At 34.1% G+C, this 109,161-nt stretch overlaps 13 protein-coding genes, 1 long non-coding RNA gene and 5 other non-coding genes across 27 annotated transcripts; 8 read left to right on the top strand and 11 right to left on the bottom strand.

The window, feature by feature from the left end:
- The first annotated feature begins 10,350 nt into the window (after positions 1–10,350).
- On the top strand, positions 10,351–19,547 carry LOC7489055 (AT-rich interactive domain-containing protein 6). Its single transcript, XM_052445168.1, has 13 exons — positions 10,351–10,673; positions 11,111–11,885; positions 11,985–12,024; positions 12,514–12,566; positions 13,452–13,497; positions 14,581–14,718; positions 16,129–16,236; positions 16,329–16,380; positions 16,472–16,541; positions 16,654–16,720; positions 16,809–16,859; positions 17,397–17,489; positions 19,210–19,547. Exons 2-13 carry the CDS (start codon positions 11,119–11,121, stop codon positions 19,309–19,311), a joined length of 1,587 nt encoding a protein of 528 aa, XP_052301128.1. The 5' UTR covers positions 10,351–10,673; positions 11,111–11,118; the 3' UTR covers positions 19,312–19,547.
- Positions 19,548–20,091: 544 nt separating this feature from the next.
- LOC7454996 (serine/threonine-protein phosphatase 7) lies at positions 20,092–24,697 on the bottom strand. The gene is made up of 5 exons (XM_002316991.4): positions 24,115–24,697; positions 21,872–22,366; positions 21,233–21,379; positions 20,501–20,608; positions 20,092–20,397 (listed from the first exon to the last, which is right to left on the bottom strand). Exons 1-5 carry the CDS (start codon positions 24,640–24,642, stop codon positions 20,317–20,319), a joined length of 1,359 nt encoding a protein of 452 aa, XP_002317027.3. The 5' UTR covers positions 24,643–24,697; the 3' UTR covers positions 20,092–20,316.
- A 12,118-nt stretch (positions 24,698–36,815) lies between these two features.
- LOC7489053 (thioredoxin reductase 1, mitochondrial) lies at positions 36,816–38,488 on the top strand. 2 transcript variants are annotated; one of them, XM_052445181.1, is made up of 2 exons: positions 36,816–37,887; positions 38,001–38,184. In XM_052445181.1, exons 1-2 carry the CDS (start codon positions 36,849–36,851, stop codon positions 38,015–38,017), a joined length of 1,056 nt encoding a protein of 351 aa, XP_052301141.1. In that variant the 5' UTR covers positions 36,816–36,848; the 3' UTR covers positions 38,018–38,184. The 2 variants fall into 2 exon arrangements, with proteins under 2 accessions (XP_052301141.1, XP_002317631.4); XM_002317595.4 differs by lacking the exon at positions 38,001–38,184 and adding an exon at positions 38,211–38,488 and having other exon boundaries at positions 36,817–37,887.
- A 2,130-nt stretch (positions 38,489–40,618) lies between these two features.
- TRNAK-UUU (transfer RNA lysine (anticodon UUU)) lies at positions 40,619–40,691 on the top strand. Its single transcript has one exon. It is a non-coding gene; the product is annotated as a tRNA-Lys (tRNA).
- A 685-nt stretch (positions 40,692–41,376) lies between these two features.
- LOC7489052 (3-hydroxy-3-methylglutaryl-coenzyme A reductase 1) lies at positions 41,377–44,813 on the bottom strand. The gene is made up of 4 exons (XM_002316990.2): positions 43,602–44,813; positions 42,833–43,014; positions 42,391–42,737; positions 41,377–42,201 (listed from the first exon to the last, which is right to left on the bottom strand). Exons 1-4 carry the CDS (start codon positions 44,588–44,590, stop codon positions 41,953–41,955), a joined length of 1,767 nt encoding a protein of 588 aa, XP_002317026.1. The 5' UTR covers positions 44,591–44,813; the 3' UTR covers positions 41,377–41,952.
- A 2,392-nt stretch (positions 44,814–47,205) lies between these two features.
- Positions 47,206–50,524, bottom strand: LOC7454994 (PI-PLC X domain-containing protein At5g67130). Of its 2 annotated transcripts, none has more exons than XM_024580931.2 (8): positions 50,159–50,524; positions 49,968–50,054; positions 48,887–49,024; positions 48,690–48,788; positions 48,296–48,599; positions 47,984–48,207; positions 47,782–47,868; positions 47,206–47,514 (listed from the first exon to the last, which is right to left on the bottom strand). In XM_024580931.2, exons 1-8 carry the CDS (start codon positions 50,321–50,323, stop codon positions 47,482–47,484), a joined length of 1,137 nt encoding a protein of 378 aa, XP_024436699.2. In that variant the 5' UTR covers positions 50,324–50,524; the 3' UTR covers positions 47,206–47,481. The 2 variants fall into 2 exon arrangements, with proteins under 2 accessions (XP_024436699.2, XP_002317025.4); XM_002316989.4 differs by having other exon boundaries at positions 49,932–50,054; positions 50,159–50,522.
- A 2,011-nt stretch (positions 50,525–52,535) lies between these two features.
- Positions 52,536–54,172, top strand: LOC7454993 (DNA-directed RNA polymerases II, IV and V subunit 12). Its single transcript, XM_024611848.2, has 3 exons — positions 52,536–52,704; positions 52,809–52,901; positions 53,909–54,172. Exons 1-3 carry the CDS (start codon positions 52,665–52,667, stop codon positions 53,929–53,931), a joined length of 156 nt encoding a protein of 51 aa, XP_024467616.1. The 5' UTR covers positions 52,536–52,664; the 3' UTR covers positions 53,932–54,172.
- A 2,815-nt stretch (positions 54,173–56,987) lies between these two features.
- On the top strand, positions 56,988–64,339 carry LOC7454992 (uncharacterized). Its single transcript, XM_024581154.2, has 9 exons — positions 56,988–57,426; positions 57,519–57,580; positions 57,673–57,787; positions 57,864–57,987; positions 58,353–58,433; positions 58,552–58,893; positions 60,257–60,423; positions 60,509–61,344; positions 62,276–64,339. Exons 1-9 carry the CDS (start codon positions 56,999–57,001, stop codon positions 63,751–63,753), a joined length of 3,633 nt encoding a protein of 1,210 aa, XP_024436922.2. The 5' UTR covers positions 56,988–56,998; the 3' UTR covers positions 63,754–64,339.
- Positions 64,340–67,217: 2,878 nt separating this feature from the next.
- On the top strand, positions 67,218–76,522 carry LOC7489051 (uncharacterized). 5 transcript variants are annotated; one of them, XM_024581729.2, is made up of 15 exons: positions 67,219–67,346; positions 68,423–68,455; positions 68,721–68,793; positions 69,396–69,549; positions 70,404–70,780; positions 70,936–71,119; positions 71,235–71,336; positions 71,415–71,744; positions 72,126–72,209; positions 72,307–72,465; positions 72,971–73,054; positions 73,725–73,862; positions 74,627–74,739; positions 75,626–75,765; positions 76,184–76,522. In XM_024581729.2, exons 2-15 carry the CDS (start codon positions 68,431–68,433, stop codon positions 76,282–76,284), a joined length of 2,064 nt encoding a protein of 687 aa, XP_024437497.1. In that variant the 5' UTR covers positions 67,219–67,346; positions 68,423–68,430; the 3' UTR covers positions 76,285–76,522. The 5 variants fall into 5 exon arrangements, with proteins under 5 accessions (XP_052301602.1, XP_024437497.1, XP_052301601.1 ...); XM_024581727.2 differs by having other exon boundaries at positions 67,236–67,649; XM_052445641.1 differs by lacking the exon at positions 71,235–71,336.
- A 497-nt stretch (positions 76,523–77,019) lies between these two features.
- On the bottom strand, positions 77,020–77,166 carry LOC112323440 (small nucleolar RNA F1/F2/snoR5a). The gene has a single exon (XR_002976886.2). It is a non-coding gene; the product is annotated as a small nucleolar RNA F1/F2/snoR5a (small nucleolar RNA).
- A 35-nt stretch (positions 77,167–77,201) lies between these two features.
- Positions 77,202–77,289, bottom strand: LOC112323436 (small nucleolar RNA Z196/R39/R59 family). The gene has a single exon (XR_002976882.1). It is a non-coding gene; the product is annotated as a small nucleolar RNA Z196/R39/R59 family (small nucleolar RNA).
- An 88-nt stretch (positions 77,290–77,377) lies between these two features.
- Positions 77,378–77,462, bottom strand: LOC112323434 (small nucleolar RNA Z195/SNORD33/SNORD32 family). The gene has a single exon (XR_002976880.1). It is a non-coding gene; the product is annotated as a small nucleolar RNA Z195/SNORD33/SNORD32 family (small nucleolar RNA).
- A 73-nt stretch (positions 77,463–77,535) lies between these two features.
- LOC112323445 (small nucleolar RNA U31b) lies at positions 77,536–77,623 on the bottom strand. Its single transcript, XR_002976891.1, has one exon. It is a non-coding gene; the product is annotated as a small nucleolar RNA U31b (small nucleolar RNA).
- Positions 77,624–78,416: 793 nt separating this feature from the next.
- LOC7454991 (uncharacterized) lies at positions 78,417–81,090 on the bottom strand. The gene is made up of 4 exons (XM_002316988.4): positions 80,802–81,090; positions 79,886–80,050; positions 79,648–79,702; positions 78,417–78,737 (listed from the first exon to the last, which is right to left on the bottom strand). Exons 1-3 carry the CDS (start codon positions 81,013–81,015, stop codon positions 79,668–79,670), a joined length of 414 nt encoding a protein of 137 aa, XP_002317024.1. The 5' UTR covers positions 81,016–81,090; the 3' UTR covers positions 78,417–78,737; positions 79,648–79,667.
- A 315-nt stretch (positions 81,091–81,405) lies between these two features.
- Positions 81,406–82,740, top strand: LOC127903988 (uncharacterized). The gene is made up of 2 exons (XR_008056793.1): positions 81,406–81,760; positions 82,396–82,740. It is a non-coding gene; the product is annotated as an uncharacterized LOC127903988 (long non-coding RNA).
- Positions 82,741–84,037: 1,297 nt separating this feature from the next.
- LOC7454990 (pentatricopeptide repeat-containing protein At1g79080, chloroplastic) lies at positions 84,038–86,519 on the bottom strand. Its single transcript, XM_002316987.4, has one exon. The coding sequence runs from the start codon at positions 86,126–86,128 to the stop codon at positions 84,425–84,427; it is 1,704 nt and encodes a 567-aa protein (XP_002317023.4). The 5' UTR covers positions 86,129–86,519; the 3' UTR covers positions 84,038–84,424.
- A 3,191-nt stretch (positions 86,520–89,710) lies between these two features.
- Positions 89,711–91,634, bottom strand: LOC7454989 (xyloglucan O-acetyltransferase 3-like). Its single transcript, XM_002316986.4, has 3 exons — positions 91,111–91,634; positions 90,725–91,008; positions 89,711–90,596 (listed from the first exon to the last, which is right to left on the bottom strand). The coding sequence occupies exons 1-3, from the start codon at positions 91,238–91,240 to the stop codon at positions 89,817–89,819; spliced, it is 1,194 nt and encodes a 397-aa protein (XP_002317022.2). The 5' UTR covers positions 91,241–91,634; the 3' UTR covers positions 89,711–89,816.
- Positions 91,635–94,253: 2,619 nt separating this feature from the next.
- LOC7489048 (putative pumilio homolog 8, chloroplastic) lies at positions 94,254–96,178 on the top strand. The gene has a single exon (XM_024581124.2). It carries the CDS (start codon positions 94,447–94,449, stop codon positions 95,956–95,958), a length of 1,512 nt encoding a protein of 503 aa, XP_024436892.2. The 5' UTR covers positions 94,254–94,446; the 3' UTR covers positions 95,959–96,178.
- A 3,018-nt stretch (positions 96,179–99,196) lies between these two features.
- LOC7454988 (protein PAT1 homolog) lies at positions 99,197–106,948 on the bottom strand. 3 transcript variants are annotated; one of them, XM_024611858.2, is made up of 5 exons: positions 106,557–106,948; positions 105,859–106,001; positions 105,115–105,171; positions 102,804–102,855; positions 99,197–101,988 (listed from the first exon to the last, which is right to left on the bottom strand). In XM_024611858.2, exons 1-5 carry the CDS (start codon positions 106,612–106,614, stop codon positions 99,887–99,889), a joined length of 2,412 nt encoding a protein of 803 aa, XP_024467626.2. In that variant the 5' UTR covers positions 106,615–106,948; the 3' UTR covers positions 99,197–99,886. The 3 variants fall into 3 exon arrangements, with proteins under 3 accessions (XP_024467626.2, XP_002317021.4, XP_024467625.2); XM_002316985.4 differs by having other exon boundaries at positions 102,804–102,864; positions 106,557–106,947; XM_024611857.2 differs by having other exon boundaries at positions 102,804–102,864; positions 105,859–105,998; positions 106,557–106,947.
- Between the last annotated feature and the right edge of the window lie 2,213 nt (positions 106,949–109,161).

Here is a 109,161-nt window from a genome sequence, read left to right as displayed (position 1 = left end):
TGAGTCCCATGCAATTTCACGTTTTGAACGTGAATTTTACAAAGTAGCTCATAGCTGTTTTTTGAAATTCTTTCTTGACGTGCACAGTGCAATTCACTTGCACTGTTTGCGTGAACAGTGCAAGTGAATTGCACTGTTCGGGTGACTTCTTCTTCTTTCTTTTTTTTTCAGTATGTTTAGTTTTTGTATTTTTTTAAAAAAAAACTAGTTTAGAGTGAATTAAATTTACTCGTATTATCATGTAAACAATATTTTTTTCCTGAAAAATTAGTGTAGAGTGAATTAAATTCACTCGCACTGTAATATCAAATTAATTTTATTTCTAATAATATTTTATCTAATTTTATTGCACGCTCAAAAAATAATAGAAACTGTAATTCTTATCGAATGAATTTTGTACGTAATGGAATTGTAGATGGTTTAATGGCATAATAAAAAAATATTTTATATAAAGTATTATTTATTTCATAAAGTAATAACAATAGTTAAATCTACAACATTTAAATTAAAAAACCATCAATTTTAATATATATTTTAAAATTATTTTATAACTTTAATTTTAAAAGCATTCTTAACCAAACACATTAAACTACTTTTTATTCAACCTCAATTTCAACCACAGTTTTAACCAAACACCTATTTTTTCAAACCAACCACAATTAAAAGTACTTTTTATAAAACAACTTTTTTCAAACCACAACCACAACAGCTACCGCAATACCAAACACCCTCTTAGAACACGTTTGGAACGCAATGAAAATTTTATTTTTAAAAATTTTAAATTTTTTTATTAAAATTTAATATGATTTAAATATATTTTAAATCGTTTTCATGTATTGATATCAAAAATAATTTTTAAAAAATAAAAAAAATCATTGACATGTATTTCAACACAAAAAATTATTTGAAAAGCAATCACTATCATATTATCAATCATCCTTTTAAGTTCTAACCATTTATTTTTCAAGAACCTGTGCATCTTACTTGACTCCCGAAATAAAAAATGATTTTTGAAACATTAGATCTACTCCTAATAAAAAAGTTTACTGACTTTTTAATTTTATTATTTCAATTTACAATGAAATTATATTAATTCATATTTAAATATTTTTTTTATTAATATGAATGTTCAGAACAGCTTGGATGCACCTCGAACCTGAAACCACAAGAAAAAAAAACTTTTTAGTTCTAAACTCTTACCACTGAATTATCTACTATACACCCTACTATATGGTATAAATATTTATTTTTTAAGAACTTGTACATATTAACTTGGGAGTTAAATGAGTTTGCCTTCTAACAGGAGATCGGAGAAATAAATTTCTTGCAATGTTCCAGATCAAAATGTGAATGAAACACCTGCAACTCGATCATAAATAAACTCTTAATAAATTGGGTTAGCTGACTGTCTGGATCAAAAGTTTTTTGTGTGCAAAAAAAAAAAAATGTGGTGGCGTTGTCGATTTAGGAATTAAGAATTAAATTACAGAAAGTTTATGCAATGATTATAATTAAGTCAACTTTCATGTGATTAATTAAGAAGTTGAGACATTTGTGTTTCACGAGACACCACGCTTGACCAGCCCACCTCGCAGTCACCACGGTTCGCTTTAAATTTAAAAAAAATTATATTTTTTATTATTTTAATACATTAATATTAAGATAAATTTAAAAAATAAAAAAATATTATTTTAATATATTTTTAAATTAAAAAAACCGCCACAACACTCCCACTCCCATGATTCATTTAATTTATTTAATTTGATGCTAATAATTAGAGAGTTTCATTGCCTTCCTCGTTTTTCATGTGTTTCTCTGAAAACAGATCGGTTGGTGGGACCGGGACCTGTACAAGATGAAACAATTCATTCTCTAATTAATATAATATTGATGTTGAATAGTCAACCTCTAGAACCCGCGGCCCATCTAGCATGATTATTTTTATCGTCATGCATGACTTCTTGTTGATTACGAAATGGTGACATCTACACACGGGGCTTGTAGCTCAGTGGCCTTAGCAGGCTTTGCACTGCCTGAGTGCCCTGGTTCGAGCCCTCGTGTGTACCCAGCACTTGAGGGTTTAACTGCTGTGGTTCATCGTGGACTTGTTTCGTCCCCCTTCCCGGATTCGATCCTTTATGTGCACGCCTGTCACCCCCGCGGTGCCTTACCTGCTCCTGGGCTTGCAGGATGTCCAGTGGGCCGTGGGGAATAGTCGTGGTGCGCGTAAGCTGGCCCGAACACCCCACGTGCATCAAAAAAAAAAAAGACTTTCTAGATTGATCTTGCTTGTGGTGGTCTTTGCTTTAATAATTTGCTCACTTCTTTCACGCAGTTTTTATATTATATTATAATTATAAACTATATTATAAAAATAACTAATAAAGATAAGTGATTTATTGTCACGTGATTGTTCTCATTATTCTTGATGATTTTTTGTTCTTTTATAATCATTCAATTCTTTATATAGTGGGATTTTTTTATTATTATTGATTAATATGGATATTCGAACCGTGTATATCTCAATTAATTTTATAAATACTAAAATTAATAATTTTGTAAATCTTTAATTATCATATATTAAGATTCTTTTTACTTTACCTTGTAACACGTGTACCTTATGAAAAAGATTGTTTTTATGTTGAATAAAGATTGTTATTACCGAATAAAATTATAGAGTTTGGTTCAAATAAATTTAAAGAAGATAGACTAAAATTAACATCATAAAAAAAAAAAAGTTAGTTTCATGCATTTTCATTGTTCAAGAGAAATGGTTTTCAACACTTTGGTTCCTTTTTAAAAATCTATATTTCAATTCTTGGTTGCTGATAAATAAAAGAGAACGAAGAGAAAAAAAAACTCTCGGCCAACCATAAATAATTCAAGAAAAAATAGATTAATATTGTTGATTTTTCAAAATTATATTTATTGATTTTATTTTTTTAATATTGAACTGATTGAGAATTTAGTTTTATAATTTTTTTACTTTAAAACATTGTTAATTGCTACAGTATTTCTTCGCATTGTTTTTTTATTTTTTATTTTTGATGATTTTCTCTGAAATTATATTTTTCGATTTTATTTTTTAATATTTAGCTGGTTAAAGATTACAGTTACAATATGTGAGAAAAACACTATAACTTTCCTCGCAAATTACTGTGAATTGCTATAGTGTTTTTTCCCACATGGTTTTTTTTTTCAATTTCTTTTGTGTTTTTTTTTTGTAATATTTTTTTTCCAAAATTATCCTTGTCGATTTTAATTTTTTTAATATTGAGCTGGTTAGAATTTAACTTCGTAATAAAACTTAATTATGTGGGGAAAGCATTGTAACTTTCCTCACAAAACACTATGGATTGCTACAGTGTCTCTCAACACAGTTTTTTTTATGATTTCTTCAAAATTATCCTTGTCAATTTTATTTTTTTAATATTGAACTGATTGAGAATTATAATTACAAGTCATTACAAATAAGGCTAAATCATGTGAGGAGGCACTGTAGCTTTTATCACAAAACATGTGAATTGTTACAGTGTTACTAACATAGTTTTTTTCCCTGTTTTTTTTTGTTATTTTTTTCCCTAAAATTGTCTCTATCGATTTTTTTTTTAATATTGACCTTATTGAGAATTTAGCTTTGTAATTTTTTTCTTTAAAATACTGTAAATTGTTGCAGTGTTTTTCCATATGATTTTTTCCAAAATTATCTTTGTCGAATTTTATTTTTTTAATATTGAGTTGGTTAAGAACTATTATTACAATAAAGCTAAATCATATGAGAAAAGTGTTGTACCTTTTCTCACAAAAAACTATGAATTACTATAGTATTTCTCTAAATGGTTTTTTTTATGATTTTCTCTAAAATTATCTTTGTCGATTTTATTGGAGAAAACATTGTAATTTTCCTCACAAAACATTATTAATTGCTACAACGTTTTTTCTCATGGGCCTTTTTCCTTCCAAAATTATCTTTGTTGGTTTTTTTTTTTTAATATTAAGTTGGTAGAAAATTTAGCTTTGTAATTTTATTTTTTTATTAATAAAAAAGTTAAATCATGTGGCGAAAACACTATATCTTTCCTCACAAAACATTGTGGATTGATACAAATTATTTTGTTCAGTTTCTAAGTTTTTAATCACCAACACTATTTTTTTTTGTCATGAAATATTAGCTCTACCATACCTTTAGTTTTTATTACTTGTCTACCGCTGGTTCATAATTATAACACTATCAAGTATATTTGTTTTATAAGCTCACAGCAGCGCGCGGGCATGCTATCTCGTTATCTACTAAAGCGCATGATTCACTACATTAAAAAAAAAAAACAACAAGGATAATCCAAACTTGGTAAAATGGAGTGGAGGGGACCAAAATGTATAGTTATATTTTGAGGGGGCAATTTCATCAAAATGTCTTCAAAGATTCTATTAGTTTATACCGAATTTTAGAAATTTTATTTCAAACTTTGGGGGCAGGGCCGGCAGGCCACACCTGGCAACCCCTAAATTCATCCCTATTTAAATCATTTTTCTTTAAGCAAAAAAAATGGTTAATTTTAATTTATCCCTCTAAAGTTTATGATGAATTCGGCTGCTTCCTTTGAGATTTAAATGTCCCCGTGAAGTTTCAATATAAAATCAACTACAGAAAAACTTTATTTTTCCATCCCTAAACTCTTAAGATTTTATCATATAGAACCTTTTATAGATATTTTGATAAGATAAAATCTTCTACCTTCAATTAAAGATCTAAATGATGTCACATTTATATTTTAAATATAAATAAAAAGTCATAAAAAAATAGTAGAATATATATCAAATTAAGAATCATTTGCAAAGTTCAAATCATGGAGCTCGCTAGAAATAAATAATTTATTTTATTTTATTAAATATATAGTTACTTGGTAGTTTATTATTATACCCTTGCAATATATAATACAAAAGCTCAAGAATTGTTTTTCTTAGGACATTAAGCTTCTTAATTTTAAAGTTTTAATTTTTTTACTCTTTCTAGTTTATTTTTTTATTGATTTTAATTTTTTTAATTATTTGTTTTTAATGTAAACCATATTTAAAAAAAGTTGAATTTTAAATTTGTATATTATATTTTTTAATATAAATTATGTATTTAGTACCGGTTGGAGTTTTTAATTAGATTCAAAGATTCAGTCTCATCGTTTTAAAAGGACTCTATTTGATCATATTTTAATAGTTTAGGGACTGAAAAAAGAATCTTGTTAGCACGGGTAATCAAAGGAGTAACAATATTGACATGAGATTGAAACTTCAAGAAAAATGTTGACACAGTCGAAACTTTAAAAGGAGAAATTGGATTCGCTCCAAACATGTGTTTTTGATGGTTTATTTTTTAATTTTATTATTTAATATTATTTAATTCGTTGGACTCCACAACCCGGTCACGAGTTTGGTGAGTCAATCTAAATTAATTATAACTGTTTTAATATATCATTATCTTAATGTATTTTTTAAAAACAATTAACTGAATATTTTTTAAAATTCAAATTACTTTTTACTGATAATTTATGTTGCTTTTAAACTCGTATATTTGGCTTTTTTATCAAAAAAATTTTGTTTTTTTTGTTTTTTAATTTTATATTTAAATTTACTATGTTGACCGAATCATATAAAAATAATTTTTATATTAATTAGTGATTAACTTCCCCTGGCAGTTTTTTTTTTGATGCCATGTGTGCTTGACGGGCCACCCCCTACACATTGATTGCTTATTTATTTATTTATTTATTTGATTTGGTTATAATTAGAGATGAACTTCCCCTGGCCTTCCTGTGTTTCAAGTGTTCTCTGAAAAAAATAAAAAAATAAAAAGAAAATCCATTTGGTGGGATCTTATCGCTGATTTCAGGATCAAATAATCCTTATATTCTCCATTGTTGAGGTTGGATCGTTTTCTTCAAGAACTATTAAAAGCTCATCACTGGCTGCATGTCTTAGTTAAAGTATGGAGTTGATGAGATTTGGCATTAAGGATGAGAAAAAAACCGAAAAATTGATCAAACTGAGAAAACCAAAAAAACCAAACCGTAAAAAAAACCGATTAAACCAATTAAATTTTTTTAAAAATCAGCCGATTCGTTTCGGTTTTATAAGCAAAAAACCGAAAAAACCAAACCGGAAAAAAAAACCCGAGCCAAACCAGTTTTTGTCCTAAAAAACCGAACCTAAACTGGTCGGTTTGAACCCGTTTCTTTTTTTTTAATTTTAATTTAATTATTTTTGTTAATAAAAATTAAATCGAACAAAAAATAATTACACCTATTTCACATCGCTTTCCTCTTTGATTAGTCTCAAAGAAAAAAATAGTAAACTAATTAATCATGGAGTTGGTGGCCCTCGAGTGCTCTAAAGTATCGGTTAAACAATATCTAAATAAATTTATTTGATTTCATATATTGTTGAATTGCTTTGGAAAAAACATGTTTTATTTTATATGATTATGTTTTAAGTATTTACATTTTTAATTACTACTACTCTGCTACTAAAAGAACTGAGGGCCGGTTTAATATATTTTTTTAATTATTATATAATAACTTTGTGTCGTAGCTCAGTTGATTAAATCGTGTGTTGATAATCAAAGATCATGGATCCGACTGTTTCTGAAAGTAATGTTGCATTCCATGTTACAGATTTCGATAGTGTTTGGGGACGCGATTCAAGCTGTATTTTTAAAAAATTTGAATTTTTTTTTGTTAAAATTTAATATAGTTTGTACGTTTCAGATCGTTTTGATGTGCTGATGTTAAAAATAATTTTTAAAAAATGAAAAAACATCATTTGCATGTATTTTGACACGAAAAGTTATTTGAAATGCACCTACAACCACACTGCCAAACACATCCATATGTTATTTTTGTGTTTTTTATTCTTTTAAAAGGGACAGATATATGCCCACGCGTCTGAGTTTGTTGTAATAGCTTTTTTTTAACCGTTCTTTTGATTTTTTTATAATTTTATCTTTTAATATAAGGTTTTTATTTAATTTTACTTTTTAATATTTCTTTTCTTTAGTTTTTTTTAATTTTATAATTCAATGTGTGGTATTTATTTAAATTTATCATTAAATATTAGATTGTGGCAAATTATTTTTCATTTTTATTATATAATAAAATAAAATAATTAATTTAACCTAGTTAAGCACATAACTTGGATCACGGGTTTAGCAGGTTGGTCAGGATTAACCTGACTTGTTTCTTTTTTTCCTTTGATTTATTTCTTTGAACTTGATAAGTTAACAAGATCACAACACTCTTGTAGTATTTAATTTAAAACTTAAACAAAATAAGGGGTTAAGAATTTTTAAATTTAAATAGTTATATGTAGTTTAATAATAATATCAAAAAAATCTACTGTGACCTAAATATATTTTTTATATATAGTTACACTCGAAACGATAGCGCTGCAGGATATATATATATATATATATATAAAGATTAAATAACTTTTAACAATTGCCTTTAAAATAAAAGAGTCAATAGCCTGACACATGAATATTACTTGTTGAAAGGAGGTTTACATGTTTATTAATTTTAGAATTTATAAAATTAGTTAAGATATACATAAGATAACACGGATACCCATATTAATTAAAAAAAAATATTAGCTGTTTGCAAAGGTGGCCTCGATTCTCTTTTTGACGATAGACAACGCCACAAATTACGCCCAAAGCCTCATGTAAAAGGACACAACATAACACCACAGCATTATGACAGAACATTCCGTCTTACCAGCCCTGGAAAGCTGTGCATCGGCCCCTGCCAAGTCGATGAAAAGAGCACATATTTCACAAAATGATTTATCAGAAGCGATTCAATTTAAGCTTTTATCGGGGCCTAGACAGCCCAGACTAGACTCTTCTTCACTGGACCTATACGTTTCACGCCACGTAATGCCTTCCACGTGAGGCAGGCTCTAGCCCAACATTTCTCTTTTTCGCAAACTTCTGTGCCTGCTGCAAACTTTACAGCCTCCGGAAAACTGCAGCAGAGATTTGCTAGCCCTGAGGAAGCATTTTAGCTTCCTTTAGCAGCACCTGTAGTGGCCCTATACCCCTGGACTTTGTTGTAAAATATCAGCAAGAACTTATTTGACAATACAAGTAGCAAATTTACCAGAGTTACAATGGAAAAGTGGGCAACTGTACAAGGTGTGTGAGTTGAAAAAATAGCAGGCTTCAGGAGAACAGCAGATCAAGAAGAAAAGACATTGCAGTGACTATAAATGGTAAGAAAATTCCGCACTGCCTGCAATCAATGTTACAGCATCTCCAATGGGAGACTTCAAAGAAGAACCAATGGAAAAAAAACTAATTTTTTAGCTTTTTTTTCTTGATTTTGCTGCTGCAAAAGATTATCTAAATGAAGAGTCAAAGTGGCTTTTATGTCGAAGAAAAGTCATTCTTGTATATCTATGAAAAGAGCTGAAATTTAGACATCACATTCTACAAATCTGGTTCTATAGGAGTTTAGCAATTTTTATAGTTCGGTCTTTACACAAAGCATGTTAGTCATTATTAGATTGTTCGGAGATAAGAAATTTTTTTAACATTTTAAAAACACGATGAAATAATTAAAATATCACTAAAAAAAAATTCTTAAAACTAATATTTAGAGATGTTTTTGTCTTTTTACTTTGATTTTTTTTATTATAATCAAATTAGTTAAAAGATAATTTGGTATTTTAATAAATATAACATATAAATAAAAAACAAAAAGTGGTTGGCACGTGTAGGGCATGCATAAGCGCATGAGAGGTGCCCGTGCCTTTTAGGCGGCGTATCCACGCCTCCCAATGGACAAAAACCAATTTTCACTGTATTGTTATTGTTGGAAGCGTTGTCACGTTTCCTTTTTTATAGGATGGTGATGCGGTTCGTTGTTGGCAGTTTTTTTTTTTCCTTCATTTTTTCTCTCATTCCCTTAAAAAATCACAATGCCCATGCAAAAATTTAAAGTTGTCCCCTAATGTTTTGAGATTTCAACTTCAGTCCTTGTTTTTTTTATTTTTAATTTTTTTCTTAGTCTTTTTGTAAAATTTTGATTTTTTTTTAATTACATAATTCGATCCAATTTGTGATATATTTATTTTTTCCAATGTGGTCCTCATTTTCTTATTGTTTTTTTATTCTTAGATTTTTTTGTTAAATAGATTTTTCTTTTCAATTTCATCCTTTAGTCTAAAATTTGTTTTTATTTTTATTTCAATTTTGATCCTCATTTTTTTCCCTTTGGGTTCTTTTATTCTTTTGATTTTTCTTTTCAATTTTACTATTCCATCAAAAATCAAAATTATTTTTTATTTTATTTTTATCCTCATATTTTTTATTGTTATTTTTTGTTTTAAATCCTTCAAGGGCTTGAAAAGTTAAAACTAGTTGACATCCTTTTTTTTTGTTTTCTTTTTAGCTTTTATCATTCAACAATATAGTTTTTTTTTTAATAAAGAGCTTCATGGTCTTCTTTGTTTTCTTTTCTATCGGGTTATCTCGATCGCATGATCTGGGCCACATGTTTAGTGGGTTGGCTCGATCCATATTACCCGGGTTATATGTTTGTCATGCTAATTCGGGTTGAATGAGGTCATTTTTTTACCCAATTTCATCTTTCTTTTTTCAATGGTTTTTGGTTTTTTTTAAAAAAGAAAAATAATTGATCCATATGATGTGGTTACTTATTTTTAAATCAACTTATTTGACTCAATCAGGGTATGACCTAATTCACTAATTTTTCTTCTTGCTTTAAAACATATTTACAACATCTTAACATCATTTTTTATATGCAAATACCATCACAACATATAGCCGATTCATGACCATTTCAATACACATTCAATAATGGTGAAGTTCATTATTTCTTTTGGATAAACTATTAAGAAACAAAATTAAGATTACTAATATAAAAAATTGAACCAGCATGATAGCATGATGGGTCAACTCAAAATCTGGTTGATTTAGGGTTATAATTTTTTGGATTTCACAAAAAAAAAATTAATTCGATTAAAAACTCTAGTTGACATAATTTTCTAAGTTCACCAGATAAAACTTAGTTAAAAAAACCTATTAACTTTTTTTATGACTATCTTTCAATAAATATTATGTTAACTTATTTTTTTTAAAAATAAATAAATTCAATCATTACTCTAAACTCACTCGAATCATCCCTAAATCTGGTTTAATAATTGTGATTGAGAGGCACGTCCACTACTGTTTTGGGCCAATTTTGAGATCCAAATGACTGGAATCAAACAAAAATCCAACATCATATTTTAGAAGGAATCTCGAAAAACATTAACAAACGTACACGTGTGGTATTATCTGTTTAAGGTAACTCGGGATGTCCCATTCTGCTCTGTTCTGTTCTGTCGAAGAAAAAAAAACCCGAGAGAGACAAAGCAAAGGGAGATATTTTTTTTCCTTAAAGAGAGGGGGGGAGAGTGCTCATAACATTAAATAGCTTGCCAAAAAACACACAGATATTGCAGTGTCAGCAGCTAAGGCTAAATAGAGCATTCAAGATTTAGGGTTTTCTCTTTTTGTTATGTTTGTTTCTTTGCTATTTAAGCCTATAAGAATCACTAGACAGCAAATTTCACCTCCTCCTGGTCTTGTTTCTCAACCATTCCTTTCCTTTGCATTGCAGGTAAGTTTCTCTCTCCCTCTTTTTTTTTTTTTAATGTTTTTGCCTTTTTGTGGTTAAATTTTTTTTTTCTTATAGTTGTAGTGTAATGGCACTAAAAAGAAAATTAGGTTTAGCAACCCTTAGCTGTAATATAACAATTTTAATTTTTTTTTAATTTTTTTTGCTTTTGTTATGCATGTGTGTTTGTGCATGTGGTTGTTAAGAGGAGAACAAATGGAAAAGGAGAAAATTAGGGTTTGAACTTTGAATGAATGAGGAAAATGGAGGTTAGGGCGTGTAAAATTTGTGATTATGAGTGATAAGCACCACTCTTGCTCCTTTAATTGTGGTTTTGAACTTGTTTTGCTCTTTGCAAAGGGGGGGTCTTTATGTTAGGATTTTTTATTGGGAAAATGGGCTTTATGTTTTTTTTTTCTTTTCTTATGTGTTGTGTGTAGAATTAGAGATGAGTAATACCAAGGAAAATGAGGACGGATCAGCTCATCAGGCGCCCAGTACTTTAGAGACAGAGCAGCTGATTAACGCACAGGTTCCTGTTGAAAAAGCTGATAATTCTTCTCCTCCTCCTAACCCTGACACTGTGGAAGTTGATGTGCCAGACCCTGTGGATAATGGGAATCCTTCACCTCAGGCTGAGGCAGCTGCTGATAGGAGCACTGGGGAGTTGAATTCCATCCCACAGCAACCCCATCAAGATTCTGCTCCCCCATCTCCATCAGATGATGAAAAAAGTTTAGTCACACCTGAAATTGAATCCGTGGAAGATGTCAAAGCCAATGGAAATAGTGATTTGAAACCTGAAACATGTGCTGGCAATGGAATTGCTATTTCAAGTAGTCATATTGAAACTGCTAAACCCACTGTAGATACTGAAAACAAACCCTCAGACATATCACAGGATACATCTGGTGGTGATCCTGGGGCAGTTCCTAAAGAGAGTAACGAACCTGCTGCACCTCAGGCAGGATCTTCAGACGTTGAAGATAAAGTTGATGACAAGAGAGAATCAGATGATATAGATACATCACCAAAAACTAATGGAAAATTAACACCAAGGCGTTCGTTTCTTCTGGATGAAAACATTGGTGGTAGTGTAACAGGGACAGAAGAGGAACAAAAGGATTTTCTGAGCGAGCTTCATAGTTTCTTTAGTGAGAATGGCATGGAGTTCAAACCTCCCAAGTTCTACGGAGATCTCTTAAACTGTCTTAAGTAAGTTTCTAATGACTAGCGAATTTAATGTTGTTCTTCTGAGATTATTGTCTTTTTTGGAGATACATTTTCTAATATGCACCCTCATATGGTGAAAAGGCTATGGAGATCTGTGATGAGATTGGGTGGCTATGACAAGGTACATATCCTCTTACCCATGATTCAAAACCATTCCCTTTTAAGCGTGCATCTTAAATTAATTTCTTTGTTAGTTATTATTCGTGCTTGGTGTTTATTTGTAAATTTAATAAACTCGATTATATTAGAGCTAGGGCAAAGCATAATAACCCACACAAGCATGCAAATGCATTTAAGTGATTTTGAATACACACAATTTGGAAGTTATTTACATGGAAGTGGAGGCCTTCTGTTTAACCTTCTATTTAATGTCACATAGACAGGAAATTTTAAAAGCTGTCGTTAAATACTTGTGAATCTTAAAGGTGAATGGTGTTTTTCATTCTCATGTTTTATCAAATTATCTTGAATGTAGATTTTGCTGGGGTTGGTCATGCAATTTGAGCTGATTTCTGTTGCTATAATTGCTGGAGATTGTTTCCCAGACACCTTTTATTTTCTTGGAGTCTGTTTCTAATGATCATATATTTGGCTTCTTTCTGATTGACAGGTGACCTCATGTAAGCTGTGGAGGCAAGTAGGAGAGTCCTTTAACCCCCCAAAGTAAGGAGCAATATATATATAATAGTTCAATTGTGTTACTGAATACTGATTGTTCCAAGATCAACCATTTTTCATGTTTTTAAACTCCAGAGCATCTTACATATATTTTCTAGCAGGTTTCTTAAACTAGCATGTGGAGAAAAGTAAAAAAAAAAAAAAAAGATTTGAAAAGCATTGCATTATGCACAACCGTAGGTGATAGTAAGGAAACTATCCAAATCCATGAAACAGTTACTTGGGGTTTGAAAATTAACATTTATGGAACTATTAGACACCATTACAGATTACTTGCTGCTTCCTGACCAACATTTACCATTATTGTCAAGGTTTAAGAAAGAAATATATTTGGATAGAAGATTATTAGAAGATCAACGACATTGTAATACCCATTTCTTTTGTTAAGGAAAGCCAATTTAAGTTCATTTTAATTAGTAAACGATGATAATTGGATATAACTGTCAAGACAGAAACTATGTCTAAGGAAGATCATTGCCCAGCAAGATTATCAATGAAAGGGGAGAATCTAAGACATATGAAGTGAGCCTTTTGGGGAACAGATTAATGATGGTGGGACACAAAAACAGAAAAGAGCCAGATGAAGTATCTGTATAACCAAACACATTGGCTCATCTCTTAGATGCAAAACACTTCACTTCAAATTGCACAAGTTTTTGACTCATCATGGAAACTCCAGAAATCTGGAAACTGAGATTGGTTTTCATAATATTGATTTATATGATGTATATTGGTTCTTTAAGACTTGCAATTAACCATCAAATGGCACATCCACATGTTTACCATGGTACCTTTGTTTCCAGAACAAATGGCCCTTACATTATTTGCCTAGATTTTAATGTCGTTTCCCCCTTTTCACTGCCTTTGCAGGACATGCACTACAGTTTCATGGACATTTCGAGGGTTTTATGAGAAGGTGACTATATGCTGATAACATGTGCATGTACCGCATTACCCTTTGCATTCTTTTTCCTTAATTGCTAATTAGTGGATAGTTTGAACTTTCCATAGATGTGCATATAAATTATAAACATAACTATATGTACATGTTTATGGTCTTGGTATATTGATCGTGGGGAATGGCGCAGAAGGATCCATATAACTGGCCCCAACTAGTTTTGGATTGAGGCATGGTTGTTGTTGTTGTTGTATAATGTTTGTAGTTTATAATATCACTTAAGTTTCTGTTCACTGAGTTGTTGTTTTCTCTTTTTTTTTTACTGTGATATTTCTAATGCAATGGGATATATAGATGTTTAAACTGGGTTCAAAATACTGTCCTTTAAAATATGAATGTAAAATACTGTAAGGGATTATTTTTATTATAAGTACTATTAATGAGGAAATGAGAGTAGAGGTGGAATATGTGTTCGGATAGAAGGGAAAATATTGCCAAAAGAGGGGAGAGCAGTCGGGGAGAGGAAACGGAGAAGAGATGAAAACATCTTGGTTTACAACAAGAAATGGGAAAACATAGATAAATAAAGTAAAAAGTTGGTATTTACACAAAATCAGGCGGAGAAGGAATGATTAAAAAGTTAACTTGAAAAGCATTAGGGAAATTGATTTGTCTGGATAACTTAGCAAATTGATTACCATTTAGCTTGATGATTAATTTAAGCCTGTCTAGATAATTGAAATTTTTGTAACAACATGCGAACATAGTAGAGGCAATATGTAACAGGAGACTACTTATTATTTTCTTTTTTTAATAGTATAAGAATAAGCAATGTCATTATTTTGGGTTCCTAAGTACATGAAATACAGATGTATTACTGAAATCAAGTCACGCCAGATTGATAGTTTTCTCAAGTGGATTGACTTACCTGCTATATAACTTGAACTTGTTTCAAAATACTGAAATATGGCATTTCTGTTTTCTCCGTCCTCTGGTTATCCTTCTCTGGCAACAAATTTTGCTATTATTTTGTGTTTTGTTTGCTTATCTAGTGAAAGTTCTGTTTAAAATTATGACTTATACATGTATGTGTTTCATCAGGTACTCCTTGATTATGAAAGACACATAACAAATGCTGATGCCGGTGAGCTTAGCGTCCCCATTGCTTCCAAGTCTGAGCCCAAGCTGCTGAAACCACCAAAGCTGCCCAAGTCAGAGCCTAAGCATGTTGACAATAAGGTAAATTTCAAACTAACTTGTGGGACTGTATTTTTCAATATAGATCATAACTTTATGATACCTCTTGTTTACTGTTTGGTGGTAATATTTTTAATATACCATGTAAAACTGGTTGGTGTATTGAAGACAAGTGTTTATAATGTATCAAGGTGTGCACAGAAATGTTTGTGGTGTTTTTTTTTTGATAAAGTAAGAAATTCTCATGAAAGAAAAGAATAAGGGTGAGTACAGAAGAAAGATGATGCATTATCCACATGAAAAAAAGGATCAAAGAGCTAACAAAACTCAGCACATTATGGTTTTCCAGTTTCTTTGTATATTAGCTAGAGAAGTTCCTTAAAGACCTCATGAGCTGAAGATCATATTGGAGCTAAAAAACATTTTATCGCACAAAAGCTTCTTTGATAGGTTGTGGTTACTAAATATTTTAGCATTCTACTCCTTATAACACATGCCACATAGCATAATTCCAGAGCATGTTGTAGTTTTTTGCTCTTCCCAAAGCTTTTCAGAAACAGCATAAAGTGTTTGTGGTTGTGGTTGTATAATTTCCAATTTTTCTAGCTTGAATTGGTTTTCCTTTGGTCAGTGTTCAGACTAACTGAAAACTGAACCAACCTTCTGAAATTATTTATGTTGAAGTGACGTGGACTAAATTTTACTGGAGGCTGATCATTCTGAGAATTTGGTGGTTTCGATTTTTTTTCAGTGGACCATTAAACACAAATTCCAGGTATTTGTGGAATCAGATGGTGTACATAATCTACATCTGGCATGATAATTCATAACTTTTTGTGAACATGAATTCTTTTCAGGGCTGACATCATGGTACCATATAGGCCATACCTTTTTTTTTTATGTTACTAAAATGTAAGAATGGTAAGAATTATTATTTATATACAGTTCAGCTGAGTTTAGGCCAGAGAAAAGCCATCCTTTCTCAAAACAGATTAGCCCGGACCATTCACCATTGAAACTTCATTTTATTGATAATACCACCAATAACTAAGTATGTTATTGATACACAATTCAGCTGAGTATAAGCTAGACAAAAACTCATCCATTTCTCAAAAAGGATTAACCTTGACCATTTACCATTGAAAATTCATTTAAAGGTAATGCCATCAAGAGAGATTGGGTTGCTTCTGACTTTTTTGTTTTGTTTTATTGTTTTTATCATTCTACCACAAACGCAAATGCCTGCTAATCCTGTGCCCCATGTTTACTTAAGATGTCATTCTTGTTGTGAAAATGCCTGGCTTGGAGATTGACTCAATATGTACCTAAGGATCTTTGGCTCATTTAGCATGATATTTTCTTTCTTCTTTTTTCACCTTAGGCATTGAGTATCCTCTTCTTTTCATTGTTTTCCTTGTGCCTACATTATCTTTACTTGCTGGTGATATTCAGGCATCGGGATCGGGTAGAACTCGTAGGGATGCTGCAGCACGTGCAATGCAGGGTTGGCACTCACTCCGTTTTCTTGGTAACGGAGAAGTCAGTAGCCCTATCGTTAAGGTCTGTTGAAATCATGTCGAACATTTTTCTGTTTCATTTACGTAGTATATTCGTGCAACCATTGTTTACAGTGATGTATCTGTATTTTGTAGGACAAGAATACTATACCATTGCAAAAGCGTGAAAAGGAGCTAAAAAACCTTGGTGAGTAACAGGTTTATCAATTTCACAATTTGTTACTTCCTAATATGTTGGTAGCTTACAACAATTTTAAAATCTGGACCTTTTGGCTCAGGTTTACTGAAACGTAAGAAACCATCGTATGTGGAACATGCTGTCAAATCTCCACGCTCCAAAAGTGCACGGTTAAGATTCCAGTTACCCAGTTCGTTAGATTTACCCAATGTTATCAAATATTTGTGTTCATGAGAAATACATACTGGCATTGATTCGATTGGCTTGGATTTGTTTTAATAGATTGGATGTGGAGGTGACTGATGTTGGAACCCCAGCTGATTGGGTGAAGATCAATGTACAGAAAACAGTAAGTTATTGCATGAATCTTTTCCCCATTAGAGGGCGACACTGAGATCTGTACTATTTCTAATTTGGAACGATAATTATGTCTACAGGAAGATAGTTTCGAGGTGTATGCTTTAGTTCCAGGTCTCCTCCGTGAAGAGGTGAGTACCAAATTCTTGTTTCTGTCTTCATTTTTACATCAGTTTACATATAGTTCTCATCTTATCATGGAAAGTAATCTGATGTTGTTTATCAGCTGATTTAGAGATTCTTGCCCAATTAGAAAGCACCTCTTTACCTTGCCTGGTAGCTTGATTATAATTAAGTAGAACGCAAAGTTGCCAAGGCCATTTCTACACTCATGGTGAACTGCTTTACATTATCTATAGATAGTGGGTGCCTAGTTTTTGTATACCGCCACCTTGATGAGCATGCTGCCACAAGATTGCCTCTGAATCGATAAAGAGTCCAGCCTCATGTTATACTTATTTCAGAGATATAAGAATGCGTCTGCAAGATTGGACATGAAAAAAATATTTTTGTTATGACTTTCTGGTAGTGTTTTAGATGTCAATCCATTGCTTTCTAGTCGATATATATCACTTTTTTGTTGAAACTAGAAACACCAACATTTATGTGGATGATATCATGCGAGACATCACTAAATGTGTTATGACCTTGTAATTTTGCAAAATCAGGTACGGGTTCAATCAGATCCAGCGGGGCGCGTGGTAATCAGTGGTGAACCAGAGCACGAGGATAATCCTTGGGGTGTCGCACCATTCAAAAAGGTACTTGTTCCTTTTCTGTTTTGCAATGCCTGTTATTTTCCATGCTAGGGTAGATAGAGTAGATGATACAATCCTTGTAAGCATGTTTCATGGTTTTACCTGTTGATGAATAGCAAATACTAGCTATTTAACGCGGGTTATAATTTTTTTTATAAAAATACCTGGTATGCAGGTTGCTTCGACGTGTTATTTTACGTAAAAAATTCAAAGTGTAAATTGAAAAACCTATGCAAGAAAAATCAAGATATTCCATAACATAAAATGAGACATATATCTGATTGTGTTTATTGATTTATTTTAAAAAATAAACTTTATTTGTATAAAAAAAATTATAGATGAATTAGAATAATACATCGAAAAATGAAATAGAAACAAAACAACTAGAAAAAACTTAAATTCAAAAAAGACATGCAAAAATCGTGATCTAGGTCATGAGACCGAGATAAACCTATTGAAAAAACTTGAAGATAATCACAAAACAAATATTAAAAAAAAAAATTAATGCAGAACAACAAGATTGTACGAAGTTGAATTCTCAACAAATTAAATGTCGAAAGATGAAACCAAGGAAAAAAATTAATTACTCAAAATGATTGAAAAAATAAGGGTGAGAAAAACATTAATTAGAAGGATACAAATTTTCAATTGGGAGGGTTGAATTGAAAAATAGCTTTAATAAAAGGGAAAAAAACCAAAAGAATGAGGATCAAATTGAAAAAAATAAAACAATAGAAAATTTGATTGAAGGATAAAATTGAAACAAAAAAGCTTCTACAAAACTACAAGGGATAAAATAAGAAATTAAAAAAAATGAGGACCGAAATGAAAAACCAAACACATGAAAAATTGCAATTGAAGGACTAAATTGAAAAGAATAAAAACTTGTATAAATGAAAAGGGAACTAACTAAAAAATTAATAGAATGAGGACTTAAATTGAAAAGTAAGAAACAAAGAAGACAGGTGGTGTACATTACCTGTCAAGAGAGAGAAGGGGAAAAAAATCAAACGATCACCGGCGACAATTCGACCATCGTAAGTTGTCATACGCCACTCCAAATAGAAGAGGACACGGCGGAAGGCTAGTTACTTCTACTGGGTGGAGTCACATGCGCGGACGCCACCCACACGTTGGGGCTTGTCGAGCATGTTCTAGCAGCTTTAAGCATTAAAAAATTCAAAAAAAAAATCGTGAATACCAAAATGCTTTTCATGACCCCGACAATTACACAAAATACTCATATGATAAGTATAAAATTACCCCAAATGCTAAGCTTATGTTTTGTCTCTTCTAAGGTTAAAGAAGTAATTGTATTGTACATTAAAAATTGAAAACTTTAAAACACCCTTATCCATTAGCGCAATAATTTTTAACTACGAGGCAAGTTTATATTTTTACTGTTAAGAAGCTTATGCAAACTCTTGGTCAATAGTTCTATATTTTGTTGATTTTAAATGCCAAAGAGAATTTTTACTATGCAAATAAAAAGACATCAACACCCTCACCCAAAACACATTTTAGTTCTATATTTTGCGGTCAATAGTTAACAAAGGTAATTTTATTATAGCCAAGACACATTTTACCGTGATTTGGGCCACAGCAAAACACCCACCCACGCCATTTAGTTTTTTAGGTAATTTGATTGCCGAACTCATTTAAGACTTGCTAGATTTTGCTATATATTTCCTTGTGGAGTGACTAAGATCGGCATTGATTTCAGGTTGTCAGCTTACCCTCGAGGATTGATCCGCATCAGACAACAGCAGTGGTCACCCTGCATGGACAATTGTACGTCCGTGTCCCATTTGGGCAGCCAGACTAAGCAGTTGAAAAATGTCGTCCATGGCTGTTAATGACTCCCAGTTAGGGAAGTGAATTGTTGGAACTGAATGGATTTCAGTCATGGTTGTGATTGTCTTTTATTAGATTAGCAGAACCTAACTGTGTTAATGCTATCAAGGTAGGAGGCTTGTCTTTTAATTCAACTCGAGTTCTCAACGGCACTTGTTACATGTCTAGCCTCGGTTTTATCCAAATTAAACCTACATATTTTCACAATGGTTCTACCTTGTTGCTCTCTGATCTCCTTTACTATGATCTTCCAAATTGGAATCTTGAATTATTTCTCCCCTGTGCTGATTCTTGATTAACAGGATTAGGATTAATTATTAGTTACTCTTTCAAAATCCCAGCTCAGAAATTTCATGCGTCACGATTTTCCCTGAAAAATTGGGGGGGTATAAATTAAGCCCTAAGACTCATCCCTGACAACAACCTAGCTCTGAGGTTTCTAGCCAGCCAATCACCATGAAACCAAAATATGAACGCGATGCCAACGGGAGAAGAAGCACCAATATGAACTTATTTCCCATCACTGTGTGATACTACACAGCGGAGCAGCTTACCATTCAAGGATCCATTGTTGCGTGAAACAATTGTTGCTGGTGCAATTTTTGAGAAAGTCTAAAGGAAAAACAGCTCGGGAAAGAACAGAAGGGGTTGAAGATGGATTTCCGAGAGTCAGGCAGCACAAAATATGCCATTTGGCCATGGTAGTGTATGCATCACGGAGACATGGGTAAAAACAAGAAACGAACTGAAGTTACGCAACAACAAAAAATTGCACTATAACCAATCTGTGTGAGGTTACATACAATTTTATACATGCGTCAAGGGCACCACCATCCCCACGAACCAATATATATATTTTTTTTTTGGCACAATGAAGCAATAAATGATAAGACACACAGCAAAATCATGGAGAAAAAACATGTTAAACTTCAAAATATTCAGAATTCCTCCATTAGAAAAGGGTGGGTGACGACCTCTAAGTAGCAGTCACCATTGACGCCAAGTCCAATTCTTCATCAGAGTCAATCACATCTTCATAATTATAATAAGCATTCACCTGCAATGGAGAGCGAATTTAGGACCTTGCTTAAGCAATGGGCAGCCCATTAAAGAGAATCAATCAGTCTGCTAGTTTCTGGGACATTGGTGAAAATTCATACCACTGGTCTCGGAGTAATTGCTTCGAAAGTGTGGAACTCCGGAACATCAAAATAAGGGGGTTTTAGGACAATATATGCTCCTTTATTGTTGAATCTATCCTCAGTTGCCTAAAAAACAAAATAATTTGTTACAAAAATAATAAAATGCGGCAAAAGTAATGTTAAATTTTGCTTGGTCAATCAAATGATATCCATTAGTTTCATCTGGCCAAGTAAATCAACCTGTGTAATGATATTTAATAACTAATTCAAGTCTTTTTTCACATCATCAACATCAAACAAAGTTAAAAGCGATGGAGGGAATGTGTTCTATTTAGAGAAGAATCTGCCTCTTCAGAAGCTCAAGCCAGATTGATTATCTAATGTAGATCCCTAATATGATTAACATGGAAACAGGGTTTAAAATAATGTCCAATATGCATAATGTTTCCCTATGACAGGATGTTAAATATATCAAAACCAGGAAATTAAGATGTCAATTTGGAAATCATATCTCCCAAGAAAACATAGCTCACAGTTTCTCTATGGAAGCCAAACAAGAACATATACAAAAGCTTAACATCTCCAAACGTGTAATTCAGCGCAAGGTTAAGATACCATCATGGAACCCATGCTCGACCCTAAATGTATCAGATATTTGAAGCCAAAGGATGCAAAACTGTCTTTCCTAGATGAGATTGGAGATCTTGTATGAAATTCAAAAGGTATAGGAGAGAAGAATTGTAAAAAAACCTGAAATTGTGGATAGTCTGGAGCACTAAAGAGAGTAATCAGCTTTCCTGATGGTACAACATGATCTATGGTGTACCCTACATCCATTCCTCCAAGACCCGGCCTTTTTTCCCTTGCATCAGGGCCTTCATGTGATCTGATGATTAGCTAAGGCAACACAACATGAACCATTAACTACAGTGTCAATTCTTGAATAGTAAAACATCATCTTGATAGTACCATGAATTGCTGAAATAGTGAAATGCATGACATAGATAAAAATGCAAGAACACATAATCTTCTATTGTTCATAAATGCAGAAAACAGACCAATTCTTCTTAAATTTGTGAACATAAATTGCCAAAAGTGCTCAAAGTCCAAAGTAACAATTGATAAATTTCCTCTTCAATATAATGTCAAATTGGACCAGTATCACGATTGAAACACGTGAGTAAAAGAAAAGGAATCATCATATCAACATCACACGAATAGAAAGTTTCTTATAGTTCTGATTGGGGATAGGTCGTTTATTTTAAACTCTATGCTTGAAAAAATTAAAATTGAGCATTTGAAGAAGTAGTAAGATTTCCCAACATTTCAATAATGAGAATAAACCAATGCAATCACGTCAACTTAAACGCAAATTTGAGCTTGCACAACCTTTAGTTGGAACTTCTTTAAAAAATCTTCAGTACAATCAGGTCCCCATAATAAACCAATGCCTCTCTCTGTATTTGGTGACAGTCCAGATTTCATTGTTGGATCCGACCATAAAACATCTCCAGGAATTAAGTTCAGACCTTCCCATGGAGGGTCAAGAACTGATCTTCGCGCTTTGGATAACTCCTCCAAAGAACCAAGACATAATGGTTTGGTTTCAGAATTTAAAGTTATTCTTCGATTCTTCTTTCCCTTTGATCTCTTCAATGGAGTGATGGACACACTGCGGAAAAGTCCTCCGTGAGCAGTATATACATGTCCAGCTATAATAGAGGCCAAGGGAAGGCCTTCAAAGCAGCCCAAACACTTCCGATAAACATGCTTACCTTTATCGCCATACTTCGCCAAAACTTCTTTCTCAAAACCATAAACAGATGTGCAATACTTGGATTCATGATTGCCACGGAGGAGATATACCCTCTGAGGCAAAAATACCTAAGCAAGATACCAATTCATAAACATTACTCAATTGACCAAAAAAAAAAAGATTTGAGTTTTTTTAAGTAAGAATACATGATTTAGAAAAGAGGGGAAAAATAAATAACAGATAAACATCTGTGCATGTAAACAGAATATTAATAAAGAGTGGAAAACATGGAGCTTGGACATCTAGCATACTCAAAAGAATATTAATGAAGAGTACTAATTTTAAAAGGTAAAGTAAGCCTAGGTTGAACAAGGAAAGCATGGAACTTGGACATTTAGCAAACAATGAAGTAGTTATTTAACTGAAGCAAGCACCACCTGCCCGCCACATCTCTAGTACCTTAGCAATATGAAGTCAATTGAATTTTTACAACCAAATGTCAAATTTGGGGCCTAAAGTTTTTTTTTTTTCACTTTGTGCAAGTACGACAAAGAAAATGACAGCAATAACAAACAAATCCACAATTCCATATAGCAAAATCCTCCCTGTCTAACAGTTCTTTTTTTTTATCAAAAGAGCATTTATCACCCCATATCAACCTTAAATTGTCTTAAGATTACACAAATAGCCCAGAAAGATTAGAAACTTGGTATTATAACTAAGGTTGGATGATATATTGGCTTATAGCTTAATAAGAAGTGGGCATGTAACATCACTAACAAGAAAGAAAAGAGGCCATTTAGTTTGAATCTAAAATACTTGGTTAAAATAAGCCTAAAATAAAAGCAAAAAAGAGTATCTTTAAGGAGGGATTTTCACACCCGTGCACTCTCTCACAGACACCACTGGCATTTTCTCTCTCCCTGGATCTTTCCTCTTCACTCATTGAACCTGTTGATTGATCCCTCCCTCCACCATCTTCCTCCAAGGTGTATCTGGTTTGAAGCTTGGACCAGTTCCCATAAAAAAAACCATTTCATGATCTTATTTTGCGGTATATAAGGTGTATCCAAAATTCCATTCAAGACCACTTAGGTAATGTTTGGGATTGTGATAGCGATTGATTTTCAAAAATATTTTTTTGTTTGGAAATGCATCAACATGAAGTTTTTATTTATTTTTTAAAATTTATTTTTGATACCAACACGTCAAAACTAGCCCATCAAAACGATCCAAAATCATAAAAAAAAATCAAGTAAAAATCAAAAATTTTCAAAAACACTTTTTTTAACGCAAAAACAATCACACTTTTATTGTCCTTCGTCTACCATTCATGATCCAATCAAAGGTACTAACTTACTAATCCATGATGATTACATAACGGTAACACTATTATCATCATCAACCAACAATCATACTTCACAACATTTAAGTGCTTTATGTGATTCTAAGAAGATACTCTCCTAATACACCTAGACTGCCTACCACGCTATAATCACTCGGCACTAACTCATCGTGTTCATAGTAAACAACGGATATAAATTGAATCGCACCACACTGCTTGAAAGAGTTTATAATAAATTGCTACATTTCTCCGAATTCGAGTACCTTCAAGCACTCTTTAGCTTCCCATTATCAATTATCGTTACACTGATCTAGCCACACATAACTGACTTAAGCATCTGAGCGAGTTTCCACCGGAGACAACCCCGACCCAACTCACCCCAAGTCTCCATTTTTGTATATTTTCGACCACTTCCACTCTCATTAAATACCATCCAAGTATCTCACATTTTCTTCATAAATAAAAAAGAGAAAATCTTTCAAGAAAGAGAATCAGAATTCTTGATGACAGTATTGTTTAAGAGAAAATTACCTTCCAAGCTAACAAGAGCAAGAAAGTCTCAAGACCCCAAGCTCCTCGATCAACATAATCTCCATTAAACACAAAAAAACGATCTTCACAAGGAAACCCAGCATCTTGCAACAAAAAATTGACATCATGAAGTTGCCCATGAACATCTCCTACAACTACAACTCTTGAATTATCATTACATTCATCGATTCTGACACAATTAGGCTCTTTGTGAAGAATTTTCGAGGCGGTGAGGACTAGAGTGTCAAAGACGGGAACAGGGAGGACTAAAGGAAGTTCAGATGGAGAGAGGTTTTTGGAAGACCAATCAAAGGCGGAAATGAGGTTTTGGATCCAGTCGAGGGTGAGGGAAGAATCGGCAGGCCATGAGAGAGGGATCTGAACTGGTGGTGGGGTTGGACCTTCTGGGGTGGAGGTTGTTGTTGTCGTGGAGGAGGTGGTGGTCGTAGCTTCGTCTGGTGAATTGGTGGCGGTGGCGGTGGCGGTGGCGGGATCTGACGGAGGGCCAGATGGCAATGAATCTGACATGGTCCTTCTTTGGAGGGGTGTTTCCGAGACTACGGTCGGTGTATAAAAATTGCGTGTCTCCGGTCAAAGCTAAAAATTACTGTTGAATTTAATGTTTTTTACTTTTCAGTTTTACTTTTTACCGGATTTATGATGTTTTATTTTACCTGGTTTTCATGCATAGATGTTAATGTATCTTATCACTACTACTAGAGTATTTTTATTTTATATGGATTTTTCTCATGTGTTTTTGTACATAAAAAATCTAAAGTAAAATTTAAAAAATTCATCCATATTTCTAATTAAACAAATTAGAAACTATTTATGTAACAAAAAAATTATCAAGCTTGATTTCTACCTGGCTAATGTTAATTAGTTAAACTTGTAATCCGGGTCATGAACTCAGTTGAGTTTAATAATTTATTTTTATAAATTTTTTATCCAAAATAAACGCCTATAAAATTAAAAACCAACAAAATATCAAAATGATTGGGAAAAAAATCAAAACAAAAAAAATTATATTTCTCAATTAATAATTAATCAAATATTAAATGATTAAATTAAAAAAAAATCAAGAAAGAAAATGCAATTGTAATGGATAAAAAAAATAATAAAAAAAGCAAAATAGGCCTAGTTTCTCTAGCTAGGGAAGGCCCAAAGATCTTGGGCCTCTAAAAAAAGCATTAGGCATGCGGGCTTAAAGCAACCCACACACCTGGGTGTTTTTTTTAATTCCTTAATGGGTAGATGACATGCTTTGAAAAACAAAAGTAGGCGATATGTCACTTGCACTGCCCACATTTCAGCAATCTCTTGTCATCGAAAAATGCTCATTTCCAACCATATTTTAATTTGAAAAAAAAAAACACCTTAAATACCTTGTAAAACATATTCATAACTTTTAGCAACCCAAAAACTAACTCTAAAACTCATAATCAATTCGAAATTAAAATTCTTTTTTTGTTCAGATCTACCATTTCAGGCAAGTTTAAGGAGGAAAAAAAACCTTATATAAACTTTCTCATCAAAAGAAACTCATTGACACCAAAAACATTGTTTTCATGGTCGAAAACGGTCTTATCCAAGACTTTCTTTCTCTAGCATCAGAATTTGACCACTTTCTCTCTTCTCTTTTAAATCAGGGATCAAAAAATAAGAAAAATAAAGTTTGGGACTAAAATTAAATTTCATAAATTGTTAAAAACTAAAAGTTTATAATTTGAAAAGATGGAGGACTAAAGTTTACGTTTATTTCCAAGTTTATAAAAACCATCTATTTTTATCGTGTTTTTCATTTTAGTCCCTTATTTTTTAATCTTGGCCTTCATTAATAAATGAGCTTTAATTGGCCAATAATTTGAGCCTATAAAGGTGTAATAAAAAAAAGGAAAAAAAAAAGAACAGGGACAAAAAAAATAGACATGTCACTATAACAATCCACGGTAATTTATTCATTGGTGAATAGTGGTTTGGGGAACAATATTTTTTCTATGTCTTTTAGAGTATTTCTTAACTAGTTTTTTGTACTTGCATGACGCCGTTAATCTTAAAAGTAATATAAAGATATTAGGAAGTTAAAACTTTGATGCATGCTAGTTAAAAAGATAAATTTCTAAAATATTATAATATTAATATATTAGATGGCATATTGTTTTTTTTTAAAAAAAAAAACTAAGATGGCGGCACATTAAAATCTACCTAGATCAACCATTATTAACCTGCGAAACTCATGATTCGGGGTAGGAAAATTTGATAACCCTATGAAATATATACTAAAACAACTTAGGAAGGTCAATCATGATGAATCAAATATTGAAGGTCAAAAAATAAAAACTAAATCTAAATAAAGGACCACAAAAAAAAAACGACTCAGTAAACCTAGATTAATGGTCAGCGCTATACCATATGCTGAGAAAATCTTAACCAGACAAAAAAAAAGAAGAGGTTAGGGCAACGTAAGTGTTTCTAAATAAGTAAGAAAAATACGAGACTCGTGTCACTGAGTCATTTGGGTTTTATAAGATCATTTAATTTAAAAATAATTGGAAAAAAAAGAAACCCTAATTTAATAATATGAAAAACCAAGCAAACTTGGGTGAATCTTATAAGCATAAGTTAATCTCTTAAATTCAATACCCGTGAAATCTTAGACTTGAGTTTAATAAAGAAGTTCAACTCCCAACAAAAAAAAATAACAATCAAAACAATGAAAATCAAATATGGGAGATTAAAAAATTAAAGGATGAAATTGAAAATAATTTTCAATTTGAAATAATTAATTAAAATAAAAGGGACTAAATCCAAAGAAAAAATAAATTGAAGGGATTTTTTGATTTGTTTAGGGGCAGCACGCTAAATGAGGTGGGAGGGGAAAGAAATTACAATCAACACTGAATTAGTTGGAACTGCAATACACACACCGCCCATATAAGTTGCCACCGTCAAGATGAACTAGAAAACACCCTAGAAAACCATTTTTGGCCATCGTAAACTACCACACGAGTCACTTGAATTTGTCAGGGCAACTTACACGCGCCAGGCACTTTTTGTATTTTTTATATTAATTAAAATACCAATTTGCCCCTAATACTACATTAAAATTAAGAGAAAAAAGATGAAAATACTAATAAGCCCCTGAATAGAAGGTTGATTTAAAAAAAAATATATAAGGGCTATATAGCCATTACAGTATGCTTAGAAAATTGAAAAATCCAATGAACCCTTAGACCCAATTTAACAAACCTTTTTGCCTTTAAAGACATTTAAGTAATGCCAAAAAAATAGGGAACCAAGCTATTACTAATTCAATCAATAATGATCTATAAAGCCCATGAAAAGATTAAATTACCCATATAAAAAGCTTTGTACTTTTTGGTTATAAGAGCAAAATTCACTATTTCCAATTAATAATGGTTTATCTTTTGGGCTACAGTGATTTTTCCACGTGGCTTAGTTTATGTTAATCTATTATCCTTATACGGGGTGGTTGTGATCTTTTCAAACCAATTTTCACTTATGCAGGTAAGTATGTTTTTTGGTTAGTGACATGGCAGGATAAACAAGCCGAGTTAGCCTGTGGCATTGCTCGAGCTCGGGCCTGTGGCATTGCTCAACACCTTACCCCTGAGATTTCTGACTGAACCTAGGCTCCGCGCGCAGGGCTGGCTCCCTATTTAGGTCTAGGCATTGCACCTCACCCGTCACCCCAATACCAATCACGACTCACGACATCATGCCCTTTAGGCTCAGCCATCGCGTCTAAGCCTAATTCATGGCGCCTCTTAAGCCCATACATCGTGACATGGGTCAGTCTCGGGCATTGTTTGGCTATGGTTTTATATCATGGCCCAACACCCACCTTGTGGTTGAATTTAAAGAAGGAAAAGGCATATAAACAAGCATATGTTGCCTACAAACCACAGCTTGTCCTTATAGAATCAATTTAATTTAATTTAATTATATATTTTTCATGCTTGAAAATATAAAAATTAAAATAATCCAAAACTTGTGTCGAAATTACAAGCAAAAAACTAATTTTCATTTCCAATATAACGCGGTTTCATCCTTTAATGCTTTAATGGTCCAAAAATCGTTTTGCCCCCACACAAAAGATAAAGACGTCAAATAGCTTAAAATAGAAAAAAACTAAGTGTGGTGGCTATCTGCAATCCATGTGGTCTTGAGGAATGCTTTTCTATCAAATTTATGTAGAATTTCTGAGTCCCAATGTTTAGATATAAATTAAATTATAAGAATGATTCATCCATTTAAACTAGCTATAGCCACACCAATGAATATAGAAGTTTTTTTAAAATAAAATCATGAAAATTATTTAAAAATTACCCTTTTATTCTCATCAAAAGCATAACATTTATATATCATTTAAAAAAAATTAATTAAAACTTTACTTCTTGATATAATATTTAAATATTGAGAATTATGTACAGAAAAAATTTAATCTTTTCTTCGTGAAATGGAGATCCTAAAACAGCATTGACTGATTCTATAAAGAAAATATTAAAATTTTAATTTGAATTTAGTTTTTAAATTTGAAATAAGGTGAGTTCTATTAATCTCATTCATAAAATTATCTTAAGTTTTTGTGTAGAAGTTTTTTCAAATATACACATACCATAGCATGTTATATTGAATATTTAATCGTCTTATTTATTTTATATACATCATAGACACGCTTTTAAACATGAATTATAGATGAATAACCATCTCAAGAACCAAAACATATGAAAGAATTGAGAAATGTAAATGGTAATATTCATACTAGGAATGCCCTCTGCTCCTAATTAACTCCTTACTACTTGACTATTATCACCTGAGTTAGTAAAATACTTATTATATATTCAAAAAAAAAAGGCAAATGCGGGGGTGTTTGGGATATTCATAGATGATTAGATATTGCTTTTCAAAGTATTTTTTTGTTTAGAAATACATTAAAATAATATATATTTTTATTTTTAAAAATTTATCAAAACTATCTAAAAATATATATATAAAACTAATTTAAAAAATATATATCAAAATCTTTATAAAAAAAAACACAGCCTAGGGACAGCGCCGAACACCCCGTAGTGTGAAAATGAAAAGGGGAGAGGCTATAGCCATTTTCCAGAAGCACAGGTAAGGGGGCTGGGAGGCGTATCTCTTGTGTACACGAGAGTGAACTTTCCAGGTGATGCCTCGTGGACAAATATAGGGTGCAGATTTTCTGGGCTGCCTGCCTCCGCAAGACAACAGAAATTGAATCAAACACTAATAATAGCCATACATTTCGTTTACTTTCAAAATGTTCTTAATTGAAACACTCTAACTGGATACAAATTGCAACAAGTCTTCATATTTTACTTGGACTTCAAATTATTTAAGCCTCCTGGTCAAACTGGTTTTAAAGCTCAAATTCCATGGCTGCCAACATTTTTTGTGGAGGGAATTCGCTCAAGTAGTTGTAGTTGCCTTTACGCATCTGATTCAAACTGATTATAAAAAAATATTCTTTTTATAAAATATCCCACAAGTGCAGTAGGCGAGAAAAAGAAAGGGGATCATATTTATCCCAATGAGAGAAATAGTATTATAAGCAAAATCTTACAAAAAGAAAAGAAAAGGAGATTCTTGGTTGAGTATCTCACCAACCCTATATTTTTTATATAAAAAAAAAGATTCACAAAGATGCAGAAATTCCCATTTGAATCCTTTCATTCATGTCCATTTACAAACTTCGTCTAAGAAATTTTATGTTTTAAGATCTCAAATATTCTAACCAAGAGCCCGTTGGACTGGAGGATTTGAAGCTCATATAAAACCTTAAAGATTTGAAAAATTAAAACCCAGTTAAGACAAAGAAATCTCTGACGTTTTGATTAAGATTGGGATTATAGTTTGAAGAGTATATTTAATTAAGTTTTAACCCTTTTTTCTAATCGGTCATTCCAAACGACTTTGAATTGAATTTCTTTCGTGGAAATTACTCTCTAGCTTAGCAATACACAAGAAAAGGAAGCATTTTTTTATCACAGAAAAAGGAAGCAAATCGCACCGCTGTCTTCCTTGGTGTGTAGTATGGAGAACACCCACTGTAGATTGACAGAGCCCCGAGGACAGATAACAAATCAAGAAGAAGACGCTGTGATCCCTATGAGAAGAAGACATTTTATAGGTCAAACTTTGTTAGACTGACGTATATATTTAACGTAAGAAATTCAATATGGTTATCTGGAAATGCCATGTCTCCCACACAACTGCAAGTTGCTCTTCCCTGATTTCTCTCTTTGATACAGTTTGTTCTTATGATCTTGTCCTGTAAGGCTATACTTTTGTCACCTAATATATATGAAAAGGGACACTTCCATTTTCTTTTCTTTTCATTGTCCCCTTTGGCCCTACCATACCAATCATATCATACTTACTCTTTCTTCATACTTGTATCAATTACAGCTTAAATTGATCGCTACTATTTTAAGGCACGTAATCTGATGATATCCACGTTGTAAACGCATAAATCTCTCCTTGCTAGACCATTCAAAGGCCAAAAAAAAACCCACCATTTTCTAGGTCGCTTGTTAAATTTCATCATTACAACTCACCCTCCAAAAAGTCGTCCTTCAACCCTACTTATATAGGAAACTTAGGGCGTCAGTTTCTATTTGGTTGCATAAGCATCAAAGAATGAGTCATATGCGCTACACCAGGGTTGGGAAGAGAAGTCATCATCGTCATGGAGCCAGCTGCACCAGAGGTTTCAGGCTAAAGTATCCCAGAAGATTCTCAGTTCAAAGACTAAGAGCAAGGTTTTTCTACTTATTCAGGTTTTTTAGCAGATGGAGATCTTCTTATGGACGAGCAGTGCAATATTTGAAGAGAGGCGTGAATAGAAATAGTAGCATCATCGAAAGATGTGGCAGCAACGAGAGGGGATTCATGATGGATGCAACCAGCTGCCACTACATGGGAAAGGTTGATGATCAGTACAGGTTCAGATCATTTGGGAGATCAAATTCTTTCTACTCTGAAGCCATTGCGGATTGCTTAGAGTTCATCAAGAGGTCCTCCATTTCTGTGGAACAAAAACAAGTCAGCCCGAGATAATTTTATCCATCGTATGATTTTGTATAAAACATCATAGTATTTCTGTCTCCTTCATTTGTGCTTTTTAATGTGTTAGATCCTGATCCCCCCCCCCCTCCCCTTTTTTTTTTGCCTCTTCAAGAGTGCTTGAAAGTTGTGCCTGCTCCCCTCCCCTCCTCACCTTGTGTATATATGTAATCGAGAATTTTGGGATGCCATGAGTTTTTCTGTAAAAGAAGCAAGACAAGTTTGGAGAAGATTGATGAGAAAAGTACAAGTGAAGTGCTAGAATGTTATGAATTTCTCTCTTAGCAATTAGCATATTGTCCAGAAGAAATATTAGAGCAACACCATGAACAGTCGTCGAAGTTAAGGATGTAATTTGCAGGAATTGATCACAGCTGCGGCCGTCCAAAGCAGTTGTTGGAGTATTAGCAGGTGATATGACCAGACAATCCTGGGAAGGATCATGGTTGGTATGAAAGGAAGATTTTAATCAAAGTTACTATAATTACCACCTAACACATTGCCATTATTTGACTAAACAAAGTCAGGTTTCAGACAAAAGGCAAAGCTTTTGTTGAAATTTAGGGCTTGGTGCCGTTGTTTTTTGGACTTTCTATAAAGCTAGCAAGCTAAAGTCTCAATGATGATGTTATTAATCCTTTTAATTAATTTTACTTAAAGAGAAGGGTATCTCGATGATGACCAATGATGGTGCTCCTCGACCTTTTTCTTGTAATCTGGAGCACTTTGCATTTATGTCATGTTGACTATGGGCTAGCTACTGGTCACTTCTTGTTTAGGCTGGGCTTAGTTGTCATTTGAATTGAAATTGGAATAGGCTGAGCTTCAGTAATTCTAGAATGGCTGAACATTCCTTCCATTGAATATGGTTGTGGATGATTTTTTTTGAAGTCATGGCCTCGTGGGCTGTTTTTTTTTTTGAGAAAAACGGGGCCTTATATCTAGACAAAACAGAAGAAGAAAGAAAAAATATGATGACGAAGATAAAAATATATTTGTTTATAAAAATAAATATATCTTCAAAATGAGAGATATAAAGGGAATATATCTTTATAGTTTTAAAACCTGATTCGAGTCAACATAAAAATAAAAATATTTATTAATATAGTTTTAAAACCCGACTTGGAGGTCAACTCAAGGTAAAGCTCGAGTCACAAGTCGAGTGGGTCAAATCGGGTTGTCCCGGGTCAATGTAGAAAAAAAATAGTTATTATCATAATTTTTAAACTCAACTCAAGAGTCTACCCATGTTGACCCAATTTGTTTTTTTTTTAAAAAAGAAGAAGAATCAAAGTAGCCTCATTTCAACAACAAAAAACAAATAAAAATAAATGGTTTTTTACCCATGTTTTATCCTGGGTTGATTGGGTTCCAAGTTGACATGAATTTTTGATCAGGTCACTCCGGGTCAACCTTTCCTCTATTTTTTTAAAACTCGGACCGGTTGAGGCCCCAGGTTGATCAAGTCCTGGGTCGACCCCCGAGTTAGTCTGGGCTTTATAACTAGGGTTATTATAATATTATTAATTCAACACTCAATATAAAATAAAGTAAAAAAATATCTAATTATTTTTTAATATATATAAGTTTGATAGTAATATATTAATAGTAAAATAGACTTTTTTATATTTTATTTTGTCTATTTTTTTTTTATCTTGTCTTCTCTGTTTTTATTATTTCCATCTATTCTGTCCCGAAACAATAACGAAACGCTACCCTATTTACTTCTAACCTCGCTTGTTCCGCAAAAGTCTTATCCATTGTTGTGAGAGTTGAAATAATGTAATTTCATTGTTTTTTTTTGTATTTATTTGATTAGATTTGAACTATGTTTTTCCGAATTAATCAAGTCATTGAAAACCCCAATCAAGTCAACTATATTACATGAATTAATATCTTATTTGTTTTAATTAAAAATTTAAATCAAGTTAGGATTTGAAGTCCAAGTTTCTTGGTTTGATTCGTTAGGCAGGCTTGGGCTAAAAAATTATGGTCTTTCGAGAGCCCATCATTTATAAAAGTTGACGGCTCATTAAAAAAGCTTGCATGACGTACCAAATCTGTGCCAAAAATTAGCCGATGAATCTGCACGTGAGTTAGCTTCACTGTACACGTGGGAAATCCTGCCTTTGTCAAGTGTGATGCAAAAGAACAGCATTAGTATCCTTTGCACTGTTGCCACACAGCCACTTCTAGACCAATTTTAAGCAGCCGTTCCGAGTTTATATCTACATATATTATTTTAAAATAAATTATATTAAATATTAAAATATTAAAAATAATTTTTTATATATTTTCTCGAGTTACCATTGATTCCTTGATTAAGCCAACTTTAAATTTAACAACAACAATGGTTAAGAGATTAAAATTATCTACACCGTAAAACAATGACTGCAACACAGTTCTATGTGACATCGAATCATATCTAAACTAAGCTCACATTGAATATCAATTTCAAGGCAAGCTATTTAGGTGGCGGGTAGAATTGATGTTGCGGTTATTTTTTATATTATTTTTTATTTATAAATATATTAAAATAATATATTTTTTAATTTTTAAAATTTATTTTTGACATGAACACATTAAAATAATTTTAAAAATTAAAAAAAAAACAAACTAAAAAAACAGTATAACCACCAAAACAAACAAAATCTTAATCTAATAAAAATGACATGTGATATTTTATTTCATATTAAAGGTGTATTTGGGAATGCAGTGCAAACGGCGTTCTTAAAAATGTTGAATTTGTTTTTTGTTTAAAATTAAAAAAAAATATTATATTTTTCAATTGTTTTAATATGCTGATGTCAAAAATAATTTTTTTTTATTTTAATATATGTCTAAGTGAAAAACACTTTAAACTACCACCACCACCACCACCATTATTATTATTATTATTATTATTATTATTATTATTATTATTATTATCCCAATCAAGCTCTAAAAAAATATATATATATTAACACATCAAATGGAAGTGAGCCCACAAAAAGACAATGAAGACATAATACATGTTGTCGGTACAACGTTAAATCCAGATTGTAGCACCGGCACAGACTATCTTGCTAGAAAATCAAGCCCACCATTATTGCCCCGGCATCAAATTAACAGACAGCTACTGTGCTCCCTCTCACAGAGATGCACTTTATATTCGAGCTTTGATCACAAGTCATGAGTTCTTGTCGTGCGAACATGGTATATTCATATTTGCATTCAAGAAAAATATAGGTCACACCGCCAAAACTAGACTTTACATGATATCTAACAAAACTATTATTTTTTTGGAATAATGTTTTATATATTTTTTTAATTTTATCCTTAAAAAACTCAAAAAAAAATTTATTTTGTTTTTCAATTTTATTTTTTAATATTATGTTTTTTAATGAATTATACTATATAATTTATTTTTGTTAAGTTATGTACTAGTATGATAGATTTAGGTTTTTCTTTTCCTCGATTTCAATCTTCAGCACTAGATTATATATTTTTTTTCAAATTGCTTTTTATGAATTTATATCGATTTTATTATCCAAGTCGTGGGTTTAATAGGTTGACTTTGATTTTTTTTTCTTTTCATCTTTTGTAAATTTTTTTTAATCTAATCCTTTAATATGGGGCTGGTTGGAAATTGAACTTTATATTTTTTTTTCTATTTAATTTCTATGAGGTTATTTTAATCTCATGACTCAATTTGCAGGGTTTGGCAGGTTGACCTAGATTAACTATGTTTTTTTTTTGTTCTTTTTTTATGGAATATTTTTTAAAAAAAATTGGACTTCATATCTTTATCTTTTTTATTTGCTTTATATGTTGTTATTCTAATCTTTTGACCAAGGTCGCAAGTTAGCAGGTTAACCCAAGTTAACTCGATTAATTTTTTTTTGGTCCTTTTCAATTGAATAATTTCTTCTTTTTTTTAAAAAAAAAAATTCACCCCCTAACAACTCAATATCTTCTTCTTATTTTCATTTTTATATTTCAATAATAGGTTGTTTGGAAATTAAACTTTGTAAAAAAAAAATTAATTTTTTTTAGAGCTTTTATGATCTCATGAATTTAGTTTTTTTTTTTAATTTCAACATTTGATCTTCTAGAAATTGAGATTTGTAATCTCTTTATTTGTTTTTTTTATGAAGTTATCTCGGTCTCATGATTTATATTGTGGGTTTAACAAGTTAGTCCAGGTTGACTATAATTTTTTTTGTTATTTTTTAATTGATTTTTGTTATTTCATCCTTTAATATTAGAATGATTGAAAATTGAGTTTTGTAATTTGTTTTGATTTGTTTTTCAAGGGGTTATCCCGATCTCATGACTTGTGTTACGTGTTTTGCAGGTTAACCCGAGTTTATTCATGTAGGTTTTTTTAATTTATATTTTTTTATTCTATTCTTCAATTATGGGTTGATTAATAATTAACTTTCATAATTTATTTTGATTTGTTTTTATTAGAGCTATCCTAGTCTCATGACTCAGGTCATAAATTTAACAAGTTAAATCCGGTCAATTCAATAAATTATCATCTTAATATCTGAAAAAAAATTATCTAATATGTTATCGTATCAATATTTAAAACACATATTTAATATACATTATATTTCATATTCATGATTATTTAAAAAAAAAAACATATCAGCAAACTTTGAATATATTCTTTTTTTACTTTTTAAAAGATTGAATGACCCGCAGCGCAAGCGCACACCGGTTGATAACAAAAGCTTGGAGAGGAAGATGAAAACGAGGCAATGAATCAAATGGAATAGAATCATGTTGTCAGTTCAAGTGTGGATCCCCTTGTAACTTTCATTAAACTCTTGCATAAAATTATTGCGGTAAAATATTATTTGTTTAAAATTTATTTATTTTAATTAAAATTATTTTTTATATATTTTTAAATTATCCTGCCAAAAACAAATTTTAAAAAATTAAAAAAATATTTTAATATATTTTTAAATAAAAAATACTATAAAAAACAATCCAAGTAAAGGTTATTCTTGGACCGTTGTGTAGAATAAGCCCAACACATCATTAGTCAAAAAGAAAAACTGAGAATCATCTAATAGATGGTTTAGTGATAAAAATTTGGGATTAAAATATTTGCTCTCACTATGATCTTAAGTTCGAACCTTGTGATTGCTAATATGATGGTCACTGGAGGCTTACATAGTCGTTAATTTTAGAGCCCGTCAGATTAATCAAGGTGCGCCCAAACTGGTCCGGATACTCACGTTAATAAAATAAAAAAAAAAACAAAGGCCCCTCACGTCCATTTATATTTTTCAATTTATTGGTTCCAAGAAATAATTTTTTTTTTAAAAAAAACATATATGAGTTTATTCATGTACATTATCATTTTAAATTTCAATCTAATTTTAAGAAGGTTTTTTTTTATAAAAAAACAATTCACGAGATTAAAATAATTAAATCATCCAGGAAAGGCATCGATTCATCCCTTCATAAATGGTGATAAAAGATACGATACCTTAGCAACATTAACAAGAAAGTATAAAGCCCTCCTCTTTTTTGGAGGGAAACTGACCCAGTGGTCATTTCCCGCGCCTTAAATAACCGCAAGGAGATGAAAGGAAAAACCATATAAACAATATAATACAATTAGAGGAATGAATCGTACCCCAAGCAGACTAAAATCCTTCCTCTTTAAAGCCCGCCATTTCCTTGGCCTAGCCACCACATCCGCCGCCGCGGCCGCATCCTCCTCCGCCACCGCAACATCCTCCACCACCGCAACCTCAACCGCCATGGAAGAACTCAAGACCCGTGTCTGCATTATCGGAAGCGGACCCGCTGGACACACGGCAGCAATCTATGCCTCACGAGCAGAGTTAAAACCAATCCTGTTTGAAGGATGGATGGCAAATGATATCGCCCCCGGAGGCCAGCTGACGACCACAACCGACGTGGAAAACTTTCCTGGTTTTCCAGAAGGAATAATGGGGGTTGAGCTGACTGAGAAGTTTCGAGCTCAATCCGCTCGTTTTGGGACCCAAATTCTTACTGAAACGGTTACAAAAGTTGATTTTTCGAGAACCCCGTTTGAGGTTTTCACTGATTCTAAACGCGTTGTTGCGGATTCGGTTATTGTTGCCACTGGGGCGGCGGCGAAGAAGCTGAATTTTGCAGGGTCGGAAAAGTTTTGGAATAAAGGGATTTCGGCTTGCGCGGTGTGTGATGGGGCTGCTCCTATTTTTAGGGAGAAGGCATTGGCTGTGATTGGAGGGGGAGACTCAGCAATGGAGGAAGCAAATTTCTTGACGAAGTATGGGACCAAGGTTTATATTATTCACAGGCGGGATACATTTAGGGCTTCTAAGATAATGCAAAGCAGGGCATTGTCGAATCCGAAGATTGAGGTTATTTGGAATTCTGCAGTGGAGGAGGCTTATGGAGAGAGGGTTTTAGGTGGGCTTAAAGTGAAGAATGTGGTTACTGGGGAGGTTTCGGATTTGAAGGTTAATGGGTTGTTTTTTGCTATTGGACACGAGCCTGCGACTAGGTTTATGGACGGGCAGTTGGAGTTGGATTCTGACGGGTATGTTGTGACTATGCCGGGGACCACAAAGACCAGTGTTCGTGGGGTTTTTGCTGCTGGTGATGTTCAGGATAAGAAGTATAGACAAGCCATTACTGCTGCTGGCACTGGTTTGTTTCATTTACTTGACTTTTTATGTCCTATGATCAATTTTATTGTTTGGTTTTTAAGAGTCGTATCTCATGGTTTCTCTGTAATAACTCCAAACCTGAACCCATGACAGAGGTGTATAAAGGATGATTGTGATATGATTGATGCTGATGGATTGGTCTTTTTTTGATGTTGGGTGCCAAAACTTCTCTTATAATCCCCTCTTGACCTGAACCAAGTTGAAGAAAAAAATTTACTCCTACCTGCTTACCTGGTTCATCGATAAATTATTTTTGAGCTAACATCGAGGCCGAGACTGAGCGATCACTTGATGATGATGCAGGCTGCATGGCGGCGCTGGATGCAGAGCATTACCTGCAAGAGATTGGAGCTGAAGATGGCAAAACTGATTGACTATCTAAGATATGAAAAGGGTTCTCGAAATAACATTCTGCACTGATGTGGTGCAGACTTTGGTTGCATCATATAGTCAACACACGGCATTAGTACTATCAAGTATAATGAGTATACTATGAGTGTGTTTGGTATTGCGGTAACTGTTGTGGTTATGATTTTAAAAAAATTATTTTATAAAAAGTACTTTTAGTTGAGGTTGTTTTGAAAAAAATATATGTTTGGTTAAAACTGTGGTTAAAATTGAGGTTGAACAAAAAGTAGTTTAATGTGTTTGGTTAAGAATGCTTTTGAAATTGAGGTTATAAAATAATTTTAAAAAATATATATTAATATTTATGGTTTTTAATTTAAATATTATAGATTTAACTATTGCTATTACATCATGAAATAAATTATACTTTATATAAAAACAATTTATTGTTTCATTAAACTATCTACAATTTCATTACATACAAAATTCATCCGACAAGAACTACAGTTTTCATGATTCTTTGAGCGTGCAATAAAATTAGGTAAAATATTATCAGGAATAAAATTGAAATTACAGTACAAATAAATTGAAATTACAGTACAAATAAATTTAATTCACCTTAAACTAATTTTTTTTTTTAAAAAATTACTGTTCACATTCACGTGAACAGTGCAAGTGAAATTAATTAACTGCACTGGTTTTTCAAAAAAAAAGTTAACTGGCTTTTTGAAAAATAAATAAATAAATAAATTGTTCATGTACAGTGCGAGTGAAATCGCACTGTTCGCTGCTTTTTTGAAGAAAACAAAATTCGCACTGTTCACTTTAGTGAACAGTGCGAAGGCTGCACCATGCTGCACTGTTCACTGAACAGTGCAGCATGGTGTAGCCGCAAGAAGCAGGTAACACCTGCTTTTGTTTTCCAGCGTTTCAAATGTATAATTTGATGGGATCCATGAATAGTAATTTATATTTTTTTTTGTTATCAAATATTGTTGCATCTGCGTTTTAAACAAAACGCAGACGCAACAACGTAGACAAACACTCTCTATATATCACTCCCATCATCACTGCGTTTCAAAATAAGATTTGCTGGACATATTCTATGTTCCCATCTTTTCTTCCATCTTCTGTGATTAATTCTTCTTAATTGGAAGAGTAAATCAGAAACTTTACTGCTAATTAGTTTGGATAATTGAAACGAAGCTGATCAAAGCTTCTAAATAGACGCTCTGGTTTGAGGCCTTTTGTTTTCCCATTATGAATCGAAGGAAGGACGAGCTAAGAAATCATACTCCACTCCATGCCGATGGGAGTTAAGCAGGTGGCAAAAGATGCGGTAAATGCGTGAAGTATCAAGAAAGTTCTTGTCTGGTAATGTATTGATGTCCTTTTGCCATGTCGTCAGCAATCATCATTAAAAAATCATTAAATTGTTACTTTTATTTATTTATTTTGGAAAGCACGCAAGTCGGCATACCAAACAATGGATGAGCATATTCTTGTTTAGATTCGCTATATTATTTACACATTTAGGTCTTCAAAAATCTTGGATTGGATTGAGTATTTATTTGCTATGAGATGGGGCCAAAGCTATGTTTAGTCCCTGTAGATTCAACAGTGCTCCATTTCAACCCCTGTAGTTTAAACTTCCTAGTGTTGCTAACTTTTTAGATTTGAAAGTTCTAATTTAGGCACCGATTGAGTGTTTGTTTCATCCTGTTTTTTATTAAAATTTAATTATTTTTATTTTAAATTAATTTTTTTAATATTTTTAAATTATTTTGATATGCTGATATAATAAATATTTATTTTAAAAAAATAATTCTTATCACACTTTCAAACATCATTTTAATCCTAGCTAACATATATGCACAGAATCCAATGTTATATTTGGTTAGTTTTTCAAGATAAAAAAAACAAATACAGACAAAATATAAATGCTATAAAATAAATATATTTTTGAGCTATTTTTTTTTTAAATTTATATTTTTAACTAGTAAATACAAGTACACGTCCTTTTTATCATGTTATTTTTATCTTTTATATACCAAGATAATATTCAAAACCTACTTAATTGAGATAGCCTTTTTTGTCTGACCTTTCTCATTCCAAGTTCTTGTACAGTTGTACCTGTATAATCAACATCACACTAAAAATTAAAACTCAAAAAATTATTATAATATATGGTTGGTTTGTTGCTAGCGGATAGGAGTATTATTGAAAAATCTTTGAAAAATACATGATTAACCATTTAAACCAAAGGATATTATTTTACAGGGCTAAAACATGAATCAATTAACGAATTTACTTCATTTGTATCTAGCGTTATATATTTCTGTCTGAAAGATGGTTTCAGACAAGCCGTCTTAGCTCAGCTGGTAGAGCGCATGGCTTTTAACCATGTGGTCGTGGGTTCGATTCCCACAGACGGCGAGGCAATTCTTTCGATTATACGCCTCTGCAGAATTACCCCATTCTGTTTTTTTTTTTCTTTTTAAATGTATTCAGATGCTCTTAGTGTACGTTCGAGAGGTTGCCCTCAACAGTCCCGGGGGGGGGGGGGGGGGGGGGGGGGGCTTCTCTTTTCTTTTTCCCAACCCCTCCCTGCGTCATCCAAAGCCAATATTGATTTTTTTTAAGAGGAACCCACTATCTTTTAATTTGGCCCCACTTGATTTTTTCAAGGGGGGAGCCTGCAAGGAAATTTTTCTCAGTCCTTTCTTTGTATAAAATAATTAAATATGTCTACAGTAAATGTAAAAGCAGAAGCAAACCAAACACATCTCCCAAATATGGGAAAAAAACATTATTTTATGTTTTGTCCAAACATATTTTTATCGAATACTCTTGTATCCGACTTTTTTTCAATCAAGCAACTGGGGCAGTAAATATTGACCAATTAACTAGCACAGCCTTCATTTTCCTTTGTGCGAAAGACCAGGTATGGTCTAGCTTTTCTGCTATTCTCCTTGTGACCTAGCTAAGTGATTCTGTGTATTTTAGTGTAACTGACCTCTTTGCAAGGTGATCCATGGACCAGCTTTCCATAATTAGTGACCACAGTGCTAACAAATCTAACCAAACACCCATAGAAGCATTGATACACAAGTACAGAGTATTTGGACAAAGCCTTGACTAATCTCCTGAGTAACACCATGTGATTAGCCTGATAGCAGTCAATGAGTGAAGTTACAATACAAACAACAGACACTTAAAACGGATCTAAATCTGATTAAGATATGCTCTTTTTCTGAAATACAGTTAACAACATGGATTAAATTATTTGAACAATGCTGGTGAAGATCACAGGCTGGAACAGAGAAACCAAGTCTTGGTGTGATGCAAGCAATTGGCATACCATGCAACAGACAGAGATTTAAACAAGTCTTGGTGTCCCATCCACTATCCACCACCCCCTCCAAAAAATAAAAAAAAATTCACAATTGAAAGAGATACCCACCAGAGTCACATGGATCCGGCAACATGAACAGGCTTTGTTTATTTTCTAGGTACTAGTTCGTCCACATGGACTTCCCCTTGTTTGTCCCCTCAAGTCCTTAACACTAGCCAACAAGTCAACAACTACCCTTGATTTTTGTACTTCCCACATGTCTTTTGCTGGAGATTTACTTCTGATTTTCATTATAAGATAAAGTCTTGTCATATCAATTAATCAAATATGGGATGATAGTATTCAATTTGAGGGTGCTATCTCTGACACGTCTTTGCTAGATCTATTGTATTTCATGTGGCTCTTGATAAGCTGCCCGGCTGCAATAGCAGACATCAGGGACAGCTCCCCTGCCAAAACAGAACCAGCAATGATGGTGGACAAGAGTCTTGAGTTTGATCCTGGGGAGTCCTTGCTAGCACCCTTCACTCCAAGTAGGTTCAAGCAAGCTGACTGAGATGCTAGTTGGGTGCCACCTCCAACTGTGCCCACCTGAACCAAATAGTCGATACCTTATTAGAAAAAAGGAGTTGGAACTTTGTTCTTGATGCCAGAGCTCAAATTAAATAGATTTTTTTAATGCATAACCATTTTAGTACTTTTCAACAGACCTGTTAAACAAAGTGCTAAACCAATAAATTGGAAATAAATATTTTAGGCTTCTATAGTACAAATCTTTACCTCAATTGAAGGCATGGTGACTGATATGTGAAGGTCCTTGCCACCATTAACAGCTTCCATCATGGTAATGCAGTGAGAGCTCTCAACATTCTGAGCAGGATCCTGCCCTGTGGCTATGTAGACTGCAGTAACAATATTGCTGGCATGGGCATTAAACCCACCAAGAGCACCAGCCATAGCTGAACCGGTAAGGTTTTTGAGCATGTTAAGCTCCACCAGGGTGGCTACGTTGGTCTTCAATACCTTCCGAACCACCTCTTCCTTCATGATTGCCTCACATACAACTGACTTTCCACGCCCTTCAATCCAATTTACAGCTGCTGGTTTCTTATCAGAACAGAAGTTGCCTGAAAAATTCAAAACACAGATTGAAAATAATGAATCATTGACTATCACCTGAGAGTGAATCCAAAAATGGCAACTAAGCAGCAGGGAATTTTACCAGAGATGCCAATGATCTCCATGTCAGGAAAATCAGTTTGGAGATAATCAAGGACATTTTGGACTCCTTTGGAGACCATGTTCATTCCCATAGCATCACCTGTGCTGCAACTAAACCTCATGTACAAATTCTTTCCTGCTATTGTACATTTAATGTTTTGTAGCCTTCCAAATCTGCTTGACCTGCATATCATCTACCACATTAAACAACTATGCTCGTGTGAAGTAAATAATCCAACACTAATTTTCATTTTGGAATATAAACGTATTCCTAATAGTAACAAGAGTTTTAGACAACAGAACTTCTTGTAGTAGATAAATATAGAATAGGCAGATCATGATTAACTAATGCAAAATAATAATGGAGAAAATTAGAACCCATCAACACCAATAAGATTTCATCCACCAACAACAAAATATTTCCAAAAGAACAAGAAAATTTCTACCAGGAGGAAAAATACAGAGACATACTTTAAAAAAAAAAAAACAAAACCAAACCAAACCAAATAAAATAGAAAAATTAAGGAAGTATCCAAAATCATATGGTACCAACTTTCTAGCTCATTGGATGAAATTAATCTTTTTAACCTAGGGGATGGACAATTTTCAATTTCAAGAAATCAAGAAATCAATCATTTCAAGGCAAAGAAGACTAAAAAGACAAGGATTAAATTTGTAAAAGGAAGATTAAATATATATCTAACCAAAAAAATATTTATTTTCTTCAAAAAATTGGGGAAAAAATCAAGAATTAGGAGAAAAACAAGAACCTGTTGAAAACAACACCAAGGGTGTCGAAATTTGCAGGATCCTCGGTAAAGAACTTCAACTCAGCAGCCCTTTTAGCAGTCCCAAACCTGACAACAGGAGCTCTAGTCATGCCATCTCTAAGCAAAACAGAACTAGCCCCACCTGATGCATAAATAGCCTTGCACCCTCTATTTGTAGAGGCCACCAAGCACCCCTCAGTAGTAGCCATTGGGACCGTATACTCCTTCCCGTCAAGCAACAAAGGCCCTGCAACCCCCACAGGAATCTGCACATACCCAACAGGCATCTCACAACACTGCCCCAATATTGACTCATAATCAAACCCCTCCAGTGGCAGTCCTTCCAAAGACCTCCCTGTCATTCTCTGAAGCGCTTCACGACGAATAACAGCTGCCCTTTTGCAATCTGCAAGCTTTGATTCGAGAGAATACGAAGGAATGTCCCCAGATACTACTCCTTTGATAACCTCCTCGTCATCACTGCCTAACAATGGTGTTTGAAACATTGTGCTAACGGCTCTCGCACTCGGAACCGGAGCAAGAGTGCAAGCAAGTGATGCAGCAGGACTTTTTGCAGGACCTGAACATATTTCTGCAGCACAAAGCCCACCTTTTTTCTCCATCATATGATCTTCCTCTACGTCCCAAGAATCCTGTGACCCTCGAGAGATAAGAGATTGAGCGATGCCAATCCCAAAGAAACCAAGAAGATAAACAACCGAAGCAGACAAACAAACTATCCCAGCGATTTCAGGGAAAGTAAGGATATGAAGGGGAGTGGAGTTGCGGATCTTTTCACGCCAACGGTGAAGGAGGAAGTAGGCTACGGAGAAAAACAGCCCGAAGAACAAACCGTTCGTAAGGTAAAGTGGTAATGGCAGAGCATCCGACGCCTTTAAAGACGTCGGAGTTGGTAAATTATGATGATCATTGTGATGGTGACGCTGACGATGGTATTGTTTCAGGGTTTCGCCGGCAGCTTTGTCCATGTGGACGTCGGATTTGGGTTGAAGCCGGCGAACCTCGTGCGTTGAAAGTCCGATTCAAAGGGCGAAGATAGTGATAAAAAAACATATATTAGAAATGTTAGAGAGAGAGAGAGACAGAGAGGAGGAGAGGCGGAGCGGAGAGATAGGACGGTTTTGGAGGTGGGCGCGCGCTGTATCGCAGCTCACATGCACGGCATGTTTTTGTATCATGCTGTTTTTAAAAATTAGAATATCAACTTGGTAACTATCACGTCTTGTAGTTGTAGCCCATAATTTGTTTTTTCCTTGTTCTAGGTCAATTGTGTTTTCGAGTTAATTTTCACGATTAAATTAATTGTTTTCTAATAATATTGAAAGCATTGATTTAAAAACCGACTGTATAGGATTATCCATGACATGAAAAGCGGTGTTTTGAAAGTATGGTTACGATTATTTTTTAAAGTATTTTTTATATTAAAATATATTTTTTTATTTTAAAAAAATTATTTTTAAGATCAGCCCATCAAAATAATCCAAAACATACAAAAAAAATTTGAATTTTTTAGAAAAACAGGTTGACCCGCGTTTCCAAACATGCTCCTTGAGTATTGACCAAGTTGAGTTTCAACTAAAAACAAATAAAGGAGAATTGATCTTCTATGATTCAATAAAAAATCTAAATTTTTGTTCTAAATTAAACTCGAGAAGAGATTTAAAAATTATGATAAAAAATCTAACCTTATATTGACTCGGTGTATTTAATAAAATATAATTTTTAAAAATATATAATTCAAGATCCATGGATATATTAATACATGTAAGGGAGATTGCTAATAAGATGATAAATTGTGGAAGGATATATCACCTATTTAGTTATAATGGGAAATACTATAATTTTTCTCTTTTTTCTTAGGTTAATGTTGAGGATTTTATACTATCCTTCATAAAATTTGGCAGGATTCTACGATCATCCCTCACCTCAAGAATTTTAGAAATTACCCTTTCAAACACTCTAAATTTAAAGAATATATTTAAATAATCATTTTATAGAATGATAAATTCAATTATATAACTATTATAGGACCTACATGTGTATTTGCGTGGGTCTGACTTATCCAATGCCATATTAGCATTAAAAATGATAAAAAAAAATTAAAAAAAGATAATGGGAATGAAAAAAGTTATAAAAATCAAACTAAAAAGTGAACTGCTTATGATATTCGCTCACCAGTTTAACCATAAGTTATTTTTTTCATAAAATCGGCATGTGTATTTTTTAAATTTTCCAATAATCATATAAAATTTTGATGTATTTTTTTATAAGTGTCTTAGGTCAAACGGGGCTATAAGACCTGAAGAACTTGGATCTACGCCCTTGCCACTCCCAAGCAATTTGGTTTAGGCGCACCTTTCCAGCCCCAAGTTTTTTAGGTCTAAAAGGGTATGCCAGACCTAAATTAATAATAATAATAATAGATTTTAACATTTAAATCAAATCTATGTTTTTTTTATAGTAATAAAATTTATTTCAAATTTAATAATATTTATGATATTAATAATAATATTAAACTTGTTTGACCTAAGTTTTTATAGTTTTTAATCCCTTCAAATTAATAAAACTTATTATTTTTCTTTGATAGTAATAATATTTTTCTTCAAATTTATTAAAGTTGGGCGAGGACGCCTGACCCAAATTTTTTGGGCCAAGCAAGGCTATAAGACCTAATGGACTTGGGTTTGATCCCCTGCCACTCCCAAGCAACTTGGGTCTGATGTCCATTTCCAGCCTCAACTTGATCAATCAGACTCAATCCTTTTTTGAAGTATTTTGGGTCTGACAACACTATTGACACTTTTTGTAAGTATTTTAGGCCTGACTTGGTAGTTAGACCCAATAACTTTTGGGGGAGAAAGCAACGCCCCCAGATGCAATTCTTGACCAAAAACACAACGGAGGAACGATTCTCAAGGTGTTACAGTGCTGTCCACAGTGAAAACAGTCTATGTTTACAGTGTCGCCCACAGTACAATGTGTTTGTGTCCACTCCCACACACTTTGAAAGAGCCCAGCATAGAATAAACTCAAAGAGTGCAATTCACAGTAAAATCACTCATAATCCACAGTAATTCAATCTACAGTAAAATACGAAGTCCTTTTAGTTATAGTTAGTTAATTGATTTCCATCACGCAACTAACATTTAAATAAGTACTTTAAATCCTTGCTAGATTTGTGAATCGAGGTTCATATGATATGAAGTTGGATGGATTCTTTGTGAGTAATAATGTTAATGTTATTCGTGTTTTATATATATATATATATATATATATATATATATATATATATATATATATTCATTTCTTATGAAGCTGGATGGATCTTTTGCGAGTAGTAATGTTAATACTATCCGTGTTTATATATATTCATTTCTTATTCGTTTTACAGGTAGATATTGAATATTCAACTATTATTTATTAAACAACAAGAAATAAAATAGTAACACATATATATTAAAAAAATATATAAATATTCTATTTATATATTTGTATAATAAAATATATATTTTGAATTAAATTTAAATCAAGTTTTATATCCAGTTTGATAATAGTTATATCACAACCATCATCGCTCGAGTACTATCTTAAAAAAATCTATCCATTTAGATAAAGTTGGATTAGTATCATTGACTTTTAGATTAAATTGTCATCTTCGTGAGCCCGTCTCAAATCACTTGAGTTTGGGGCCGGGGGGGTAAATTTCTTGGACCTGGAGGAAGTTTCTTCACTTTGGTTGACGTAATATTCTTTGGCTCCAGCACTGTAGCTACACAATGTATAACATTTTCTCAAGTAATATTGGATCAATTTTATTACAAAATACAAACCTCCCGAATTCCTAGTCTACTCGTAATATTTAGAGAGAGCAGGCTCCTGAAGTGGATCCAGGCTGCAAGCAGAAGAAGATACATTATATGGTTAGATAAAATTTTCCAGAATTGGGATCACATTATCATGGAAAACTTGATTTGGGAAGGAGATTTGATGAACTAATTTGACCATGCCCTAGTGTCCACATGAGTCCAAACCAGAAGAATAAGTTCATGCAATCACAAGACTGTAAAATAAACACAAAAATGTGGTTTGGAGTAGTAATGCAAGCATTAAAATCAATTTGATATGGCAATTAGTAACCTCAATCCTCGTTAGAACTTACCACACATGCATGGATATCATCACACCCGCACAATAGCTTCCCATTTAGCAAGTCCACAGCTTGAAATGATCCTCCTCCTTCACTCCTCTGCAGCCCCATGCACCCAGAAAAAAAATATAATGTTTCTTCTGAGCTCTTGTATTCTGTTTCGAATGTTAATTGAACTTGAAATTATTAGATAATTTGCATGTGATAAGTATACCTTGTAATAATTTACAGCAACAAAATTTGCCCATCTGCTGGCAGCAGCACCATCACAAGTACGAAGCATGTTCATGAGATTTTCTGAGTTATCTTCACAAGAGAGTTTCTTCATGGAAATAGACCTAAAGTAATTTACCAACACCAATGATCTACTCTTGTCGTCAAGAGGTGGTGATTCTTTTCTATTAGGGCAGCTTCCTGCTTTCATGCCATCATCCCCATCTGCCACAAAAAAAAGTGTTTAAACCAATATCATATGCATATGGTATCACAAATTCTACAAGTAAAAAATTGAAAGAAAATTTCTTACATTGATTTTCAACCATGTAATTCCATTGGTAAGCAATGCCTTCACTTGCTTCCTTGGATTGAATTGAAGTGAAAACAAGTAGTCTTTGGTTGTTCTGAACCATGTCACTAACTAGTGGCCAATCTTGACCATTTTTGGGCATTTTTGACACAGGAAACCAATATTTCTTTAGACCAGCATCAGCGAAGACCTTGGTCAGTCCATTTGGGGCTTGAACATAATCTTCTAAGATTAATGTAACAATCTCTGTTGGATTTGCTGATAAGAAAGCTTCAATTTCCTTCAGAGTGTCAATAGCTGGACCCTACTGGGGCAAACATTTACATTTCACACATCATAAAAAATAGAAGGAAAAATAAAATCATATGACTCAGTAGGGAATCAATGTACATACAAATGCAGTAAAGTCATAGCATTGTCCTTTAAATGAATGGCATAACCATACATCTCCACGAAAATCGTAGGTATCAAGCATCAAGGCTCGAGCTCCATTCTGCAGTCAAATTATTAATGGAACTTGTTAATTGACAAAAAAAAGTTCTAACATGGTGAAGAAAAAAGGGAAATGTGTAAGAAGGAAAGAACATTTACATTTAGTTGCTCTGTGATGCTGTCTTCTTGATTGGTGACTGTGATTCGAGGGATTCCGGTGTGGGATGGGTATCCATCAATAGCAAATGCATTGTGGGTCGTCAGAAATGCATATTTGTTGAACGGCAGGGAATTGTTCTATTAAGAAGAGAGAGAAGAAAAGTTACTTAATTTGTGTAATGGTTGTGAGATAGGAAATCGTTTACGTCAGCTCAGTTTTACTCCAAATTCTTTCTTGAGATCGTGATTTTCATTTTCAAACTGTAACCATAAAAGCTTACACACTTCCTCAGACTAAATTTATTTACGAGGTGCACCCTATAAGCATAACAATGATTCAAGTTGAAAATGATATTACGAACAGAAGATTCAATTTATGATGCAATATCCAATTCTGCAGCTTTCCACTCGGAATTCCCAGCTTTCCACTCGGAATTCCCAGCTTCTTTATAATTCTGAATCTACCAGTTTCCTGAGCCACAACAAGAGTTCCACTACTCTGCAACTCGGTATCAACAGTCACTGAAATTCAGTCGGTACTCCTCCATCTTAAGGAGGGCCCCTTTTTATTAAGGCAGGTCTCAGTCTATTATTAAATGGGCCGTGGCCAAGGCAGGCCCTCCATTTCAAAAACAACAGTACACTAGCCACCCTAATATTCGTCCAATTTGCGTGGTGCAGAGTGAATTCCTGGTGGTTGTGGCTGATGACCTTCCTGGAAATTGTCCGGAAAGAAATCCTTGGTTGATATAGAACATTCCCATCAATATTCATTCCAATTCTCACTTGATGAAGAAAATGTATGGCCTATATCTATTACTTTTCCTCTTTTGATTTGTAACACTCACCCTCCCCATCTTCATGGTATCATCATGCAACAGACCTAAACCAAAAGTCTGTCTTGTGTAGTTGTGTTCATCGTGTAAAGACAAAATGCAAAACAAACCAGTCAAGATGAATCAATCAAGCGTGTGCGAAATAAATGTTGCCCTAGCAAACTCATGACCCTCATAATTATTGAGCAAAAAGAGAAATAGGGAAGTACCAGAAGCTTGAATTGGTTTGTGATGGTTGATCTTACACATCTAGAGCCTGAAAATCCTGCTGGACAAGAGAAACAATAGAGTCCAGCTCCACAATCTTGGTTCGATGAACATTCATCGAGTATCTAAATATTGAAATTTACAAAGATGGATTAGCAAAAAAAAAAAAAAACAATCAGAGCTTAAAATGATTCTTGATGACGTGCAAGTAAAAGAGAAGACACAAAACCTTGCATTGTCCATTAGAGCAAGCTGTAGCAACATCAACAAGGACCACTGAAGCTGTGATGATCAGAAACAAGTTCTGAGAAAAACCCATGTTGCCAGGGAAACGAAAGGATGTGCAGCTGTTACAGGAGAATAAATTAAGGAGAGAAAAGAGAGACCTGGACATACATACGTGCGAGTAATATTCAGTGCTCGATCTATATCACTGTATGTATGTCAAGTGTCATTGAAACGATGGATTTTGTTTGTTTGATTTTTTCCTGGACAACTAATGTGAACTTCTCTTGTTTTGTGGCTGAGAAAACAAAAACTTCACGAAACTCTGCTGGGAACAAGACAGATGAGGAGTTGGCCATCTACGACTTCCTTTGCAAAACAAGATATTTCGACGTGTGTAGGCCATCAACTTGCTAGCGTCGGTTTTTTTTTTTTTTTTTCAACATAAAGAAAAATAAATATGCACTCTTTTAACTATTTCTTTTATATAAAAAAACATTATAATAATAAACTCCAAAGTTTATCCATGTATATTTAATTAATTAAATAAATAAAATATAAATTAAGAAATTAAATATGGAACTTGTACCTAATTATATTTAATAACTTTATTTCTTGAAAATAATATTTTGTTTAATAAAATAAAATAAAAAAGACACGTTTCATAAAATAATTGGATAAAATTAAAGAACAAATTTAAGTAGGGTACATGAAAAGAATACCTCCTAATATCATTAAAAAAAAATAAAATCTTATATGTGAACTAAGTAAAAATTAAATCGTATTGCATTAAAAAACATTATAAAAAATTATTTAAAATGTGTTAAAATAAAAAAAAAAAACCTCAACAAAATCAATAAGAACTCAACATTGAATGATGAAATTAATAGAAGAAAAAAAACCAAGTGACAAAAAAATATCCATGCATGCAAACCTTGTTTGGGTGGCTTAGCACGCTTGGCTTGACTTCCTTTTTTTTTAGGTTTTTAAGGGGTAGTTGACCTGTATTATACCCTTAAATTCTTTAGAGAAAAAAAAAAGTTGATGACATTTCGCCTGGTAAAATAGACAACGCGTTATTTGCTTCTCCTTGGATTCTAGTCACTGTGATGACTTGAAAATCAAAGGTAGTGACTTTTTCACCTAAACATCTATTTCTCAACCATTTTTTTTCAAAAATTGACTCAAACACTTGATATACTTGATAAACTCGTATATGACTCAAAATAACCTAAAAATCGATCTAAAATCAAACTAAAACAAAAAAAACCTTCTCAAGCTAAGATCTACAATCCCGGGCAATAGGAGGGCCAAAGAACACCTATTTGACTCCTTTCATTGAATGAAACTCATTGACATCAAAATTAATTTTTTTTGTGGGTTATATCAATGTCAACCAATATTTTCTCTCTCTACCACTAACATCCGGTGACTTTCTCTTTTATTTTTCAAATAATTGATTGAAAAGTAAGAAAAATAAAGTTTTGTAGCACAATTAAAATTTTAAAATATTAAGGAACCAAAAAAGTTATAATTTAAAATAAAGGAGGACCAAAATAAATTTTTGCCCTACTTTTTAAACTGCCATTTTTTTATCCTTTTTTTATACTATGGTCCCCTCAATTTCAATTTCGTCCCTCCTTAACTTAAATTTGTCATGGGTTTTTTCATAGTCAATGCCTTCTTCTTGGTTATAACTCTTTGCAACTAGTGTAGTTTTGTTTCTAACTATGGTCCCATGCTTATCAACATTGTTTCTAAAAACTCATTTTCTTCATATAATAGATTAATTGCTAGGTCTGAGAACCAGTCCTCGCACATCATTTTTTTAAAACTGATTTAGCTCATCTTGGAAGGCTAAAATATAATTTGCATCCTTTTTGGTTTTTAGAAAAGATTTGGAGAAATAAAGTTTGAGGAATAAATTGTAAAAAAAATTCATCATGAATTGCTATATTAAAAACATGATACATTTTAGAGTTTCTTGTAATTATAATTACTTTGGAACATGGTGAAACTTCATGACTTGCTTTTCAAAGAACAAATTAATTTTTTTTTTAATAATTTTTAAATTCTAAACAATACAAAGTAATAAATCTTGAAGTTATTGCATCAGATTTTGTTCATGATTTGATATAAAATATACGTTGATTGGGTTAATATAGATCAATAAAAATGATGTTATTTAAAAAAAAATTAAATAAAAAAAGCTAAATTAAGTTTTGACCGGTTATATGTTTTGATCCGTCCAGCTGATTAAGTCAACTTTAAACTTTGAGTTGACTAATTTTTTGAAATCTAGCTCGGGATCAGGCCGGATCAGCCAAATTCCAAATTAACTATTTAGACAAAGTCTAGTAACTGTGATCCAGTACAGGCCCAAGTCTAGAACCTTCCCCACAAATACACTAACTTATGGGCAATATGAAATAAAACTCAAACGCGCACGCCAGGTCGTTAAATTGTCAAACCAAAAAAAAGAGAAACCCTAAAACCCTCTCTGCTGAGCTATGGATCCTCAACCAGAACCTGTCAGCTACATCTGTGGAGGCAAGAATTTCACGTTCTGTCACAGAAAATGAAATAGAATCGTGGGTTTCTTTTAAATTTTGCTTTTGATCATGTTTTATCTATATATTTCTTAATTTTTGTAGATTGTGGAATGGAGAATACTTTAAAGCCAGGAGATGTTATTCAGTGCAGAGAGTGCGGTTACCGTATTCTTTACAAGAAGCGTACTCGTAGAAGTACGTTTTTATTTTATTTTTTTGATTGATTTTTTTGTTTCCCTCATGTTTTTTATGTGGGCTTGTGTTAGTTAGATTAAGTTTTTGAGGTGGTTATTGTAATATTTCTTTGTTTTGGGTGGGGGATTGAACACTCACTGTTTTGTTTGGTTTTTTGAGGGGTTCCTGTTGGTTAAGAATTTGCAATGTTTTTTTCCGATGAAATAGTTAGTTGTGTTTAATTTGCGGGTTTTGGTGAGGGTGGTGGTTTGTAGATATTGCATTTTGGTGGTGTCATGAATGTACATTTTAGCGTAGAAATTAAGGAGCTTTGGTTCGTTGATGTGGTCACATTGCTGTTTGGTTGTTTCTGCTTCCTAAATAGTTGCTAACTTCAATCATGGTGGTGGTCGGTAGTGTTTCACACAATTCATGTGAAGCAGCTCAGTTTTTGTTTTCTTTTTCAGTGGTTGTTGTGCATGATGTACACATCAAGTTATATTGTTTTAGATAGTTCGTCATGGTAGAACTTTAAAGATTATGCTTGTGTGTTGTATTTAGAATTAATGGTAGGAGTTCAAAATCAATATGTCTAATTGACGCAAATGAAGAGCAAAGGTGGTGACTTCAAAAATTGTGTGCAAGGCACAATAATTTGGTTGACTGGCTAAGCATTTTTGTCTCTATATGTAAATGATTCATCAATGTATGCTGCATTGGTCGAAAAAGCATTGGAAACCCTACTTCAGAATTTTTTCCTAAATTCATGTGATGCAATGCCAGTCTATGCACTTAGTAGCTAGGATATATCACTTTGGTCTACCTAGGACTTGTGTTGTTTCTTGATGATTTTGACGTGTGGCTGTTAACTACCTATCTATCATATGCTTCTTTTTATCCTGTGTGGTTTTGCCATCAATAATTCTGACTATTTGTATCTGGAACTGCAATCCACAACCCCTGCACATGATGATTTTAAGGAATTGGTGCTTAGGTATGTGTCTGACATGTAAATTCTCTTCTTGCAGTTGTGCAATATGAGGCACGCTGAGGGATGGATGGGGATGTGCATTTTGTGCCTGAATCAGCATCGAGGCATGGTTGGCGTATTGGATGTGTTATGTCTGCCTTTTAGTTTCATGAGACCACCAGCAGTATAGCTGATTTAGTATTGGAATCATATGAACCGTATATACTGTGAAGTGTTTCTGTTAGACCTTGCAACTTGTTAATGGATGAAGATTAAAAGTTTGTGCTTGTGACATTCTGATACAATGAAAGGTTGTTAATTATGTGCTGTCCGTGTTTAAAGTTGTTTCAGAAAGTGAATTGCTTTGAATTATTTTTAAGGTAACTCCCAAGTCCCAGCAGCTATGCTCCCTCCCATTGCCCCTATCCTGAACTGAACTAACTCTCTCAAACCTGCTCGTCCACGCTTGATTGCCAAAATCCAAGTACTCTCGGTCTTTGTATCTGTTTCAAGTGTGAAACCCAACTGTTCACGCATGGTGCTTTTGATGCGGATTAAACATTTCATTTCTGGCTACGTGAAGTATGCAGGAGGCGTGCTATCTGTTTTAACTGAAGAACCTGAGACTGGTCTAGAGCGGGCAAATATTAGCTCTGCTTCTAGTCCATGTTCCTCACTAGTAGTGTTCACACGTATCAAAAAATTCTATCAATCAATGTCAACTTGAGATGTGGATATTTCAAGGCACAATGGCATGGTATGCTTTTCCTAGTTGAATCGGAGTTCGAAACCAAACTTCTCATAAGGAGGATATATGGGGTCTCACTCAGGTGAGATTTTCTGTTCACTTGTGAGAATCAAGCAGTTTAGAAGGCTATCATCACTCCTTTTTTTTTAGAATCTCCCTCTTGTTAGTACATGGACAATCACCTCTCAAGCATAAATTTATGTTTAGCTTTGTCAAATAAAATGGAGCAACTGACAATGTATCTTCACAGACCAGTAACTGTGAGATTGCTGGGCGACAGAGGTCATGCTTTTCCATGAGGCAGGGAGAAAGCTACAGTCAATAGGATTCTCCTAACGCTCTCTTCTATATATATATATATATATATATATATATATATATATATATATACACACGAGATGACTTGCCCGCGCGCTGCCGCGGGCTTATAAAACAAATGCACTTGATAGTGTTATAATTGTGAACCAGCGCTAAATAAGTAATAGAAATTAAAGGTATGATGGAGCAAATATTTCATGACGGAAAAAAAAAGTTGTGTTGGTGATCAAAAACTTAGAGACTGAACAAAATGATTTGTAGCAATCTACAGTGTTTTGTGAGGAAAGATACAGTGCTTTCGCCATATGATTTAGCTTTTCAGTTAATAAAAAGCAAAAAAAAAATACAAAGCTAAATTCTCTACCAACTTAATATTAAAAAAAACCAACAAAGATAATTTTGGAAGGAAAAAAACCCATGAGAAAAAATGTTGCAGTAATTGACAATATTTTGTGAGGAAAATTATAGCGTTTTTCCCAATAAAATAAACTAAAAAACTATTTAGAGAAATATTGTAGCAATCCACAGTGTTTTGTGAGAAAAACTACAACGCTTTCCTCATATGATTTAGCTTTATTGTAATTATAATTCTTAACCAACTCAATATTAAAAAAAAAATCGACAAAGATAATTTTGGAAAAAATCATAAAAAAATCACATGGGAAAACACTACAACAATTCACAGTGTTTTCAAGAAAAAAAATAACAAAGCTAAATTCTTAATCGGCTAAATATTAAAAAAAAATCAACATAGATAATTTTAGAAAAAAAAAACAAATACTAAAAAAGGGGGAAAAAATCATGTTGGAAACACTGTAGCAATTCACAGTGTTTTGTGATGAAAGCTACAGTGCTTCCCCATATGATTTAGCCTTATTTGTAATGACTTGTAATTGTAATTCATAAACAACTCAATATTAAAAAAATAAAATTAAAAAAGATAATTTGAAAAAAATTATAACAAAAAAAACTATGCGGAGAGACACCGTAGCAATCCACAATGTTTTATGAGCAAAGCTACAATACTTTCCCCACATGATTAAGCTTTATTACAAAGTTAAATTTTAACCAACTCAATATTTAAAAAAATAAAATCGACGAAAATGATTTTGGAAAAAAATATTACAAAAAAAAAAACACAAAAGAAACTGGAAAAAAACTATGTGAGAAAAAACTGTATCAATCCATAGTGTTTTTTGAGGAAAAACTTGTATTTACTTGTAATTACAATTCTTAACCAGCTTAATATTTAAAAAATAAAATTGACGAAGATAATTTTAGGGAAAAACATAACAAAAACAGAAAAAAAACCATGTGGGAAAAAACACTGTAGTAACCAACAGTAATTTTCGAGGAAAGTTAAAGTGTTTTCCTCACATATTGTAACTGTAATTTTTAACCAGCTCAATATTAAAAAATAAAATAAAAAAAGATAATTTCGGAGAAAATCATAAAAAAAACCATGCGGAGAAACACTGTAGCAATAAACAATGTTTTAAAGAAAAAAAAATTACAAAACTAAATTCTCAATAAGCTTCATATTAAAAAAAATCAAAAAATATAATTTTAAAAAATAAAGAAATAAAATAGAAAAACTATGTAGAAATACATCGCAGCAATCCACAGTATTTTCAAGAAAAAAATTATAAAGCAAAAATTTTAACCAGGTCAATATTTAAAAAGTAAATTTAACAAAAATAATTTTGGAAAAAACAAAAGAAAAAATAAATGAAAAAAAAGAAAAATTAGGAAAGTTGAAAAAAAAAACGAAAAAAAAAGGGAAAAGTAAAAAAAAAAAAAAATGAGGAAGAATCACGGTAGATTACTGTTGTAATCCACAGTGAAATGTGTGTGGGGAAACAATGATTCCCCACATAATTTAGAGTATGTGTTAATATATATATATAAAAATTAACACAAAAAATAAAATGTAGGCAAAATATATCGGGGAAAAAAGAGAGAGAGGAAAAACCAGAAGTTAGTGGGCCGGAATGCTGGATACAGTCAACAGATCCGCTTCTGGTGGATCACATGGTCCAGTCCGATCCAGCCCACTAAAGATGTGAAAGGAGAAAAAAAGAAATGTCCATGCCTTCCCTTCAAATCGTCACCGGCAGAAAACAGACTGAAGATTTTGACACAAATCCAAATCCAAATCAATTCATTTCAACAGCAATGGAAGAATATCCAGAAGAATTACGCACGCCACCGGTAGCACTGGTTTCACTAGTAGGCTGCACGGATCACCACTCGCTAATCTCCTCTTTTCTCAACGCTGAACAACCGCCGATAAACACTTTAGCCTTACCCGATTTCTCCAAAATCACTCTCCTCCTCTCCAAGCCGACCAAATCTGATCCAGCTAATAATGGAGGAATTTTAAAGAGAGATTGGCTACTTAAACATCGAACTCGAGTTCCGTCTGTCGTCGCTGCTCTTTTTAGCTCCGGTCATGTTTCTGGCGATCCTGCTCAATGGCTTCAAGTTTGTACTGACATTGAAAATATCAAGTAAATAATATCTTAATATGCAGTTTTTCTTTTCTTTTCTATTAATTTCGCTCCGTCTTGCTAATTATTTTTGTTGTGTTGTTGGTGAGCAGAAATGCGACTCGGCCGAAGAATATTAAATTGATTGTTGTTGTTGTGCAATCTTCTTCGAATGGTAATTTTCTTTATGCTGTAATGTTCTAATTAATTGAGATGGTAAAGTTGATGATTTTGGTAATTTTTAGATTGTTACTGATCATGATGCAGATGAGATCAGTGAGGATCGAATGATTGCGTTACGCAAGCGTGCGGAAATTGATGCGAAATATCTTGTTATTTTCAATGCTAGTGATGATTTGCTACTGAAACAATCACTTGACAGGCATGTTTTGTTGTCTTGTTGTTTGTGATTTATGTGTTTTTATGGTCAATGTGAATGTGGAGTGCGGATTTTTCAGGCTGCGAGGCACGTTTGCGGAATTAGCGAATGTGTATTATAAAGATGAAGGGCGGAAGATTAAAACTCGTGTTGAAAAGAAGAGTTTCAATTCTCATGAGTTGAATGTTCGCTATTGCTTTAAAGTAAGGGTTTTCATTTTTGTTTGATCAAGAGATTAAAACTTGTTATGTGATTATTGAATTGTGCTGGTGAAGCCTGGATGGTTATATTGTGACTTTAATTGTGTCATGCTAGTGAACCCTCTTTTGAGTAATGAAGAATCCTTTGATTATGTTTAACAGTAAATGTAACACAAACCTTTGATTCACTGCTAACTTGGAATGAGCTTGCAGTGTTTTGCTGCTTGTTCTTATGAATTTGTGTAAGCATAGATAATGTATATAATCTAGTACTTCCACAAAAGACAATATGCAAGGTCTGTCATTTTAAATATCAGTCAATGTGTAAGTCAGTTTAAATTGCTCACTTTGTTGTCTTGAATTGCTAGGTTGCTGTATATGCAGAGTTCCGGAGAGATTGGGTTGAAGCTTTGAGGTTTTATGAGGATGCATATCAAATATTGCGGGAGGTATATTCATTTACCCATACAATTCCAAACACGTATTTTTTTTGTTTATCTATGTTCATGCTACATAATGTTTTCATAGATTCTATTCCTTTACTTGGACTAATAAGTTTGTCATCAGATGGTTGGGACAGCAAAGAAGTTGCCATTGATTCAACGCCTGGTTCAGATAAAAACTGTTGCAGAGCAATTGCATTTCAAAATAGCAACCCTGTTATTGCATGGTGGAAAGGTGGTAGAAGCAATTACATGGTTCCGCCAGCATAATGTTTCATACAGGAGGCTTGTAGGACCCACAGATGTTGCATTTCTTCACTGGGAATGGATGAGCAGACAATTTCTGGTATTTGCTGAATTGCTCGAGACAAGCTCAAAAACTATTCATAGCAATTCAAATACAACTGCAGGCACTGCAGACCTGGCTTTGACTGAGTGGGAATTTCTACCAGCTTATTATTATCAGGTGAGTGACTTTCTATAACTTCCTGGTATTTTAACTTCTTATTGTGTTTGGGAGCAACTGCTGTTTCCCCATATTACAATTGATATATGAATGTTTTCACCCTGTCTTTTAATTAAAAAGGAGCAGCAAAAGGAAAGACGAGAAATGATTTTCACCAAAAGTTTTAGCATCTTATTGGCATACTCATTTTGAAATCCTAAGGGGACTGGTTATTGCAGTCCTTATTGCAGTCCAAGATTTGACCAATGCTGAATTGTTAATTAATCAGACATATTTTTTTATTTTGTTTTCCTTTCCTTTTTGTTCTCTCTCTTTTTTCTGTTTTTTTTCTCTTTTTTGAAGAGGGGGTACTTTTCTTTTCATGTTTTGTGCTTGTCCTGCATGTAGTTTTATGGAGAGGTGAGCACTGGAAAGTTTCTTATGAGAAATGTAGGAGAATCTCAATGATTTTATCGTTCACTACCTTGAGCATAAAGGGCAAAGGTGTCATGGATCCATTTATGTCTTAACTTTCTTGACATTTAATTAATGTAGAATCCTTACTCATACCTGTTGCTAATAAAGATCCCCCTCAAGAATTAGTGCCATTCACATTGGGGACTACCCAACTTGAGCAAAATCCTTCGATAATGATTTGTTGCTTTGAGGATCACCAAGAGGCTACTCGACCAAGGGAGGAGAAACCATGAGAATCACCATTCATTCTTAATCATTCTACCATGCAAAACCTAGTAACCAGGGTAGTGTTTGTGCCATCATGGCATGCATTCATTCAAACTATGAGCTTTGATGCCACTTGGGAGATAAACATAGTGGAGTTTCTTGTGTGACCATATATGATAGTCTTGATGTCATGTTCTGATATTATCTTAAATCTCAAATTTAAGCTGATGGTTCATGGATTTGCCATGCATATTAACCTATTTTCTTTATTTCAGTCTGAAGTTATACTTTAACCCATAGTTGTCACCATAACAATCTAATAACCATGACTACACTGTCAGTGTATTGTATTAACATTTTCCAAGGACGAGGACAATGATGTTTTTTTATATATCTTGTCAATATTTTTATCTACAAATGCACCTCGCATTGAAAAGGTACTACACTTGAATGGATTTTTAGTCAGTCCAATCTCTGGGCAAGCGGTGTTGGTTTTATTATATCTTAACTTCTCAGATTGCATCTTCATTTTGAAGATTCTAGTTGCATAACTTGCAAATTAAATGTATGAGCCAGCTTAATCTCATTCTTGCTTTATTTATTTAATTTTTTACATGTTTGTTTACCATCTAGAAACTTGTACTTTTTAATCAGGCTCTACTTTTTACTGAGTTGAACACAACATTTGATCTCAAAACAGTTAGCTGCACACTACTTGAAGGAGAAGAGAACTACTTTGGAACTTTCAATTACAATGTCTGAAACTGCTGATGAAATTGATAGTAATGCTGAATCTGTAGCACCTTCTATTTATGTCGGTCAGTTTGCTCGGTTACTTGAGCAAGGGGATGCCTTAATCATGCAATCGTAAGTTTGACTGATTAGTATTCAAAATGTTTGCTTTGCGTATTCCACTTCTACTAATTATTTGTGCTGTTTATTCAATCTGCAGCCTTACTGATGAAGAGTACACTCATTATGCTATTGCAGAAGGAAAAAGATTTCAAGATTCCTTTGAAATTATTGCTCTTCTTAAAAAAGCTTATGAAACATTCTCTAATCTCAAAGCCCAGAGGATGGCCCACTTATGTGGGTTCCACATGGCAAAGGAATACTTTGGGGTAGGTGATTTAAGTAACGCAAAGCAATTACTTGATGCTGTTGCATCTCTATACAGACAAGAGGGTTGGGTCACTTTGTTGTGGGAAGTCTTGGGTTATTTGCGAGAGTGCTCAAGGAAATCTGGTAGAGTGAAAGAGTTCGTTGAGTATTCTCTTGAATTGGCTGCATTGCCTGTATCATCGGATTCTGGGATCCAGTCTCTCAGGTATAAAGAATGTGGTCCTGCTGGTCCTGCAAGTCTTGCGCAGAGAGAAATTATACACAAGGAGGTTTTTGAGCTTGTTAGCGGAGAAACCGGGTTACAATCAGTTGAAGGCAATAGTGATCTCAAAGTGAATGGAGAAAATCCACTGCATCTTGAAATTGATCTCGTTAGTCCCCTTAGATTGGTACTTCTTGCTTCAGTTGCTTTTCACGAACCAGTTATTAAGCCAGGAGCATCCACCTCGATTACAGTGTCACTTCTATCACAATTACCTCTACCTGTTGACATAGATAAATTAGAAGTACAGTTTAATCAATCAGAGTGTAACTTTGTCATCACAAATTCTGAAAGCCCATCAGCTGCAGTATCCAGTGGCCAACAAGGTTGGCGAATTGAAAGTGCTCCTTCTTTGGCACTTGTTACAAACAAATGGCTGAGGTTAACGTATGACGTCAAACCAGGTCAGTTGATTTATTTTATGAAATTTACATTCTCATCACAGTTTACACAAGTCATATCTCACACAAATAAGAAATGGTTTCACTTGGGAAGTTTGAACCAGGTGGTGAAGGAGAACAAATCCAGACTTCTGGGGTTTATTAGTTGACCATTTGATGATTTGCATTGGATTTTTAATTGTTATTTGAGATTTTGAAATTTGTTTTATTTCCTATCTAGTGTTTGAAGTATGTATCAATCAGGCGTCTATTCCATTTCCTAGTTAGGATTCCCTTTATCTATTAGGGTCCCTAAATAAGAGCAGCTATCACCCTGATTTTTGCGGTTGTAATTTAAGCATTGAGATTGAGATTAAAGTTTGTTTCTCTCTCTAATGATATTCTCGTTTTTCTATCACCCTGCTTTTTTCTTCTCTCCCACTTCCCTCTCTCTTCTCTACCCCCCAACTCCTATTTCATTTCCTATAATGAGTAGTACATAGGGGTGATCCATGCTCTTGGTCTGGGCATTGCTGTATATTGATTATGCCTCCATAATCTGGTGGTGTGTCCCTCTCCTCCCATTTTGAATTTTAGCCTAATCTTTGTGTATGGTTTTATGTGAGAGAGATAGAGAGGGACTTACTTAATACTTGTCATGAATTCATTGTTGATTTTGAATATAAATTACCTTATAAAATATGTCCATAGTCCATACATGTTGGTGCTACTGTGTGCTCCTTTTCCTATGAATCTCAAATCCCTACACAGTTCATTTAGCAATTTGACTGGGTCGAATTGGCACTACCTTACCCTAATTGACAAAGATGATGGATCCTGTTGAAGATTTGAATATTTGGAGCTTCTTATCATGTTATCTTCTTGTCTAACAATCTCCTTGCAGTATGATTGGTGAGATCATATACTAATAATATCCACGTTTGGTTTAATGCAGAACAAAGTGGGAAGCTAGAGTGCATATATGTCATTGCAAAAATGAGACCCCACTTCACAATATGTTGTGGTGCTGAAAGTCCTGCTTCGATGGAGGATCTACCTCTTTGGAAGTTTGAAGACTGTGCTGAAACTTTTCCAACGAAGGATCCTGCTCTTGCATTTTCTGGTCAGAAGGCTGCCCAGGTTGAAGAACCAGAACCACAAGTGGATCTTATTTTAGGAGCTACTGGGCCAGCATTAGTTGGGGAATGCTTCAAAATTCCTGTCACTGTGGTCTCCAAGGATCATGCCATATTCTCTGGTGAGTTGAAAATCAATCTGGTAGATGTAAAAGGAGGTGGGCTGTTTAGTCCCAGGGAAGAGGAACCATTCTCTATGGACAGCCATCATGTTGAACTTCTTGGAGTTTCTGGGCCAGAAGGAGAAGATGAATCTCTAGTGGGTCCTGACAAAATTAAGAAAATTCAGCAGTCTTTTGGTTTGGTTTCTGTTCCGGTCTTAAAAGATGGAGAATCATGGTCCTGCAAGCTAGAAATTAAGTGGCATCGACCCAAACCGGTTATGCTCTTTGTATCATTAGGCTATTTTCCAGATAGCAATGAATCAACTTCACAAAGAATCCATGTCCACAAGAGCTTGCAAATTGAAGGAAAGACTGCTGTTGTGTTTAGCCATCAGTTTATGCTGCCATTCCGCCAGGATCCACTGTTGCTCTCAAGAATCAAGTCTGTCCCTGGATCAGATCAGTTGGCGGCACTTCCTCTTAATGAAACTAGTGTACTAGTCATTGGTGCCAAGAACAGCAGTGAGGTTCCTTTGCTATTACAGTCAATGTCTATTGAAGTGGATGATGGCGTTGAGAGGCCGTGTACCTTGCAACATAGTGGCATGGATCTTATAAGTCCTGCCCATCTAGTTCCTGGAGAAGAGTTCAAAAAGGTTTTCACTGTCATTCCTGAAGTGGAATCTGTTAGTCTTGATTTGGGGTCAGTGTCTCTAAGATGGAGGAGGAATTCTGAAAAGGAAGATCTGTCCACTTCTGATACAAAAAAAGATTGGGTTTTGACCAAACATAAACTTCCCAACATAAAAGTAGAGTCGCCCCCATTGGTATTGAGTCTGGAATGTCCTCCTTATGCTGTTCTTGGAGATCCCATTATGTACTTGATTAAAATTCGGAATCAAACACGGTTGCTTCAAGAGGTCAAGTTCTCACTGGCAGATGCACAGAGTTTTGTGTTATCTGGGTCTCACAGTGACACAGTTTTTGTTCTTCCAAAATCTGAGCACACCCTTAGCTACAAGCTTGTGCCATTGGCTTCAGGTTCACAACAATTGCCTCGAGTTACAGTGACCTCAGCAAGATATTCAGCTACATTTCAACCCGCAATTGCTGCATCTACTGTCTTCGTCTTCCCCTCTAAACCTCATTTCACGACAACTGATATGGGAGACAATAAACTGGAATCCATCTGAGCCGAGTAAATAATGCTCCCTTTGCTGGTAAATATTTTGCAGAAACCAGGTCCAGTCATTGAAGGATGCACTTACTAATCAGTGTATCATTGCTCTGCCCTATGGGAGGATGCGTTGTTGTTAATTGGACCTTGTCTTTCTGGAGACTTGAAAAGGATAATCCAGTTGGAGTCTTCCAATTGGATGAAATCTCTTCAGAGAGCTTGAGTTTGGGATCCTGGTACTTTTTTTCCAACAAATGCACACTCATCCATCCTGGTATGTCATATCGTCATTGTTAATTTGTTATGGTTAGTACAGATAATGATTTGCATGTTTGGGAAGATTGATTTCCTAATAGGAAATTCTTATATTCCAAAGGAAATATTATGCAATGTGCAACCTCAAGTAGGTGTTAAAATGTTTGACAACACAGTCCTGTTTGCTAGGTGTCAATTCATAGATTTTGCAGTGCCAACATGGGAGTCGAAGTTTGCATCAGATGATAGATAAAGTTAATCATGCTGTTAGATTTGTAATATTTTTTTTTTTTTGAATGTTCTCAGAATAAAAATGTGAAAGGAAATACATTGATGCACTTGGTAAATTAGGGGTGATTTTCTTCTCTGTTGCAACAGCCATCTCTCTAGCTTCAAACGGTCCGCTAATGATAGGAGCCAGTGATGCCATGGGTGGTTGTGCTAATTATGTTAGAATGATGATAACCTATTTCCATTTGAAAGCAAGCTCCCCCCCTGCCATATCTTTGAGTGAAACTAAGCTGAAAACGGATCCTTGTTATATAACTCTGGTTGAGCAGTAAAGAATTTGAACGCATCCAAGGAGTTTTTTTTTTTATATAAAAATAAGCATGATATTTTTCCTCTGTGGGAGTCTCTAAAAACCCCAGTATATTACCCAGTAGCGCGTGATGAGGAACAATCCCATCACCTGCAAGGTCCGCGGGAGCGGCCATTGTTATTCGAGATAGAGAGGATACAATTTCATATCAAAGAAGTAGGAGGATCCATAGTTATTAAACCCGGTACGGGAATTGACCCGATTAAGGAGCCGGGTCCTGGGTTTTATGGGTCAATCCGAAAAATTTTAAAAAAAATATTAAATTTTTAATATTTCATTTGAAAAAATTAAGAAAACATCTATGTGAATATAGGCTATATATGTTATAAATAATAAAATTTTAAAAAATATTTTGAAATTTTTTTATTTCAAAATAATGTTATTTTTTTTAATTAAAAAAAATTAAAAGAAGGGCACAGACAACCCTAAATTTTCCCTATCTCTACCAGAAATAAAAACAAGTCGCCGCCCCCCTTGTTTTGGATTTTCTCTTCCAGAACCAGTAAAGCTTTTCTTTTCACTTGGCCAAAACAGCTGCCACATAGACCCGGCCACAACTTTTCTCATCTCTCTCTCTCTCAATCATCCTCCTGTCCTTTTAGCTAAAACTAGAGAGCCCCTCCTTTTTTTCCCTAGCCATCTATTGGCCAAACCAAGAGACCTAACTCTTTAGGATGAAGCAACAACTCACCACAAAAAATTAACTAACAATAGCAGGAATCACTATCAATGGCGATTTGCTTGTTTTCTGCATTATTTTTATTTTTTAGTAGCATTAAAGGTTTGAAAATCAAACAGCATAAACCATTTATTTATGTGTTTCTTTTCGAAGACTGGCCTCGCGCATGGCAACAAACTTCTCAGCCAGCTTGTCTCTGTCGGGCCAACTTCCATGAACAACTGGAGCATTTGCAAACAACAGCTCATTATAGAGAAGATGAAGAAATAAGAAGAGAAGCCGAATGACAGAAATCACATTTGAAGAAGAACCGGGTTTTGTCCGGGTTCTCCTGGGTCGCTTGGGTTTTGCCGGGTTGTTGCACCTGCTTGTCTTTTAACAAACCCGAACCGGTTCAGCCACCGGGTCACGGGTCGACCCGTCGGGCCGGGTTTAATAACTATGGGAGGAACATGATCTTGACTCTCACTTTTTTTTTTTTTAGATTAACGTGGTATTCGAGTCAGCTTGCGCGCACCTTGATTAATTCTACGGGCTCTGATGTTAATAATCATGTAAGTCTCTAATAATTCTAAGATTTCTAGAAAATAAATCTCCAGTAATCTTGAGTTTGAGTTACATCTCTCAAGTTGAACTCCCACTTTTTTCACGCTCATTGCTGCCTTTGGCAGCGTCCGATATTGTATGGTATTAATTATAAGGAAATCGTCGAAAAACATTCAATAAATAAACAATAATTGTTGAGATTTTAAAGTCTTGCACTCCTCTGGCTATACTCCAAAACAAATGCTTTCAGTTTCCATTTATAGCCCATAGAAGAGAATCGAGACCATATTCGTATCATGAATGGAAAAATCATTTCTGGTCAATTATGTAGGCGCCTCTTCCATTTTTAGTTTCTACTTTCTACATCTGTCTTCCACCTATCAAGCTGTCCATGATGGAATATATTCCCCTGGCATAATTATTTGCTACATCGTTAATACAGCTCAGTGATGGAGATAGAATCTCTGCAAGGAAAGAAAGCCCTCTGAGGTTTTGATCATCCAGCACATTAGTCAGGCAAGAGGCAACTTGCATTTGACCTTCACATCATTCATTTTTAAAAAAAAAAAATTAATTTTTTTTAAAAAATATGTACACGTTTCCGAACAGGTTTAATATTGGGATGCGTGCAGTGTCGTTTAATAAATTTGGCACCACTAATTTTATGATATTAACAATAGTTAGGCTCGTTGAGGAACGCAGCCACTAAAAAAAATTGAATTTTTTTTTTTCTAAAATTTAATATAGTTTGTATATTTTGGATCGTTTTGATGTGCTGATGTCAAAAATAATTTTTAAAAAATAAAAAAAACATCATTAACATGTATTTTAGCACGAAAAGTTATTTGAAACACACTATCAAACACACTCTTAATCACAGTATGATTTAAGTGTTTTTCATCTCAATTTCTATAAATTATTAAATATGAAATAATAATTTATTTTTCAATAATCCACTTTACATTAAAATTATTTTCCATTAAAATTACTTTCATCAAACAACCAATTTAGTAATCATGTCTGTTTTAGTCTTACAAGAAAAACACTTAATTTAATAACTTTTAAATAACTGAAAAAAAAAACTACCTTTTCTTATCTTTAAAGTGGAAAATAATAAAAAATAAAATAAAATATTGCTATCATTAGAAAATTTTATGATAAAAAATAATAATAATGATATAATAAAATTTATAACACATTAAAAATAATAAAATTATCTCATTTTTTTTTCGCCTGTATCTTTTTATATAAAATAGAAAAAATTATTTAAGGTTATATTTTATCACCGGGATGAAAAAATATACCTTAAGACTTAAAAAAATGTTTAAAATTACTCCCTGCCACCTGCCACGGCCCACCAGTATCGATTATTCAATCCAAAAAAAAACAGCGCACTCAAAATCTCTTTGCCTTCCGGTCCTTTTCGAAACAAAGAAAAAACAGTCTGCAGGACGTGTACTTTCCCTCACACCACCACCACCACCACCACCACCACAGCCATTACTCAGGAAAACCGCCGCATTGAACGGTGCCTACACTCTCCCCTGTTTCTACTCTCCCTCTTCCTCACTCACTCTCTTCCTCACGTATCTTCCTTTTCCCGTTGGTTATTTCAAGTTGTCTTCTTTTCTCTGTTAGCAGCATTATTTGTTAGTAAAAACCTCTTTAGCTTCTTGTTTTTGTTTCTTTCTAACTTCTTAGTTCTCAAAGTATCAATTTTTTAAAACTAATTTTAGTGTTTCTCGACGATCACACTCTCTACGTATCCGAAAATAGTAAGCGAGAAGGTTTTTCTTCAGAAAGAGAGAGGAGGAGGATTTTGATTTTCCTGGTAAGTTTTTTTCTGTATCGCAACTGGCTTAGTCTAGGGTTTTTGATTTTTTTTTAAAATCAGTCGTAATATTTTTTATTTTTTCAGAATGGGATTGCATGGTGCTACATTTTGATTTTTTTGCATGTATACTTGCCTTTACATTTAGGGTTTCTAAGTGACTGTATACCAAATTTGGAAAATTGCGAGTTTTGATTATTACATTTTGTGTTTTAGATGCTGTTATTACTTAAAATATGATTTTTATCTGGATTATGAGTAATTAGGTTTCTTGTGTTTGGGTGAGGATTTATTGAAATTAATATAATGTGATTGTATAGATGGATTCATTTATTCTATGCCTTTAGTTTTATTCATATGCATATGATATGCATTAAATTGATATTTCATGCAGTGATGCTATTAATTTGTTGTTAAAGTTCAATGACAAACCTTTTTGGAAGTTGTGATTGTGCTCGAATTCTAGTTTGGTTCTCTGTGTATTTGGCAACGTTTGAAAACAGGTTAATCATCTTATGGAAATTCAATGTTGATTCCTTTATGGTTAAGAAAAGTAAAGAAAGTTTATTTGTTCGAAGTTGGGAAGTTTCAGTTTATTTTCAAGAATTTCTGAAGAATATGGCTTGAAGGGATGCCAGTTGACTGTGCACCATTTCAGAGAATAGTTGATGCTGTCGTTTGTTTGTAGTTCTTAACAATGTTGTTCGCTTGTGCTGTTGTTTTTGGTTTAACAGTCCATTATCTTATGCTTGGCACTTGGTTTGATTTGGCAGGTTTATAAATGGGAGAAGCAAATTTGGCTCCAGGTTAGTTTTTATCCATTTCTGTAATAAAAGCCAATTTTGTTACGTGATAGAGTGTCCCGTGTTGGTGTTTGTTGTGTTGATATTTAAAATACAAATGAGTGATGAAAGTGGCAAGTGCCCTGTAAGTGCCAAGTCAATGTGAACAATGTATTTAAATACCATATAGAAGCTGTGTTTTGGATTCAGAAATTCTTATTTGTGCATATGGAAGGTTCCTTTGCATGAAGTCTGTGTTGACAATGACATGGTAATTTTGATTTTCCAGACCCGTACGTTTTGCTTATGAAAGACCACAAACCTATATGCCGGACACAGTGCCTAAATCCTCCTGCAGAACTGTATGCGCTCATTCTCTGATCATTCTTTTTTTTTTTTGTGATACTATTTTCTAAAATTGTTCTGGAGTGTAATTAACAGCAATTCATCACCACATCATTAGCAGGTAGAATCCGGGGCTCACTGTATACCTTAATGGTTGGTTATGGTCTACTGTACTTTGAGTCATTTCTGCATCTCTTTGTGTAAAAAGATATTTATCTGTAAAAAGGAAAAACAAGACTAAAGCAAAGGGCTTGTCCTATACAATCAGGCAGAGAAAATACAAGAAAAAGACAGGTCATTTTGCTAGTGTTCAACCATGTATTGATCATGAATTAACAAGAGCGACCATCTGGGTGATAATACTAATACGAGAAACTGACTTTTCTTTTCGAATGCTCATATTCCAGGTTGTTATAGTCAGGTAATTGCTTAGTTCTCTGCAGGAATTCTGCTGTTAACAGGGGTATTTGTTTTACATTTTTTGTTATTGTGCCATTACCTTTTTTTATTGTAAGTGCAAATCACTGAATAGATATACTTGTTCGATTCAACATCTGAACTTATACAATAGTGTTGATGAATAGAAATTTGAATTTTCTGACTAATAGATAATTGTCAGGCCAAAATGCTGGAGTTTAAGTGATATAGTTCCAAGAGCTAGGGTACATATCCTTGGTGATCTGCCTAGTTGCTTTTTGAGTCCTGCTCCCGAGTCTTCTCGTGACAAATTTGAATGGGGCAGATTTTTGACTTATCTTCAAAAGAAAGACTCGGTAAGGGCTGCCTATTATTTCAAGACTGGAAACATTTGTCTTGGCCTGTTAATAATTTTAATTACCTATCCATATGAACATACTTACCCTGTACTAGCCAAAAAAAAAAAAAATGTAAATTGAATTTTTTGCTAATTATCTAAATTTGAGCTATAAATCGATAGCATGGGGTCACTCAAATAACTACAGTTGGAATGCTAGTGGCGCATTTTCCTTGTGTAACTAATATATAAACTGAAAAATAAACGGAGACCATTATTTTGTGTTAAATAGGTGTGCCAACCTGACACATACTGGTTTATCAAATGGATTTCTTGGATTCTCATGGTACCTGTTTGATAAATAAGTCATGCTTGTGTCAGGTTTTGATGTGAATATTTGATCCGTTGCGTTTGAGTTGACAGTTATCCAAATGATTTTACCTCGACTGACCTCATGGCACAAATTTCCTCCAGTAGTAGAAATACATACTTGCAATTTACTATGTAAAATACACTGTTGCAGATGCCAACATTGATCATTATTTTCTGGATGAAATGTATTCAGTCTTGATATTTTAGCTTCCTTTAACTGTTTTTCTTTCCCCCCTCCCAATGGGTATTTTTCTCCAAATCTATACTTTTCTCTGAGTAAAGGAGCACTACAACCATTGATCTTTCTGTAGCAAAATTTAGAAAGTAGTCTTTATCTGTGCATGCGAAATGGAGAAAGCAAAGTCCATGGGGTTAACTTCTACCAGTTTGGAAAAATGAGGCTTACCTTTTATGTTGATTGAGTTAAAGTTATCACTATTGGTCTGTTATATTTTGTTCCCTGAAGCATAACTTATAGAACTGACATCATAACTTTTGTAGGTTGGAATTGCAAAAGTTAAGTCCTGTCAATTCTACATACTTCCTCCTGATAAAGACTCAAATTTTAGCCATGTCCAAGTTGTATATCGGGTGGAGAAAACATGCAGTGGGAATGATGGTCAAGAACACTGTGAAGATAATGGCTCTCCTAGTGACAGGTTTCAAGGCCCTATTGAAGATCACCATGGTGGCAATACTGCAACTGAAACTTGTCGGAGACACCAGCCTCTTGCTGCGAAACAGGTTCCACCATCAGAGAAAAATTATGCTCAGGCACATCCAAGCTACCTGGAAACTCTTGGTCAAGTGCATTATGCATGGATTTTTGGTGCAATAGCTGAGCTTGTTGATAATTCCAGGGATGCTGAAGCAACTAGGTAATTTAAATTGAGCCAGTTGGTTAATTATTTCTTTTCCTCTTCTTTCATATACATAAATTTTAATTTGTACATTTGCATTTAACTTGTCTTGGTTTCATTGCGTTATTGATTTTGCTAGATGTGCTTCTAATCTCTTGGCTTATTTTTGACAGACTGGACATTTCTATTGAGGAAATATATTCAAAAAGAGCTGGCAAAGAAATTCCTATGCTGTCAGTTATAGATGATGGTCATGGCATGATCCATCGAGAGGTAGAGAAAATGGTTCGTTTTGGGCACAAGAAACCTGAGGCCGATGATCCGGATCGCATTGGAAGATTTGGTGTTGGATTTAAGGTAGCCTTTCTTGCTTTTATGTTTGCGGTTCTAGTACTAAATTGTTGTAAGTGCCTGTAAATTGTATTGATCAACTACTAACACCTATGCAATCATCTGGATGTGGGTTTCTCAGACTGGAGCAATGAGATTAGGCAGGGATGCTCTGGTTATAACTCAGACTAATGATTCCAGATCCATAGCCTTTCTTTCACAATCTTTAAATGAAGGAAAAGATGTATGCAGTGACCTATTTCTGTTTTTGTGTTAATTAGCTTTAATATTTGTTTTGTCACCTTAATTTTTTATTCTGCAGAATCTTGAGATACCCATTGTAAGCTACCGCAGAAAAGGACAGTTTATGGAAGTCGACACTAGTGTCCAGTTGGAAGCTTTAGCAAAGTACAACCTGAAAGTTATTAAGGAATTTTCGCCTTTTGATAAATATTTGATCGGTGCAAAAGCAGGTTTATTCCGTGAAAACCGTACAGGGACACAAATTTTCATATGGAACTTAGATGAATGGGGATCACAATATTGTTTGGAATGGGATCGTGGATTGACTGGTGGGAGCTCCTTTCATAAAGGTGACATTCTGATCCGTTCTAGAAGGCTCAGATCTCGTCCTGGCCAGATTAGCAAAACGGTAGTGTATTCTTCTCTTGATTTAGTTCGATAGTGAAGTAGAAACAAGTATAAAACAAGTAGCTTTGGTTTGTGATGAGCTTTGCTTCGCAGTCAATAGATAATTAACAAGAACATTGTATAAAACTACTGCTAATTTGAAATGGCATGGTTTTGAAATTTCTCACTTTCTGTTTTCCATCACTCTTAAAATTCTGAAAATCTGTTACCGCAGAAATTTCACTCTTTTTTTTCTTACAATTGTTTTTCTCTCTTCATTTACACTGTAGTTCCCATGCATGTCACTTTGTGTTGGGAAATATGTATGCAAATGCACACCATGTGCCTCAATGTCTATGCTCTATATTCAATCTCACTTATCTTGTGTTTTCTTTAATTCTAGGTTTTTTTAGATTACTCACTTAGGTCATATCTTGAAGTCATCTTCTTAGTTCCACGAATAAGGATTTATCTGCAAGGTTCATTGGTACGTGCTTGTTAATAAGATCTCTTGGTTCTTAGGTAGTGTCTGTTATTAACTATATGCCTTTCTCATTTCATATTGGTTATTATCTTTTGAGAAGGTTAAAAGTCGACCACTGGCGAAATATTTGAATCAGACTTCGGAAGCAACTGGTAACATCATGGGGAAACGTGTTCATTTAACTCTTGGTCGCTCTCAGTTGGAATTTGAGCAGGCAAATTGTGGAATATTTTTGTATTGGCATGGTCGATTAATTGAGGTGAATTTCTGTTTTATGATGTTACTTTATCCATTCTTTACAGCTTGTGACATTTGCTTTCTTGTGTGTTTTCACTTTTCTCATCCTTTCACCTATCTTCTTTAATGACATTGGAGCCAATTGAGCTTTGGATTGCATTTTATGATGCTCATTGAAATGTATATTACCTTTCTGTTCCTTGGAATCATTTTTCATGGTTAATCAGTTTGCTAGGGCTTCCAATATTTCTATAGCTGAGTTTCAAGTTTACATTGTATTAACTGTCCAAGAAGTTATGTTAAATAGGGATCTCTCTCTTTCTAACCGGAAGGGAGATGCTAATCGTGAATGCTCTTGATTTTGGTTTGTAAACAGATTTTTATATATGATTATAGTTGCCTTTCCATTTCTTATTGGGGCAGGATTCCTTTTCCCTTATAATCTCAAATCAATTCCAACGCATTCCTTTTATTAATGTGCCATCAGGTTTCATTGTTTCAATCTGACATTTGTCTTCCCATTGTAGGCTTATAAGAGAGTTGGTGGCATGATTCACAATGGCGATTGGGGTCGAGGCGTGATTGGTGTCATTGATGTTACTGATTTAATGGTAGGCAATGTTTCTTTTTAGATATTTTTAGTTGTTTAGCTTATTTGTATGTTCTATTTCCCATTGCACGTTTGGTACAAGATAGAGATGCTTGCAAGAAGACTTGCTTTCTTAGACTGCTTTTGGTCTCGATTGGTTTGAAGAACATGTAGACATATATTTCTTGCAACACTATTATGTTTGGTAATCTAAGATGAGCCTGGATACCTTTACTCTTTTCTAGTCGTTGAAAGTCTGAGATAAATACTTGAAGTTTACAAATAAAATTTAATTGTGCATGGAGTGCTATGTTTCATGGATACAAACAGAGCAGAAATTTGGAGTTCATGGTCCTGTTTTATACATACAAAGTAATAATATGGATATGATGCTTACAAGAAAATTTGGTATTTCTGTTCATACAACATCTTGAATGCCCTTGCCTCCAACTTGCATTCATTTTATAGGATGCATGAGAAGATAGTGATGCTGGTATTATTATAGCACCAACTGCAGTTTTCAGCTTTCTGTAGCTATGATGGTGGGCTTATGTTTCTAGTTTTCTGATTTTGTGGAAATTGAAATCTAACTCTATTAATTAACCAAAAGCTGGCTGATAAAACCAAGGATGTGTGTATGTCATGAATCTGTTCATTTCAACTGATAAACCTATTTCGGCAACCTGGAACAGAATGAAGGAAATGGCCGGGTGGGCGTGCATAATGCCAAGCAATCTTTCCTTGATTGTGAACCGTATGCTCGACTAGAGGCGTGGCTGGGAGCGAAGGCAGATGAGTATTGGACCAATAATTTTGAAACGCTGAAGTTGGTAAGGACCTTTTATTGATTGTGGGATTTAAAAAAAAAAAAAACAATTATGAGATCAGTTTTCCGCCACTGATTTTCTGTGTATATGTTCTTTTAGAATTTTCTTTCATCAAAATGCAACCTTCATCATACTGATGGATGCTCTTAAAAGATTTTAGAAGATATATGGCATATGTAGAACACTTTATTTTGCCAAATATAACACAATGAATGAAACAAACATAGTATGACAAAGATGGATTTGCCGATTGCTGGGAAAATAGTTTTCAAATCTCTTTGAAAAATGTCTGAATGGTGGGTTGATGATGCGACATAACAGGCTTACTGTGTTGCTATCCAACTAAGAAATTAACTCAAGTGGCTTGGTGATATGTAGTGGGGACGTTCTATTTTAGACATGCAGCTTGTTGCCTTGTTCTACTTTCTTCTATAATCTATTTGAGAAAAATGTTGTTTATTTCTTCTAGACACTTTAGTCTTCCAAATTTCAGTAGTAACTAGCAAGCATAGAGGTTATGTATTGGGAAGATGAACTATCTTTTGATTGGCAATGACTGGTTGCCATGTATTTTTAAAATGAAACAATCTTAGATTAGGGGATTGATTCAAATATTCAATGGTGCGGCAAGAAGTTCTTTTTCTTGTCAGTTTCCCCATTTTTTTACATTCACTCATAGTGTGTTCTTAATGAATCTTTATGGATTTCCTTCTTTTTTTTCCAGTTTCCCTAGACATGTTTCATTTATGCACTCTTTACTTCTCCAGAAAAAAGGTGGTTCCCTGTACAAACCTGACCACGAATGGGTGCAGTGTGATAAGTGCAGGAAGTGGAGGATGTTGAGTTCGGGGTTTGATGTTAAAACATTACCTGAAGAATGGTAATTGCATTTCATCATATGTTTTACTGTTCATTTGTTCACAGTAGATCATTCATTCATATCCTTGAATACTCTTTCTTGTGCTTGTCTTGTATAGCATGATTCATTATTATCCAACACTCTTTTGGAGAAATACTTGTGTCAAAAGACAGGAGGATGTCTTTTGCCTTTTTTTTGGCTATTCTATGTGGGCTGCGATTCCTGCTATCAGCCAGATCAATTTTGTAGTAACTTTGTGGTTGTATAGGAGAGCTGGATCCATTTCTTTTGTTGGGAATGTTTTGAATTTTCATTGCTCCTTGGTAGAAGCTGGATCCATTTCTTTTGTTGGGAATGTTTTGAATTTTCATTGCTCCTTGGTAGAATATAGTTTGCGACCTGGCAGGACAAGGAGATCAATTCATCAAATTTGAATTTTGAGGGTGGATGGTTGACTGATACCCCCTTGTCCTGGATGCTGTCAACCAGGGAGAGGCTTGCTATCGTACTCCAGGAGTATCCTCCGCTGTAAAGGGAAAAGTCTTTTCTGAGTCCCCAATATTCATCTCACCATAATAGATCTTTGCTTAATGTGACAATGTTGTCCTTCTCAATTGGATGGGACATTGTCTTAACATGCCTTCTGCTCCTCCTGTGTCCTTACCTGTTGTCATCTGTTGGCAACAATTTTTTCTTTTCCTGCTGTATATTATATTCTGATTGTATTATGCATTGGCTACCTAGAGATTTTATCGAACAATATTAGCAGACATGCATGTACTTACATTCATTATGAGAAGGATTGGTCTGCATTTTTATGCATTTTGGTGTCCATGGATTGTATACTTGTTTTTGTTGAACAGGTGATAATGCTTCTTTTTTTAACTGTAAGCTTCTATTGTAACAGGTTTTGTTATATGGGTCCTTTCAATGGATCATGTGAAATCCCAGAGCAAAAGGTTGATCGTGGGGTGATCACAGTGTCTGCAAAACAAAATAGACAGGATATAAAAGATGTTGACGATGATGCTATGATCAGTTCAGATGGTAAGCCATCAAAGTCTTTTATTAATAAATTTTGTGCTGCGCCAGATAATTAAAATATCTTCTGGGATGGCCTACACTTATGGAAATTTTGTTTTTTGCAATCACATTGCTCGTCGTCGTATCTCTTTTTTTATCCCTTTTCTTTTAGTGCATCAATTCATGAAAGCATGGTTGGATTGCAGCATGTTAGTATCCAATTCTTGGTGTACTTCCACTCTATCACTTCTGATATGTTATGGAATGATATGCTATTTTTATGATGTTCACCATGCAGTTAAAATATGATGCTTGATTCAATGAACAATCCCCATTTTAACCACTTTTGGTTATGCTCATGTCAAACGCTGTTAAATTGTTCCAGGTTTACTGGTGACCAGTGACCATATCGAATCTGTTTCTGATACTTGGTTTGTAATAGGTATTAGCGATGAAGATTCTAATCAAACCGAGAGGGATGGCAAGCGAGATTTAAAGAGGTTAAGGAAGGGACTGCCGAGGGCTTGTAAGAAGGGACCTTGATAACTGGTGGTAACTCTGGTTTTATCAAATGTTGATACAGCAACTATTAGTTACGTCCATTTTGTTTTGAAATCTGCGTTGTGCATTTGCATAGAACTAAAATACCAGAATAGGTCAACAATTCTCCACATATATCATGGTATTCCCACCGTCCAATTGTAACTAGTTCACTGGTTTTAACCAGCTCAAACTATACCATCTTTTGTAAAGAAGAACAATATCCTGTTCCTAGACTCTAGTTCCTTGTGTTCTACTCCTGTTAAGTTTTAAAACTGATTTTCATTGCAGTACATGTTGAGTTACAACTTCCGAATCATCACTCATTTTTAAGTATTATAGGATTTACAATTGTTCTTTGCCGAGACAAGGACTGGGGAGAAAAAACCCTGCCCCATCCAGTTCCTTTTTTCGTTGCAGTATCAATTTTTAGTACATGTTAAGGAACAAATTCCGAATCATCACTCTCCTTTTCAAGTGCTCTGGAAATTTACAATTGTTCTTTGTAAATGAAGAGCAAAAAACCTGTCCCGTTTATTTCCTTTTGAATGAGGTAAGATTGCATTCTAACAGGATTTGTACCTTAACTTTGTTATTTGAGCAAGGAAATTTCACATGCTTTTGTGAATAATAATAATAATGGGATGGTCAATTTCTTCTTTTCAATACCTAATCTCACCCTTCCAATCCAAGGAAGAACTGTCAATTTTTGGGATAGATTTCCTATCCAGAGAAAGAGAATGTGAACAGGGTTAAAGTAACAGCAAGCTTATTATAAGAAGCAAACTGTGTCGCAAGACCTGTTCTTATAGTTTTCTTTCTGCCTTCTTTACGAAACACCTAGCCATGAAAATGAAATCTAGGCATTAGATACCTCAGGCATACATAAATCAAATCAGAGAGTTTTGTCTTGCAAATTGTGCAATCTCAGTCGAAAGATGGTGATTGTAAAATATGTTAATCACTGTAAAATCAGTTACTGGGTAAGTAATTACATCACAGATTGCATAAAAACGTTTGAAAAAACAAAATTTTTTATCTTCAAGAAGAGATTTATATAGTAAAAAAGAAACAAGAACAGAGCAAAAGGGTGCAAGAGAAATCAGATGGTAGTGCATGTTTTTGAGATCATCATGGTTTGATGACAGAATTTTCTATGATAAGCATCATCATATTTTCTTTCTTGCATGCTCAACAAGCAGTACTTGAACAATAAATCAAAAGGCAAAGGAAAAAAATATTATGTGAAGAAGAGAATCAGATATATTAGTAGTCAAACACCATCAAGCATCAAAGAGTTGATGCTTGTAAGACTGGGGCGACAATTACTATCATCATTTTCTTCTTTATCAAAACGCATCACAACATTGCAAAGAAAAAGTTGATGGGAGAGAAAGACACGGTTGATCTAGCAAGAACAGAGAGATGACCTGTGGGCAGGTTTGTGTGGCTGAACAAGAAACGGGGGGTGTATTTAAAGAGGGATATTAGGGTTTTTAGGGTTTGGAGGTTTCGTGGGTTTGTTAAGCCCAACTTCAGAAAAATCTCTTGGGGGAATGGGTTCTAGGCCTGCCTATGGCTAATTTTTTTTTTACTCTTCATGCTATAAAAAATATGTTATTTCTCAATAAATAAAAAAATAAAAAATAAAATGCTAGGAAAATAATATTTTTAAAAAATAAGTAACAAGTAAAATCTTATTAACTCAAAAAAAAAAAAAAATAGTAAATGGTATTACCCAAAACTAACAAGTAAAATCTTATTAACTCAAAAAAAAAAAAAATAGTAAATGGTATTACCCAAAACATATAATAGTCTTTCATATAACTATTCTTCATATTTTTAAATGAAAACTTTTCAAACCTGTATAGATTTCTTTTTATTAAAATAGAACAAAATAAGCTTGATATTTTTTTAAAATTAAAGTATCTTGTATTTAATTTTTATCAAATAAAATAAAATAATAAAATTCAAATTCGTGATCACTTGGTCAACAAGATCTTGATATCATGTAGAGAAAAATTGATTTATATAATTTTTTAATAATTAGAACAATAAATGTTGCTGTCATTACATAATAATAATAATAATAATAATAGTAATAATAATTATTATTATTATTTAAACAGTAAAAATATTCTTGAATTGATTTTAAATTATATTTACCATTACAAAGCAATTTTCTTATGAAGATTTATTGCATTCAGTTTAACATCAGCTCCTTCGACGGATAAAATTCAATGAAGCATAAACATGTTGGTAACTTTTTTAGCAAGGGTAACGACAAATACAAGAGTCGTTAGGGTTTTCAATTGTCAAGCAAAACCCACGAGCACCTTCTGCCGGTCTTTTTTGTACACAAGCAGCATGGCATTGTGAGTCATTGCAGCCACCTCCCCATAGCTTCTCGTCACACATAACAAGGCTAGAACCACCTTCAACGTTCTCCTCCTCGCCTGCATGGATTCAACAATATCCACAAATATTACCATAAGCTTGTGTGAGTTACATGGAGTTCTGTGTTTACAAAATCATCGAAATATTGTTAGATGAGAGTTTCTATTCCCTGCTTGTCATTAGAAAAAAAAACATGATTGCTATGCAGGATGGCTACAAAGCCTGCAATGGCTTTATAACATTTGTTTTTCAAAAGTATTTTTCCCTTAAAAATACATTAAAATAAAAAAAAAATCAGATTTGTTTTTATTTTTAACATCAAGTACATCAAAATCATCAGAAAACACTAAAAAAAAATACAAATTTAATGTTTTTTCATACCAAATTCACTTTAAAAACACATTAACACAGTTTCAAATGTAAAAATAAATAGCCTCTATATAGGTCTCCACTTCTAATTATTTTTTTGAAAAGAGGTGTGCACATAGTTTTAAAACCAAATGGGAAATATTTATCTGGAAGAATGAAGATGACAAGCAGAAGAATGGTGAAAATTGAGAGGCTTTTCATAGCTTCTGTGAAAAATGCTTTATGTGATGATGCCCTTTACAAGCTAACCTGATGATATAGGTAGAATTAGAGAGGAGCATTAATTGGATTTTATAAATCAACAGAGTAATTTCAATTAAATCAACAAAAATCAAAACATTCTATGGAATTTAATAGCATGTTCTTGAGTCAAGGCTGAGTTTTGTTGATATTGATTGATAAGCATTCCCCCTTGATCTTAACTTGTGGAACTGGATGCCATCTAAACATATAAAACACATGCATTTGCATTTGGTAAACCTTAGTTTAGCAGCAAAACTTCTGGGAGATATATCGGTTCATAATCCTATAGTCACTGCCCCTTACGGCAGAAAATGATGCACAAACCACACAATAGGAAACCATAACTAAATAAGGTACCTGAGCCTTCAAGACTAGTACTAGTGTTGCGATGAACTGTCCATAGTTGTCTTCCCTGCAAATTATATCCAACTTTATGACTTCAAAACACATGACGCAACAGCAACAAAACTACATAAACAAATTTGCAAAGTATTTTGATATAAGCACTGACATATAACAATAGAATTTGTAGATGAAGAAACTTAAAGGAATGATATAAAAATAGATCATGCAACATAAGAAGAGATATAGGTACCCTGAAGCATGCCCACAGATAGCAGTCGGTCTATATTGTCAACACGTTTCTGTATTGATTTTAGAACAGAATTCAATGATGAAACTCTCTTTCGAACACCTGAAATCTTTGCTGCATGCTGCATGATAAACGGCAAGGGTGCATCTTCCAACAACTGATCAAGCTCTGAAAACACAATTTTTTTTATCGATGATCCAGACTCAAATGCTCCATAATATAGAATAATCAATCACCTTAAGGATCAATGCAGAAAAAGAATAAAGACCAATTCAAATTGCATGCACTATGGGAAGCTTTGTCCGTCTTGATTTGAACTGCTTGATACTGGAGCTCAATGAGCTGCTCCATTCTTTCAATATAATTATAGATGTTGTCGTCGTATATTTGTTTATTAAATATTACATACTCCAAAAGATAACCAGGTATGTGGGCATGAAAAAACTCATGTTAAATCCATCAAATAATTAATAAAGAAAATGAGAAAGTCTAATAACTATTCCACTTGTTGCTAGCATCAAATCACAGTTGTGTATTCAGTAGCATAAAAAAAACAGCTGATGTGTAGCAAAATCTTTACTAATCACATTACAGAGACAGATTAAACTGACCATTTATGATACTGAGTCCATTTCTAAATTGATCAAAAGCATTTCTCCAAAAGAAAAGAAATCACTTTGGAAACAAAAACCCATCAAAAGGGTCTCATTTTAGCAACCCAAGAAGGCCTAAAAATAAAATTTTATAGCAAAACCAGGTGACTTGCAAACATTACAAGTAGAAAAAAGCCGAGGAGAAGAAGCTACTTATCTTATCTCAAGCACCTTTTCTAAAAGCATAGAATTACAATCTCAAGCACCTTTTCTAAAAGCATAGAATTACAAGACCATAATGAGATTAAAAAGGAAGAAGAATTTACCTCTAGTAAGACGATCAATAGCAGAATTAAGTTTATCTTGGCTATTGAGAGTGTCTTGAGCTTTAGAGTCGAGATCCTTAATAACATTGGCCAGCATCGTTGATAAAGCCTTGCCTAATGCATCACTGCGGCTGTTATTGGATTCAGATTCAGATTCTTGAGGATTATTTTCGTTGGAATCCGGATTTTCACCCGTAGAAACTGATGGGTCCATCTATGATGCCAGTCAGCAAGAGAGCCCTTTCCCTTCGCTCTGTTTCAGTGGAGTGGAATTCCTTTCCCAGGGGAAGGAAATGGCATTTATGAGGGAATTGGATTTCCGAATGGGCTTCTTCTTGAGTATTTGGTCTGGCCCATTATGGGCTTCTTCTTGAGTATTTGGTCTGGCCCATTATGGGCTTCTTCTTGAGTATTTGGTCTGGCCCATTATGGGCTTCTTCTCTTTTACAGGCCATGCTAAATAAACAGATTAACTAATTATTAAGAGTTTTTTTTTTTTCAAAATAGTACAGTAAAAAAATAACTAGCACTGTAAAAAAAGAATTTTAAAAATAATACAATGCTGGAAGTTGCAACTAGCCTAATTTTTTTCCACTCCCACTGTTAGAAGTTCTTAATTTGTTGATTTTGCCAGAGATTAGATAATGGTGACGTCATAATATTAAAAAATACAGCATAAAACCATAATAGAATTGACAAGGTTCAATTCCTTCAAAAATTGCTAAATAATATCACAAAAAAGAGAAAAGGAAAAGAAAGAAAAAAGAGCAAACATATTGGACAAGAATACCCCTCAACCGTGACTCTCAAACCCTAAAAACCCTGTGCCTATAAAATGCATAGAACCCCATCTTTCTCTCAAGAATTCACTCTCCAGGAATCTCATCCACTCTACATCGGCTAATTGAGAAAGAGATCTACAAGGAAACAGATACCTCTGATCCAGGATGAGAGCTAAGGTATGTCCTCCTCTCTTTATTACCCTTAATGGGTGTTAACTCAGAATGATTCTGTGCAACGGGTGTTGTTTAGATTATCTAATCTGGTATATATAGTGATCATGGTTTCTTAAATCTCTGCTTCAAGTTCGTTTCTTTTTTATTCCTGTGGAATCTTTCTCTATGTTTGTAATCTGGGGTTTTAGTTTTTAGCTAGCTAATCAAATCTGTGTGCTTTTCTTGTCTAAAACTTGTGATTTGTTAGGTTGGAAGAATGCTTGTTTTTGCTTCTTTTTTTTGCGAAACAAGAGATTTTGCCAAATAATTTCGTTAATCTTGGAATTTACATGTTATTAATGCTGTTTAGACACTATTTTTATGCGATGTTGAGTTTGCCTTACAGTTTTTTCTTTTGCTGGTCTTAGTGCCTTTGTTTCGTGTAACTTGGTTTGTTTGATTTGAGATCCATTGATTCTTTCAAGACTTGGTGCCTATTTAAACATGTAAAGCGTTTTTGAGTTTGTGACCGCTGTGGAATTCTTGGGATCTGTTTCGGAAGGTGTTTGTGGTTGTGTTTGTGTTGTTGCTGGTGCCTTGTGTTTTGGTGACTAAATTGTGAGGAGGCTAATTGTTTTGTTATTTTTTGTTCTTTTCAGTGGAAGAAGAAGCGTATGAGGAGGTTGAAGAGGAAGCGCAGAAAGATGAGGCAGAGATCCAAGTAGGCTGCGGGCTTGGACAAGATGGATCTTTTTTCTACTGGTACATGCCTATGATGCTTATGGCTTTGTGCTGCGTGAAGCTGTGGGGATGAGGGATGTGTATTAGGGAATGTTTCATCTTGTATGGTTTTAAGACTGCTTCTGCTTTTAGTATTCTGTTGGCTTTAATTTTGTGTTGTATTTGACGACTTTACTTTAATATATTGCTTATGGATGGATGAATGAAACTTTGTTATAAAATGATTAAAACAGCAATGAACTTCTATGAATTGTTTTCCACAATGGTGATCGAGATTTTTACTAGAGTTTGAGCATGGTTTAGAGTCTTCGTGGCTGATTTTTTAAAGACCTTTCTGATAGGCGATAGGTTTCTAATTCACTAGGAATGCAAGAAGTGGCATCTGAAGGTGGTTTTAACCATTGGATATGCCACGGAATCACACACCTTCTTGATTTACTTCTGCCTTGTACAAGTTTATCGCTCAGTGGCTATTTTTGAAACAGACCTATCTGATAGGCGATAGGTTTCTAATTCACAAGGAATGCAAGATGTGGCATCCGAAGGTGGTTTTAACCGTTAGATATGCCATGGAATCACAAACCTTCTTGATTTACATCTGCCTTGTACTGAATTTCGCCTGCTTTGAATATGAGTTTAATTGTTAGTTGTTACGATTCCTAAGACCCTCTTATGCGCTACGTCCTACTCCTACTGCTGATAGATGCGTCGACTGGCTTGACTGCTTTCCTGTCTCAACAATAAGATAAGAAGGGAAATCAGTCCTGCCTAATTTCTTATCCTCCGTATAGTCAAGGGCGTATTTCTGTATTCTCTCCCCCTTCTCTGTGCGCTCCGGTAATTCCTTAACAGTTCAAACTCCCTTCGACCCCATTACGCAAAGTGGCTGGAATCTAGAGTGGTGTAAGGATTGTTTGTGTTGTATGGCTTATGTAAGCCTTTTTCGATTCATGAGTTGCTATGTTTGGGTGTATAGTTTATGTTAGTCTTCCCCCAAAGAAAAACGCAAAAAGATTCTGAAAGTTCATGAACTGCTGTCCATGGAAAGACAAAAACATAAACAAATCTGGAATTGTGATAGATGTTCGAATTATGTTGGCAAAGGCTCATGAACTACTGCCCAGGGTGGCGTAAACAAATGCTGGATTGATTTTGGAGAATGCTTTTCCAGGCTTTTCATCTCAGTTACGGAATTGTGAATACTGAACAAAAGGAACGAGTCTAGCAATAATATGGCAAGGGTGATCCTGCCTTGTCAACTTGATGGGCAAGCCGCGGTGAAACAGGATCTTGTTCGCTCTCTTTGAAATCAACGGATTTTGCCTCTCTGGCATAAGATGAACATTAACACGAACAAGTAAATGCGCGAGGCACGCAGGCAAGATGGTTTCTATGATATATGTTCTCATATTGCAGGGCAAAGCAATTTACATCAACACAAATGGCACCAAATCAGATGCAGAACCTTGCAAGAATTTAGGGGTCAGCCAGGATCATACTGCATACATAAGGGGAGCGGAGCCACAAGCATTTTCGATCACGAGTGAAGAACCCAAGTCATAATGAATAATTTGTACGATCATATGTCAGATGAATCGTGAAATTTGACTTGCACAGCATAAAATAAAGATGCAAGTTCTCTGTACAATGTTCAGCTCACAGAACCCAGGGTGAAGCGAATACAGGAATAAAAGTACATAGCCAAGAATCCTATTGTTTGAACCTGTGCTCCTTCCTCATTTTCAAAATATTCAACACATTCCAGTGTTGTGACAATCTCTTTCAATTTCAATATGCAGAATCCTTGATTTCCCAGTCTTGATCGGAATGTCACAATACAAATTTCTGACGAAGCATGGACATTGGTATTGATGAACACGCTTGCTCAAAGTATCTTCATTCCATGTTCCCCTTTCGTGTTCTTAATCTTGGATGATGCATACAATTTCATATTGGTAAAGCCTCAAGGTTGTATTGCAAAACAAGTCTTTCCGCTGTATTTCTTCTCATGACTTGTCTGAGGAGCAACTCTTTTAAAACTTCTGCTGCCAGCTCTTTTTCTTCTTCATGGGCAATCCCTTCTACTATAATGGTATAAGTTGTTTCATTCGGTGTGTATCCTTTCTCAACCATCATCTCAAAAATATCCAGGGACAAATCTGTTCTACCAGATTTACAAAATCCAAGTATAAGGGCATTGAAATTGTCAAGAATAGGCCTATAGTCATTTTCTTCCAATAGCCTGAAAATCTCCAAGGCCTCATCCAGCATTCCCTCAATGCACAACCCTCTAATCAAAGATGAATAGGTATAAGGATCAGGAACAAATCCAAACTTTGTCATCTCGTATAAAAGCTGAAATGCTGGATGCGTGTTCCCTTTTCTACACAAGCTCGTAATCACACCTTTGTAAAAGTCATGGGTGGATGACCTTTGCTTATTACCCAAGTTTTGAATTATGGAGAATGCCTCTGGCACCCTTCCCTGCTTGCAAAGCACAGCAATGGCATTAAACGTTCCCTCATTGGGATTACAGCGGTGATGAATCATTTGGTCTAGACACTTAATCACAAGGTCCAACTTCCCCTCTTTGCAAAGATGAGCAATTATAGGGTTATAGGTTGTGGCAGAGGGCTTAAATGATGCCCTAACCATTTCATCCAAAACTTCAAATGCATGTTCAATCCTGCCATGGAAGGCAAGCGAACCAATTAGTATATTGTATGTAACCAGAGAAGGTGAGCGCTCCTCAGAATCCATCTCAGCCAGGAGCTGGTTTGCCTCCTCCCATCTTCCTTCATGGCACAAACTCCTGAGTATAATATTATAACTCACAACATTCGGATTAAATCCCTTTGATGGCAAATCCCTGAAGAACCGAATTGCCTCTTCCGTCCTGCCTTCCTTGCACAATCCAGTTAATAAAACATTGTAACTAACCAAGTTAGGCTGCCAACCCTTCGCAATTATCTCATCCAAAAGCTTCATCGCTTCGTTCACACCTCTCTCCTTGTAAGCTGCTTCAAGCAAGAAAGAATAAGTAAATTCATTCGGGACCAACCCTTTCCACATCAGCTTATCTAGTAACTGCAAGCTTTGATTCAAGTTTCCATGCATGCAAAGCCCTCTAACAAGCGAATTATAGGTAACCGTGTTGGTTGGATAGCCATTTTCCTCCATTTTCTCAACTAATTGCATTGCATGCCCAATATTTCCTCTCTTACACAAATTGTTCACCAAAAAAGTATAAGAAGCTGCATCAGGAATAATACCAGACTCAATCATCATTTCCATCACCCTCGTCGCTTTCTTCATCTTATTCGACTTGCACAAATCGTACAATAGCTGTGTTGCTTGAGCAACATCAGGTTTATGACCCTTCCCAACAATAAACTCCAAATGGAAAAACGCATCATTAAGCCTAATCTCCCTATTTCTTGTGCCATTCCTACCAACCTTCCAATTGGGCAGTGTCAAAACAGAGTCTTTAGGTGAAATTGTAATCTGGGTTGATGCCAAAACTCTAGTGAAACCTTTGTTTAGTGAAAAAGAATAGAAATTTGGGACATTAGAAAAGAACCCACAAGCTGTTCGCGCAGTCTCTGGAGAAGGGCTTGTTAAAGGAGACACCGAATTCACCAAAGTTGCCATTGCCAACAGATAATGAAAAGCAAAATTCAAAATTTCAGCTTTGGCTCTTTAGCACAGACCAAAAAGATCAAAACTTTGTGGTTTCCCTAAGTGATTGAAGACTTAAAAATTAAGACTTTAAGCAATAACGAACTAAAAGAACAACTTAAAAAAAGGAAAAAAATTGAAGAAAAAAGTGTTAACATACACTGTATCACTTATACCATGTAAAAAGTTGAAGCCGAAAATGCAGGACTGGGGTTGAGGGAGGAGAAAAGCTGTGTTTGAAGGAGGGTCTTCTTGTGCTGCTCTTGAGGTTCAGTCCAGTCTCATTCTATCCGTAACTTTGCAGCCCTCTCGTTTCATTATCCTCCAAGTGTATGCTGTAGAGGATACCATCAAAAACACCGAAGAGAGAGACGTTTCCACTCTCTTATTTTTCAAACTATGCTCGCGGTGTAGGGCACGCGTTGTCGTTTACCTAATTACTAGTCCTTTGCATAGCTGTAAGACCTGGTAAGAAACTTCTAGAAAAAAAAGTCTTAAGATTAACTTATGGGTGAGTGAGTCAATCATTTCATTTTTCTTTTAGTGTTAATTCCATTGTATTGCGTTTAAATACGAATTTAAAAAATTATTTTATTTTTATTTTAAATTAATTTTTTATTTTTATATTGTATTAATGTTAAAAATAAATTTAAAAAAATTTAAAATATATATTATTTTAATATATTTTCAGACAAAAAAATACTTTGAAAAATAACAACTAATACATACCAAGCTTAATATATGTTTTGTCATATGATTAAAAATATATAATCAAGTAAACTAAATTTTATTAGATTAATATTTTTTATTCAATTTATAATAAAACTTTTATATCAACTTATCAAGAAAAATCAAGTCAAACAACTATAATCTCATGATCCTATCTATCTTTTGAACTAGGCTTCGGCATGAACTTAGTTAATAAAAAGAAAATTAAATTATTCTTGAAAATGATATAGATCCAACAATTTACAGAATTTATTGCTAATGAGTGTTTGAAAATGCTGTAATTTTTATTTTTAAAATACATTTCATTTAAGAAGACAACATATTGATTTTTTTAGTATTTCTTGATAGTTTTGATGTGCTCATTTAAAAATTATTTTAATATATTTTTCAAATAAATTTTTTTTTTATAAATAATCTACATCAAAATATTAAATACACAATTTACATTTACTTAGTAAAATTTGTTCCATTTCTAACACACATGGTAGGTTTAGCTAATTGATGCACCTATTAATCAATGTCAAGTAGTGAATCATTTATAAATTAGTTGTTTTCTATTTAATTATCTCCTTTGAAATTTAATTATCAATTGCTTTTTATATTATCATTTAAAATTAAGCAGAAATTGATAAAAAAAAAAGAGGAGAATTTCTCATGATCATGATTTAGATAATTTATCTAAAACTCAACTAGAAAATGGTGATTTAGGATTTGATGCTTGGGACTTGAAATTTTTTCTTAAAATAAAAAAAATCTAAGGAAAACATTTTTATATAGGAGGATAAAATTAAATTAATTATTAAACTCCATCCGACTAGAAATTAATAATTTAAAACTGATTTCATTGGATTAATTGATATACACGCAAACAAACCCGGATATTAATGTTAATAAATAAAAAACAATCTAAAATTAATAACTAGTTTTAATTTAAATTAAAAAAAGATATTAACTTGACATAACTTAATTGATTTATAATTTAATTGATTGAATAAATATATTTTAAATTCAATCAAATCCACATGAAAATAAATTTAAAAAAGTAGTATGGGATCGAGCTGTTGATCTGTAAATTAACTTAGATTTTCTGTGTAATAGCTGGGCGGGGTCTAATTAACAAGCGTGAATATCGACGTGCAAACAAGAACACGAGCCACCTAGCATTTTCAGCCACACCTGTCAAACCCAGCTTAGAGCTTCAATGACTGCATGTAAAATGGAAGGGCATATGCATCTTCTAAGCCAACACATAGGAGAAACATTTCCTAAATTACAGATATCAGACAGATCATAGAGAGAAAGATGGCAAAGAGTAAGGATGATGTAAAGCATGGAACAGCACAGGCAAAGCTATCAGAAGATGAAATGTTAATGGCAAAGAGGGAAGATTGCTGATTCCGAACCAGTTGATCTCTTCTCTAGTGCTCATAATAATAAGCCTACCCTTACTGCTACATGCAAAATGTCCAACCCTGACCAGTCTCAGCCTCACCATGACAACCCTGATGGTGCTGCAAAGAAGATTAAGAGCGCAATGTATTTTTTTTAAAATTTTGTTTTTAATGTTTATATATTGAAATGATTTGAAAATACTAAAAATATTAATTTAAATAAATATTAAAAAAAAAACACTTTTAAAACATAAAAATATACGAGTTTTATCACTCCTCTTGCGTCCACCAAAGGTTGAGGAATGTTAATGGACCGTTTTCTTGTATTCTTTTTCTAGTTTGCTTCAAGAAAGTCGAGAAAAGAAGTGATAAGATCAAGTTGATGTTAATTAATGGTTTTAATTTGACTAAATTAAGGTTGCCTTTTGTTCCATGCTTTCCAAATCCTATTGTTATAGACTTCACTGGCGGATCAACTTGGGAGTGAGTTTATCTGGTTAAAACTTGAAAAAAAAATGATATTGTTTTATTACCAATTTAAATTAATTCTCTTAATTTGTAATCTAGATTTTGTGTGAGTCTTGTTGTTGGATTTCAAACATTTTTAACCAAAAAAAAGGAATTTAACGTTCAGCTACAAAGTGATTGTATCTTTTATGGATTCAGCCAGACACCTGTCTACTAAAATAATCAATATTGCTTCAGAATTCTCTCCTTGCAAAATTGGCTGAAGTTGCTGCAAATTACCTTACCCCTTTCCACCGTCAACTATGCCACTCTGGTGATCTTGAAGCGCTAAATGAATAGCTAGTTGATATGATTCGTGATGCTTCTGTCCAGCTTTCTCAAGGGGGGTAGTAATACTTCTCAAGTTGATTTAATTTTCCTTGGATGGTTTAGATTTTCAAGGATAACAGAAGTTGAAACTTAGAATCTCAAATGCAATGGAACAGAGGTGCACAAATGTGTTTAGCTGCTGGTGAATTCATGTATAGTTGGATTAGTCATATTTTAATGCAATACGATTTTGATACTTGGTCTTCTGCAAATCATTTCACTTAACCAATGATTAATCGAATTCCATAAATGGATATCCATGATCAGCTTAGACTTTTGCATGTACTTCTGCTGCATCAGATTATTTTGGGATCGTAGTTTCTTGCATTTCTGGAAAGAGCAGTAGACGATAGTGTTTCTTGAATTTAGGCGCTACTGCTTCATGAATTACTGACCCTACATAGATGGAGGGTCCTTATTTGCAAATCTCGAATCTAAAATTTTTTTTTGAAGGACACTGCTGAGTTTGCATGAGTTTTTCCATTTCTTTTTTTTTTTTTTAAAGTTGGATCATACTAGCACCTAGGATTTCATGCTTCCAGGAGCTTTTGAGAGGATGGATGCATTTTCTGCCATGGTGTTCAGTATAGTTGAATGGTAGAAAGAAATTTAACTATCATTTTTATATCTGGGAAAGAAATGACAGAACTATCAATTATTCTCCATGCAAACCTGTAGGGAGAGTACCACATTTTAGCTTCAGGTCATGACCAGGTGAAATCGGTAAATGCATGTCTTCTAAGCAATGCTATCAAGAAATCATTCCATGCATCGATGGGTCCTGGCATGCACCAATGGACACAGTCGTTGTAACCTTTCATCCATTTGTTACCCCAGTAGGAATTAGGGTGCCCGTCAGGTCTCATCAGCATAGCCTTGGTGACATCCAAAACTTCAAATTTTTTCCTTCTCCTTGCTACTGGTCTTACTCTTTTAATTTCTTCTACTTGAATGCTTCTGATTTTCCAGTCTAAACTTGCCAAGTCGATCTCTTTCTCACCGAGTGGATGTGTTCTATTGCAGCTCCCTCCTGTGTCCCATGCTCCATCCGCAAAATGTGCAGGTGAGAATGTCCTTAACACAGTCAAAATATTCCTGCACTTTTTGCAGTTGTTGATATAATTGAGCACAACCTTGATTACCATCTGGAGGGCGGAATCAATGTCCAAGCTTTTGATGCCTGGTTCACCGCAGAATATGCATCCTATGTTCTTGCCTTTCTCGTACAAGTAGTTCTTCCTGAAGAACCAATGAGCATCCGATAGGATTGCGTAGTCTATTTCTGGGAGTTTGTTTGCCCAGTTCTTGTCCATCTTATCTAGATGCAGGTCAAAAACACCTGTAACACTACCATTAATCACCCTCTCCTCATCAAGTACTAGGAATCTTGTCCAGATGACCATTAGGGTAAAATTACTGTGAGGAAAATACCATGTTCTCGTACGATCTTCAGTATCCTTGTAGATGCCCAGTGGCATTTCTTCCTGAAAAAGTTCAAAATCTGTTAGACACAGAGGTCATAAAAATGGGGGATTCCGTTCCAAATTCAATGGGATATACAATCCATTGATTTTACCAAGTCAACTACAGGAAAAGAGTTACATGAACTAACCGATGACAAGAGGCAGAGAAGTGATTCTACATGGTTTCGAGCGACCGAGTCTCCGATAAACGCCATCGTCTTTCCCCTGACAATCTCAAAAAATGTTCCGGGATCAAATCTTGGAAGCTCACACCCGTCAGGTTTCCACCTCCACTGCGAAAATCCTGCGTCTGGCCTTCCTTGCATGAAACAATTCTTCGATTCAGGGATAGATGAACAGCTTACATTTGTATATTGAGAACCTCTCAGGTCTTGAACCCAGTATCCACTAAACAAGTCACATCGTTCTTCTTCTAAAGAATTGAAAAAAAAGAAAAGGATTGACAGGAAAAAAAATCAATAAACAGAAATGGGATTTTTTTTTCCTTTCCTGACATCAGAATTCAGAGATTTACCCTTCTGTAGAGAAATCAATAGCTGTTGATGAAGGTCCACGTTATTTGACAAGTCGGATGTCTTCGGAGAATAGAGTATGAAGAAGCTGAAGAGGAATATTAACCCTACTGTATAAAAGAAACGATTCATGTCGGAGAAGGAAAAAAATGGAGAAAAGAGAGCATCAAAGGCTGAGTAGAAGTTCTTAGCATTGAGAATCAAAAAATTAAAAGTGATGGATGTAAAAGGAAAAATGCTTTTTTTGATGAAGCAAGAATGCTATAAATGGGAAATAAATTTTATCAAGGATTCCTATTTTTAGTCTACATGGAAGGTGATCGAACAGCATTTGTGGCAGTGAACATATACAGAAAGTTACACCAAAAACGAGGGAAATGCTTACTGTCCATTCATTTTCCGAATAAAATTTCTGTCCCTCTTTTTGCAGAAAATCTTGAATCAAAACTCTGCAAACATGAACATGCACAATTGGACCAATCCAAAACTTCAATGATAGCTTTTGATCGCTAGGTTGCCTTTGAATAGTGATGGTAACAAAGACATAAAATAATTTTTTTTCCGTGACAGTTTTAAAGTGATTTTTTTTTCTTTTAAAATAAAAAGTATAGTGAAATATGTCCATTATTTCTCTATTTCTTGTATCCAAACGTTGCTTGAAAGCATTATGAAAAGCCTCCACTTGCATGAGGCTTCAAAAGGATTCAAATAGAAGGCCTAATAATAGTAAAAAAATCAGTTTTTACTTTAGTTTAAACTAGTTTCGTTAGCCAGTATAAACTTGAGGTGTAACAAAGATGTGTTTTTTTTATATATAAACAAATGATGTAAATTCATAAGATAGAAGGTTGACCCAGTTGAAACCTAGTATGATTAAGAAAACCATAGGTCAACAATGGTCAAACTCCATTTATTATGAAAAAAATCTAAAAAAATGGACTAACAACCTAACCTTGAAAACACTTGATTTGATTGCTTGTCTAGGTTGAGATTTAAATTAAACCATATGGAATTTACTATCATATGAGCTAAATGATTTGGCAGGTCCAAAACCATCTTGGACGGCATGGGAAAATGTGGGTTGGTCTAAAAAAAATGATATTTTTCTATTGTTTTAATATTGGAACGACAACATATTGAATCATACATGGTCCACCAAAGTAAACATCAAATGTATGATTCAGATCATAAACATGACTATAATGCGCTTAATCAATCAGGCAACTATCTCTTTCCTTTCACTTTCCATATTCTATTGTTGCTTGGGCATTATTTGAACTTGGATAGGATGAAATCGATATTAAATCGGATATTTAATATAAAATACAAGGATGAGGTGGGATGAGGTCCGAGCTCCAATTGAAGAGGTATTATCAAATTAGGGATTAAACCAAATGAAAGTTGGGATCTAATTGAAGAGTTAATAGCGAATTAAGGATTAAATTGAACGGGTTAAATGAGATTTAAGGTTTAGTTGAAGAGTTATTATCGAATTAGAAATCAAAGTGAAAGAAAAAAATCAAGAAAGATTGATGCGTGCTAAGCAGGCACCAACATGTAAGAAGCATTGTCGTATTTAAGCGGCGCGTGTAGGCTATTGTTGCCTCCAAAAACGGTCTTCTTTAGTGTCCCTAGAATTGTCTCGACATCCTTATCCTTCCTGGTAATGCTTGTAATATAATTCTTCATGACATGAAGCAAACAACTTTTTTTCTTTCCTCTCTCTATTTTTTTTTATCTCTACTCCCTTGGATTCCACAATGTGATTTGTTTCTTCCTTTACAATACCAATTCCAATTGCAAAACATATCAACATAAAAAGATTAAATTAAATTGAAAAAAAAGTCACATGAAAAAAAAAAACAATGACATTATGCAAAACCACAATTTAAATAAGAGATAGGCTACAAAAATTGCAACAGGAAACACCCACCAGTTTTAGTTTTTCTTAATCTTGAGTCCATAATTAAAATTTATTCAAGTGTGTTCTTATGATTGAAGAAAAAAAAATTCAAAATTGGTTAATTTCCCTAATAGACAAAAATATATTTAGTTAAAAAAAATAAAAACCAACATAAAATAATTTTTTTTTGGGCAATTTTAGAGTCCTTTTTGTCTTCCACTATTTCTATTTTTTTTTATCATTAAACAATAACCAAAAGTAATTTTACATCGAAAAATCTCTAATAATAGTCCAAACTTACCTACTCTTTCGTGAACTAATTAAAATTAAAATACAATTGTTGGAGGTTATTATCTCTGCATTTATTGTGCATTAAAATCTTTTTCTATATGTAAAGATCCAAAATTTCCTTAAGAAGAATGTACATTGAATATGAGTCATGTAACATTTTTTGGGTGGAATTATGCTTATGTTTAAGGGTGATTATTTTCGGTTCGATTCAGTTTTTGTTAAAAAAAAATAACCAAACCGAATTTTTTTAAAAAAAAAAAACCGAAACCGGAAAAAAACCGGTTCAAACTGGTTTGGCTCGGTTTTGGCTCAATTTTTTCTAGTTTGGCTCGGTTTTTTTCTGGTTTGGCTTGTTTTTTCCCGATTTTTTTCGGTTTGGGTTCGGTTTGGTTTTTTTGGTTTCAGGCTTATAAAACCTAAACTGAACCGAACCGGTTGGTTTTTTCAAAATTTTAATCGGTTTTTTTTTTCACAGTTCGGTTTTTTCATTTATTTATTTTTGTTTTCTCGGTTTAATCGGTTTTTTGATTTATTTGCTCACCCTAGAGATGCTGATAGATTATTATTTTTTCTTTTCTCCTTTTCTTTTCCTTTTCAATCCTTAAATCAATTCAAAATCACCGCAATTATTTTTTTGATGCATTTACTCTAATAAATAAAGGATTTTCTTTCAATATTATGATCTCAAGTTTGAATTCAATCAAAACACAAGGATATCTTAAGCATTAAAAACCTCTTAAACCCCATCTTACATATTTTGTATTCATAATTAACCTTTTTGACCCACTTTTTTTTGTTAATCCTTTTCTCCTTTTATTAATTGAAAAAAAATAAAAAAATAATTTCTTCTCTATTTTTATTTATTTATTTATTATTCTGTCCGTAATACAGTAGAATTTAATTTCTCTTATAACTCTAAAAATTGTTCCACAAGAAGCAAGACCTTTCCCTCAGAACACAAAGAAAGGAAGAAATACTCTTCTTTACAAACAAGTAATCCAAAACCAACAAGGCTAGTGCGCTCTTCTCTACAATTCCCTCTATAAAAAAAAAAAAAAACAAACCAGGAGAGACTTGTTCTTTATTCACTCTTCCCTTTCTTGAATATTGCTCTCTTTTCTGTATTTTTCTTGTTTTGTTTTCCATGGAGAAATCTTCTGGTTTTTCTGATAACATTGCTCCTGAAAGTTCAGACGCAATGTCTTCTTCTGCTGCGGCAAGTTGTCCTGTTGAAAACCTGTTGCTTTCTGTTGAGAATCTTTCGTTGAAAGAAGGGAGCGCTGATACAAATAACCATCACGGTTTGTCTACAAGAAACTATCTTTTGCATGATAACGGTGGTTCTTTACCAAGAATTCGAGAAACCAGGAATAATGGGTTCTCACAGTATCATACCGGGTTTGAGAATTCAATGCTGCTCCCACCACTGCTGTTTTCAGAATCTGTCTGGGGATCTAACAGTTTGAGCAATGGAGGGAGTTTTCAGGGTTCAATATTGCAACCTCGGGCAAGAAGTCTTGTTCCGAATTTCAATTTTCTGAGTGGTTCTGCCCTTGACTTGGGGACAGGCAGGGCTGGTTCGGGCCTGGGAGGCGTTGATAATAGTATGGTGCAGAATCAAGAAGAGCTCAAGAAAGTAAGGATTTTTCTTGGTTTGCTTCAAGGAGATAGCATTGTCAACTATTGTTCAGACCAACATGGTTCAAGAACAATTCAAGGTCTATTGAGGTTGAGGAACCCGGAGATTACACGTGAGATATATAATAAAGTTTTGGCCTTGTCATCAAGAGGAATCGCTGTTGTTTTGGAGCTGATGCTTGATCAACATGGATGGCATGTCTTTGGTGAACTAATTGATGCATTGAACTATCAACAGTTGAAATTGATTACATATGAGATAACCAAGAACTTGGACAACTTTGTTTCATTAACTCTCGACACACATGGTTCGAACTCGATAAGGAAGGTCATTAGACTACTCCGGAGATCGCCTTTGGTTACCTTAGTGATGAACAATCTGCGTGCTGCGTTTTTTACAATCATGACCAATCGGATAGGTTCATATGCTGTATCAGAGTGCTTTAACCAACTGAGTGCTGAAGATAATAGGTTATTATATGAAGCAGCCATTGAATGTTGTCTTGATTTAGCAATAGACCATGAAGGATCCCTAGCCTTAATCAGGGTCATCAACACCATCCAAGGTCTGCAAAGATATCGGCTCCTAGATATCTTGTCCACATATGTAGCCTTCCTCTCGCAGGACCCGAAAGGGAACTATGTGGTTCAGAAGGTCATATCACTCAATAACCCTTTATTCACCCAAAAAATATGCCATCATCTCAGAGGGTATTATGGAACCATCTCACTTCAGAAAGGAGGCAGTCATATCGCCGAGAAATGCTTGGATACAGAATGGAAGAGTTGGGTAATTGAGGATTTTCTGAGCAACACCAACACACTATTGCAAGTTGCTAAAGACGAATTTGGTAACTATGTGATCCAAAAAGCATTGAAAGTCACCAAGAAATCAGGCAGTCCACTCTACCAGAAACTTTTGTTGCGCCTGCAACCACATCTTAGCATTCTGCAGTCAGGATACGGAAGGAATGTCTTCAATTTGATCACTGGAGGAAGGTCAGTTAAGAAAGTGTAAGTTGGTGTTGATTCTGTCTTGTTCTCATTGTGTCTTAACTATGCTACTTCGTATGTAAGAGTTAGTGTCTTTTAGTGTTTGACGAAGTAATTTTGTCTTCAGAGAATTTAGGCTGTAATTCCCCCCCACCCCCCTCCTCTGTCCAGTTATGTAAGTAATCTTGTTAGACCTTGTCATACTTACGTTGGATTCGTAATACAATGTTGTTTAGTTAACACAAGTAGTTGTTGTCTTTTTGTTCTTAATGGCTGGAGTAAGCCTTGCAATATATGAATATCATAAGAGATACAATAGGTTTCAATGTAATTGCATCAAGTGGGAAAGTCTGCCATTGCTATATGCTCGTTCTTATCTACGCGCACTCACTCCCCGGCTGTTGGATGATGATCTTCAACTATGAAATTGGAAGTTAATGATCATTAAGGATGATTTAGGAGACTTTACCATTGCATAAGATCAAGCTATATAGTTCCAAAAGTCCAATAATTACAAGAGAAAAACGAAGCATCACTGCTTACAGGAAGTAACAAATCGATCTGATGAGAAACATTTTTTCTTTTTTGATAATCTTGATAAGAAGAACATATCCTAGAAATTTTGCATGAAACAAACATGATGGATCATGTTCCTTCAGGTTGTTAACCTTGCATAGATATCATTTCTCCTTCAGGATTATACAGAGTTTTTCATTGCACAATAATAGAATTTCCCTTCTGAGAACTTCACTACTTTGACAAGCCATAGATGTTGCAGAAGAAGAAATGGATTCTTTCTAACAAGAATTTCTGTTCAAGATTATGCTTTTATAGAATTAGTATGATCAATCTCTATAACAGCAGAAACAATTTGAGTCTCTAAAACACCAATATCTACTGGCCCATATCACCATGAAAAGGAGGCAATGATATAATCTTAATCGCTTGCTGTCAAAATCAAAAGCAAGTAATTTTTTGTATAGAGATCAGATCGTCAATTGAACTCATGCAAAGCTGCCGAACCAGTCTCACGTAGACAAAACAGGCCGTCGTCGGAACTAATTAATTTGTTTTTCGTCGGAACTAATTAATTTAAAAACATACAATAACAAGGAACTCCCAAGTAAAAGTGGTTGCAAGTTCATAATCCAAGTGGAAGAATAATCATAATTGAAAGTTGAAACAATAAAAGAAACACATGAAGCACAGCATTAATGCATATAAATGTTCGTCAAGGATTTGATTTCTGCTGTAGCTTTTACTAGCTAGTTTAACAGAAACCCAACCCTGAAAGTTAACACCATCTCCTTTCCAGATTAGGAAACGTTGTCCCACAAGAAATAAAAAAGTTAATTTAACACACACACACACACACAAAGACCTACTCTTCTTTACAAACAAGGAATCCTAAACCAACGAGGACTAATGCTCTCTCCTCTACAATTCCCTCTATGAAACCACGAGAATTGTTGTTTACTCAGATTTTTGTTTCTTTGTATTGTAATTCTTGTATTCCTGCTCTCTTTTCTGCATTTTGTTTTCAATGGAGAAATCTTCAGGTTCTTCCGAAACGGTCCTGAAAGCTCAAACTCAATGTCTGCTGCTGCTTCAGGCTCTCCTGTCGAAAACCTTATGCTTTGCATGAAAAAAGGGATACGTGGCACAAGAAACTATGTTTTGGCTGATATTGGTGGTTCTTTGCCGAGCATTCAAGATACCAGGATGAATGGGCTCCAACAATATCAGGCCGGGTTCACGAGTTCAACTTTAGTTCCATTCCCACTGTTTCCCCAAATTATCTAGGATCAAACAGTTTGGGAAATGGAGGGGATTTTCAAGGTTCAATACTGCAACCAGGGGCAGGAATTTTTGTTCTGAATCTCAGTTCTCTGAGTGGTTCTGTGCTTGACGAGGGAACAAGTAGAGTACGTTCAAACTTAGGAGGCATTGATTTCAGTATGGTGCGGAATCAAGAAGAGCTCAACAATGTAAGGATTTTTCTTGGTTCCTCAACCTCAATAAACAACTTCATGGTTTATTGAGGTTGAGGAACCCAGATATTACGTCTAAGAATTTTTGGCCTCGTCATCAAGATGACTCCCCATTGTTTTCGAACTGATGCATGATCAACATGGATGGTTTGTCTTTGCTGAGCTAGTTGATTCATTGAACAATCAACAGTTGAAATTGATTAAATGTGAGATGACCAAGGACTCATACGATTTTGTTGCATTAACGGTCCACACACATGGTTCAAACTCGATAAAGAAGGTCATTCGAGTACTCAGGAGATCACCTTTGGTTTCTTTAGTGACAAACATTCTGTGAGCTGCGTTTTATCTTATCATGACCAATCAGATAGGCTCATATGTTGTGTCAAAGTACTTTAACCAGCTGGGTGCTGAAGATAACAAGTTATTAAATGAAGCAGCCATTGCATGTAGGCTTGATTTAGCAGTGGACCATGAAGGATCCATAGCCTTAATCAGGTTCATTAACACCATCCAAGGTCTGCAAAGATATCGACTCCTGGATATCTGTCGATAAATGCAGTGTTCCTGTCACATGATCCGGAAGAGAACTATGTCTATGTGGTTCAGAAGGTCACATCACTAAACAAAAAAAATATGTCGTCTGCTTTGAGGCTATTATGCAACCATCTCATTGCAGAAAGGAGGCAGTCATATCGCCCAAAAATGCTTGGATATAGTAAAACCAACAATCCATGCATGTTTGTTTTTAATGATGAGTTTTTTTATCTATCAAATTTATTTTTTATTTTTTTAATTATATTTATATTATTTAAAATAATTTATGAAATTATATATTTTTTTAATTTAACTATTTTATAATTTTTTACCTATCTAATTTGATTTTTATTATTTTAATTGTTATTTATTTTATTTGAAATAATTTATAAAATTAAATTTTTTTTAATTTTATTATTTGTTAGATTTAATCCTCGTTCTTTTAATAAACTTGAAAAAAAAAATATTAATAAGTTTTTTTTAAATTTATTTTTCATAATATAGTTAAATACTAGAAAATATTTTCTAACTTATTTCTCATGACACTTCCAAGCATCAAAATATAAAACACTATTTTCTAACTAACAAACATTATCTAAGTTTAAAAAAAAACAATCCCTTTTAAAACCACCCAATACAGGAGGAATGTTTGAATGCAAGCATTTGTCAGTACTGATTGTCCATAAACATACATCAGCAAGCACTCTGAAAAAACCACGACGATATCTATAGCAATAGGAGAAACGCATGCAGTATAGCATTAATGCAATATAAATGATTGTTATGAGAAAAACTGACAGGCAATGTTACAGGCTCAACTTGGTAATTACTAGAAGAATTCAAACTCCATAGCTGCCCTGTTCGACAACACAGCCACCAGCACCTGCCTGGCTTTATTGCCATCTACTAACACTAGGATGTCACAGTGCCCATACTAGAACATGAAAATCATATCCACCCCACCTCCTTGATAACAAATAGCAGAGGAAAGTGGGAAACCTTTTTGCAAACCCTGTACAAACTACCCCACTACATCTCAATATCAGGAATTTCACAACAGAGCATCAAAATAGGCCCTCGAGACAAAAGGAACTATGAGGACGGGGGAAAGTGACAAAAACCCAACAGAATTCTATCACAACAGAGGACAGGCCTTATACAGGTTTTGTCGAGGCAGTAGCACGGAATTGATTTGAAATGACAAAAAAAAATGAAACTAAAAAACTAAGCCGACTCTTATGACAGGTTGCTCCCGAAGCCTGCTGCTTCATTTAGTTCGTGTATTCTGAATTAGTCACAATGTGGACAACAAATTAAAAGCAAATCCCCAGTGATATTGCTGCTCCAACAGAATTCCTGCCATATTCACATTACCAGAACTATGTTTCTCAGTGACCTGGTATTAGATTTTCATGCAGCTTCATATTAACTCAGCACTGCTTGAGAATTGATGTGGCCACCATTACCACCATCCTGACCAACCAAGGAACGTTGAGAAAGATCATACAACAGCTTCTTCTGGTAGTCATTAGTATGGGGAACACTTGCACGTAAGAGCTCCATAGGTAGTTCCCTCTTAATAGCTTCGGCTGGATCTGAATCTGATAGAGACTGCATGATGCTATCATATTTATTTATGCAATGCTTGATAAGGAGGCCAAAAAACTCATCAAATGAGGCCTTCCAAAGTGCCTGATCTGTCACATTATAGTTGGTAGCATCATGAGGATCATTTGATAGTTCAGCTGCTCTCTCCAAAACAGACATCAAAATGAGGGAAGCCCCATTTCCAGCTGAGCTTCCAAGGGGGCGAAGTGGGGGATGCTCTGAGGAGCAAACCACTGCAGCGAGACAAGCACTAAGTGAACCAAGATCCATGCGACGTACACATAAAGATACAACTCTTGAAAGGTTATTTGTGGTTTCTGCAGCTCCGAGATCAGAAGGGAGACCTCCAAACAAAAACCTTAAATGACGAAAAATGGCCATACAAACAATCCGCATGAGATCGCTGCCTGTAAAAAGAAGCTGAAGGTACCTTGCAAGAAGCTTCCGTCCCTTGGGAAGAGATACTAATCGCAAGAACACAAAATCATCCTTGGGAGCAAGTCCAACTGTATTCCCATTCTTGCCAAGCGGGTCGACCAATTGCATAGATGCTGCCAGCCCTTCCAACAAGACCTGCCTCCTGTGTCTCATCAACTGGGCTCCACCATCATGGAATTGATTGAATTCTAAAAAACGATCAATATCATCTACATCAAGAAGAAGGCAGAGACCATCTTCAATTGTGACTCTTGCTGCAAGCATTGGCTCCTGTTCTAGGGGCTTCTCAACAGAATTCTGCTCAGCATTGCCACCAACAGATGAATTTGGAGGTTCAACTTCTAGAAGTGGGCGAGGCCTACGAATTGAAGAGAAAGGAATTCTCCCAAGAGCATCTACCTGGAGAAAAGCATGTGGCTCACTATTAGCACGTGCTCGGGGAGGAAGATCCCTCAAGTGAGTTGGACAGAAATGATGTTTGAGCTTTGCCCCAGCTGTTTTTTTTGAAAGGCATGCCTGGTGGTAATAATCATCCACGTATGGGTCATTACTGTGTGTTGCAGCCAGCTGCATTCTGAGAATAGTTTCAATTTCATCAGTGGTCATATGCTTGGATCTGAACTGTGGCCAGCCAATATCAATCTTCTGACCATTGGCATCAAAGCCTTGCTGAGGATATCGCATAATTGCTCTAACTTTCTGAGCAGCTTTTGGTCTTTGATCCCTATCAGCAAGAGCAAGCATTGTGTCAAAGTTGTTCATCATAGGTGGGGATGGAGAGATATGGGGATTAAATACTTGAGACTGCATCCCTGATAGATGGCCCAATGATGGCTGAATTGAGGGGTGCAGCCTATGCTGTTGTGACTGCAGTTGTGGCATCAACTGTGGAGGCATTAGCCCATTTTGATGAGATAATGGTTGTTGCAACATATTGTTCATGCGATTGGGATGCTCTCCGGGATATAAGCCTGTATGGTTGACCCATTGGCTTGGTGGCCGGCTATTAGCAGAAAGACCAGAACTAAATTGAGGCAAATTCCCACCATAATGTGGTGATCCATGATGTAAGCTGCTTAGCAGAGGCTGAGAATTAGAGAAGGGAGGGAGATTCGGTGAAGATAACGCCATCTGGTGGCCACCAGAAAGATATGGAATATTTAGATGACTGTGGTTTGGTGAAGCCTGTGGAGATTGTCCACCTTGGATAGGATATGAAGTGTAGGAAGATTTTGGCACAAGAATAGGTTCACTAGAGTAGTGTTGGTGGTGTGGTTGTTGGTGCTGCTGCTGCTGCTGCTGCTGCTGCTCAGGGTATGAAGAGGTTCTGTGCAGAGGCTTTGATTCTGCAAGGCGAGCAGTAGAGTAATATGGCTGTGAAGACCATCTTTTGCCATCCTGAACGCCATCTGGATCAAGTAGCTGCTGATCAAACCAGTTAGGAAATTCCTCTCCCTGTGCCCATTCAGCAGCAGATGAACCTGGAAGGTTTTATACACAGGTTTCATTTATATTTGTTACACAAATCCAAACTTGGAAAATTCTTTTTTAAAACAATTTAAGGATTAACATTTTACTAAATTTTTTTACACTGATTAAATAAATGGGATACAAGGAAATCATCATAAAGAATTTCGATATATCATGATGCAGAACAAGTGTCAAGCATATAGATTCAGTTCAGCCAAGTCCAGAATTTTAACTAGCCAGATCACTTCCCTTTATTCTCGCAACAGTAAATCTACACCCTTATTGGGATAACTTTGCACTGCAATTACATAGCTTATCCCATTCCATTGAAATGCAATTGATAAGGCTGAAGGAACATATAAAAAATCTTCTTGAAACATTCATGTAAACTAAAGCAATATCGGTTACATTTCTATGAAATAACAAGTGACATGGGTACATGTTTGCTTTTCATTTTGCAAAAAGTATACATCTTGAACAAGAAATTACCAATAACTTTCTACTCCAGTGTTCAAACTGTCATACATTTGATGTTATTATTTTGACCATAACAAAAGAGCTCCATACTGCACACATCATATAACATATGCCAGGACAATAGTGCAGTAGAACAGCCTCATCCACGTGCAATCTTAAACACAAAAAAGTAAATCGCTGGACTTCAGCAAAAACCATAGCATGATAAAGTGACAAAACACAGGAATGAAAAAGAATGTTCTAACAGAATACTAAAAATAGCTGGGAAAAAAACTATAATTTATGGATTGATTAAGTTACAATCTTATATTTTACATTAATAAATAAAATTATGCAATCGAATACTTACTTTCTCTAGAGCCCCTATCACCAATTATCCCAGTGCTTGGTCCACTCACAACCTTGTTCAACTGAAATAAATGAGTAATCAAGCATACAAAATTAAGCAAACCCGTCATAATCTAATATTTTGACATATTTCTCACATTGATACAACGATATGAAACAGCCAATATACCTACTACTGCCAATAAGACCCAAAGTAAACAAAATATTGGTTAATCTTCCTTTCACCTCTCTTTTCAAATTGATAAGAATTAAATTTACAATATGCCCCAATTACACTCCATTCCTTTACCAAACAGAGTAAAGGCTCAACATTGAAAATCAACATCACTATCGTTATCTTTATTTAAATTCAAACCATCTTCTAGAAAACAAAAGGTTCTCCACACTTGTCGAAGTATCAAAGCATACACTGACTTTCAAATTTCACATAAACCTGCACGTTTCAACTTTGTTTCAGAAAAGACATCAATGAACAAACTTGTTCATAAGTAGAAGGGTTTTTTCCTTCTTTGCTTCCCTTTTTCCTCTCTAGATGGGGGCAGGTCTATTGGCAGGTAACAGCATAGACCAATGTTGTCTGGTGCTAATATAAATACTAATCCCTCATGTGAAGAACTTTCACCCAAAGGTTGGTCCTTAAACATGTGACTAATTGGCTAATTGCTGTGCAGGAGGATAGAGTAAAAAGGAATCGCATGCATAGAGCAAGTTGAAACTTGCCAAAATAAAAGGTGATCTAAAAACATATTAACTACATAGTTGCAACCTCAAATCCAATGAAAATTCTGCCTAAATATCCAACCTATTTGTTTTCTTCAACTGTCAGAAGCACTTAACACATGAATAAGATGGTTGTCTTCTTGCCTATTAGATACTTTTAAATCAAGGTTGTCAAACTCGCGAGTTAACTCATAAAATCGTCCGACTCGATTTGACGAGTTAACTTGTATATACCGTGTACAATCGGGTTAGAAACTCGAAAACCAGCAAACTCAGTAAACTCGAACCGAGTTTGACAAACTCTTCAACTCTCTGTGTATTTGTTAGCTGACAAACTCTTAAACTCTATGTTGATCTCTGTGTCCATCTCAAACACAAGAAAAACACCTTGGAGGTCCAGAGAAGATCACTGGAAGCAACACGGTTCCAGCTACGAGAGACGACGACGCATCGTGCCACGCTGCGTGCATCGAGGTTGTTCAAAACCCTCAACATCAAGTCCCTACCAAGCAGATCTAATGGGTCTTGAGTTATTACTTACAGGGAGAGTGAGAAGATACAGCAAAGGGTGGTGAGTGGAGTCGGGGGAGAGAAGATGAGAGAGTGCATCAAGGGCAATTGATTTCGGTGATGATGCTACAAATTTCTTGATCAAACGGTTAGTAGCTGAACTATCTCTTGTGGCAATAGTGGGCAATACTGCAGAGAAGAAACGCTGGGCTTGTTTGCTAATTGCTGCTAAACATTTAAAGTTGTTCCATTTGGTTGATAAATTCAGAGGTGGTGATGTTGGCTGTGAAAGATAAGGTAGTGGTTGTTGACGGTGGCTGAGGTGGTGGTGGTTCCATGGCACGTGCGAGGTTGTTATCTTTTGTTGATATTTTACATTGCTTTGTGAATAAAAAACATCAATTAAGAAGGAAAGACAGGAGAAAAACACTATGGATTGACTTTGTGAGTAACGTCATAGAAATTGATCCTTAATTATTTTTTAAGTTTTAATTAATTTTTTTAATTGTTTTAATGTATTAATATTAAAAATAAATTTTAAAAAATAAAAAATATATTATTTTAATACATTTCAAAGTTAAAAACACTTTAAAAAACAAGATTTATCATATTATTAAACAATCGCTAAACCCCACACTAAGTTATTATTTACTACTTGACTGAAATTATTAATATATAATTAATTAAAATATTTTACTTACGATTTTACGATTCGAGTTTACGATCCGAGTTTATATTATATATTTTGTGTCGTGTTAAAAAAACGTTTTTGACAACCATGTTTTAAATAGTGTTTAGTTACTATCTCAACACAAAAGAGACGAAATGGAGACAATTAGGATAAAGGGGATTTAAAGGACATTCACTCCAAAATTATTTCAGAGACAGATTTGTTTTCATGTCTCTATCTTCGTCCCTTCAACCAAACACATTTATGTCCCTTTTGTATCTATCCCTTATGTCAAAGGACTCTAACTAAACACAACCTTACACTTGGAAACATGAAAAAGAATGATAAATGAGATTTTATTTTTGACAACCTTTATAGCATACACAATAGCATAAGTGAGTAGTAGACTGACCATTGAAAATGTACTTGCAAGATCATCAACATCAGATACGGATCTTAAAACCTCACCCTGCAAATAAGAAAGGAACAATTAGAGGCACCATCAAAGTAGCTACCACTTTTGAAACAGAGATCAACTGCTAGCTTTTATAAATTGATTAGGGATTCACACATTATTCTAGAGTTTAGGACCCAATCTTGAACCCCACCTCCTCAGAATGAAAAGGCCACCAAGAAAATAGGAAAGATTGTAACTGTGGCCCCTCAATAATTATCCAATTGGAATTACATCCCTCAACTACAAAAACTTCTAATATAACATCCGATCAGTAGTTGGGAGTTCTTTAGTCCACAATTTCAACAACTACAGCTGGCATGAAGTGCAACAACAACAACTGACAGGCCTCACTTTTTGAATGGTGACATAACAAAAAGTTAATGGAAGTGTTGGGTGTTAATTCATTAGTTTAGGGACCTATTTCAAAATTCCACACAACATGAGTTTATAATCCTAATTTCAACCCCCTTTGTCTAAACTTCATTGGTAATTTGACGCTGCCAGAGTACAGAGTGACACTCATACACCACAGAAGATCCTCATTCTTATATTAAGAACCCACAACAAAATGGAACACTTCCCTAATTCTTCTGATACAATATGTAAACATTCCTAGGAACCAAAATGGTTCCATTTCAATGTAAATCAAATAATCAAATAAAAAGTAGAGAAAATATCAAAATGAAGAGAGAATGGAACCTCTTGTCTATCAAAGAAAAACTCCTCCTCTTCTAAATCAACTGCAGGCAACTCCTCATCATCCTCCAATCCGCCTAACTCAACTTCCTCAACAAGATCTTTACCAAAGAATGCATATTGAGATGCATCAAATACAGTGTCTTCTGCCCACAAAAAGAATCCAAGTAACAAAACCAGGTCAATTCCAATAAAATGGCGCACGCTCCATGTTTAGAGAAGCTAAACTCACATTACAAAACCAAAAATGCATCAAACAAATGGATGGCAAGTGTTTGAGCAAGAACGAATTAATAATTTACATTAAGCTCAGCCTTGAAGCTAATCTTAACTAATAAATCACAAAAGAAAAAAAAGCATTCCCTTATCAGCCATTAACAACAAAAGCAACAACAGAATTTGCAAAATCCAAGGACTAACTTAACTATTTAAAGCTAATATACAACTGTTCAGTTTAACTTCAAATAAACCCATCAAGTTCCACTAAGCTCAAAACAAAGCAGATCCTATAAACACAAATCATGCTAAAATTCAAAGTTAGCCCACAATTTTTTAACGTTGACCCACAAAACCAAACAACTTAAACAAACCATTTACACAGCATCCCATGATGTTTTCCTTCATTTTATCGAGAAACAAACACAAACAGCAACAAAACAGATCTCCAAAAAATATTCAAAAAATTAATCAAGAAAACAAACCTGTAGAGTTATCTCCAATCTTGGGAGTTTGCTCGACGCCACCCCCATCCATCATCATCTACACTTTCTTTCTTTTGGGTTTTTTTTCTATTTAAATCTTTAAACCCCACAAAAATAAAAAAACTGCAAGACTCTTAATCCAAGAAAAAAATTCTAAATCTAACAAAACAAGGCACTGAATGCTAAAAACCCTTAAAGGGTTTTTCTTGAGAGAAGGATCCGTTTCTGTACAGTGAGAATTGGGTGCAGCTTAGACGACAACAATAATTCATGCTGCTTAATTAAGCTATAAAGTTTCTTTCTTTTTTTCCCTTTTTCTTTTTGGGTTATAAAGGAAGGAAGAGAGGAGCCCTAGAGAGAAAGAGATAACGAATCGATTAGAAATATTTAAAAAATATTTTTTTATTATTAATACTATTTATTTAATAGTTATTATTATTACTATTTCATTGATGGATGATAGAGAGTAGAAATATAATAGACCATACAGAGAGAGGACGGTGAGTATTTGTCAAAAGAGAATAATCCATTTCTTTCTCTCTCTTTTTTTTTTAAAAAAAATATAATATTGTTGTCTTTTTTTCGCAAAATTTTGGGTTTTTTTTTCTTTCTTAAATTGGATAGTTTTGGGTGATAAAATATTTTTTGGAATGATCTTAGACTTATAGAATGATTTGAAAATAGCTTAATGATTTATTTAGAAAAAAATTAATTTTTGAGTTAAAATATATATTTTTTTATTGATTTTGTGGTTTAAGGCTCTGTTTGGTGTATTTTTGGGTGTGGTGGTTTTGCTTTTTGGTGTAAAGAGAAAGGTAAAGAGGCATCTACTTATATTTTATGTGTTTTCCATTTATGAAATGGGAGTTTTGTTGTTATATTATAGAGGGTGGTGGAGCTCAAAACATGATGTGATTGAAGACTATTTATTTATTTATTTATTTATTTATTTATTTAGATTGAGTGTCATGAGCTTTGTGATGAAGATAGGTTTATGTTGTTGATTTTGGATTAGTGCTTTCTTTAATTAAAAAATTAGGAAGGCTTGTGCTTTAGGGAAAGGTAGGCAGAGATTTTTCTTGATCTGATTTTATTCCATTAGAGACTTTAATTTAATCAAGAATAGATATGTTGATATGAAGGTTCAATAGGGTGTTTTGGCATGTGAGAATTATAGTGATATTTAATTTTTAAATTATTAGTCGTGAATTCTAATGTTTCTTGGTAGATTTAGGATTATGGAATTTAATGAAACGTTTCCCTTGAAAATTAAGTATTTATTTGTGTTTGAAAGTGTTGTAGTAATTGTTTTTTAAAGTATTTTTTAGTTAGAAATGCATGAAAATAATATATTTTTATTTAAAAAAAACATTATTAGCATTATCACATTAAAACAATTAAAAAACATACAAAAAAATAATTTTAAATAAAAATCACAAAACATGATTTCAACCACAAAAACAAAAATCCCTTTACTAACCAATTATTAATTGTTGTATAATTTTGTCCACCAGTATTAATGACAGACCATGATAATAACACTCTCTCAGTCTACAAGGACAATACACATTAGCCATTATTCAAGTAAACTTATTCAATTTATTCAATTTTATTTAAATATTAGATGTGAGATTGCACTACATTACGGAGCTAAATTATTACTATTTAAAAAAAATATTTAGATACTGCAAACACCTATTAAAAAGGAAAAAAAAATAAGTAACTTGGGTTATAGACATGATTGGGTCAAATAAACTGATTATATTTTAATTAGACAATAAAAAAACAATGATAGTAAATAGACAAAAAGAAAGTGATCATGATAACTTGAAAAAACAATCTTTTTATAATTTTTTTTTTTATGTGGCTCAATTCTTAACCAATTAAATATGGAATGATGAAATTGGATAAAGAAAAAGATAAAAAAAAAAAATTGGCATGGGTAAACCCAAGTTATCATGACAACCCTGCAACTTGAGTAATAAGAGGTGAGCTAACCCGAATTAATCTACTAAATTTACGACTCAAGTCATTAGATAAGAATAACTCTCTAGAAAAGAAAATAAAGAAAACCACAAAAGCTCATTAAAAAAATCAATGTCGAATGATGAAATCAAATTTGAAAATAAGTAAAAAAAAAATATCAACTTATGTTAACTTTTCAAACCCGTGACCTGGATCATTAAACCAGAAGCATCATATCCTAAAAAACCACAAAGCTCAATCCCTAATCAATTAAATGTTAAAAGGTGAAATTAAAAAAAAATCAATTATATAAGGATCCATAACAAAAAATAACAATTTAAAGAATGAGGATCGAAATTGAAATAAAAAATAAATTAGATGACAATTATAATTTTTTCTTGAAGGGTGAAACTAAAAAGAAAAATCAATTTAACAAAAGAAAAAAACAAAAAAAAATAAGAACCAAATTGAAAAACATAATATTATAAATTGGGAGTAAATGATGCAATTGAAAATAAATAAAAATTTTACAAAGAGATCAAGAACAAAAGGTAGAAATCAAAACAATAAGAATTAAAACTGAAATATAAATTAAATTTTTGAATGGACAACATGATTTTTGAAGGGATGACAGAGAAAA

The sequence above is a fragment of the Populus trichocarpa genome, chromosome 11 (genome assembly GCF_000002775.5).
Source record: "Populus trichocarpa isolate Nisqually-1 chromosome 11, P.trichocarpa_v4.1, whole genome shotgun sequence".
Taxonomy (NCBI): Eukaryota; Viridiplantae; Streptophyta; class Magnoliopsida; order Malpighiales; family Salicaceae; genus Populus; species Populus trichocarpa.
The sequence above is the reverse complement of the archived record's forward strand: the minus strand, read 5'-3'. Positions and strand labels throughout refer to the sequence as shown.

Bases quoted from the DNA above. Each gene is read 5' to 3' on its own strand.
- LOC7489055 (XM_052445168.1), top strand. From the start codon at position 11,119: ATGAGTAATACCAAGGAAAATGAGGACGGATCAGCTCATCAGGCGCCC. The intron at 13,498-14,580 runs GTGACTATATGC...GTGTTTCATCAG, and splicing joins TTCGAGGGTTTTATGAGAAG to GTACTCCTTGATTATGAAAG. The intron at 16,237-16,328 runs GTCTGTTGAAAT...TGTATTTTGTAG, and splicing joins TCAGTAGCCCTATCGTTAAG to GACAAGAATACTATACCATT.
- LOC7454996 (XM_002316991.4), bottom strand. From the start codon at position 24,642: ATGTCAGATTCATTGCCATCTGGCCCTCCGTCAGATCCCGCCACCGCC. The intron at 21,380-21,871 runs GTTGTGCAAGCT...GTGTTGCCTTAG, and splicing joins TAAAGAAGTTCCAACTAAAG to CTAATCATCAGATCACATGA. The intron at 20,398-20,500 runs GTATGAATTTTC...TCTCCATTGCAG, and splicing joins CAATTACTCCGAGACCAGTG to GTGAATGCTTATTATAATTA.
- LOC7489053 (XM_002317595.4), top strand. From the start codon at position 36,849: ATGAATCGTACCCCAAGCAGACTAAAATCCTTCCTCTTTAAAGCCCGC. The intron at 37,888-38,210 runs GTTTGTTTCATT...ATGATGATGCAG, and splicing joins CATTACTGCTGCTGGCACTG to GCTGCATGGCGGCGCTGGAT.
- LOC7489052 (XM_002316990.2), bottom strand. From the start codon at position 44,590: ATGGACAAAGCTGCCGGCGAAACCCTGAAACAATACCATCGTCAGCGT. The intron at 43,015-43,601 runs GTTCTTGTTTTT...GATGATATGCAG, and splicing joins CTTGGTGTTGTTTTCAACAG to GTCAAGCAGATTTGGAAGGC. The intron at 42,202-42,390 runs GTAAAGATTTGT...TATTTGGTTCAG, and splicing joins TCACCATGCCTTCAATTGAG to GTGGGCACAGTTGGAGGTGG.
- LOC7454994 (XM_002316989.4), bottom strand. From the start codon at position 50,323: ATGTCCAGGTCTCTCTTTTCTCTCCTTAATTTATTCTCCTGTAACAGC. The intron at 49,025-49,931 runs GTACTTCCCTAT...TCTTCTTAATAG, and splicing joins CAAACCAATTCAAGCTTCTG to AACAATTCCCTGCCGTTCAA. The intron at 48,789-48,886 runs GTAAATGTTCTT...ATTTGACTGCAG, and splicing joins GCATCACAGAGCAACTAAAT to AATGGAGCTCGAGCCTTGAT.
- LOC7454993 (XM_024611848.2), top strand. From the start codon at position 52,665: ATGGATCCTCAACCAGAACCTGTCAGCTACATCTGTGGAG. The intron at 52,705-52,808 runs GCAAGAATTTCA...TAATTTTTGTAG, and splicing joins TGTCAGCTACATCTGTGGAG to ATTGTGGAATGGAGAATACT. The intron at 52,902-53,908 runs GTACGTTTTTAT...CTCTTCTTGCAG, and splicing joins CAAGAAGCGTACTCGTAGAA to TTGTGCAATATGAGGCACGC.
- LOC7454992 (XM_024581154.2), top strand. From the start codon at position 56,999: ATGTCCATGCCTTCCCTTCAAATCGTCACCGGCAGAAAACAGACTGAA. The intron at 57,788-57,863 runs GCATGTTTTGTT...CGGATTTTTCAG, and splicing joins CTGAAACAATCACTTGACAG to GCTGCGAGGCACGTTTGCGG. The intron at 60,424-60,508 runs GTAAGTTTGACT...TTCAATCTGCAG, and splicing joins GATGCCTTAATCATGCAATC to CCTTACTGATGAAGAGTACA.
- LOC7489051 (XM_024581729.2), top strand. From the start codon at position 68,431: ATGGGAGAAGCAAATTTGGCTCCAG. The intron at 74,740-75,625 runs GTAATTGCATTT...CTATTGTAACAG, and splicing joins AAAACATTACCTGAAGAATG to GTTTTGTTATATGGGTCCTT. The intron at 75,766-76,183 runs GTAAGCCATCAA...GGTTTGTAATAG, and splicing joins TGCTATGATCAGTTCAGATG to GTATTAGCGATGAAGATTCT.
- LOC7454991 (XM_002316988.4), bottom strand. From the start codon at position 81,015: ATGGACCCATCAGTTTCTACGGGTGAAAATCCGGATTCCAACGAAAAT. The intron at 80,051-80,801 runs GTAAATTCTTCT...TTGTGTTTTCAG, and splicing joins TATTGATCGTCTTACTAGAG to AGCTTGATCAGTTGTTGGAA. The intron at 79,703-79,885 runs GTACCTATATCT...TATAATTTGCAG, and splicing joins ATCTGTGGGCATGCTTCAGG to GGAAGACAACTATGGACAGT.
- LOC7454990 (XM_002316987.4), bottom strand. From the start codon at position 86,128: ATGGCAACTTTGGTGAATTCGGTGTCTCCTTTAACAAGCCCTTCTCCA.
- LOC7454989 (XM_002316986.4), bottom strand. From the start codon at position 91,240: ATGAATCGTTTCTTTTATACAGTAGGGTTAATATTCCTCTTCAGCTTC. The intron at 91,009-91,110 runs GTAAATCTCTGA...TCAATTCTTTAG, and splicing joins ATTGATTTCTCTACAGAAGG to AAGAAGAACGATGTGACTTG. The intron at 90,597-90,724 runs GTTAGTTCATGT...GAACTTTTTCAG, and splicing joins TTCTCTGCCTCTTGTCATCG to GAAGAAATGCCACTGGGCAT.
- LOC7489048 (XM_024581124.2), top strand. From the start codon at position 94,447: ATGGAGAAATCTTCTGGTTTTTCTGATAACATTGCTCCTGAAAGTTCA.
- LOC7454988 (XM_002316985.4), bottom strand. From the start codon at position 106,614: ATGATGATGGATGGGGGTGGCGTCGAGCAAACTCCCAAGATTGGAGAT. The intron at 105,172-105,858 runs GTTCCATTCTCT...TCTTATTTGCAG, and splicing joins TTTTCTTTGATAGACAAGAG to GGTGAGGTTTTAAGATCCGT. The intron at 101,989-102,803 runs GTAAGTATTCGA...AAAACCTTCCAG, and splicing joins TGATAGGGGCTCTAGAGAAA to GTTCATCTGCTGCTGAATGG.